The sequence below is a fragment of the Chelmon rostratus genome, chromosome 9 (assembly GCF_017976325.1).
Source record: "Chelmon rostratus isolate fCheRos1 chromosome 9, fCheRos1.pri, whole genome shotgun sequence".
Classification (NCBI taxonomy): Eukaryota; Metazoa; Chordata; class Actinopteri; order Chaetodontiformes; family Chaetodontidae; genus Chelmon; species Chelmon rostratus.
Genome location: NC_055666.1, coordinates 26,854,011 through 26,984,819, shown reverse-complemented (window position 1 = coordinate 26,984,819; position 130,809 = coordinate 26,854,011). Strand labels below are relative to the sequence as shown.

At 42.4% G+C, this 130,809-nt stretch overlaps 2 protein-coding genes across 2 annotated transcripts; one reads left to right on the top strand and one right to left on the bottom strand.

Annotated features, from left to right (window-relative positions):
• The first annotated feature begins 9,196 nt into the window (after window positions 1–9,196).
• On the top strand, window positions 9,197–51,793 carry LOC121611874 (complexin-2). Its single transcript, XM_041944590.1, has 4 exons — window positions 9,197–9,228; window positions 38,582–38,746; window positions 51,071–51,246; window positions 51,596–51,793. Exons 2-4 carry the CDS (start codon window positions 38,716–38,718, stop codon window positions 51,791–51,793), a joined length of 405 nt encoding a protein of 134 aa, XP_041800524.1. The 5' UTR covers window positions 9,197–9,228; window positions 38,582–38,715.
• A 12,333-nt stretch (window positions 51,794–64,126) lies between these two features.
• Window positions 64,127–78,665, bottom strand: slc25a48 (solute carrier family 25 member 48). Its single transcript, XM_041944367.1, has 7 exons — window positions 78,553–78,665; window positions 74,178–74,221; window positions 73,647–73,718; window positions 71,899–72,151; window positions 70,820–71,107; window positions 68,371–68,504; window positions 64,127–66,274 (listed from the first exon to the last, which is right to left on the bottom strand). Exons 1-7 carry the CDS (start codon window positions 78,605–78,607, stop codon window positions 66,170–66,172), a joined length of 951 nt encoding a protein of 316 aa, XP_041800301.1. The 5' UTR covers window positions 78,608–78,665; the 3' UTR covers window positions 64,127–66,169.
• Between the last annotated feature and the right edge of the window lie 52,144 nt (window positions 78,666–130,809).

Genomic DNA, 130,809 nt, shown 5'->3' with positions numbered 1-130,809 from the left:
GACTTTAACCTCTTCTCTTGCCGGGTTAGGCATGCATGTCCTCTGCCTGCCCCCCCACTGTCCCTATTTCACCCCCCAACTACTATTATTTCTCCTGATCCATATCCACTGACTAGACCTAGCAGCCTCATCTGACATCTCCCTCACTGTCTTTCTTAAATTTTGCCCATGCACTCCCAGCTCCCTCAACAGTGAAACAGCTGACCCTGCAACAAAACCTCTACACTCCACTTCAACCGGACAGACCCTGGTCTTCCATCCCCTCTGCTCAGATTCTGTCTTTAAATCTGCATACTTAGTCTTCTTCCTTTCATAAGCTGCCTCCACTGAATTTTCCCAAGGGACTGTTAACTCAATAAAATACACAGTCTTTTTACTCATGGACCATAAGACAATGTCTGGCCTCAGATTAAATGTCATGTTTATCAGCAATTATCACAGAGTTTTTACCTTTTTCCTAAAGAGTTAAAACACTTACTGCGAGATAGAAACACATTTGACTCATAACTGATCAGCTGTTTCAGAAGAAGAAGAAGAAGAAGAAGAAGAAGAAGAAATCTTTTGAAAAATTTCCGAGGAGCTCAAATTTTCTCTTCAGCGTCTTCATCTTTAAGGTTTATGGTTGGCAAACAGCTGTTTTTAACCTATACAACGTCTGATGATGATGATGCTACAGTTTGCGCAGCCGAGTTTATTCACTGCGACCTAGTGGGTGGAAACACACCTAGTTCACTTTTTTTTTTTTTTTTTGGGAACATTTCAAAAGTTTGGATCAAATCTGCCGGACAGTCAGATGAAACCTGACTACTGTTGGTGTGGCTCCGTGGATGTGGATCAATCAGGCCACCACCGGAATGAAACGTGGACGGATTGGATGGATTGTCATTGAACTATAGCATCACAGTCCCCAGAGGATGAATCCTGAAACCTTTGATCGGCTCCTGACCTCTAGAGCCTACAGAAGGTGACTTTGGTTTGTGACCAAATATCTGCAGAAGTCAGGACATTCCCATCAGCCTCAGCTGTGCTTTGTGTGGACGTGGTGGAAAACTAGCATGCGAGCAGCGCTGTCTTGTTTAATATGAAGATGTTAGCGTTTAGCTCAAAGCTTCACTGTGCCTTAGAGATGCTTCGTGGAGCTGCTGGCTGGTCTTGACAGTTTTGTCTGATGCTTCTCTTCATCACAGGTGGTGAAATGAAGTCAGCTGTTTGTGAACGGACACTTCTTTAGCCTGGGGAGACACAGTTTTCTCTTTTTTTGATTGTTCGATTATAACGAACGATTGTTGTTTGATTGTGAGTCCCCTCACAGATTTATGGACGACCTTCACCTGATCACGTTTTCCTTCATACTCACCAAATTTTACAAGTCGTTTACTGCGACCGCTGTCTTCCGTCTTCCTCCTCTGTTACTGCTGCAATGATGAAGAACTGCTGCAGCGATTCATCTTATCTTCTTTTCTCTGAACTATTTCCAAAAAAAACCGAAGCCACTAACAGCGGTGATGGATCGCTGAGCGAAGCAGGAGCGATGGCTTGTTCACCGATGATGAACTGGACTCCTCTCAGTGACTAATGGACTAGCCAGAGCTGATACACAGCGCAGCAAAGGAGGAAGAGGAGGGAGACGACCAAAAATTGTGGATGCAAATATAGACGCAGGTGTAGTGAACCTGTCCGGGAGCAGGTAGTCCAGCTGATGACGGGGTTTTAATGCATTCTGGGTGTTTAACATCCTCGTCTTTGTCTTGATTATTTTGTGATGAAGGGTTGTAATTACCGTCTCGTGAGCTCATTTTCCCTCCTTCCCAGTGATTTCCAGCGTTTTTCACAGTGCCAGTCAGTGAAGTCTGTAAACAGCAGAGAGGAGAGTGACACCTCTGAATGTGAACGACTGGATCTGCTGTGAAGCTGAATCAATCAGACAGCGGCACTGTGCTTTAGCTTTCATTTTTAATGCTTTCACTGTAGCGAGAAGAGGAATTCTACTGACGGAGGAAGGACATGGAGGAGGGAGCAGGGCAGAGAGGAGAGGAAAGGAAGGTACTGAAGGAAGGAAGCAAAGAAAGGTGTGAGAGGAAGAAAGAAGGAGACAGAGAGATTATAGACGGAAGCAAAGGTAAGTATGTAAAGAAGATGGAGAAGGAAGGAAAGAAAAAATGAAGGGGGACAGAAAAGAAGATGAAGAACAAAGAAGGATGATGAAGGGGGGCTAAAGAAGGATTAAAGAAGGTCTCTTTTCATTTGATAGCAAATTGAATTAAAAATGACCGCAGATATTTTATAAAAGCTTCTTTTCAAATCTCATTATTGATCCTGAAAATGTCGTTTGACAAAACAAGCAAACTCCAGATCCGCCTCTCACGTGAGTTTACTCTTTCAAAGAGTTCACTTTGTCATACGAAGACACACAAACATGAGGAAAATCATCTTCACGTATCTTTAGCATCAGTGCTAACTAAGTACTTTTGTGTATTTCCATTTAATACTACTTTATAGTTTTACTCCATTACATTTATCTGATATTTTAAATTATTACTGCAGATTCAGATTAATAAAACAAAATATAATCCACAAATAAGCTCTGATGTATTATTATAAATTGAGATAAAACTTTATTGATCCCTGGGGGTCATGTTACCCTGCAGTACTTATGGTAAATCAAATTAGCTCCACCTTTAGCAGCTGCAGCTTTAAAGCTTTACTATGTACAATTTTCCTAAAACAACATAAAGTCAATCCGTCAATCATCACCATGACCCAGTGGAGGAGTGTCGCAGTGTATTTATTGATTCATGTTATTTCTGCTCTCTGTCTGTTTTCTTAGTCTCTTCTTACGTTGCTGTGCTCAGGGTGTTTGTGGGCTGCGACCTTTGAGCAGTGGGTGTGCAGATTCAGCCAATAACAGCGCAGCACAGCACAGGTGAGGTCAGGACTTAAAAAGGTAGCGAGCAGGCTGATGCTTTAATCTGTGTCGTCTGTGTCTGAATCCTCCCGTCTGGACGCAGAAACAATTACTGCAGTTGGCTTGTTGACTGCTGTCTGAAGCAGATTGTGAGGCTCTGTTAATATCATGTTATTATTGGCTACTACGATGCCTGTTCGCAAGCTAAACTCACCAGCTATTAGCGTAGCTGTTCAGTCATAAACACAAACGATGGCATTAACACACAAAAAACACATAATTTGATAAATATTTGCAGGATACAGCATCACTCATGTTGCTGCAGGCAGACACACTTCAGTTTCTACCTTATGTAGTGGTGTAGTGGTAGTACTTTTACTGCCTTAAGTAGATTTGATACTACATTGATATATTACTACACTGTCGTGTTTCTGCTTTTACTTTAAAGATATTGTACTCGGGCTTGAACTGTGGGCTGAAACGCTGCTGATTTAAACAGTGAATTAGCAGCATGAAAACTTGATGAAGTGCCTTCGGGCTGCATGCGAACAGACGGAGCACGGACACATGAAGGAACACACACAGTATTATCTGCAGCGACATCTGGTCCACGCTGCTGCTGATCCTGTTTCTGATTGTGTGGAAAAACTTTCCTCGCCATCAGAGACATGATCACATTTTCTTCAACTGGAATTTTATTTAGAGCAAATAGTGGCTGCAGTTACATGAGCCAATATTTGTTTTCAATCCAGTCGACGACTCTCAGAAATGTGCACGAGCATTAAATCAGAGGGTTGTGTGAGGTGTCCTGACACTTCTGTGTGCACGCTTTGGCAATATTCTTGCCATAGTTTTTTCCTGAAAGCACTATTCAGATATACTTCATGTCTGCTGCAGGTACTTAAAAGGTCGGATTTCTTTTTATCTTCCTGAAAATGAAAGAATCATCTGTTCAAAGATGTTCTCTGGGATGAGAAGAGAGAGAAGTGTGTATTACTACTTTTACTGAAGTAAAGGATCTGAATATTTCTTCACTGTAAAAACACTCCACTACAAGTAAAAATCATGCATTCAAAACCTCACTTGAGTAAGAGTACGTGTTATCAGCAAAATATAGTTAAAGTTGCAGTAAACTGTTCCTGTCAGTGTTTTTCTATCATATCTGATGTTTGTGGATTAATATTCCTGCTGCATTAATGTGGATTCTGCATTTTACTGCTGTAGATGTTTCAGGTTGAGCTCATTTGAACTACTTTATATCCTGTTGGCTGGTTTAATGCATCATATTCCAGAAGATCATCATATGTTTGTAGTCTGGCCGTCCTGTGAAAACCTCGTATCTCAGAAAAACAGCCTGTTTTCAGCTTTGTGACGATGCATTTTCAGCTGATCCAAGAGGCTTTTTAAACAGTTTATTTAGCTGAAGAAGGACGAGAATCTTCTCAAGACATGAAAGAAAACTTCATCCTTCAGTTTTTTAATGAACATCCGGAGATACGTGGTTTTCACTGGACAGGAAGGAAAAAATGAAATCTGAAAAGTGACTAGTAACTAAAGCTATCAGACAATTGTAGTGGAGTAAAAGTACAATATTTACATCGGAGGTGTAGAAAGTTGCATAAAATAGAAATGAAGTACATGTACCTTGAATTTATACGAAGTATAGAACTTGATTACTTAGTTACTTTCCATCACTGGTTAAAACAAACTAAAGGGCTGCAGTGGTTTTAATTAGCTTTTAATATCGATTTGGTCATTATATTGAGGTTTTGAGGTCAGACGTGTTCAGGTCGACACGCAGCAGCAACAAACATCAGAATCTGCGTCTGCTTTTCTTTTTATCAGTGAAAACAACATATAGAGCATCTTTGTGGTAACTCACTGAGGTTCAGGCTCAGCCTGAGGACTGTTTGGACCTGAAGACCAAACTCACTCTGGACACTGACAGACCCAAATCACATTCATTAGCATTTTGTCTGGCAGGATATTGCTATTCAAAGGCATCATGGCTTAATGCAATTACATCCTCATGCCTGTTTCTGTCATGGAACAGCCTCCAGCCGCCTCATGCGTGTCACAGTCCAAACATATAGCACAATATTCACTTCAGTGTTCTTCTGCTGCTTTTCTCAGCCCACTCAGTGTCTGTGTGTGTCTGTGTGTGTGTGTGTGTGTGTGTGTGTGTGTGTGTGTGGATGTTCCGTGTCAGATTATTTGCGAGTGGAGATGAAATGAAGCAGCTTCTTCTCTTCCAGGAATAATTATTGTTTCAGAAAAAAGAGATATGGAGATAATCTTCATCCAAGTATAACATTCGTCAAATTATAACATACAACAAGTGCATAAAACCCATATTATGATGTCTATGATGTGTAAAGTATGAAAGTGAGAAAGTGAGGAAACGTGATAGAAATAATTTGATCTTGTCTTGTTAAATGTAATTTAACGTCTCATCTCTTTTCTGATGGAGCAGATGAGGCCGACTTTGATCCTCAGTCCAAACTCGTCACGTCAGTCGCGCGGCTGAAACTCTCCACAGCAGCAGCTGTGCTGTGTATAACAGCGTTATACGTGCACACTGATTCGCTGAATAATATGGAGCTAATCTTGTGCTGCATTCTGTTATGAGGCAGGGCTCCGAGGGCTCGTTTCTTCAGACTCGTCAGTGTTTTACAGGCTGAAGTTCATTAAAGAACTCGCCGCTGCTGATGGTAATTCTTTCATACCTTCCTCTATAAACACTCGACGGTGGGAAAAAAGAAAAAGAAGCTGGAACAGGAACAGCATCGGTCGCATTCGTCTCGTGGTTGTTAAACTTGCAGCAGCCTGTTCAGGTTCAAACTGCTCCTGTTTTCTTGTAGAAGTGGGCTGACAATCAGCAAACAGCTCCCCGTGTAGGAGAGTCTGCTGCCTGCAGTGCCTGCCTGCTATGATCAGCTAAATCAATGCAGGAGGCTGTGTTGGAGATTTTATTCTGTGTCAGCCACCGGTGAGACATGAAGGAGAATCCAGGAAGTCCAGTTTAAGTAGCGGCCCCGTTCAAATAATCACTAAAAACGATCCATCGCTCTGCACTGGGCTCCCATAAGTGATAAGACAAGGCCAACTTTGCCGATGTCACTCATCAGCAGCCTCTTCATACAGACCCTGAGATAAAATCGATCTCCGGTGAGGTAACCTTTGTCATGTATAAATCCAGCTTTACAAATCAGTCCTGTGAGGCTGCGTGCAACATGCCTGTTAGGCCTGAAGGATGCAGACGGTGTGTTTTGGTGAGATGAAATGAACGTGAACACTGAATGAAATGACCATCAACAGCGAAGCTTCATCTGTTTCAGATACTGTAAAACTTTCTTCTGGCGAGACGATCGGGGACTTAAATCACAAAAATGTAGACTTAAAGCATATATTAAATTTTCAATATGCAGAAAATTTGAAATAGTGAGAAATTCCTCTGTGACTGAGTGAAGAATCAGGCAGCAGCAGCTAAAAGCACAGCAAGCTGATGGTGGTGGTGAAGGCCATTAGCAGCTTCATCATCACATTTACACTGATCTCACACAACGGCAACATTAAGCCTTTTAATCCAGCCAATAATCAGACCTGCCTGCATATTTCATAAGATGAGAGGCTCCTCCGCAGTGGAAGTGGGCGTGTAAATCTGTGTAAATAACCTGTCCACGACCCCACAGGATGGATTTTGTGGCGAGGCGAGAGCGGTGACGTGAGCGCCATAGCAAAGATTTGTGTCCTCAGAGGGCAGAAATGGCTGCTGATCCCAGGAGAGCCTTACTTCATGGTGGAGCTACAAGGAGTTTCTCTTTCTTTGTATTGATTCTTGACTGCAAGCCGGAGCAATGTGACTGAACTGAGCTGCTTTATGGTGTGAATGAGGGCTCCTGTGCCTTTAAAGCTCCTGCACACTGAGATCTGGGTGCTGTGTTTTATCACAAACAAGCTGTCAGTCTGTCAGACAAACAGCGCCCTTAAGTGTCGCTATAGATATTCCATTAATTAGTCCAAATGCAAAACAGACAGACACTCAGCTGTACTGAAGTCTTGACATGTACCTGCACTAAGACGATGTGTCTGTAGGTTTTTCACCACTTCCAATTATTAATATTAGTTTATGCAGACCACATTCTCAATATATTTTATTTGTATAGCACCTTCCACACAGGGATTGCAGCTCAAAGTGATTCACAACAGAGAAATCACATGCACCCAGTGAGTTCTTCACATAGAAAAGACTGAAAGGACGTGAAAACAGGTGAGGATGTTAAAACACATGTTAATGACAGTAAAAATAAGAAAGAAAAAAGATGAAAATAAAAATATGCAATACATGCAATGAAATACAGGTAAAAATAGATTACATAGAATGCTTAAAATCAGGTAAAACTCTGCATGTATTGAACTGAGATACAGCAGCTGAGGCAGGAAGCACGCGATAAACACGAGGCAGCTGCCATCGTACCTCATCGCATCATAGACACAAGACACACAAATCTAAGTCTCCATCTGTGAAACTTGCTCATGTTCTGGAGCTCTCATCAGGAAACTCCATCGTGCTGCTGTTGCTTTGTTTCACTCTGTTTGCTTCGGTTCAGCCGATGCGTCCGTGTTGTTAGCGTGACATGATGGCGAGCGGCGGGCAGCACCTGTCCTGTCTGTTTGTTTTGTGTGTGTGTGTGTTTGCTCTGTGATAAATGAGGCTGGTAATGACACTTTAACAATGAGCGCATTAGTGTTACACCAGGCTTCACCTCAGCGGCCTCCAGCACCGCCAGCCGCTCCGACCACCGATGGACGCCTGAAGGCAGCAGCAGCATGATCTTTATTCTCTGAGCTCACATCTGCTCTCAAACTGTTTGCTCCATCAGTCTTTGAGATTCTGAGTCTTGTTCACTTTTTTTATTCGTATTCTAAGATGACTGAGTATCTGCTGCTGCACTGGACGGTAAACATTCAATACTACAGCTCCCGTGAGGCGTTTAGAGTCTTAACAATGGCTCAGGTGATTGTGTCATGTGTGTCACCTGATCCACTTTTCTTTAAGACTGGAGGTGGCCCTAATCAGTGAGGATAACACAAGGTACCTTGTGTCCTTCAGATGGGGCTGCTGATGTTTTATGTTTACAGATGTGACAAATTGAAGGTAAAATTAGGGAAATACGCTTACTTAATATACTTATATACCTTTTTATCAAGAGACCTTTGATATCACGTTCATTCAGTACAGAGCTGAAGTCAGGATGTGGTTAGCATAGCTTAGCATAAAGACTAGAAGCAGCTAAAAAAACGCACCAGCGCCTTGAACGCTCATTAATTATCAGAGTTTGTCTAATTTGCACACAAACAGAAACCTAAACATGAACAGTTTGGTTTTGAGACGGAGTTACTTGATGGAAATCGATGATGGCATGGACCACCTCATTTAACGTTTTAGAATTTATGTTAAGATGATGCTCTGTGACCTGCAGCAGACAAACGGCGAGTCACGTCAGATTATTTTTGACATAAGGAAACCCCCAGAAGATCTTCAATAATGCTTTTAATTGGCTTTTCGAGGTGAAAATGCAAACGCAGACACGCTGAGGGAGAAACTGCAGCTGAAACATCTCTGCGTTATCTGCATCTGCACTCTTCTGCATTTAATCATGATAAAACTGAAGTGGCCTAGAAGTCACATATTTTGAGAGTAAAATCCTGATTTATGTGCCATAACTTTAAAAATGTGTTTACTTGTTCCTCAAACCCACAATTTTTGTGGCATTTCTCTGGCCCCTAAAAGGCTGAGACCAGCTCTAGTCCTGGCTTTAATATTTAGGTGTGAGAGGAGCTCTCTTCATTATTCTGGTCTTTTAGAAAATAAATCCAAACTGTCAGGAGCTCTTCATGAAGACAGCAGCTTCTCTGCTTTTATTCCAGTTAAATATCCAGTTCTTCTTTTAATGTGAACGAGTTGTCCTAGTTGCCGGTACCTGTAGACCCGATGCTGGTGTGAAGGGGTTTTACAGCATCACTGGTTCAGTCCGGGTTCAGGATTCGCACAGACCAGCTGTGTCTCTGGTTTTCGTGTTGAGAATCTGTCGCCATATGCTTTCCTGCTTCCTCTCCTGTCTTGAAGGAGCAGAGTGGAGGCTGTGAGGTAATAGTGCGCAGGAGGGGGTGGAGGTGGAGGTGGGGGGAGAGAGAGAGAGAGAGAGAGAGAGAGAGAGAGAGAGAGAGAGAGACGGGATATAGGACGGGCATCACACGGAGGTTTGGCTGCAGACTGGTCGGGATCCCTTTCGCCGCCTTGGTCGCTTCAGACGCGTCAGGTCAGTGAAACCAAACGCACCGTGCGCCAACACATCCCAGAAAACGTGCCGGGAAGCGGCGGCGGGCGGTGCTCGCTTGTTATTTGTGTTGTTTGTTTGTTTCCACGGGGGGGGCTGAAATGCATTTGTGCTGCAGCTCGGATGGTTTCAGCGGTGTGAAGATGGAGATGCGGAGTGGGGGGTGTGCACAGGTTTTAGGCGTGAGCTGCTGGCGTGTGTCTCTGTGAGTGTTGGTGCGGATAAACGCATGCGGGTGACAGACGGTCTGCAGGTGTCAGTCAGCTTCACCTGGACGGACGCTTTCGTGCAACAAGCGGCCGGAAAGACACGCTGTCTGTGTAACAATCACCGTGTAATGTGTGAGTTTTGGCACCAGGGTGCTAACACGAAGGCTGCCTCCCTCCGTCCTCCCTCACATCCTCCCCTCCTGCTCGGTGTTAGAGGCTCTGTCTTTTCATCCAGGTGAAGGCGGGTCGTCTTGCCTCTTTCACCGCCATATCTCGCCTGTAGGTGCGAATGATGAGCCGGGAGGGAGGAAGAGGAGGAGGAGCAGCTGGAAATCAATGAGGAGGATGAGGCAGATCGCGCGCTGTTGAATGAGGAGGGCCTGCCCGGCTCCGGTCCTCCGCAGTGCCGTCACCACCACCACCACCACCACCAGCAGCAGCAGCAGCAGCTCGGCTGGTGATGGATGGTGGAGAGACTGAATTATTTATAGCTGCCAGTGCATTGATTAGCTTTATGTAATGCACAGCAGCAGAGGTGTGCGCGTGTTTACGGAGAGGGGCTGCCACAGAGGAGGGCGGTGTTGGTGTGTTTGTGCATCAAGGAAATAGTGTTTGAAATGAAAGGTGTGTGCCCCTGTGCACGTGCATGTACGTGTACACGCTAGTCAGATAGTGTTTGAGAGATGGTGTGTGTGTGAATGTGTGTGAGATACAAGCGTCTTCCAGTAGCCAATCACATGCGGAGACAGACTGAACCATAGTAACCTATACAGCAGCTTTCCTGCACATTTAAAGGAAAATCCCTGAAATGAGGGTCTTTGTAGTTTGGATTTAATCGTTGCTCACTTCCTCTTCCTCCTGTGGAGAACTGGACGGATGTGGACATCATGGCATCATGGCCACATTTTTCCAGCAGCCTCAGTGGAGCTTCTGTTTCAGCAATTTATACCAGTGATCAGAGAGAAATCAGAGAGATAGAAACTCCTGATGAACATGCAGATATTTATTGTAGCTCCAGGCGGTTAGAGACAGGAATCAGTGACGTTAAAAAACTGAAGCACAGAGTTTATAATGTGAAGCAGTCTTTTCTCACAGATATCTCACAAATATGTTTTTGATTTGGGTTCAATCTCGTGGATTCTCAGGCCATGAGTCAAGTAACCAGTGATCCGCCTTCAGACATTTTAAAACCATATTCAGCAGTGAGAACAGAGCATTCTGGGATGCTTGTGTTTCCATTCTTTCACTCGCTCTGATTCAGACCAGTGATCGTAGTGTTTCAGTGAAAAGCAGCAGATTTTCTGTCTTACATCAAATTCATATTTGTAGGTTAAGAGGCTGTGACATAAAAAGTGTGAGAAAATAAAGCTCACGTCCTGTCCTTCCTCCAAAGCTGCAGGTGGCGAGTAAAGGTGGAATTTCTGTTGACCTTAAGTCTTTTTGTTACGGCCTTTTGCTTTTGCTTCTGCTGTTTGGCCGAGCAAAAACCACTTTCTAACTAATCCCGCCGCAATATCTGCTGTTGTTGCTGCACTGACTTCAGAGCAAAAGAACGAGTTTCCATCATCAGTGCTGCATCATTTCTCTCGTCTCAACAGACAGTTTGGCAGCACTCAACAGATGAATGAAGCTGGAGTATCGCTGCTTGAATCTGTGGCTTTGTGCTCCTGAGCAGTGAGACGTTTGAGTGACAGATTCGCCCGGCATGTTGGCATTCTGGGCCTTTCTGTCACCCTGCTGTTACCATAAACAGACTTCTATACATGTGAGCTATCGCTGCACTGATGCGCCATTAGCTCCATCACGCTCACTGCACAGTATGAGCTTGGGAGGCAAACCTCCCGCACTCTTGTTCAGTGTTCAACGCAGACTTTGAAATTTCTTGAAATGCTAAAATCTCAAAAGTCTTAACTGTCATTTCGCATCTTTGTCAGTTACTGGAGCCAGAACTTCCCAATTTGGTGAGAAGGGGATGGAGGTAAGGTGGGATAAGAAAGTGGCAACCACCAGGGCTGAGTATAACAGGCTTAGACACCTGTCAATCAAGCAAAGTCAACCCCAAAATAGCCTTAAAGGCCCAGTCAGTGTTTGTTTTGATCATATAAGCTCAAGACATATTGACAGTCGTAGACTTATTGATACATAGATATCAGTTCTGGCTTCAAACAATCACCTTTAAACACCATGCCAGAGAAGAAGAGACAGATGAGACCTTCAGTTCTCAACTTCACGTCATTCTTAGTGTCGTCCTTACGGTGTTGATTTGAGAAGAAACAGCAGTTAGACCAAAATAAGAAGAAAAAACACTGTGAAATGCATCAAAAAGCTTTAAAAACAGCTTGAAATGCGCTTTTTCTTGCCATGGTATTTCCTTCTTTGATGGATGGAAACAGTGTCCTCAAACGCATCGTTCCTCAGGAAGTGACCCTCAAACCCCTTTTCCACCACAGTAGCTCTGGTTTGTGATCTGCTTCGGTTCAGAGTTCTTGGATCCTTGGTGTCGTCCAGTGAACAGCCCACGTTTCCACCAGTTTTGAGTGAAACCGTTGAAATCAAGAATGCATCATCGCCAGAGGGCGTTGCACAAACCCCAGCGGAAGTAAACTGCAGTAGCAAGATGGCGGATCACACTGATTAGCTGCGAGCTTTTGTTCTGCTGCTGCAGATATCTGTTTGGACCAACTATTGATGATAAGAAGATGCAGAAAACTAATACGGGTCACACTGCAGGTCAAAAATAACCCTGTATTGTTTGGCTGCAGCTGGTTCCTGTGAACTGGAGCAGAACCAGTTCCACGTGGGTAAAAAGCATTTCAGAGAATATTGGCAGTGTGATGTACCTCATGGTGCATATTAGCCAGCAGACAAGTGCGATAAGTTGAAATGGAAACACTGTAATGATGTTGTGCAGACTTTTCTGCAACAACGTGCCTTCACTGAAGCTTAAAATATGAATATAATAATCTCACTGACTGCCTCCAGGGTATCTGGATGTAAAAATACTCTATGTGGAATTATACAAAATATTTAGTAAGCTAACACAATGCGTCATGCTTCATGCGTACTTTCAACTGTTTTTTCTCTGTAGTTTCTGAGCCTGTGGTTTTTCACTGGCTGCAAAGTGTTTCCACACTGAGCTCTGAAGTTGAAAATCTGCATGCTGATAATATGCGCGCGTGTGTGAAGAGTATTTCGTCATGCTTTCACTCTGCAGGAGCTTCACTACAGGAGCAACTGTACGTCAGAATTCATAAAAGATGAATTATTTATAACCGACTGTGCACTGAAACACCTTCAATTAGGTTGCCTGGAGTTATTTATCTGGAATGAATCTCACAGTCTTCATGCTGCGAGACCCCTCACTGCACTGTCAGTCGCACACATTTAGCTGATGCACTATAAAGGTTTAGTCTGGAAATATAAAAAGATCACGTCTGTTTGCTGTTTTATTTTCAGTCTTGCCATCTGAGCGTGATGACATAAAATATTCAAAGTCTCATCCATAATCCAGAAATTACGACTCGAGGACAACCAGGATGAGGGAGTCGCTCAGGAAATGCAAAGCTTAATGGGAGAATGAGAGAATTGGAGACATGCTTCTGAGTGTTTCTCTGCCGGTTTTCACTGATGAAGATCACTGAGGGTAACGAAGCTTCACAACTTCACAACTCTCAGACAGATGTGACAGGAAGAACTATTAAACAGCAGGAGGACAGTGGGAAAACTAGCCCGGCTGATTATAAAATGACTGATTCTGAATTCTGAATGGAGACTAAACTCCAATATTAGACAGCTTAACTTCAGTTTACAGGAAGCACAAGATCCTTTAAGAGCTGTTCAGTGCAAAGTCCACAGTTATGACAGAAGATACAGAACAAAGTAAAGATTTCTTTACAGTCTGGTTCTTGAGTTTTCGAGTTCTGTTTTACTTGTTTCATTGCTGATACATGGAGGCAAATACACAACTGCACAGCAAAACTGAACCACAGTTTAGGACAGGCATCTCAAACCGATTCCATAAAGGGCCGCGTGGCTGCAAGTTTTCATTCCAACCAAGGAGGAGCACACCAGACTGGAATCAATTAATCAGCTGATCTCAGTCTTCAGCTGATAACTAAGTCATCCCTTGATGTTGATTGGTTGGCCTGATGTGCACCTCCTTGGTTGGAATGAAAACCTGCAGCCTGCGGCCCTTTATGGAATTGGTTTGAGATGCCTGGTTTAGGACATTTCTAAAAATAGAGTAAGAATTAGTAGTAGTAGTAAAAATGGAATAACATGAGTTTGGTGCCTTGTCATTTAATAAGGGGGTCACCAAAGTCCAGCTTTCTGCAGACACTGATCACATGTGTGCTGGTACATTGTTATCAGTGGTCAAACATTTCGTCGCTCATTCACTTTTAATTTAAGAAAATATGCAGCTAAGAAATATTCACATATATATTTCAATTTTGTGAAACCGATCAATTATCAAACCGATGTTCAAAACAATAAACTTTATATCACTGTTGTGCATCAGATTTTTTTTTTTGCTTGGAATCAATAATTTGGACAACAGAGATTCAAGCACGGTAACGTCATGATGTAATTCTTCTGAAAGTCAATAAATTCTAATGTTTATTATTGTTCAGTCATATTAAGGCTTCTACATTTTGATCAATTGCTGATTTCCTCTTTCATATCAACAAATGGAAACCTTCTGGCTTATTTTGAGGAAAAATGAGCAACCTGAAGCAGCAACCTGTGATTGTTTTCACATGTTGTCCAGTGAGCGATCAGCTGACGTAGCTGTGATGAAGCTGATGGTTCCCAGCAGCAGAGACCCTGCTCAGTATGTGGACCAGGTCTGTGAAAAGGGACATTTACAAATCCTGAACTCCCTCTCAGGCTGAAAGGTTTAACGTTGGGATTCATTCACAATGCGTGAAGTGACTTTTAAAGTGACGTCACCACCGTGCTCTCCTGAAGCCTCCTCAGCTGGTCTCCAGTTTGACCACAGAGTCGCCCTGACGGATCCAAAAACCGTCACTGAGCCGTCCAATCGGTCCCGACTGCTCAGGCTCTTATTTAATCCGCCGGCGGTGTTGTCAGAGGGGCTGATATCGGCTGGATGCTGCAGCTCAGCTCGGCCGGAGTGAGCCTGAACCACCAGGAGAGGAGCAGATACACAACCTCGGTCACATGATCTGAACTGAGTATAAATCTAAATCACGAAGGGTCAGAAGTTCAGTTCAGAGTGGACCTTGTGGGGGAGTCTCGTCCTTTTCAGCAGCCTCATAATCAGACTGAACTGCCTCTTTGTTTCACTTCAGTCACTGAATCAGTGCTCTCGCATTGATGGCAGATAATCACTTTATCTGTAACTGTCATTCAATTTGAACGTCTTTCTTCCTGCTGGAAACTGAGTGGTTGTCTCTTTTTTCCTCCTTTTTGTTGTTGTTGCGTTGGTTTTTGTTGTGCAACTAACATCTGCCTCGTTATCTTCTCAGTTAATCGGTTGGTCTGTAAAATATTGGAAAATAGTGAGTGATGTCTTGAGATAACTTGTTTTTGTTAGACCAGAAGACGTTTTATGATGAGATGTTCCAGAGAAAAGCAGAACATCTGTGCTTGATCAATTCCTGTTTGTCTGATCATTTTCTTTTGATCCACTGATCAACTGATCGTTTCAGTCTTTTGTTTCCTGCTTCCAAACTGCACTGCAACGATCTCCTTAGTCTCGTTTTCACATATTGTAGATCAGCAGTTGAAATAAAATGAATAACAACGAGGGTTCACAAGAACATTTTTATTAGTTCACAAGTAAAAAAATAAAAAATAAATAAAAATCAAAGTTCAACCTAAATAATGTGATTCACAAAAAAGGCTGATTAACCCAGACTTAAACCTCGTTTCCTCCTTAACTCGCAAGTCGTGACCCTCAAACAGTTTGTTGAAGAAAAGAGGATCGAACAAAATGTCCTCACAAAGATAGTAGGACACACACACACACACACACACACACACAAACAATACACACGATCAGACTCGGTGTGCAGAGGTTTACCTCACAATCACTGTTTGCAGAGTGAGTCAACATCTCACATTCAGGCTACAGGCCACTCACACACACACACACACACACACAGTTACACTGGTGGGTGTTGAGTTATGACAGAGGCTAATGAGGAGCCTAAAGGTAGAAGAGGAGGAGGAGGATGAAGATGAATTGTGGAGGACAGGGTTTACTGGCCTGCTGCTGGGTGACAGTTAAAAGTCCACAGCAGGACAGGGACTCTGTCAGACCAGACCCAGTTAGTCTAACTGGTACAGATGAGTTGCTGATTCAGATCAGGCTGAATGGAGCTCTACACAGTTAAAAGTCTCGATGCAGTGAAGCCAATGAAAAGCAGCGCGACTCGCGGCTCTCATGACCAACACCTGACAGAGCTAACGTTAGCATGTTAGCATGTGACTGCTGAGTAAAACTGTTCACAAATGTGACCTGACACTTCATCAAAATGCTCTCTAATGATGATGAAGAATTTAAAACTATACCTCAAAAACGAAACACTATGCTGATAATGAAGACTAATTACCAAATACTGTCGGTTAACTTAGCTTAATTGGATAAAACCTGCAGAATTCTCCATGAATGTATCAATAACACAAAGTCACATTCACAGTGGATTGACTGCTAAGTTTAATAATCATTCAGCCTCCTAAAAATGTGATTTTTGACAGCTTGTGATGCTGCAGTAACTAACCTGTTTACTTCATAGATAGTTTTTTGATTGGACAACATGTTTCCTAGCAACAGATTGACACATTACTACATCTTTAATATCTGGCATGTTGTTGAAGTTTGCTGGTGCTTTAATTTTAATAGTCCAACTTAGAGAAGGATTCACAAATATAAACCAGTCGTGGTTCTTTGTCTTTATCAGCTGTTTCTGTGTCAGTGCGACTGTCTGTCTGCTGTTCACCTGTTTGTTGAATCACACATCTACCTGTCCGTCTGCCTCTACCTGCCCTGCTTCACTGTGCAGCTGATGAAGCGTTTCGCCCTTCAGCTCTGAACCGATGACTCATTCTAAAAACTGTCTGAGTCACCGACGCCTCTCCGGCTCTGTCTCACACCTGTGATGGATTTCTCTTTTGCTTCCTGTTAGATGACTCATGGTAAAATATTTTGACAGTTATTGCTTTTTAATGACCGCTCAGGTAATTAATGGACTTTTGTGAGCTAGAGATCAGAATAACTCTTGACTTCCTGCTAAAGTAAATGTAAACAGCGGCCATTTTTAATGCAGATCAATTTTAATATTGAATCCTGTGCAGCCCAACTGATAAACAGCTCTCACATTTCTGTATTGGTATTTTCCTGGTTTTAGGTGCAGCAGCTTTTAATGGATACTGGAGGACAGTGTCCGGTATGTGCTGGTGGTGTCAGCTGACCCTGCAAACTTGTTGAGTGGATGTAGTTCCAGTTTTTAAAGAGCTGTCAGTCAGTCTGCAGAAATAGGTGAATACAATCATTAGCCGCTCTATTAGCCTGCATCAGGTTTACATCCCTGCTCTCAGTGTGAATTCAGTGTTTCTGCTTCTTGAATTCATCTAAACTCAGGAGCCTGCATGTTGTTGGCCTCTTCCTCGCTTTAAGCTGTCCTATAGCTGATGCAAAAGTGCCACCGTTGCCCCGGCAACGACCCTTTGGCACCTGTTGCCGTGGATCACCGCGTTAGCGTTTGCCAACCGGTGACGTTCTGGCTGACTTGGGAGGGAAAGCAGCTTGTGCAGCAGCAGGGAGGGAGGCTGCATCTCAGTTTGTTGGATGTTTCACCGCTCCGTGCTTCTTTTTGTCGTGGGGTTGCAGGGTTACAGCTTAATGTCAACAGATGATCGAAAAGACCAAAACCAACAATGAATCGGTCCTGCTAATTATATTGTATTGTGTGTGTGCATCGCAGCCTGATCCTCTTCCTCGTGCCATAGAGCTCCACTGTTGTTCTGAGATGATTAAAAACACAGTAGTGAGCCACACTGCTGCATTAGCTTTCATCACCATGAGCACACACACTGTGTTTGCCCTGAAAGAGAAGCAATGAGCACATGTTTTCATAGTTTTTTAATGAAGGTGTAACCTGCGATGTGAATTAAATGTTTAGTTGTGGTGGGCTGATCAGCTGGGGGTTGTGGTCCTTCCGTCTGTCCTCAGAGAATGAAACTGTGATCCTGTGCGCAAAAGTTCTCAGTGTTTGTGCCTTTAATGCAGGAACAGGTTTGTGGTTTCCAGGTCTCCTCGGATACAGCTCCGTCTCCACGCTTTGACCTTGGCTTCACTGAGCCCCTGATGTCACCCCTCAGAAAACACGCAGATTTATTGTTCAATCAGCCATGTAATGAATCCCCCCATCCAGAATCCCCAGCTAATTAACTGCACAGCAGGTTCCACTGCTAAGTTAAATAACTTGGCTGGCCCACACAGTCGCTGCCTTGAAGCACAGCCAATTCACTTAATTCAAACTAAATACCTTCAATATATTGAGAGGAAAGCGAAGAGACTCCCTGCTGAAACGGTATGCTGAGTTTTCCATTTAGAGTTTTTGATTGGCTCACTTTGACGCTGTGTTTTTGTGTTGTTGTTGTTGGATGTTGTGCAGGAACATAAGTCGTCGTGTATGTGGGCTTTACTCTGGTTTGGCGAGCTGCCACCGTCGCGAGCCCTCTGATGTCCTGCTCAACACCCGGCTGTCACTGCATTCATCATGGAGCTCCTCACACTGTCAGACGCTGACAGGAAGTGGGGCAAAGCTTTGCCCTGCCGCACTGTTCAACACAATGTTGGCAGCGTGACAGCAGCGTCTCATTTCACTGTACGAGGCCTAAAACAGAAGCAGGTCATGAATCAGACGCTGTGTGTGGACTAGACAATGAAACCAGGGTCTCAGCTCAGACTAAAAAGAAGACTCACATGCTCCTCATCCCTCTCTCTGTGTGAAGACCCATTGCCAAGTTCAGCTGATAATATGATGCTGCATTACCAACTGGGCAGAGCAGGCAACAGCCACGGGGCCCCCAAAAATCACCTCACGCTAATTGAACACAGAGAAAACCGAGGGCCAGGTGATATCATTCCAGCACAGGAACCATGTTTGGTTTCGGGATATTTTCACATAATATATCCTCCAGCCCGCTGTGTGCTTGTACTTATTGTGCACATACACCATGCATGGGCAGTCAGTGTAGGGGCCCAAAAACGAAAATGATCCAGGGCCCCCGGACAGGTAAATCTGGTCATGTGTATTGCACATTATCAGGCTGTATCTGTGCTTTCATTCAATCCACAGTCGCTGCGTTTATGTTCATTCATTCACTGTGACGGAGCTCGAGGAAGGCAGAAGGTTTGCAGCGGAGACGTCTTTGCCAAATGCTCCGAGCCCCCTCCACGTCGTCATCGTCGGCTTCTCTACCAGCGTCAGAAACTTAAAGAAAAAACAAACAGTCCAGTCTGACCAATCACAGTTCTTTTGGTCCCCATGTGGACTTGATTGACAAGTGGTTTGATTTTTAGAGAAGGTGTCGTCATTGTAGCCCGCAGCGGTGCTATGGTGGCTACGTGCAAAAGCTTCATAGCCATAAACAGCCCTGCATCAAAAGACTGAGGCAGCGTAGGTGTGGGGTTGCAGGGGGGTGCTGCTTCAATTTTTTTGCTGGACAATGCTGCGGCGTTTTGCCTGAGTCTTCTATGTTCGCATGACTGCTGCACAGTCTCATTCAAATGAATGAGAGAGGCATTTTTAGGCATTACGTGGTAGTCCCATGTATTTATCACCATTAGCAAGTGTGAAAACTCACTTCTGCTTGATGCAAATACAGAAATATGCAAGAATTGTGGAAACCACAAAAATACGTCAGAATCAGATCCACCACCAACCCCCCACCCCCCTAAGACCTCCTGCAGTGTGCACTAAGCTAACACACCCTGTAGATAAAGTTGTATGTGGGCTCACTCCAAGATCTGTCCTGGTGTAGGTCACTGTGAGCTCCACAGCTCTGTGTTTCATGCTAATCATCCATCGTTCCTGCTGTCACATCCACTTTGTCCAGGGGGAAGAGCTGTAGAGCGAAACTTCATTTTACACTCGGCCCACCCACAGAAACCCCTGCCCCTCCAATGCAATGTTGATGACTTTACAGTTAAATTTTCAGTGTTCAGAAAATGCTCTCATCTGAAGGGTTTTACAAGAGCTGAATGAGCATCAGCCCCCATCAAACACTACAAGCAGCTGTTAAAGGGGAGAGCCTTTATTTTTTAAACATGCGAAGAAGAAATGTGATTCTCTGCTCAAGTAATTAATCAATCAGCTGAACGACAAAAATAACTCAATAATCGTTTGGATTGTTGCTTTATTAAGTCATGTATCAGGTCAAAATTCCAGAAAGCCAAATACCAAATGTTCCAGCTTAAGTCTAAAGAGTCTAAAGCCATGCTGGCTCTGTGAGGATGTAATTAGCATGCTTTGAGCTAAATGATCAGCATGCTAACATGCTAATGTCTGGCAGGTATTATGTTCACCATGTTCACCATCTTAATTTAGCATGTTGGCAAGCGAACACTTGCTAATTAGCACTAAACACAGAGTGCAGCAGAGGCTGATGGGAATGTCTCCCGCAGGTATTTTATCATAAACCAAAGTGTTGATCAAAGTGAAATTTCGACCTGAGCTGAATGAAAAGTCGGACGATCACCAGAGAATTCAATCACAGTATATAAGCGTATTTCACTCGAAACCACAACCATCAACCTCATGATGGCGCTGGAGAAAAAGTCAGGGGTCGTTAAAGTCAGTAGGATTCATCATCTGAGGACCAGCTCAATCCAGGAGCCATCGAGGTGATTCAGTCTGAACCAAAGTGGTGAGCTGACCATCAGACCTACATTATCATCCCTGTAGAATCGTGCTGCTAAAGAAATCTCTGATGGATAAGATGATAGTGAAATCAGTCAGTAGTTGCAACAATGAGACATAAAAATGCGACCAGGCTCCTCTTTTGTGTTTCTGGTTTGAGCTGTTTTCTTTATGTTTTCCTGTTTTTTTTTGCAGTGCTGCTCTCCATCTCCCGGCAGCATTCATCACTGTACTCGAACAGTTGGCAGGCGTAGCAAACCTCCCGCCCACACAGCATCGCCGCCCACCCTCCCAGCATGCTGCTGGCCACTTACCACAGCCCTCTTAACCCTGATGAAGTGAAGGGGAGGCTCAGCGAGCGCTTATCGACAGGAAAAAATAGCTGAGGGAAGAAATAAACAGCATTTATATTCACCAATTTACATAACAGTGAATGTTACTGCTGTCCGTCTCTGATTATCTTTGTAGTACTGACACTACGTTCTGGTCCAGGGCTCCTTCAAAAATGAGGTTTCTGATCCCCAAACAAGGTCATTTCTGCATGGGTGAAAGTTCTCCATCATATTTTTTCACCCGTCGCATTGATTGCCATGTTCAAGCTCTTGCTTTGCCGCCTTTATCTGTCCTGATTGGGAGGCGGGCTACACAGATCCTTTACACATGCAGAGTTGTGTTTATTCCAGTTGGAATAGACAGAAAAACCAAAGCTGAGCGGACAAAGAAAGGAGCACCACCCACATAAATTCACACTGTAAAGACAGAAAATCCCTGTAAGAAATGTTCCAGTTCTGCCAAGACAAGTGAAACTTTTCTAATTCAGTTAAGTTTTGAAGAAAACTGATTATAGAAGCCACATTAATTTCTGATGATTTAGCATCTATTATTTGGTTGTTCGGCTGTCATATTTTACTTCAGGATAAGTTTTTTCAACCCTCTCAGCTTGGCCCCAGAGTCAGTCCACCACTTTGGTCCAGACTGAAATATCTCAACAACTATTAGACATTCAGGGTCCCCACAGGACGAACCCCCTTAGTGACATTTGTGATTCAGAGTCTGGAATGTCTGGTCAACTTTTTTATGATTTAAAACATAGTTTAGTTCAAACATGCGCAGTCTATGTGAACATCAATTTACAGACTTTTCATGGCACCATCATCGGGTCAGCGTTGTTCTTCATAATGAGCAGTTTTACTGACTGCAGCAGCCGTGATGTTAATGCATGGAGTCACTGTATCCCTCCACCATGAGAAGCACCCACAGTGACAGGATACCTGAGCAGCGTTAAGTAGATCCAGTAGATAAGAAGGACTTTTGAAATGATGAAAACCATCATTCAGTTTCATCATGATACTGATCCCTAAAAAACTATTAAAGTACATCCATACAATGAAGTTAGAAAAACATTCTGATATTTATCACCTGATGGAAATTTTCTGTCCGACTTGTGTGGACTGAAGGTGTCGTGACCTCGGCGGAGACCCGACATGTCTGCCGTGACTCCGTGAAGTCCTTCTAACCCAGATCTGTCCAACACAGAGTGGCAGCCGCTCCGACTGAAGACAAACCACTCAGCTCTCCATGCATTATGCAGTGTCTGTCTCTCTGAGGACTTCTGTCCTCTACAGATAGACAAAGGAGAACGAACACGGAGCTGCAATCACTAATTCAATGCATCGTCTTCCTTCTGCAGTTGGTGGACACGTTAACCTTTTTGTAAAAAAAAAAAAACTAAACAGAAACCTGCTTCTCGCTGGTGGAACAGGTTGTCCTCTGTCCTTTATTTTACTGTTTGCTGTCTTCTGCAACCATGAGGACATTTCTTAGCATTGCTGTGACTTTGTTTTACACCACTCAGTCAAACAAATGCATTTATTTATTGGTGCGTTTGTATTGCAAAAACATAAATGTGATATTTTGTGGATAGGAGCAGGTCATGATGTCTGAATTTGTTGGTCTCCACTTTTTGTAGATAGATACCCACAGTGTCTATATCAAGGTATCATCATTACTTTTATAGTACTATAATGCTGTAGAGTCTTCACATTTCTGACATATTATCACCTCTAATGGTTTTAATGGTTTTCATGTTAGCAGCTGCCTTGTTATACATCCAGCTCACACAGCGCTTCCACTGAGACCGAACTGAGTGTTAAGTGTTGCATAAAACCAAAACTATGAGCTAAAAGAGTTGTTGCAAGTTGTCACGCTGCAACACAGCCCTTTGGTATTACACCTTGTCCCTTGAGTCAGTGTTAAAGTGTGATATTAACAAGGGTAGCTTTCAGCACAGCACCTTTAGCACCTTTACGAGTATTTCAGCCGTGACACATCAATCAGCTTTCCACTCGTTGAACATTTACTGCCTGAACTCCTCCAGCATCAATCTGTGCAGCTGAGACTGAGCTGCCCACGATGCTGGAGGCTCGAGAACAGATGTTCTGCCTCGGGGGGTTTCGCTCGCTGACCAGGAGAGTGAAGGTGCTTTTTGCAGCTGTTAGCAGGTGACTTGTGGCTACAGCTAGAATTAGCACGTGCGGGGCCACCAAACTGATGAAAGGCCCTCGAGTGAATGGTTTTTATATAAACGTGCGCTGAATGGCAGCAGAATGAACTTCTGTCAAATAAATAAAGGGTCGGTTCACCCGAAGCTAAAGGAAGACATGTTCCTTCCCTCTACTTTCCTTTAGCCATGCGTCTGTCACTGAGATTTCAGCATCCACTCAGATCTAGTGGAGATGAATGGGATTTCAAAGCACTGAAAAATTGCATCTTAAAAATTTAATGGCAACACATCTTTCCAGAAACAAGTGTCCCAGTTACTCTGCTTTAATTGGAGCTTTTTTGAATGCGGCGTCTCTTAAATTGATGCTGAATGCTTCAGTTTTGGGGGGTTTTGGTCGCACTCTGAACGTTCTGCCTGAGGGCTGCTGGACAATAAAGTTGCGTCCTGACGTGGATCCGCCCCTCCAGCTCATCTGTTGCTGGGCCCGTCTAACGGCTGCAAAGTGGGACAAGCTGCTGAATGTTTTATCAGGTGTCTACAAGGTGTGAAGCTCTGTGATTGGATGCTTGCCACAGAAATGTGCTGTTGGAGTTGACGTCTCTCCAGTTTTAATATCCAGGTTTTGTTTTTGCATTTTCGTGGAAGGATCAGATATTTCCTGTTAATTTGCAGCTGTTAATTTGCTGTGCCGACGATCCACCCAGGAGACTTTACGCTCAGAGGACATGAGCTGGATTGCCTGAAATTTGGAGGGAATGTTTCGGTGTTGAATAACGTCCCTGTTGGTCCATGTTGGAGTCAGATTTGTGTCTTATCATTCGAGCCTGAAGCAGATTTTATTGAGTCATAGCATCGACAGAAGCAGCTCATGGCTTCAGAGAGGTTTGCAGAGAGTTGAGCGATTCTTCTCTTCTTCCTCTTCTCTTTCATTCTTCTCTTCTTACCTCTTCTTTCTTACTTCTTTCTGCTTTCCGCTTCACTTCCTTCATTTTGTGCCTTTTCTTTGTCATCCCTCTGTTTCCTCCACCTTCTTTTTGCCTCTTTGTCTCTTCTCCACCTTCACTATCTCCTCTGTGTCCTCCTCTTCCTCTTCCACCCTCTGTCACTTTCTCTCCATCAATCATTTCCTCTCTCGCTCTGTCATTGTCTCCTTCCATTTCCCTCTCCTCCCACTCTTTTCTGTTGCGACACATTCCTCCCATTTGCTCACAACTTCTCTTTTCTTGTGCCACCTTCACTTTTACATAACTCGTTCCCGTCCTCCACCTTCTTCTCCTGTCTGATCCCTCCACATCTACCGCAGCCCTCGATATTTTCGTCCTTCATTTTTTTCTAACCAATCAACCTCCCCCTCGCTCCCTCTATCCTGTCTTCCTACCTTCCCCCTTTTTTCCGCTGCCTTCCTCTGTCCTCATTTCTCTTCGTTATCCTCCCTCACTCTTTACATCCACCCATGCACCCCCTCCCATCCTTTAGTTCTTTTCCTCTTTCTCTTCCTTCAGCCACCCAACCGCAAGACAAATGGACGAATGCCTCGTTGGTGATATATAGCCTGCTTCCTCCCCCTCCATCCTCCACCGCCTGAGGGGAGGAGGGGGCCGGTATGCAGCTCCATATATGTGGCTTGAAAAGTGGGCAGAGTCAGTGGAGTGTGGTCGGGTGGCATCATTGGCCCCTTTTCCATGCATTACTGTTGTGTTTTTTAGTGACAACAGATTCTACTGTTGTTGCTGTTGCCTCTGGATTCACTGCAGTCACTCATTGCATCACCATGGACACTTAATCCCTAGTTATTTATTTATTTATTATTATATTAAATAAGTAATAATATGTTATTCTTAGTTTAACATTGGGTTTGTGATTTTGCACAGATGAAAACAAGCTTTCAGTGTTTAGCTGACCGCAGATTTTGTTGAAATCTGACTGTCGCCAGTCGAGTGTCAGTTTTAGACAAGCTGGCCAGTTAGCGCTGATTCTGTGAGCTGGTTAGAAACTCCAGCTGTTTTTAAATAAGTTTATTTTAAAATAATAATCATGAAAATGGATCAGAAATACGCAATTGATGGTTACAAACACGCTGAAGGAGTGAGGCTAAAGCATGTGTTGGTCCTGATGTTACCCTGAGAGTGTTTTGCCTGTTCGATTTTTTAAATTGAGAATGACAGCCATCAGCTCCGTCATACACGTTCGCAGACGTTACGTTTGCAGCTTATGTTACAGCAGACAGTCACACTGTTAAAACTAATTCTGAACCCTTTCCTGAGGCTACATGTTGGTTTTAGAAAGCCAATAAAAACACCACATTCTGAAGTGTTTGTATACAAAGAATCACTCTTCTTATCACTCGTCACTCTTAATCTAGTACAGCTGCATGCACACACAATGTTTAAGCATGTGGAGAAAAGCTAGAAATGCCTAAAGACGGCTGCAATTTTACAGCTGACTAATTGTCAAAGGGTTATAGAAACACTTAATTGAAAATCCGTTGAGCTGTTTCTGCAGAGTGAGTGCAACCTTGCTGAAAGAGTCACATCTAAATCTCTTTAAAAAAAGAGGTTATTAACTGACTGCGATGACAACAATATGACTCGCTCTTCCCAGCAACGACTGATAGCTTAAAACTCCATTAAAACACTGACTGGCTAAAAACAGGCAACTGGTGGATAAAGTTAATGAGCTGATAAATTGGCAGAGGTTTGATAGATGAAGGAGTAGGTGGATGAGAATATCACATGCCAGCATCGATGGATGGAGAGAAGTGGAGAAATGATGAATGCTTGAATGAATTAAGAATTAATGAATGGAGTGGATTGATGCTGAAAGATACTGTGGGTTGATGATAGATAGACATGTAGGTGGAGGTGAATTGATGGATGAGGGATAAATAAAATTAGTGGTGGTTGAGAAAGATGGCGAACTGATGGATGGACGGGTCGATGGATGAAATGGGCAGAAGAATGGATGATAGATGGAGCGATTGGATGATTAAGTAACTAACAAAGCAGCTGCAAATGAATAAGTAGGAAGAAAAATGGATGATAGATGAAATGATTGAATGGATCACCGACCGACATAACTGGTGCTAAACACATACACATGGATGACTGATAGATCCATACGAGGATGGAAAGATAAGAAACATGCTTCATACTTAACATCCCTGTTAGGATTGGCAGCCTCTCCTCCTCTGCTGCTCTGTGACTTGTGGAGTACCTCAGGGTTCCATTTTAGGGCCCATTTATTTGCTCTGTGACGGCTCTCTTTAGGCTCTATCTTCCACAAGCACTGCGTCTCTTTTTGCCAACATGCAAACATATCTTCCATTGACTCTGGGGAATTCCAGCTCTGTCACATCCATCCTTTAATTGCCTCCAGGATGTGAAATCCTGGGTGACAAAAAACTGTCTCCAGTTAAGTGATAACAAGACGTAAGTGATTGTTTTTGGTCCCAGGGAGTCCAGCGAGCCACTTGGGGCCATTGATGCTGAACTGTCATGCCCATGCTGGGATTTATTATTTTGAAATCCTTTTTTTAAATTAATTGTTTATGTCTTACATTTGTCCACATATTTTGTTATTGCCTTATAATTGATCATTTTGTGCCCTTTTTGCTCCACTTGTGCAGCACTTTTGTAAAATCCAGTTATTTTTAAAAGTTATATATAGATAAACTTGACTAGAAAAATATCTGGAAATATGAATGAATAAGGGATAAATGAATGGAGTGATGAATATTTATTTTTATCATGCCACTTTCTAAAGTGCAGAGGGAAATATTGCTGTTTTTCCTTCACTGCATTTATGTGGCAGCTTTAGTTACAAGTTACTTTACACATTTTAGATTTGTAAAAAACACAGCTGACACTATTCGTCGATCAATTGACAGAAACTATTAAAGTCATTTTTCCCCAAAAAACATTTGATGCTTCAGCTCTCAGATGTTTGATTTGCTGCTTTTCCTTCGGATGAGTTCAATGTATTTGAATGTATTTGCAATAATGCCGAGGTTGGACCAAGCAAACATTGCGAAGGTGTCACTTTGGCCTTGTTGTCACCACATTCTCACTATTTTCACAATGTTTCCAAACCAAATGATCGATCGATTAATGGAGAAAATAATCAGCAGATTGATCCAGAATGAAAAGAATCATTAGTTGCAGTCTGATACAAAATAGAGTCAAATGAAGCTCAACCAGCTCCAACAGTAAAATCCTGCTTTGACATGAACGATGAGATCAGATAGAACAGTAGAACAGCCACAGGGACATTTTACTGCACTCGATACTTTTACTTTGAATACCTGAAGTACATTTTCCTGGGTATACTTACATACTTTTACTGTAGTTACATTTTCAATGTAAGGCTTTACTTTTAACAGAGTGTTTGACTGTGTGGTATTAGTACTGTTACTGCAGTGAAGGAGCTGAATACTTCCTCCTCACTGTGAGAATGGATGGATCCATAAATTGATGGCGTGGCAGATGAACAATGGCAGCAGAAAATGGGAAAAGAAATCAGCAGTGATTGGTGAGTGAATGGATGAAAACTGCATGGATGAGCGGGTTGGTGGGTGAGCAGATGGATGGATGGATGGATGGATGGATGACATTCTGGATCAATGCAAGTAATAAAATATCAGCAGATAATTAAATGTCAACAAACGAGCAGCATCTCTGTCTGTCAGAGGTGAACGTGTCGGCAGCGTCGGAGGATCTTTTGTCTTTTTGATTCTTTTGTCTTTGGGCTGAATGAGTTCACTCTGAAAATGTCACCAGCTGTTTGATTCCACTTCATCACCACTCGCCTTTTCTCTGCTTGTTTTTGTTCCCTCAACGTCTGTTTGTTTGCTTATTTGTTCGTCTCTTTTGCTTTTACATGTTTAATGCAAATCACACCCCTGCTAAGGACCGACGACGTTCACTCGGTTGTTCAAAAACACTCCATCAGTCATTTTGGGTTGAACTGTTGCTGTTAGTTTTACTTCGTGTGAATGTGCCTCATTGACTTCACGTCCGCAGCGCTTCAAGATGTTTCCGTCAGCTGTGGTTTATAGATGCGGTCAGTTTGTTGCACCTCGCTGTGTGGAGCCGTTGAGCATCGGCAGGATGGGAGCTCGGTCTTTGATTTTGAAGGACGGACTCTAAAAGCTGTCGTTCAGCTTGATGTTTTAGTTTGCTGAAACATCGTTTATACCTCAGCTGTTGCTGCTGGAATTATCTGCACGTGAAAAATGGACATAATGCATCATCAAGAGGGATTGTGTTCAAATCAACTGAGTGATGAAGATGAAATTATGCGTCTTGTTTATAGAAATTTTTGATTCACTTTCCTGCTGAAGGCTACAGAAATTATTGTCTGATTTATGACTGAAGGCTCTGCCTCCACATTACACTGCAAAAATGTCAACCACATACATCTTTCTGCCATGTTGGCACCATGGTTGTCACTGTGGCTCCCTCCATTTGCAGATTTTTCAAAATAGCTCATTTGTCAGCATCTCCCAAAGTGATCTACAGTCCAAAAGTAATTATTAAAGGTTGAGGACAGATACACTTCATAGTTAAAATCTACCAGGGAGGATGCAAACTGCCGTCTGCAGAGCTGAAGCTGCTGTGTTTGCCCGACCATCTTCCTAAGAGGGCGTTCACACAGAAACATCCCTGCATTAAAACAGCACAGGGGGGCTGTGGTGGTGGAGATGGACATGAAAAATGATCCAGGAAGTCCAGTTTAAAAACTTATCAGATGCCAAACAGCTGACATGTGATCAGTCTGTTGTGCTAAGAGACAGGATGTCACAGCGATAGCGAGGTTTACAGTAAACAAACGACGTCCACATGGTTAAGTCATTTCCCCCGAGTGGGAGATCCACGATCTGATTGGGCAATGCTGCGCCGTCCTGCCTTATTTTTTGTGTCATGTGTTTCAAACCTGTTTATGACTTTATGTCAGTCTGTAAAACTTTCCACAGTCAGTAAAATGCAAATAACCAGCGCTGTTAATGTGGTTACATTTGCTCCAACCTGAGCTTTAATTTCACCGTGAGAACCTGGTTAAACTGTTTAAAAAGGAGATTGTGAGAAAACACCTGATAAATACAGGTAAAGGTGAAAAAAAGAGGTTCAGCTTGTTGTTTTTCTGGACCTCCTCAGATTGACTCTCAGTGGTTTGTTTAATGGTTGAGAGGCTGAACAGCGGCTGAGCGTCGGGACTCGGCGCCGTATCGATTTCGCTGTTTGTCATCTGAACAGATGGCTGAGTGAGCGCGCCGTACTGTAGCAGCTAATTGCTCCATTAATTACATAATATCCAACACACTGCTTCCAGTGAGCTTCAGCTGCAACCAGAAATCCTGCCTCTGCATGTCTGCCTCACTCTCTATGTCTCCCTATGTGATAAACGCTCTCTGCTCCAGAATCACCATCACCTACCATCAAACCAACTTCATTCTGCTTATTAGTGACTCCTAAAAGTATTATTTTCTAAAAACGAATGAAAAATAAGACGTTTTAACCTCATTCTAGCACAACTGAGGGCAATGATTTGTCTAAAGGAAGTGAACGTGAAGGAAGGAGGTAGATACTCTACAAAGAAACGGAGCGTGTATGAGAGGCTCAACAATAGAAGAGGAAAAAGATGTTGGCAGCGTGAAGCAAAGCGGAGGCAGACAGAAACAGATGGAGAGAGGAACACAACAGAGAGCGTGAGTAAACATGAACGCTGTTCCCATTCAGTCTTTTTCTCTTGTTTCATGCCAGCGGTGAGTGTAAACCTGCAAAACGCTGACAGTCCGCAAGGCCAACGCGACGGGGATCAATAATCGAACCTGCAGCTGAAGAGTCTGACGAGATGGATTTAGATCCAGATTATCATTCATGGAGGGCAGACAGTAAAAACTCAGTGTTCACTGATGCTGTGGCCTCTTTGGCGCTCGCTAACAACCACTGGACAGAGATGTATGTGGTTATTTAAGATTTGATGTCCTGTGACATGTTGATGACCTCGTCTCCGAGAGAGTTTCCAGTCTGTTTGTCACCATTGAAGGCGTTTCCGTCTCATAAGTCTTACAACAATCTTCCCTGTCGATGTAAAGAAATGCCAAAGATTTTATGATTGTAAAATATTCTGCCCGGTTAATTTCTTACCTGCATTTTCTGTGTAAAGAAAATGAATATGGCCGACGTCATTACTGCATCATTAAGGTTTTTGTGCCTCCGCGCCAGAGACAGTCGTGGTTGGACGCATCATGTTTTCAGGTGGTCCGTCCGTTCGTCCCATTCTCATGAATGCAATATCTCAAGACTCAAACAGATCAGAATCTGATGGTCAAAGGTGAAAGGTCAACTGTGACGTCACAAAAAACATTTTCGTGACATCACAGTGTTGTGCAGAAACAATTTTCTGGCCATAACTCAACACCATAACTCAGGAACAAAGGGAAGATTTCACATTTGGTCAGATACTGAATTGGTGATTGTGAAGGCGTTCTGTGCTGCAGGGTTGAAGGTGTGTGTGAAGCGTCCACGGTTTGCAGCCTCTTTGCAGCAACATCCGTATTTGAAGCATTGTCGACCGTCAAGGCCACAGCTTTGTGCTCCGTCAGATGCAGCTTTTTCTGCCGCAGCTCGTAGCAGAGAGGGTGCGCGTGTGTCTCACTGGACGTTATTCACTGGAATCAGACGTCATTATAGCAATAACTTCCATTTCACCAAAATATACATTTGTATTAAGTGTCTTTCTTTGTCTGTCTTTTATTAAATTCCTTCACAGTCTTCACTACATGCATTATATTATGTTATATGAGTCTGGACAGACATGGATGTAAACTGCAACTTGACTGGTTGATGAATCAACCAGTTTAAACTCTCAGATATTAATGTTTGTATCAACCTCAAAAGTCGACATATATTATTTTAGGAGGCTTGAATGTCCGGTCTTTACTGTGACACCTAAATGCAGCTTTAAACAAAAGTAATGAAATTCTACCTTTTGTTTTCGCCTCCAACAGTCCACACATTGAAAACTAGCTGTCGTGGGTGGGTGGAGTAGCGGCGCAGTCTGTCTCAGCGGCAGTCGGCTTGTTAAAGCAGCGCTCACACCAAAACCAGTCTGTGTGAGCATTTGCTTAAATTAAAATTAGTTTGCATAATTATTTTCTCAACTCGGCCTTTTCTGTCTCAAGCACACGGCTGAACAGAACCACAGAAATGTTAGAAAATTACGAACACAAAAGTAAACGCAAGCATCCACCCCCCCGCGAACCCCCAAGAGTCCTCCACAGATCCTGAGCGCTGAGATAGATCACCAAACCAACCAAACGCCCAAAGGCACAACAAAAAGTCAGAGACAAGAACAATATACAAAATAAGCAGGCAAAGAAAGAAAAGAGCAAAAAAGAAAAAGGCTCCTCGTGTGGCCAAACAATCAGTCACAAATGAGTTTGTTATATAATCAACTATTTAATTTAAAAACAGCTGCTCATAGCAGCTCCTCGCATCCAAGACGGCTTTCTCGACCAAATACTGAATCATATAGACCCAAAGCAGAAACAGAACAGCCTGTGAAGAAATATTGTAATATATCAATGTCTGACCTGCAGGAAGTCTCTGCTATAATTAACCACATTAAGTATTATTAAAACATAAAATATGCAAGTTAAAATTTGAGTCGTGTCGGCCACTTTTAAAGACGAAAAATTAAATGGAGTCATGTATCCCTCCTCTGCCTTCCAGTCAGTGCTGAGGGAATAATTTATCACCACAAAGTCACATGAATAAATGATGTCGCTGGCGGTGAAGTCGCCGCCTGGCAGGTCTGAGAGCGGGTCCCCGGCGTTAGCAGCTCATCATTAATTCATTTACCAACGTCTCCGAAATGGTGACTTTTTGCTACACGAAGGTTGTTTTTTGCAGCGAACTGCAGTCTTTTATTCAGGATAAACTAAATACAACATTTGTTTGTCCGCCTTGTTTGCTGTGTGCTGCATTCACTGACCTGAGTAAAGCAGCTTTGAAGTGTAAGATACGTAGTTCAGTGACAGTCAGGTGATCAAACTAAAGTTTGTGAACCAAAGAGAAAAGCTGACTTTGTTGGATTTCTGTCTTTGACTCAGTTTTCATTTACAAGACTACAAAAAGCAAAATACATGACTCAGACGTAGCTTGTTTATTGGTCGGTTTTTGAGTTGAGGGGAAACAACTGACTCGCCATCACATGTCAGTCAAAGGATTTCTGTGATTGGCTGGTTTTGTACAAGAATTTTCTCTTCATAAATTACAGATGAAGCAAATGTGAAGTGAAATGATGTCACCAACATCTTTAGTTTGAGGCTGTTTTAAGTCCCGTGTGAATAAGCCTCCAGATAGACGGACAGCTTAAGGCTTCTTTTGCTTTTCACTGACTTTATCTGAGTGTTATATATGAATCTAAAAAAAGACTCTCATGCCACTCAGTGAATTACTTGTTTTATATTACATATTTAAAGCCACTTTACACTGACTCTGTGGCAGAGCTGTGCTCACCAAACCCGGTGGATCCGACACGGGGACACTGAAAGCAACACACACTGCAGTTCTTCTTTTTTTTCTCAGAGCAAAAACTTTCAGAATCAGAATAAGTTGAAAGATTCACATATAAGTCTACACACAGTATCTGTAAAGTAGAAGTACAGAGTACTGTGAATAAATACTGTGAATCACAGTGAGGAGCTCCACTGCTAAAAGTTCCAAATATATCCGTTCATGTTTGAGCTCATCAGTACATTAAAAATACATAAATGAATAAATAAAAGCATTATGGTGATAAAAAGCATGATTTAAAGTATAAATATTTGGTCACTATCTGGTGTGAGACCCCCCTAAAAACAGATGATTCTTGAACAGCTGTAATGAACTGAAGAAATAAGATTAAATTTCACTGATCAAGCAAGAATAAACATGAGACATAGCAAAAGAACAAATAGACAATGAAAATAAATGTACATTACGTACAGAAGAGTATAAAACTGTGTAGGATCTCATTGTGTTGTGTTGTGTGTAGCTGTCAGATAGAAACAGTTTAAGCATTAAACATTTAACTAGTTTAAAGAAAAAGTAAGAAATTAAGATCATATAAGTATATGTGTGGCAAAGATATTGTTGTGGTCTTATAGAGTCTGGTGAACCACAGTGGTGTGTTCACAGTCTGCTGACAGATGAGGACCGGGAGTCCTGGTGGCGTCCTGCTAACCTGGTGTGAGAGCAGCTGCTGTCAGGGATCCATCACGGCCCATTCGTCCAGATCTCTGTATTGATTTTCCCATTCAGGTCCAGTCAAGTGTCCCAAGGCTCAGCTCATGAAACACAGGGTGAAAGGCTAGCTGCTGGTAGTGTGTGTGTGTGTTTGTGTGTGTGCGTGTGTGTGTGCGACTCTACAAATGACTTTTGGGTTTTAACATCTGTCCTTGAAACTGGTTAAAGGGGACAGGACATTTCACCTGTGATGTATTTTGTGTGACTGATTCATGAAGGAAATACTTTCTCTTTGCTCCTGAGCGCTCGTTAGATGTTTAGTTTCTGTTTTGCAATGCGTCATGTGATCTCTGTGGGAGGCAGGAGCCGGGACCTGGACCAGGTTTCTGGGGTTGACACAGTTTTTTGGACACTTTTTTGTTAACATGTGATTTCTGTCAGGTCGGTGCTGATCTCACTATAGAGACAGATACATTTCAGTGGTTAAACAATGATGTATCGCACCGTGAACTCGGCGAGGATGCAGGATGTGGGACTTTGTGGGGTTAAAATCTCATTTCTCCACAGTGGTTTTGGACGTGATGAATGAAATATTGGTGGTTAATATCAACACCAATATACCAACCAACCGTTTGTTAAAAACTACAGCAGCTGCTTTAACTACTGAGCCTTTAAACAAGTGAAACTGAATATTTGTGTTGTGTTTTTAAAGATCTACGTCGTCAGTAGGAACCAATCGGCTTGAGGCTGAGAGCCACAGACAGAGCGGGAAAGTTAGAAAGTCGAGAGTCGGACAAACACATCGTTGGTTTTAGGATTTTTTTAACAATAATAAATACACAGAATAGTCCAACATTACCCTGCCCCAAATACTCACTACGGCGCTAAATTTAGATTAATCCGCCTCTGAAAATAGTCCCCAATAAAAGCACATTCCTTCATGTTTGTTGGATAAAAACTACAGTGACCATCTGTTTTAGATGAATTCCTGAGCCCATTTTAAAAATAAAAGTAGATGTTATATGGATAATATAGTTGTGAGGTATTTTTAAAGATTTATGTCTTCAGTAGATCTGGAGCTGATGCTTCATGCTTCGAATGAAGTAGTGAAGTCAGAAAGTGTTGAGAAACGTGTTTTTTCTTAACAGTAAGAAACGTAGAAAATGGTCAGCCTGGTCCTTTAAAGGCAGAAGTGAGAATCAGCAGAACTGGAGTAATGAGTTTTTGCATGACAACAGCAATATGTTGTTTTTTCCATCATTAAAAAGAGGAGCAGGGATCCAGCGTGTGTGTCTCCACGCTGCCTGTAGCTCCTGTAATGGACCTGTCATCTTTGAACTGAAATCACACACATTTAAAGCTTTTCTCTCATTTTTTTTCCTGCCTTTAACACATTTTCTTCGCCCGTCATAAACACGTTGCGCTCACAGACTCGTGTTCGCCTTCCCGAGCCGCTCCCAACCCCGTCTCCGGCCGTGAAACTCGGAAACAACTTCCAATTAACTGGATAGGATCAGCGCGCCATTCTGCCCGGCCCCGATAACATTATCCCACGTCACGCACCGCTGCCAGCGCCTGGATTATGAAATTAAAAGGAGAAGAAGAAGAAAGGGTGGTGGAGGATGGAGGGGAAATGGTTGGGTGCTGGGGGATGGGACATGAGGGGAGGGGGGGATGCCCCTGGGTGCAGTCGTCAGTGATTGTATGGTATATTTGGCCCTGTGTGAAAGGCAGGGTTATGTAAGGTTTTAAAGCCCCTCCACTATCACCAGAGCGGAGAAGTTCAGCATGCTGGAGAGCCGCTTCAGCTTCCAGTCCGACGCCCACTGATAAGCTCTTACATAACGAGCTGCCGTCCAGGCCTCCGATTTCCGATGAGGATGTAAACGGAGGCAGGTGGTGCGACGCTGCTCCGTCACACAATCGCACCGCGATGAAGCGTACCAGGATCGAGTCGAGTCGGAGAGGCCTCAGTCTGCAGGTGATGGGAAAGACGTTAGAGGAGCAGAGAGTTTGTCCTTCCAACAGTTTAAATAAATCACGCTCGTTTCTGCTGAACCTTCAAACACAAAATGAAATTAAAACATGCAGAAACATCCCTGGCAGCTCACCGCGAACCATGAAATCAACAAACCCGATTCGAAATCAGCGCCGACTGTTCATTCACGAACAGAAAATATTGCTAAAAAGTCTATGGGAAAACACGTAGCTGTGATATTATTCTGCATAACTTCATGATAAAGTTATTAACAATACTAACACCTTATTCAAAATCAGAATCAGAATACTGATGATTGATCTCTGAGGGCCTGTCGCAGTTACTCCCACAGTCATAAAAACAGAAAGGAAATATGAAATATGAAAAATTATGTGCACTATACCAAAATATAAATCAACCATCAACAGTAAACAGTATGAAATATGCAAATGTAAATATCTAAACTATGTGCAATATGCAACAATAAAAAGCAGCCGTCCATGTAGAGATCTAACAACAACAGTCTGCATCAAGTAAAAGGAATAAAAATAATAACAATAGAACAGAATACTAGAATACTATCACTGCTAATACTAATACTATAATAATACCCATGTAACACTACCCACAATCATAATGTATAGAATTATACATTGTAATTTATATATATAGAGTATATAGTTATAATAATAATAATACCAATAGTTTAGTGTGTGTGTTGTTGATAATGGAGAGAGAAGATGAGACTAAGAGGGAGAGGAAGCAGCAATAAAAAGAAAGAGAGAAAGAAAACAAACAAGTGAAAGAGATAATTAGTGAGAGAGAAAAACAGAAACCAGTGATAACGAGAAGAGAGAGAGAGTTCAGTGAGGCTGAAAGACAGAAACTGAGGCTCGAGGAAAGTGACGAGATGCTGAGAAAAATGACAAAGATGGATGAAATCTTTTTTTAAAAAACAGCTCGTTTTTAAGAGGAACGCAGCTGAAGAGCAAAGTCCTCCTTCAGTTCATCTCCAACAACAGAGAGCTTTCACACACATCGTTCATTTTCATGGATTATGACTTTAATGTCAAGGTTAGGAACAGAATACCCTCAATACACGAGTGTGTGTGTGTGTGTGTGTGTGTGTGTGTGTGTCCTTTTCTTCCAGATGTCCTTGTCTGACAGCAGCATCTTTCCTTTATTCCATTAGTGCGTCCTTGAGTCTGTTTCTGTAACGATAAGAGAGATGTTCTGCTGCCAGACCACAAACACCAGAGGCCACACACACACACGCACACACGCACACACACGCACACGTGGTATGATATATGCTCCCTCTGCAGTACCGTGATGTATTAATGTAAGACCAAATTAAAGTGTTGACTCCAAACGAATCCACAGCTACATGATGGGTTGCACCAAGAAACAGAGTAAAACAAAGTAAAACAAGATAAAATAAAATAATTTCTCTTAATGAGACAAAGCTCAAATGAACAGAAACCAGACGCTCTTGGTTTGGTTTGACCCAGCAGACTCCTCCTCTCTTTGTGCTTCCAGTTGTCACTGATGTGATTCTTCTCTTGTTCAGGTAGAAAATTAGTCTTACATGTTTGTCTTCATTCAGCTGCATGAAGTGTTTGAAAAAAGAAGTAATACATTTTTATTGGACGTTTTTGTTTAAAAACAAAAAAAACCCAGTAATCTGATTGGCTTTCAACAGCAGAAGACAATATGTTGGACATCTTACACGTCCACATTTTTTTTTCTGCTTTTCAGTGATCCTCTGGTGAGTTATCTGTTGAACTCCTTATTTTCTGTGTTCACGACACAATTTTTAATTAAAGAAAAGACTTCACACGTTTCTCATGTAACAAACTGTTTTTTCTCTTCATGTTAATGTTTCATAATTATTGATTCAGTTTTTTAAAACGAGTCCTTACATCCCTTAGTTTGAGTGATGATGTTCCAGTAGACACACACACACACACACACACACACACACACACACACACAGAACACACACACACATACTACGTCTGTGTACATGTTATAAGTGCAGTAATGATTTCATCTCTAAAATGATTCCACTCTTTCAAACTCCAATCAAGGACACTTGCAGTGTACTCACACTGACACACACATTTAAATGTGCGCTATTTTCTGGATGCATACACGTAAACACACATTTATGGATGCTAACACAACCTGCTCTCATCACTCAAGGTTAAGTGTGTTGCATTTGTGTTCCTCGTGTCGTGTACCAGCAGACATCTGCCTTCCTGTTAATGAACTCTTGCGTGTGTGTGTGTGTGTGTGTGTGTGTGTGTGTGTGTGTGTGTGTGTGTGTGTATGGAAATGAGGCGCTTCATCCCCTGAAGCACTCGGTCACAGTTACAAATGGATTGTCGTCCCGCTCGGCCTCGTCTCCCCCGTTGCCTCCCAGAATAAGCTGTGCAGCTCAATCTGCCGTCCCATCCCATCTCATCCCGGCTCCATTCAGCTCCGGCAAATATTGGCGTAGCGAATAGAGGAGCGAGGAGAGCGGGAGGGATCTGCTTGGAAATGGAAATGGCGTTCTGGTTCGCCAGGTGCAATAAATGTGGAGGATTTCATCTTAGTTGACAGTGGTGCAGAAGAGCAGTTCATCAAGTAGATACAGGGGCGACGGTTAGAGTACGCAGGGACACAATAGAAGGCAACATGAGCCAATGAGCAGCCGGCTCAAACATGGCTGAGTGATGAAGGCGGCTACAGGTCCTCTAATGGCCTCAAAAACAACGACTGTCTTTCTCCTCATTTAGAATGACTGACTGACTCGAATGCCACTGGTTTTTAAATGAATGTTGCTGGAACACTGTGCGTATCGCTCTGAAAATACTCTAATTACACTTGAATAGTGTTTCATGTTGAGTCCAGCAGGGAAACAGAATGACACGCACAGCGATTGTATTACCAGGACGTCGCCTGGAATGTCACAGTTTTATGAATATTAATGAGAAAATATGGACGTGAGTATAGTTTGTTATTTCCCTTACGTACGGTGCAGGTGTGTGTTTTTATGTACAACAGTGTGTGTGGACAGAAGCGGATTTTCTGAACCTGCACGCGTGCTGCTTGTGCGTCGTACGTGAGCCTGATGGATTTAAAATAACCACATCGTTTCACTTACTGTTAAATATTCATGAGCAGTCAGCAATAGAAGATGACTGTTCCATTAGCATTGAGTTACAAACAGATAAGTGTCTTGGAGCAGATGGGCTCTGTATCGATTTATGTGATTCCCAGAATGGGATTCCTGTCACACGCTTGGAGAGTGTTAAAAAGATCCAATTGTCCGTTGTTTTAACATTAGTGTGATCCGCTGTCTCGCGCTGTCCAGCACCAGGTGTATTGGAAATCCATCGTCGTATTTAGTGTCTCTATTGATGAATTGGAGATGAAAATGTAACCTTTTTAATTACCATGCATTGACGTGTCTTAATATGTGTTCAGAACTAAGGATCCAGGGGTTGTTTGTTAATCATTTCTTCTTCTTCTCTCAGTTCCTGAAGAGAGTCACTGAAGACTGAACGGGAAAGTGAGAAGGATCAAGACCCCCAGAGATCCCAGGCTCGGTGGCTACATGCTCAGTTCTCTTTGCCTTTGAGAGGAACAACTATACGAATCAGCAGGAACCATGGATTTTGTAATGAAACAAGCTTTAGGTGGTAAGTACTCAACTGTCGCCCGCTGTCACCATCATGTGGGAATAAGATGGTCTGATAGTTTATCTCAGACTACAGAACCCTGAGTTCTCCTCCTGGAGAACATCAATAACCAAATCTAATCATCATCAAGTTTCTCTCTGCTGAGTTACATGTTGGCAGCTGAGCCAGCGAGATCAACGGCCATTAAACTGCCAGATTCATTGCTATCAGATTTTGTAAAGACATTGATGGTCCTCACAGAATGAATCTAATCTAGCGCCACCATCAGGTCAAAATGAGGATGTGTTCAGTGCTTTGTTTTATGTCCAAATACCTGCAAAACTGATTCAGCTTTGTTAGCCTCAGCTACAATTTGTGTTGAGTGCTAATTAGCAATGGTTGGCATGCTAACATGCTCAGTTATTTAGTTAACATTTAGCTCAAATCACTGCTGTAGCTAAGTACAGCCTCTCAGAGGTGCTATAGCATTGCTTTAGATGCTGTCATTTGTCATGTATAATAATGTATTTGTACCTACATTGAGGTGTAAATGGTCACATGACCAGATCGCCTACTACACTAGCAGTACGTACTGATTTGATCAAAATGTAGCATGTTGTATGCAAACATAAGCAAAATCTGCAGTATGCCAAAAATACCTGGAAATCCTACTGAAAATCTCCAGTCTACATCACCTACTGCGTCCCACAATGCAAAGCGCTGGAGTGGTCGCAACCAGGCGGGCCAACAACAGGAAGATTCTTACAATTTTCATGTGCTATTTCATCACTAAAGTCACTTCTGACAATTTCTGAGGCAAGAAATCATGTGCAATGCAGTATGAAAATTGATGGTGAATCAAGAAAGACCTTCTAATACTGAATGTTGTAAATAGCATGAAGTAAAGTAGGAAGTGGAGCTAAAACCACTAAGACCTATAAGACAAACACTCATGTTCTGATCATTTAGTATATTGAACTGCATTAGTAATTTACTTGTGTTTAAAGTCTGTTCGAGAGTAGAATATTCATCAGGATAACATGATACACAGCCTTGCCCCTAGCAATTTCCACAGCAGGTGACTTGTACATTGAGGTTGGACTCATTCAGTAAGATAACATGACATAAAAACGGCTGTGTGAATTTTCCTGTAAATGAAGGGCCCCCCCAGGGGCCAGAGGTCAGCGTCTCCTTAAATCAACCCTCTCATCTAGTTTCATCAGCTCACTGACCACCAGCCAGAATGAAATGAGATTTATCCCTTTATAGCTTCCTCCCTCCTCTCTCCTCCCCATCACTCTTTTGTTTCCACTCCCTCGTCCATCTCACATCCCCCCGTTCTCACTTCTCGCACTCGGTTTTCATTCTATCAATTCTTCCTTGCTTTATTTCCGTGCTCCCTGTACTCACCTAAATCTCTCTCCCTTAAATTTCCTTCTCTTTGCCTCATTTCTTCTTCCTTTCTTTCAACGCTAACATTGCTGCTTGATAGCTTTCTTCTGGGGCTGTGGCACTGTGATGTCAAAAAACCAGACCATTGTTGGACTCTGGCCAAATTACTTCAAGACTAATTGGGTTTGGAGGTTGCTGCTCCCTCTCTATTTGGATCTGTTCACGTTGACCACACTGGGGTCTGACTATCCTCAGGGATGTCTCGGATTGGGCCTGACTGTTCCTTGGTCCCCTTTGGATCTTGTTTAGTTCTAAAAAATGTATGCATATAGAGTTTTCCACGGGTCCGTTTGGATGCATTAAGACCTCTGCTATGTAACTACATCCTCTACTTTAGGGATTTGTGGTTACGATAGCTATTGGGCCACAGGTCAGTTAGTCATGTATCAAAATAAAGTGGCTCAGACATGAAAAGATGCAGATTTGCAGATGTAGCGGACGGGCGGAAATTGTCTGAACATGAGCAACAGCTTTGTGCTTCTTCTGAGCTACACAAACGGACTTTGTGAAGGTACAGAGAGAAACAAGAGAAGAAAATAACTGACGTAACTGTTCTTGAAATCAGTCCATTTCTGAGCTGTCGCACAACAACAATCAGAGCGTATTATTGGCTAACGTAGCGTGTGTAGTGTTATGCACTGGCTAAAAACTAAAACCTGAAACCATCCGGCGTCTTTAAGACCGGGTACCAATAAAACTAGCTGGCACTGCCAACAATGAGACTCAAGCCTGAACTGAGAAGCCACATTTTTGCTTTTTTCATCTGTTACTGACCGCTAGCTTGCCGAGCTAATCATCAACATATTAGCTATGCTGCATCTCTCTGCCTTGTCCCTCAGGGCATCTATTTGCAACACTTGACCCACATGGATGCCAAAGATTCTCTACAATTCTAATAAATTACATTATGAAATAATCAAATCCAAACCTGGCCCGAGGCTTTATGGCCAGTCAAGTCCTGATGATTTGTCTGGACCTGCCAGGTCCGGGTTTGGTAACAAAAACTGTACTCCAGCCCTCAAATTTGCACAAATACAAGGACCTGAAATTTGTGTCACATTCAGCCTAAACAGCATTAAGCTCCATCGCTTCGTTCATCTCTTCTTCATCCATCCATTCCTCTTTCTCTTCCTCTGAGCTTTCTGGACCGCATCACTTGATCCCTCTTTCTTTTCCAAGTGAAAAGCTCACGCTCAGCCGTTATTTCTATATTTCTCCCCAGTTTGTAACACTGCCTAGCCACATTGCTTTACAGAAAAGTTAATTAATCCTTTTAAAATGGATTTTAATCCAGTTGGCTGGGCACCGTGCTTCTTGAATGACTGTGTGAGAGTAAACGGCTCTTTTTAAATCAGCTGCTCTCTTCCAGTGTTTCCCCTCAAGGCTGCCGTCTGTCCACGACTCTACTACCTGTTCACTGTGGCAGCAACCGTACAAACAGACACATCATCACATTCACAGATGATCCTTCCGTTACAAGTCTTCTTGAAGAGGAGGAGCATTAGCATGTGCCTGGGAATGATGTGAGCTGGTGTGATGGGTCCAGCCTCCAGTCAAATGTGTCAAAAGCTAAAGACATTATAATCAGCTTTAGAAAGACTTCTAGTCCTGTTCTAGCCACCATCAAAGGTGTTAGCATCGAGTTTGAGGATGAATACTTGGATCATCATTGTTTTTGATAACAAACTGTTATCAATCTGCTTCCGAGATTAAAAAGGCTCTACATCCTTTTTTTGACAGGAATCTTGTTGTCTATTGTTTGTTAATTGAATCAGTGTTAATGTTCCTTGTTGTTGTTGGTATGGGAACTTGATTGAAAACAGGCTCGGTTGCCTCATCAGAGTGGCTGGTAAGATTTCAGGGAGGAGTCAAGCCCAGCTCACAGACCTTTATAAGAAGCTGGTGTTTAGGAGGGCTTCAGACGGGGTTTGTTACCCTCAGGTCGCTGTTTGAAGGCGTTTTAAGATTTAAGATGCTTCGTTCGCTTGTAGTTTGACCTGGACGCTGAGCGACCTTTGACTGAACCGCTCTGTCCCGTTGTTTATCGGTTGTCCACCAGTGTTGAGGTGTTTTGTGTGCTTTTGTATGAGCTTGGCTGCAACCCAATTTCCCTGCAAGGGACGACAAAGATACTTTGAACTTTGAATTCACTCATTCATTCTCTCCCACAGGCTCCTTGCAATTGTCTCTCCTCCACCTTTCTCCATTCAATTCTCTCTCCCTCCATCCATCCTTTTGTCATTCCTGCCGTGAGCGGTGCAGATTAGGTTGTTAGCATTTTTCTTGACACAAGTATCCCTCTATTCTTCCATCCCTTCATCCCATTAGCTTCCATTCAATTTCAGCAGAGCAACCAACCTATTCTTTTCTCTTTCTCTCCCTCCACCCATCCTTCTTTGCATGTTATAGGCTACCGTGTTGCTTAACCCTCCATCCATCCCTCAATCCGCCCCCTCTGCCCATCCTTCCCAGACTGAAGTGTTGTAATTTACCTCCTGTAGAGGTGCTGTCTTGTGCCGTGACCTTTTCTCCTGGAGCAGTCTGGCATTTATTTCATTGGGGCGCAGCTGGACGTCCATGAATACACAACCACGCACAAACACACTCACACAGATGAGGTTTCAGTCTTGGTTTCGGTCCCAGGGGGAACGAGACCATTTCGAGATGAAGTGTACTCCAGCCAGTGGGAGTGCTGTGCTTGGGTGGGTGTGTCAGGACATCATTCAAACAACAACCCTGCAGCGTTCCTCATGCATAGAAATGACTTCAGGGGCCGACCACATTGATCTTGCTTTCTTCACTTGAAGAGGAAATAGGAGATTCATTGAATAAAATTATGTATTATGAGTAAGTAATACATTGTTCTTTAATTTATAGGATTTTTTCCAGAAATCATGGACCCATAACATAAACATCTTTTTTTTTTTCTTTTTTTTTTTTTTTAATCATCAAAAGGTCTTTTTGTTGAGTTGCTCTGATCTTGCATCATGCACAGGCAACGCCGTAGGTCAAAAAACATGTGGATGAGGGCACAATACAGTTTTTCATGCAATGTATAAAAGTGGACCAAAGCTTCCTTTGAAACTCTGATGATGAAGGGTTAAGACAGGCTGTACGTGGCCTGAGAGGCAAAACTGAGGTCCTCTAAGGGCTCACTGCCGCTCATGAAGCTTTTTTAAAACACAGTTTTATTTATCTGCAGGGTTAATGATGTTATGAAGAATTATATCCATGGCAGAAAATCAAATTTAGCTGTTACATGTTGAACATTCACTAAATAGACCAGAACTAAGGAATTATATTGACTTGTTCTCATACCGGAATATCTTGATGTATTTTGTTTTATATATCGTGAGGTATTTGGTCTGTGAAGGAAAACGACAGCAGTGGATTTAAAAAATAAAGTTGTGTTCTTTATCAAGCACACGCACAGTCTAATTTCATTTAGACAGCAGCTGTCAAACACAAACAGGAACACAGCACATACTGGTGTACCAGGATGTAGGTACACAAACACACACACAAAGCCATCCACTCTGTCCAATTTAACTGCACTCAAACTTTTATCTAATTTAGCCTGACACACATTCTCAGGCCAGGCCTCACTAATGTCATTAGATGTTAGACACCTCCTGAACATTTCATTGGTCCAGACTGAGGTATAGATTTCAGCTGCGGGCCACAGATTGTATTTACAGCTTGTTTAATTAGAAATCGGATTCATTAGAGTTTCCACGTTGTGTTAGATGAATCAGTCCGGGACAGCGAGGTGGGTCCATGGACCAGAGCTCTCTGTGGAGACGCCGATTTAAGTCGTTTTACAGAAATTTAAGTTTCTTGCTAAACAAGCGACTTAAGGAACGTTTCTCTATTTATCTGTCAGTCACACACTTTGATCTCGATTAAGTCAAAAACTATGATACAGCAAAGCAAATCATTCTGCCCATGAGCTTTGAATGGTTGACTCTTTCTACAACCGGATAAAACTGCTGTGATTGAGCACATGTGGACGGTCGTCCGGAGGTCTACTCGAAATCTTTTGTAGTGTCTTTAAGGTAATGATAACAGATTACATTTCTCAACCTGCTTGCAGATAAAAATATCATGAAGGACAGGACAGAAGTTCTGGTAGACAAGAAGCAAACTGAGGAGAGAAATGAGAAAGCTCTTTTTCATGTTAAAAGCTCCTGAGCATATATTTGTCTCCCATGTGTACTCATGCACAAAGCCTCCTTTATAATGAGATCTCTCTCGTGCCTTGTTTCCAAAAAGGTGCCATCAAAACATTGATTTTGTTCTCAATATGTCCTTTCCTTCGCCAGGATATCAAACACGTGAACCTTTTCTCATAAAGAAGCTCATATAAAAGATGATGTTCCGATAATCTGTGAAAGATAATCGTGAACTGGTCCTGAGCAGGCAGGTCGAGCTCGCTGTTTCATTTCCTGTGCAGCCGGGATGAGCAGGCGTGGACGGTGCAATAACAGGAAGCTACGGGCAGGCTGATTAGTTGACCAGACTCCACACAGAAACACAGTTTGTGGTGCTCACGAGCACTTCAGCAGAACATGAGCTTCTGGGATTTGGGCGCAAACTGACAACCATCCAGTGATCTGCCCTGCTCGCCTCCCAAACATCTGATCGATGTGGCGGATATTTCCACCAGTCCGGGCAATCATGTGACTTATGAGGGCGGAATTTGGCGATGGAGGTCATCCATTATTTAAATGAGCTCCATTTTTCAAACCCCTCCACCCTTAACAAATTACCCAGCAGCACTGCCATCCATCTGACCGGCTGGAGGGGGAGTCAATGATCCATGCTTTGTCTCTCTGATTTCCTCTGTCTGGTGTTCGCCTCCATTTTTCAACTATTTGTCTCTCCCTTCTTACTTTTTCTTTACAATCGTCCTCGACACTTTTCCATGTTTCCAGCTCTCACTGCAGAAGAGTAAAATATGAGTAACATGTGTCCACGTTTGCTGGGTTTAAGCAGGTAAATGGGAATCTTTATATCAGAGGTGATCTTTGGCAAAATGAGAGCATGTCAACAGTAAGTCTGAAATTTTTCTCTATGGTATCTTTGGTCATCTGCACAGTAAGCCTGGAATTATGGTTCATCACAGATACACACAAACAGCACATCCTCATACTAAACGATTAAGTTGTTTGCCAGCGACTCCCAAAATGACTTATATGACTGTTGGAGAGTACAAGTGACAGATGCACTCATAGAAGTGGAGTTACATACAGTAACTAGTTAGGTTTGTGCACCTACATGCTTATGTTCAGGGAAAGATGATGGCTTGTGTTAAAATACGTACATTTGTTACGTTACTTAAGTTACGTGTGTAAGTTAACTTACTGTTATGCATGTGGTGTCAGTTACATTATTTACGTAAGTTAAAATGACTAATTTGCTTTTGGTTTCACACGGTTTCCGAGGTGATAGTCCTGTGTTTTTTTAGTTCTGTGTTTTTCATCCCATCCATCCACCCGACCTTCTCCATACGCAGACTTTTATGCTTTTTATACCTGACTTCCTCCTTTGCTCCTGTCGTAATTATTACGACCACTAGAGCTTGTTGCCAAACAATAAACGTAAATATTAATCATAATAATAGACGACCTATACGGCCATTTTTTCTGGGAGGCTGGTCTGTCTCTGCACGTCTATGCAGAGGAAGTTAAGGTAACCTTAGCATGCAGAGGCTCACAGAAGAGCCGACACACAAACCTCCAAATCCCAACAACACATGTGGACATGTCATGTGGACATTAAACGTAAAGCAAGCTTATTGGTTGACACAGCTCCTGTCAGCAGGTGTGTTCAAATTAGAAAATAATAAGCACAGAATTGGTGTGCTCAAATCTGCACAAAATGTACAATGTGCAATGTACAAAATGTATGGACATTTTACTGTGTCTCTGAGCATTTCTTCTAAGTGTGGACAAAAGACCAAAACAGCTCTGACATAATTCACAAGAGGAAGGAAATGAACTTGGCATTTTTATGAGGCATGAGCTAATGCTCATACATTACCACCATCTTAAACATGGAAGCATTTCTTGGAGGCTTTGGACAACAGATCAACTTCAGCTGCAAATGTCACTGCGGCATAATTTAATGTATTTGACAAATGAATTTCTGTCACCATTTCTCTCGGGTTTCCTTCTGTCTAAAACTTTACCTCAAGCAAACAAAAATAGTTTTGCAGTTGCAAATTTGCAATTTCCATTCTGTTCTTTTTGTAATCCATCATAATTTTGATCCAAGTCTTTACTGGAAACCCTTTTCCTGTATTTCTGTCTGTTTTTATCTTGCTCTCGCTTACTCTTTATCTCTTTTTAAATCTTTCTCCATCACTTCCCTTCCGGCTCACCAGAAGCAGAAATCAGCCTTCCAGCAGGGAGGACAAGCTGCACAACAGCAGATATGTCAGATATGTTAAAGCCCAGTTTGCTCTCTTAGATAAACACTATGTGACATCTTCTGGTTGAAGATGCTCTTTAGGCTCAGCTCGACATGATACAATTTATTTAACCTTTTGGTACTCGAGGAGGTTTGATTGAGTTTTCACGCTTTGTTTCAGCAAAGACTGATGACAGATATTCAACCTCGCCTCCTTCTGATGTTAAACCTACATTATAAGTTGAGAGAAAGCAGAAGAGTTACAGAAGAAAACATCTTAATGTCATTCTTTAGACATTCAGCCTTTTCTTCAGCTTTTTTTCTTTTTGTCTGCAAGCAATAAAGCTACATTTCATCCAATAAAAAAAACAAAATATTTTTTCAGTTAGCATAGTGCTAGCTAGCCATGGACAGATATCATCATATGGAACGACTTGAGTGGTCATCTGGTGCCTTCAGCTACATCTCACAGCCGTCTTCAGCGAATAGAAAACACTTACAGAACTTCAGTCATTTAATAACAGGAGGACATCTGGTTTTTACTCTTGATATACAGAAACATTTAGTGCTGGATTTTCTACTTAAATGTACATTATATATACTTACACAGTGGGATTACTACTTTTATTCTAGACACATCTTCCATTAGTCCTAATTTCTACCAAGAATGTGTTGATCATCCAGAATTCAGATTATCCATTATCTAATTTCTGGAATGACATGTCAGTAGAAGGAAGAGAGAAACCAAGCCCTTCTTACATTAATACATTCATAACCAGCTTTAAATACTAAAAACATGCAGCCAAAAAGTCTGTGCAGCTGGTAATGATCACATACTGCAGAAAATGTAACAACATGAACATTAATCAACCTCTATGGAGGTTGATTTCATTCTGAGCAGATATTCTGTAAATATTCGTTTTAAAAGCTATTCAGCTGAAAATTTCTCCGTCAGATGTAATAATAAGTTTCACTCACTGCTATTATTCCTCCACATACAGCACGGACAGTTATACACTTCATTCCTTAATCAGCTTCAACCAAATCCACTAAAGTAATCAAGTCTTACCCACACGGGCTCTGTGCTGCCCACTGTGTGAGTTTGTTTGGGCATCTGTTGAAGTGCTGAAGGAGCCGTGTTGTATATCCACCTCTTTAAATTTGAAGTTGTTGTGCATTAAACCCCCGTATCCAACGGAAAGACTGAGCGAAGTAATGAGCAACTGAATGCACAATAAAAGGACTGAAGCCGTTTGAGCACTTTGCCTTGAATTGCCCACCTTTGTCTGAAGTGGAAATCTGTGAGCTGGCCTCTAATGGACTGACGGAGGAGGTGGAGGAGGGAGACGGACAGGGAGCAAAGGAAAGGAGAGAGGAAGGATAGATGAGGCCTCGCTGCAGTGATGTTAGGAAAGTGATGATTGTGTGATGACAGAATGGAATGGTGGAAAGAAATTCTGTTTGATAAAAGGAGAAGCGATGGAACAGAAAGCAGTACTCTGCACCACCTCGGGCGAGTACTAAAAGGTGGAGTTAACACACTGCAGACCCCTGATTGGTCAGAAAGAATCTTCACGTATGGGACACGAGTTTGTCCTGCTGCATTCAGCGTTTCCTGAACGTTTGTCCCCCTGCAATGACAAACAGCCATCCCATCAATATCCTCCGTTGTCCCTGCGTTTGTGTGGCGGTGAAGATGATGTCACCGCACTTTCAGGCTGCTTCACAATGATAATCAGCTAAGAATCCCGCCTAAATCAAGGGGGTGCTGTCTGCAGTGGAAAACAAGATGCTGGACCACTGGATTCAGACCCCCTCGTTCATTCATTTTATCTTTTTAACATTTTTATCATTTTCTTAGGCTATTAAAAAGACATGAACAGTAAAGGGAAAAGGATTTTGATCTGAGGTTTACGGACCTCCTGATAAACAACCTGATGATGGATTATCATTATTGATTCTAACAAACTTTTTATGATCACATATACTGTATGTGGATACACTTGGTCGTTCTTGCACTTGCAAACACACACATACAGCAGCTCCAGTACATATGGTGTGTGGAGTGTTTTGCCACAATGAAGTACACACAGCGGACAGTCTGACCTTAACCCGACTCCCCAGCGAGTCCTGGCGAACGTTTCACGCCCGCCCCCCTCCCACCAGCTGAGTGCTAATTTGTCATCCTCAGGTTTGCTGCCACCACACAGCGCTGCAGGGCAATTAGGACCACTGTATGAGTCTGCCGCAGAGCGGCGGGACCCGCCACCCCTGGGTTCACAAACACAAGAGGGAACCACACAGTCCTTAAAGCCACATTTCTTCTGAGTAATTTACTCGGGTCCCTCAGAAATGATCTCTTATGGCTCCTTAAAGAGGCAGTAATTCAGGTTTTTATTGCCACATAATACTGAATGACCACAATATATCTATGAGGGTTGAAAGGGCTGGTAATCAGCGGCAATGATTGAACCATTAATGTTTAATGACCTCCCTGGCTTCCAAAAGTAACTTTCAGGCTCAAACCAAAACCTCCACACTGAAGTCAGCAGAGCAACTCTCAGCATGACCTCACCATCCTAGACAAAGAAAATCAGATGAATTGACAGTTTACCTAGTCATGAATTTGGTTTAAAGGTTGATGTAGATGGTAGGTGAATTAAAACACTGTAGAAAACAAGTACAACTTTTAACTTGGTGGCACTCAAAAGTCAGTGGATCACCAAAGTAATTGAGAATTAACCACTGGGGACCATTAATGTCGGCACCACATGTTACTAAAATTTCACCAAAAGCTACTGAGGTATTTCACCCTGAGACCGAAGAGAAGTCCACCTTTGGCATGAGCCTGATTGTTATAGATAATTATAGATTCCAGCTTGTTGGCAGTCGATCACATTCAGTGATCCATTGAAGCACTGATGACTCAATCTAAATGCTGTCAAGAAGCGACGTAGCCAATGGCATGATTCGTTTTTCCAAGATTTATTTTTTTATTTGGGATGCAGTGGTGAAAACACGCAGCTTTCCGCTCATATCCTTCCGTTCCTCAAATAATCTCCTCACTGCTGACACTCAGCCCTCATTCTGGCTCTGGCTAAAGAAAGGTGCTAGATGGCAAACCAGGCCGCCAGCCAGGCTGTCCTCTCACCAGCGCCTCAGAGGCAGATCAATACCCAGATGAAGTTTTCTCTCTGCTGGGGAATCCATAATTCATACACGCTAAGGTGGTCCTGTATTTACTATCGATCAGACGGAGGTAACAGCAGCAATATCGATAGGCCAGATGGAGTCGCTTTCACGTCTGGAAAGCAGCTTCTGTCACAGATAAAGAGGTGGGTCTGTTTCAGGAGCAGAGGCAGAGGAAGTCCAGATGGATCTGAGGGAGCCAGAGGCGCCTTTGTGCAAGGCATTTAACCCCGAAACGTCCAGCGTCAGCCTGCTCTATGGACAGCTTTGTTTTTACTGTCATTACGACACACATGACAAAAATACACATGGATTTTAGCAGAGAGTCAAAGCACTGAGCTCAATTATTTTTTCATCAATTAACTAATCGACAAAAGGTCAGAAAATAGTGAAAAAGGTGAAATCTTCAACCCATTTTCAACAAAAGGAGAATATTTAGACTTTCTAAAAGCTGCATCAAGAGACTCTGTGGAGCTTTCGCCTTTATGGATTTGAATTGATCACAAAAATTGCAAGTGGTTAATTTTCTGTGGACTGACTGAACAATTACGTGACAAATTATGTCATCACTAGTCCCACCTCCCTCAGACTGAAAATGACTTTTCCATTAGCGTTTCCATGTATTCGTTGTGTGCCAACTGCTGTCCACTGTGGAAGAACAGCGCCCCCCTCCTGTCACATGACAGAAAGCGATTCAACAGATTTTCTAAACTCAGTGTATACTATATATACGCCACATACCACGTCCGTTAATCTACGATTAATAAATCAGGATCATTTCAAAGTGAGGGTGGATACCTGGGTGAGGAGGTGCAGGTGGTGCTGACAGATGGAAGACACCAGATGGAAGAACATGTCTTCCTCTGTCTCAGTGGTTCTTTGAACCTCCTCCAGCTGGCTCTTCGTCTTCCGTCTTGTTGTCCAAGACGCCTCAAGGATCCTCAGGGAACCCTGTCGCTACATAATCCTCAGACCTGCAAACGCTCACTGTTTCCAGAGTAAAGTATGACAGACTGACGTGGGCGTCACTGTACACGTGGTATATCGTCATGCAGCTCTTATGAATTTAGGTTTAAACAGCAGCAACAAAGTCTAGGAGGAATCAGTGTACTTTTCTTTATCAGTGCTTTCTGGTTTCCAAATCGAGGCAGATGTTTCTCCTCAAGCAACAAAAAAATGCAGCTGGGGCTGTTTTCATGACAAAGATGTACAGATACTCAGTTTCTCCCTCAGCAGTTAAACAGCACACTCAGCCCATGTTTACCTCCGATATCTGCATCTTTCTCTGTCCAGGGGCCACCAAAGACATGGGTAAGATGCTGGGTGGGGAGGAGGAGAAGGACCCGGATGCAGCCAAGAAGGAGGAGGAGCGGCAGGAGGCACTGAGGCAACAAGAGGAGGAGAGGAAGGCCAAACACGCCCGCATGGAGGCAGAGAGGGAAAAAGTACGGCAGACCATCAGGGACAAGGTAGAAAACTGTCCTCCGGTCTGAGCAGTGCTTTCACATTCTGACTTACTGTATTTTGAGCACTTTCTGAGCAATCCTGAAATATTGTTTTGTTGTATTTGGGTGGAGAACAGAGCTTGACCTGTGGCGATGGCCACATTTATGATGTGTTCCTACAGTGGAAAGAGGCTTTATGTGTCCAGTCCCTGCAAACTTGTGGCCAATAAACTAAATATGCTTCAAATATTCTCCCAGCCTGACGTGAAGTGACCCTGCAGCTGAAAAACATCACTTCATCGTCTTCTTCTAACTTCTCATTCACCCTAATTTTCTTTCCTGACATATCATCTCTGGTCCTCTCCCTGTCCAGTACGGGCTGAAGAAGAAGGAGGAGAAAGAGGCTGAGGAGAAGGCGGCCATGGAGCAGGCCTGTGAGGGGTCACTGACACGCCCGAAGAAGGCGATCCCGCGGGGGTGTGGAGACGACGACGAAGAGGACGAGGAGAGCATCCTCGACACTGTCCTCAAGTTTCTGCCAGGACCTCTACAGGACATGTTCAAGAAGTAAAAAAATGAAAAGAAAGCAAATCAAACGAACCCTAAATTCAGGGTCCAGTCTGGCCTGGGCCAGGCTGCGGGGCGAAAGGGAGGCGGGGGTCTTTGGGCGGAAAGGGTTGAGTGAAGTGTTGCAGGTTTGGGGAGGAGAGAAACAGGTGGGGGTTTGGTCCGGGTATTTGTTGTAGGCAGGGTTTGAGTGTAGATTCAGGGCATGTAGAAGTTGTTGGGGGGTGGGGGTGGGGGTTCTTGCCAAACTGTTAGAGGCTACACACTGCCTTTCTAGAAATCTTTTACTTTGTTCTTTTCTACTCCTCGACGATTGCGTCATTCTTCCCCTTTTTATTTGCCACAATTGCTGTACAACCTTTCAACTGCCACTTAGCACATTTCTTACAATTAGTGCATTTTTTGTCCTTTAGCTGTTGTTATTTTTACACAGATTAAGAACAGACACTTTGATTGGTTGACCATCGTCTGTTGCCAGACAACGGTAACCAATGGAGAACAGTATTCCTTTAAAGACGAGCAGCGGACGTTTCTGTCCTCTTGCTCCTGTAGTTTTTCAACTGGCACTGCCACCATGTTTTCCAATAGATGGAGCATGTTGTGTTTACTTCAATGGGTGTTTTCTACTTTTATGAACCTGGTGTAGGTCTTTATATTGAAGAAAAAAAAAAAACAGCATTTGAGTTTTTAGGACATGTGCCTTCATATCATCTCCTCCAGCAGAGGAATTGTAAATGAGGGTTTCATTTTCAGTCAAACAGGTGCAGAGTTGTTGGTAGCATGTAGGAGCACGTTCAAGGATACACTTCTGGAGTAATAGTATTTCATATAAAGTTGGCTAGTTGGCATATTTTGGGGTTTCCAGGTGTTCGAACACTTCTGGAAATCCAAGACCAAGTTATGACGGTTCACAAAAATATTTAAAAACATAATCCAACCGTTACAAAAAAGACTTTCTAAGCCTGTCAGCTAGCTGGACTGCCATCATGCTACAAAAGTAAAATTTAAGATCATGAAAGTGTCAAAAATTCATCTCAATATATGATGTTTCAATCACAATCTCGGTGTGGATTTAATTTAGCCTTATGTTTCCTTGTTTGAATCCCAGTTTCCAAATTAAATCACAGCTGTTTTGTCCAGAAATGACAGATTTACAAAACCATCATGATTTTTGGTCGTGTGGTCCCATAGACAATCAAAGCATTGACCACTTGGAAACAGTGGGGGTAGCCGGTACTGTACATGTTGTCATTTCCTGTCATACCATCTATGATTGGTTAAAAGTTGGTTCTACATGAAGCATTTGATTAACTGATTCTATTAAGTGGCTCTTAATTCAAACTATTTATTCAGATTTCATTTTTTTTCTTCTTCAAACATGAATGCGGATGCTAGGCGATGAGTTTTTTTTACTCACTTACTTTAATTACTATTTTTTGTGAATGTGCCGCCAGTTTATTTTAATGCAACCGAAAGCTAAGCTAACTGAGCTAACCTTTAACCCCCTCATCTTTTAATTCATAAATTCACCTTGATGGACGTTCATCAACATCTAGACCAAAGAAATGCTGATGAGACCTTATGATTTCTATTGTCACCGCCGAAACCAAGACGTGCATGGCGAACCTGGTTTTTATTGTTCGTGCGAGGCCTGCAGGAGAAACACCGCCGCCTGTTCAGCGTGTGCATGCATCCCAAAGACCACCACTAAACTGAAATGATACTCTCCTATTTCTTCCTATTTTCCAAAAGTATTCCATGGCTAAATAACACTAGATAATTTAACTGTAGACTGAGCCTGAGAAAACCGGTTGGTGAGTTGTCGCATCTCACAGCCTGAAGAGCTCACGTAGAGCTGAGTATATTCTGCATCCTGCATCTCGTAATCCAACGAAATGTCATAGTGATTTGTCAAATAGCATTTAAGTAGATGTACTGTAAATGAAAATCTCTATTTAGTGAACTACCTTACTATATGGACATTTATCAGTAAAACAAAGCATGTTGGTTATTCCTAAATGATCCGGTGGCTTTTCAGTGGTTAGTTATGCGACGATGTATGATTAATACATTGTTCCATGAGTTTGTAACTTAACATAACATTAAGGTTTAATAAGATTAATGATGAATTTGTCATAAGCACTATAAAAGCATTTTACTTTTTTCATTTTCTAGCTCAGATAGGACTTTTCACTAGACGAAGCCATATTGTTTAGATTGCAATAAATATGATAAAAAGAGAATATTTCAACATTGAAAGTTAAGCGTCTCATGTTTGTTTTCTGTAATATTAGAAAAAGATATTTGCATATCTGTTTGTAAATCCTCACCATTCTTGTATCTTTAAAGGTGTATACTAACGTATACGCAAAGAAAATGTACGTAGAAAAAAAGAAGCCATTGTTGGAACTGTCTCAGTGTACTACATGTGTACTGTAAGTGTGTGTGTTTATACGTGTGTGTCTTTCTACATGTCTGTGATGTGAGACCATGTTGTTGATTCATATAGTCCTGGTTTATACTACGTAAATGTGTCTTTGAACTATTTGTGCACAGGCAGAAGCTGGGGCGGCTCCCTAGTTGTGCCATGTCAAAAAAAAAAAAAATACTTAACACATTCCTTTCAAATGTTGAGCATGCAAATGTTTGGTAGACAAGAGAAGACACCAAATGTCAAAAGACAAAAAATAGACAGTTTCCTGTTTCTGTAGGAGTCTCCAGGCAACAGAATCTGTGCATTGGATCCAGAAAGATCGGCTGTGCGGTGGGCTTGTTGAGTGTTCGATGTTCTTTGCTGTCTAAGGTTTGGTGAAGCTTAAGGTCGTGATCACACAGGAGGGACACAAACCTCAGCTGTGAGCGTCAGTTTCAGCAGTATTCACAAAGGAACTGCGACAACATGAAGAGCACTCAGCTAACTCACTCGAGGAGTGCAGATGAATATTGTGTCCTTTGTAGCATTAGCATATAGTGTGAAACTGGGACGCAGCCTTTGGTTGCTGGTTACAGTTTAAAATACAAACGCAGTCAGTAACAGTCATTGTAGTAAAGGCTGAGGTTAGCATATCTCCATGAGCAGTAACTCCGGCTCGTACAAATCTTGCAAAAGCACAAAGTTTTCATACCAATGCTAAACATTTACAAAGTGGTTTGGACCAGTCCTCCGTCAGGATCTACACTGGATCCGCTGAGTCACAGTACTGATGATGCCGCTGTCAAGATGCATCAGGCGTACCCAAGCAGGCACACTGTTCAACTCTTAGAAAATGTGCAGTTTTACAGTTAAGATAGTGAAGATATGGCCGCCATGACTGCTTCTTATTTCTTTGGTGCACTATGGGCCTTGATTAATGCAACGTGATGGATGTTGGCCGGTTTGTCCTGCACTCAATGACTGAAAAACGTAGCTGAGACATTTCCAGCCACGTGCTGGTTCAGACTAATTTGCCAGACAAAAGTGATCTGATGTGAAGTGATTGCGACCTTAAGACATCAACTCTGAGATTAAAGGAAGGCTTTTCAAAAGAAAATAGGGGGACGTGCAATTAAAAAAGAATAGATACTGTAATTAAAAGATCTTTTTTGATAAACTAGGTGTAGTGCTAAAAGCTCAATCTTGATTTCAATGTGAACATCATGCAAATTGTCATGTCTCTATATAAGAGACCAACCTGCAGAGAGATTTATTTTAATGCAGTCATCACAAGCTAACCACCCATGTTGGAACAAGGCATGAGCATCAGCCACATGGACGGAAATGGTTGCAGTGCAGAAGCTGAGATGGTTTTTAGTGCAGTGTGCTTTGTTCAGGTTGTCTGAGGAGAATCATCTTGATTTATCTGATTGTTACATTAACACAGGGATTCCTCCTGCCGGGTGCCAGGCCAGTTTCACCGACAGCACGTGGATTAAGTTTATTCAAGCCTTGTATCTCCCGGGAGGATTGGAAAAACGGGACATAAATCCTGGACTAGGCTTAATTCATGGGCCATTCATGGAAACTACAGCCATACATCCTCCTGTATGTAAAATAGTCTCTCAGCGGGACTCGTCTCGGGGCGTCACAGCATGTGAACTGCCTTTAAAAAGGGCTATTACCATGTCATCTGTATGTGAGGTTAGTGCTAACTCATCTGTCGCATCTGTGCTTGTCCTGGTGTGAAGTGTTGTTGTTTTAATTCATTCTGGTTGCATGAGATACTTCAGTGTGGAAAATTGTGTTTGTGGAGCCACTGTGGCTTTTCAGTTTAGATAAATGCTTGGGTTCATAGACAATAGTGTAAAAGAAACGAGTCGGCCCTCTAAATAAAGGGGGGTTATAAACAATAAGTATTATTTTACGTGGAATATATAAACTGTATATTTTCCTAACACAGAAGAAGATGTGGGTGAATGAAAGAGATGAAAACTACAAGTATAGATTTTAACATGAAAAGCCTCAAAGACATTAAACAACTGCATCAAACCCTGGCTGGTTTTGCTCTAAAACATCTTCGCTCACAGGAATGATGGGATGAGACTCAGTCTAAAGAGACCGCAAGTGAAAAACTGGATTATCAAAGCATCTTCTGTTGTCAGGAGCCCAGAAACATCGTTCAGAGAAAGAGAAACAGGCTTGGCCACAGTTCATCCAGCCCAAAAGGCAAAGATTCTCCGTGATATTTGTCATGATGCTACAACATATAAACACAAAATCATTGATCCCGGCAGCGTGCAGACGACATGCCGTACATGTTTACTTCTGAAATAGAACTTTTTGAAACAGAGACATTGTAGAATACAAACTTTCCTTTAAACTTTAGCGTTCATCCAACGCCAGACAAGGCTGGACTTTTCTGAACACTGCACCGATGTTATAACATTTGTCTTTTTCCTAACATTTTTACATACACTTATGAATATTATTGTAACTGCCCTGCTGATTCCTGCCAGTAAATCCCACAATGAAAGCTAACGCATCTTGCTCGGTGAATGTCGCGTTCGGAAGCTCGTCTTATCGCCACGTTTACTTTCCCTCCAGTGGAAGTCGAGATTTTGGTGAGCTCTCGTTAGCTGTTAGCACAACTGTTGCTGTGAAAGGAAACTCTCTGAATACATTCCAGTCCTTTTTTGGCATTTGCACTATAATACGTTTAAATGTTACACTAATGACGGTTATGGCATCTAAGGAGTCAACTACCTGTATTTTTGCCTTCTAAACAGTCAAGCAGAAACATATGAAGGGTTAAAAAATGACCACCATCATAGTGACCAGGGTTTAATACCTGGCAGCAGTCCCTTTAGTTTGTCTGTTTGCCGATGATGTGACCTCGTTCTGGTCGCTGCATTAGCTGTCCAGTGTCTGCTGAAACAGCTGGAGACCCCGTGTGGACTGTGGTTGTGGAAACTGGTGACAACAAAATGTTAAAACAATTAAATAAAAGACCGATTAAAAAGGGACAAACAACTGAAAGAGAGAATGGATTTTTTTTAAATCGACAATTGAATCAAGAGGGTCTTTCTTTTTAATTCAGGGTGAAAATAATTTCAGGGTGCAGAGGTTAAGAATGTAAAATATGAGTTCTTATGCTATTTTTTCCTTAACTGCATGTCATATACTCTATGTGGAGCCCAATCACTGTAAAACTGTCTCATCGATGGAAATGAATCATTCTTTTTGGAAACTAAATGCATAACACTAATAAAAAAGTTTATAAAAATGTAGCTGTGCTTTTCTTTCTGTTTGGCTGTTTTCTGTCTCTGAAAGCTCATCCTGTGTTTTTATTACATGATATAAAATGTCTGAACTCACAACACAGCACATTTTCTCTGCCAAAATGCATAGTTCATGTCTATCTTGAAGTTTTAATAAACAGCTTGTGGATTTTTTTTATACATACATAATGAAAGAACACATTTGACAGAATACTGCCTGATTTTTCCAAATGTGTGCATTTGTTGTTTTTTTTTGCTCCAAAGATGATTCTAGACATACTTTACAAGGCCCATACAGTCAAACTACATACTCAATGTGGCAAATAAACAAAAAAATATTTAATGTTTTACAGACCTCTGATTATTAATTGTGCTACAGTAGGCGATACACTAACCCTTAGCTTTAAAACAACAAAGGGATTCATTAAATGGCTCAAAAACTTTCATAAAAACTCTCAACAACACAAACTTGATCATCAGACAATAAAGGATTATAAATATGAATGAAGCAAACTGTGCCCTGATAAAATCAGCACCAGGGCTGCAGTCCCATCTGTCTGGCGCCCTGCTGTGGCTAATGGCTAATCTGCCTGGTCACCATGTCAAAAGCTGGAGATGAGGTTACAGATCATTAGCTAACGAACTCAGATGTCATTAATTTAGGGTCCTATCATAGCTTTGCTAACTTCCTAACATTGATAAATAATATATGTATTATATAAATTAAACAAATAGATCAATAACCTGTAAAACTGAGCGGGGGTCTTTCCACTGTGGCACCAACGCGCCTCACGCACTACGTAATGACGCAATGAGCCTTCCTTGTTCCTGCTTCCGTAATAGCTCCTCCCACTCTGATTCAAAGCAAGATGGCGCGCATTCAGCCGTGAGGAGATAACACATCCATGACAGGACTACTTTAAGGACTCCTGGTAACATGGCAGAAGTTTGCTTTGAATTCCAACGGAGCCGAATCACCGCCACGGTATGGACAGAAAGCCTCCGTCAAGCAGGAGCCGGCTGAACTACGGCTAACGTTAGTTACAGAGGTAAGAATCAAACAAAGCTGCTTTACAAATGTCCTCATAGCCTCATACAGACACACCGGTAACTTTAGCCTGTAACACCTGTGTGCGACGGTCAAAGCCTTCCCCCCACAGTTATTCTGGCATCTTCATTTTGTACTTTTAAGTAACTTTTGTCTTTTAGCTTTGTTCATCAGAGTTTCAATATAAAGTTGATTTTTCCTACATTTATATCTATTTTTCCTACATTTATAAAAAAAATACATATATATATATATATTAGAATATTTGTAACTGTTTTCTTCTCCAGCAGTGGGCGTGATGGCAGGCTTATTGTAGAAACCTGTAGTTCATTTGAATCTGCAACTACCCAAAAGCTGACAAAGTGTGATATTAATGAGCTTCTGTGGTTGATGTGGATGCATGAGGAATGGTGTGAACCTCGGACCTGACAGGGTTTCTGACTTTTTCTTGAGCTCACTTCTCTGACGGATCAGGTGCAAGTTGACAAGCTGAACAGAATTCAGAAGCAGAGAATGGAGAAGTTCGACTACGGCAAATGATGCTTTTTATAATACTGGACCACGCAGAAAGACAAACAAATCAGCTGCCGTGATTCAGCGAAAACATAATGGATAACAGCTTCAGCTGCCATATCCTGTCTCATTATACAAGGCAGTTTAGACATTTTTGCATTGTTTATTCACTTTCTTTCCCTGACAATTAATCGTGTGATTTTAACTGCCTAACCTGAACCAAACATAGATAATGAAGAAATTGAACAATTTGACAGGAACCATTTTGCTAGATATGGACAATTATGAGCATTGTTCTGATATGTTAAAGACAAATATACAGCTGACATTATGTTTCCCCCAAAACGTATTTTGTCGAGGCAAAAATGGTTTCAAATGACATTCAAAGATAACTACACCAGAATCTGCCCACTTGAACCCTTTTAGCACCGAGTGTAAAAGTAGCCGTCACAAAGATGCATTATCCTTCCAAGCAGAGCTGCAGCTAGCAGTTATTTCCATCTGCTCATTTTGATTTGTTGATTAATTGATTTGACTTGATTTAATAAACAGAAGTTGTAAATTTTGATCAGTTTTGCTTAAAAATGACAAATGAATAATTGATTATTAAAATAGCTGCCGATTAATTTTCTGTAGATGCACTAATTGATTAATCATTGCAGCTCTAATGTCAACTGTTGCTGTATTGTATTGTTACTGATGAATTAGCGGCGGTGATTTGCTCTTTTACAGTCTTGTTAATCCTGAATGAAAGACTCAGTGACAGATTAGTGTGTGTGGGCTGTTTGTAATTTCCGGAGACCAATAGACTTTTCTCGTGCCGGGGCTTTGAATGACAGACGGTAGAGAAGTGGTTTAGTGTATTTCTGTCTCCTGAGGAAAACTCAACACAGGGCATTTACATTTAGAGAGAGAGATTAGCTGTTTACTTCAGCTAGTGCTCACATTTAACAAGGACACAGTAAATGCCAAGAACAGGTGTTGTATAACAGTGTGTGTGTGTGTGTGTGCATGTGTGTGTGTGTGTGTGTGTTCTTTTGTCTTTTATCCTGGAGGTAGGCATGTACACTGTGTATCTTGGAATAGGTGTAATTATATTTTCACTATTTCTATTCAAAATAACAAAACAAACAGTCCTGTGGTGGGAAAATCATATTTTTTGTATTTTTTTGTGTGAAATGCGAAATATAAGGCAAGATGACTGAAAAGCTGTTTGCATGAACAATTCAAGGCTTAGCACAGAATGAAATTGGCAAATTAATTACAAAATCAGTCATAATGATAACAATGCAAAGTTTTTTTTCACATTGGCCTTGCGGCCTGAACACATGAACACAGAGGTTTTCATGAAATCTCACATGTTATAATGGACACACATGAAACTGAAAGCATCAGTAGCTCTCAGTCTCATCTAGTTTTTCTCCTATCAGCTGACCTCAGCCCAGTCTCACCTTACTGTAAGATGTGAGTCCATAGCTGTGTCTGACTCTCTATCTTATTCGCTCATATATACAGTATGTAATGGGCACACATGTAGTTTACTCTGAGCAGAGCTTTGAGATTTTGAACACTTCACATCATATTCATGCATAATTTCTAACCTGTGCAGAGTTGCACAACAGTCATTTTCTGTATCTATAAGATGCAAATGCTATAAACTGCATTGCATTGTGGGATCAATAGAAAGTATTTTACTGAAATTTGCACTACTAAGTGATTTTGGACGTTAGCAATTTGTCACAAATCTAATGTGATTCTGCAGTGACACACAGGGAAAGAAATGATTTATTCAAAAGAGGATGTTTTTGATTCATATGTGTAGAAATTTTCTTTAAACATCTACGGTACATCGTTGTTGTTTGTGCGTCTTATTGTTGGAATATTTTTTTTAATTACCGTTACAATAATTATTTAGTTTTAAAATGGCAAAAAATAGCATTTTCTTTCAGACCAGCAATCCAAAACACAAAACTGCTCAATTTTAAAATAATATAAAATAAGGAAAAACACCAAATCCTCACATTTCAGAAGCTGGAAGCAGCAAAAGTTTGGCATTTGTGCTTCATAAATAAATTGAACGAATAACTGATTATCAAAATAGTTGATTTATTTTCTTTTGATTGGCTAATTGACGTATCAACTCATTTTTCCAGCCCAATAAAGCTTGGTGGTTGTTATACTTTTACTGTGCAGTGGATAGGAGGTCCTGGGTCTGAAGTCTAAAGCTCCTCTAGCAGCACTGATGGCTACGATGTTCCCACAACTGAGGATTTTGCAGTTTTTGAAAGCTTAAAATTTGATTGTGGCCCTTGACTAAAGGTGCGGCTAAAGTCTTGCTGTGTCTCATTTTCAGGGTTGGCTGTTTTTACTGAGGGTGGTGCTGGAGGAAGCCACGGACTGATCAGAATGGAAAAGGTTCATCCACTGAGGAGCTTCAGTGTGTTCAGGTAATTTCATATTTGTCTGTCCATAGCAGTTTTTTTACAAGTGTAGTTGGAAGTTTTGACTTTGACTGTGGTGCTAAACTAAGCATCAGGGCTCATTGGACTAATAAGGATTCATCCTCTGGCTACTATAAATATACACAGCAAATTTATAGAAATTCATACATTAGTTTAAGATATTTTGAGTCCGAGCGGTGGTGCTGGAGGAACAATAACTATATTCAGTACACAAGGCTGATTCTGCTGCATCCACACTCATGTTTGAAGTGAAGCCATCAGTCAGCACGTGGAGCCATGGAGTGTAGGATGAAGGCAGATGATGGGTTTTGCGAGTGTGTGTGTGTGTGTGTTGCTGTGATGGTCCCTGTATTTCCTGTGCAGGGGTGGGACCCTCAGCTGCACTGGGGCACAGCCAGGAGGGAAAATCACAGACATTTGAACTGAAAATGAAGGCAGAAAGAAGGAAGGGGAGGAAAAAGTGGATGGAGGGGGTCTGGAGGAGGGTGACAAAGCCAGAACAGAGGATTGATGATGGAGGGGGGAAGGCAGGGCCGTGGACACAGAAATTACAGCTGAGATATGTGGGCAGGATAACATGAGGAAAGTGGACATTTTCTCATCGGGGTGAAATATTAGCCACGTAGCGGCTAGCAGAAAGGACCAGTCTTCACTTCTCCTATGATTTAATGCCCACTACACTCCTACAGATGAAAAACACATCCTCGACATACTGTGTCATCTTGTCAATAGCTACAAGCTAGATTCAAGAAAATGACAGTTGAGTCTTTGACGTTGATTTGTTCTGAAAACGAGGTGAAATAATGTCACCAAAGAAGACTTTTAGGAGGATTCGACTGTATGTAACCTGTAATAATATTCTACTGTGATCAAAATCAGTGTGGTTTAGGAAAGTTAATACATCAACACACAGTGCAGCTGTGCCACCTACTGCATGAGAGGAGCTGTTGCAGCTTTGCCACCCTTTCAGTCTTTGGCTCAGGCCTGGGGCAGCTTTGGATGCACTATACCTCCCAGTGTAGCACTGAAATGATGCTCACATTTTGTGACTATTGGTCCTGGCTGCCATGTAGCATCCTAGAAAATTAGAAGTGAGAACATTTAACATATCAAAGGTCAGACACGGGGGCAGCCAGCCTCCCAGGTGCTCTGAGAATTAAAGCAGGTCCGGGCTTTGGTTGATCTTTAGCCTGAACCAACCTCAAAGTAAATCCCAGCTGTTGATGTGTTGACTTCCACATCAGGACGCCTGTCTACATGAGAGTCTCATTTACATTTAAAGTGCTCCCTCTTCTGTCATCAAGCTCTACAGCAGAACATTGGCTCATGTGTCACATGTTTTGTGTTGTATATATAAAAAAAGCCACATTACGTGCCGCACAATAGCTGATAGATGATAAACGTTTGGTAAAGCTCATAGATTTGGATATTTGTTGTTAATTCTGCTGCAGTTTATACTGTTATTATAATCATAATATTTCATATTCTATTTCATATTTCAAGTGTCTATTAGTTGATGTAATTGAAGGTTGGGACAGGGCAATATAGTAGGTTCTTTGTCATGTTAAGTGTAATTGGAGACACATTTTCTGAAAAATGAATTGAGCAATGTTCATTCATAAAATACGTAAACAGACAGGTTTATATCTTTTTGGTTAATTCAGCTAATTAGCTGCCTGACAAACCAAAGTACTCAGTGGAAAAATATCAAAATCCTTTAAAAAAAAAACCTTTATATACATGGAATCTGTGACAGCTGACAAGTTATTATCAGCCTAAATACCCATCCAGTCGCTCTATCCTAATGAAGGACGTGTGTGTCTGTGTATAGCCACTGTGGATTGTTATAGCATCATAGACCAATCAAACTGTAATGATTCTTCATAATAGCTTCATCCCCAGCAGATGTTTCTTCTTCGTTTTTGAGGATCTTACTTTGGTGAGGCTGCACTGCCTCAGCAATGTTCGCTGTGTTGGATTGACTGGTAACATTTTTACCAACACTCTGTAGAAATTCTACTAAATGAAGTGCCGATTCCCATGAATACCAGTACCATTATTACTATCATTAAACTGTTATATGAACAGATGTTCTCAGCAAATGAAGGTAGATTTTAATTATACACTTGTCATCCACTTGCAGATTGCCTTGGAGACTGAACTCTTTTGGACCACCATGCAGAGAAAGTGTGAGCAGGTAAGGAACAGCTGCTTCTTGTTTTTGTTGTGAAACGCTGCCATCTAGTGGACGATGTGTACAGTACACAAGCTTACAGTTACATACTTCCATACTGTGGTTCTGACAGTGGCCTCTGAGCTCCAGACTCTTTTCAGTCTGCAGGGGGAGGGCAGTCGTCTGGCTGCATTTGCACCGAGGCCTCAGTCTACCCACCAGGTGCAGTTTCAACATGAAAACTCTGCGTCCTGTAGCATGTAATCATCAAGCGTTTATCTGGCAACGACTCGTTATCTACATGCAGCAATCAATAACAACAAGCTGTCACATGAGTCGCACATTATTCTGAGGAGAGCAAATTCAGAGAAGCAGCAGGACCACTGATGTGTTTAAAAGCTTTATTTTTTTTTATAATAAGACACTTCTGGCTCTCCACCACCTGGAATGGTAGTAAACATATTTACAAGTATATACATGACAAGAAAGCTATTTAAAATATAACTATTAGGCAGGCAAAGATATTTCTTTTGAAGGTATTCACTCCAAAATGATAAATAGCCGTTTTGTGCTAGGAGTATATTGGTTTACTTAATGTGCTTCTGACTTTCTGGTGCAGGAAAGTCTTAACATGACTCCCCGTTTAAACACAAAATGTGTTTTTTTATGCATGAAAGTAATGATTTCTGTAGAGAAGACATCTCAAGTGGATATCTCATTTTAGAATGAAACATCTTTTGTGCGTCATTAACTCTAAATGCTATGTAACTGTTAGTGATTCTACATTTATGCTCTTCACGTTATGTATAAAGCAACCATGTAACTGTGAAACTCACTTTTCTTAATATAAGAAACGCACAAACATATGTACAAGTGGATGGTAACATGGGATGCACATACAGTCCATGTGCACCGGAAGGCAACAATTCATGTTATGAATGGGTGGATGCGTCATTTTCAACACTTCCTAATGCTCATCAGTACAACACGGGAGCAGTTACTTCATTGCAGTCACACCTAGATTTGAATTTGATGTGTCACTGCACTACTTACTTATGAAATCATTTATTATTTTTGATCATGTGCAAACACGAAGAATTACAACTGAAAGTAGATAAAAACTAAAAATACGAAATCACACTGAAGACTGATCTGCAGAAAAACATCAAATTTAGACTTTGCAGTTGTGTTGAAAATGTCACATCCATCAATGAAACTGATCCCAAACTACTTCATTTCCCTAAAACCGCCTTCAGAGGAACACACAGAGTTCTTTGGTAAATTAGCATTAAAAATAATCAATGAGGTGAGGTGAGAATGCAGGTCCAGCTGTTTCCTGTTAGCCTTGTTAAGCTAATATTTTAGCTTTTCCTGTACCAATTTTATTTAGCAACTAATGCTTGCTGATGCCAACAATCACCTCAACCTTTCGGAAGAATAATCAATTTTTTTTAGAAGCCTAGTCAAACAAAAATAAAGCCTCAATCTCCACAGAAACTACAGCGAGCGCCTGGAATCTGCCCTTGCAGGCGGCGCTTATCGCGCCCAGCAGGCTCCTCTGATTGACCATTTGTAATTACCAAGGAAACGTTACCATATGGACTCGAGGACGGGTCATCAACTACATTTGACTAAGGGCCAGAATGTTTCTAAGCTGACACTGTGCTGGTTGAACTCCAAATAAAAAAGATTTATTTAGACCTAATTAGCCTATTACTGTTTAATATTTTCACTCCCTTGCAAAATGAATGGTATTTTTATTGGCCTAAATCACTCCTGAAAGCTAACTAGCTACTTGACAAACAACAAATGCCGTTTGCCGAGGCAGCAGAGGCCGCATCCCATTCATGAAAGATGGGAATTCAGCTTCACCTATCCTAGGTCAGACTCCTGCAGTGGGTCGGGTACCTGTCAGGTAACCCACGAAAGAGTCGTCATGGGTAGAAATGAACCAAATGCAGGTGGGCAGCGGGTGAGAATTCCTTTTTTCTGGATAAATCAGAGCTTAAGATGACTGCAGCATTTCAAACATCCAAATCCGTTAATTTTGTCAAGGCTATTTTCATTGTGAAAGCCTGACATAAACTATGCTAGTTAGCAGCCATCTCTCAGTGAAGGCTAACATCTTAGCATAAAACATGCCCTGAAGGGACATCCAGCAGTCCAGACCATCTCCTGTGAGCATCAAAGCTGCTGTAGTCACACTCTATAAGCACCGAAGCCGAGGCTCTGCCCAGGAACACATGGGCGCCCGTGGTATCCTTATTATAAAAAGCACTAATTTAAAACATAGTTAATCAATCTTTGTGTGGCTAGAAGGTCTCAGGGCTAAAATACATCACATCAAAGAGTTGAAGAGCTCTGGTGTAGCTCAGTTAGCATCGTGTACAGAAGCAGCTGACTCGCAGCTACTCTGAACCGCCTGCCGTGTGCTCATCTGCCAAAAAACTGCATGTGATTCCTTTTACCACCGAAATGTTCCCCTTCATCCTAGAGGCCCCTGAAGAACTGCAGGGAGAGCTCGTAGGTCAGGAACATGGTGGCACTCATTGGGAAGCCTCGGATGGCGTTGACCGACGCTCCGCGGAAGAAAACCTGCACGCGAGAACGAGAACACTTTAACCTCTGTTTTCCAAAATAGATATCAGATATTCAGTTTACTGTCAGAAGAAACCAGAAAATATTCACATTCAGGAAGCTGGAATCAGAGGATTTTGACTTTTTATCTTAATTGATCCATCGTTTCAGTAATTCTTTATCAAAATAGTTGCCGATTGATTAAATCTTTGATGAGTGTCAAACTTGAGTTGCTTGTGAATCAGCTGAGTCATGTTTGCTTGCTTTGGCTCTGCAGCGGCGCCTCGTCGTTTACTTTAGTTTGACCTGTTGGTTATCGTGATCGCTTTGTTTGGCACTTTCACCTTCAGCAGTTTTTATCTCAGCATTCATGACGTTGCTCCCGATCTGAGCGTTAACGCGGGGAGGTCTCACTGTTTCACAGAAATCTGAATCTGAGGAACAGAGGGGACCTGTCCTCTAATAACCTGACTCATTGATCTGTGACCGTCACATCACATGAAGTCAGACCGCCTTCTTACAAAACCAGTGACCTTCTGCTGCTGATCATATGACTGCTGCCAAAACACAGTTACTTAAGTGTTTGCATGTTGAAAGTCTGGATAGTTTGTCTGTATTTCATAACCTTTGACTTTGGGACACCTGGAAGCTACAGTTTGTTGATTTTAGGAGAAGGCGGCCATGTTTCAACCGTTGACCTGACGTGACCCCACCGAAGCTTTTCAGCGCAACAAATCCACTGCTGGTAGTTTCACATTATTATCATATTATTTTGTTTTGTTTGTATTTGATGTAACTTATATTTTTCTGAATGAATCCATTAAAAATGAAATCCGTCTGATTCTAACTTCATCCGTTTGTTCTTTATACTCCGTGTGTTGATGCGATGCCCTGACCGCTGAGGTTGTAACGCGATTGCTCCCAAAAGAGGTCCGTCCGGATGCCGAGCTTTCACTCACTGACAGACTCACGTGCTCCAAACGCGTCAGAGGATTCAGTTTCTGAGAACGCAGCTCGACTGTCATCCGGGTTACGCTGTTTTCTAGAGTTTCACCTCTGAGCGATTAACCATCTGCAGCCGGTACAGTAAGCCTGGTGGGGGGGTGCTATGGTGTTTATGTCTCAAAGACAGAGATGAAATCAAGGTTATCTGCTGATTAAGACTTCATACAAGCCCTGACTTGTTGATCCTTTCTGACATAAACTCAACTGAAAACAGCACAAAGTCAATATATTTACTGTTTGAGCTCATCAGCTTCTTTGATTTTTGTAAATTTCTGCTTATTTATTCTGAGACGTTTCCAACACGTTGGGACAGGAGCAACAAAACACTGGAAAAGATGTGGAACGCTCCAAAAACACCTGTTCGGATCATTCCACAGGTGAACAGGCTGACTGGTGACAGGTGAGAGTATCATGATTGGGTCTGAATGCAGAATCTTTCCAGGTGAACAAGCTAACAAAGAGTCTACAAAACAAAGTACTGCCGGGTTTTCCAGCAGGAGGACGGTGTATTGTGTCAGAACTGTTCACTGCAGCACGTTCTGATGGATATTTGCTTACCTTTTGATATTTTATTATTATGTATATAATTTTAACTGCTTGCTATTTCGATATTTTATATATATATATATATATATATATATTTGTTCTTACAGTCAACGTACACTTTATTTTCACTGATATTCTTATTTTGATACTCATTTTGCATTTGATATTCTTTTTTGTGCAATACTTTTACTACTGTTTACTATTTGGCTATTTTATTATTATTATGTATATAATCCTTTTACTGCTCGCTATTTTTATATTTTATTATGTATAGTTTGTTCTTTATAGTCTTATTTTCACTTATTTCACTGTGTGTAATGCTGCTGCTGCACTGCAATTTCCCAGCTTGGGATAAATAAAGTCTATCTATCTATATACTGTGAAATGTTCTGCTTTCTATACGCATACATGCTGCTGTAACTTTTCTCAGCTTGACAGTAAAACTCTGATCTTCAAACATAACTTTGAAAATGAATCGCTGTTTGTAAGAAACATTTCTGGCTCGCACTGTGTTCCTGCTGTGAACCAAACTTCTCTTTCAGAACGATGAATTCACCGCTCACCTGCGCCCCCTCGGTCTTGTAGCTGTGGATGATGCAGTGTAAGACGCCCTTGTACTTCCTCTGCAGTTGAGCATCGGCCTGCATTCGACTCTTCACCACATCGGCTGGCGTGGCTGTGACCCAGGAAATGGACCCTGAAACACAGGACAAACTTTAGTTCCCGTGTGCAACATGTGAAGGAAGGAGTGGCAGCAAGGTCATTCAGAGAGTCAGATTAATACAAATACATACTTCAAATGAGGAAAACTACAAATGCTACTCTGTGTTAGACACAGACGTTACTCAACAAACAAATATAAACTGTTAAAATTCAAATTTCAAGTGGGAACTTATGTCTGAATGAAACACGTTGTGATCACAGTTCAGGGTGTGTCCACATATTAGTCAGTCTCACCTCACAGAGACAGAGTAACAGGCCAGAACTAATGATGCATTCAAGTGCTTCTCAGAGAACCTGTTAAGATGTGCATTCATTCATTCATTCAGACAGATAACCAAGTGGAAAAGCACCAGCATTAAAGAGGAAATCAGCAAAAGCCACACCAGCAGTATCACTGGTGCACCTGAGCTGATACATTCTGTGCTAGGAAGAGTCTTCACTGGCCAATTAGAATGAAGTATTCAATTAAATAAGATGTACTGGAGTAGTAGTAGTTGGAGACTAAATGGAAAACAGCCATGACACAAAATATTTGAATGTTTGTCCAACTGCATTAAAGGTTTGATGTGAAGAGTGCTCTATTAATCAGTAATCCTGCTGTGAAATAGCACCGTTTACACATTTCAGCTACACTGTACAACTGTTGTCTTTAATGCAGGATGTTATCTGAGTTTCCACATCCAGGCCTGCCGGCTGAACACGCAGACTGCACTGATTTACGGCTCACAGCTGATTTCAGCTTTCTCTGCACCATGTTTTGACTCTGTCACGTGTTCACAGGTGGTCGGCCTGCATCTGGAAGCACGTCTGCCCGAACTGAGACCAACGAATCCCAGAGTCCACAGGCAGTTCTCTGTTTATTCACTGCACACACGGCTCACATTCACCCAGGCTGAAGCATGTGGGGGGGGGGGGGGGGTATAAGTTTACACACATCGTCCTGCTCGACACGTCAGTGCAGCTAAGAAAAAACAACATCACCATTTTCGAGCAGGAGCTGCGATGTGTTCGTGTTTTCTGCCTGAAATCAGGTCACAGTACAAACAGAAGTAAAATGAGGTCACGTGTATTCATGTCTGAACTTTATGGACTCACAGCGTCACAGCGTTTTGCAGGTCAGTAAAAAAAACAACGGACATGCTTCATGCCATAAATCACACAATAAAACATCTGGTTGCACAATCCAGATAAGCTCGGCCCGGGTTGTAATTTAAACGGCAAAAAGCAAAGAAAACGTCTTAAACGTATGTGAACTCGTGTCAGGAGTGTGAAGAAAAACAATCGCTTTTACGTCCAAAACTGAAATATCCTGTATATTTCTAACTCCAGCAAGATTAACCAAGACTAATCATAATGACAATGATCGAATCATCTAATCCCGTCAACCAAAGCAGGTGTTCATTTTGTGAGTGGCTGCAGATTCATCATTCGATTTTCACTTCTAATTCTCAAAAACTTGCTAACCGTGTGCACCCACATAGAGGTTGAATTGATGCCGAATTCGATGAATCTGGGAAGTCGCTGCCGGCTTCGGCTGCTAAATGATCAGGTGGAATCTGCAGCTGTGCTCCTTTCGCTGGGTGACATGCTGACTAACGTGCTGATAGATACAGTCTGCCAGCTCCCAGTACAGACATCGTCTTTTAAACTCATCCCTTCATCTGAAGGAGGAAACTTTCACTTTGAATCCGATGGCTTCTCCATCTGCGGATAATAAAACAGAACGAGTGGGCCGACGCTCGCTCCAAACCGACTCGGTATTTATGCCAAACTGACTTTTGGATGATTTATTTACTTTGACTTGAAGCCTAAACCAGAATCACAGACCCACCCTGTCACTGCATTAAAAACAGAAACTCCACCAACATATTAAAAGGTAAAATCAGCCCTGACTCACATACAACAAGCTGCAGTCAAACCTGTTGAGACATTTATTTACTGATCGGGACTAACAGCAAACAGCAGCTTCAGTTCCAGCTCAAAGAGAGCAGAGCGTCGGCACTTTTAAGCTTCATATCGATCAGTGTGTCGGACTGTGTGCAGCTTTCTGCCCACTGCCTTTGACTTCATTTGGTCAGCTTCCTGTGCCCACGACACGCCCGCCAACACGAAGAGCGTCTAAGCTTACGTAACGAACAACCGCTAAACTTCCACACATGATTTTGGTCCTGAACATTTAGCTTCACCTATCTTTTCCGCATGTGTTTGACTCACCAGTCTGCGGCTATGAGCCTAAATTAAACATCTGTCCAACATCAGTCATCCATCGCTGTGGTTTGTGACATTTACCTGCTAGTCCTCCAGCCAGCCAGATGGAACACGGATGAGGGCTTGACTTGGCGTCTGGCTTCAGCAGGTTGCAGAAGATGGTGTAAGGGATGAAGTAGAGCACGTATCCGGGAACGTCCCTCAGGATCATGGCCCCGGCCCCCCTGTACAGGCCCTGCAGGCCCTCGGTCTGCAGGATGCTGCTGATGCAGTGGATGGGGCCTCGGTAAAGTCTCTGGTTGGGGATGTCGACGGATCGCAGAGGGATGTTGGTGCCGTTCGATACGTTTCCGGCGAGGTGCAAGTTCTCTGTAGGAAAGGAATGAAAAGTGACTGGCAGGTCAGGCAGTGTTTCAGAAAGTGGTCTGTTTGCTCTACTCTCATGAATGTCTGCCTGATTGTGGATTGTGGATCAGCTCTTTAAAGAACTGCTTTGGTTTTTGTTATTATGGACTCATTTTTGCTGATGATTTAAATTGCTGAAACATTTCTGTCACCAGCCTCTTGACTGTTTTTGAACAGAGAGAGTTTTGTGCTTTGGTGATTCTTGAACACTGCGAAACCAGTGAGCAAGTCTGCAAAGAGAGCGTCTGAAACATGACGTCTACATCTGACCATGGAGCCGCCAACTAGTGTTCATGCAAAGCTTTACTTATTCATGTAGGCGGAACATCGTTGATATTCACAGGCTTTCTCAGGACAGTTACAGTAAAATGACTCGTTTTTATTGTACACAGTCACGTACGGAAAAATTCAGTTAGATGAATCACAGGAATACGTTGAAAGGACGTTCAGACTTTCAAACGTTCTGGCACTTTGTACCATCATAAAATAGTCCGGATGTACTAAAAGACCAAAGTGTCATTGAGAAATCGACAAAGTTATCAGACGATGATGGGTATGAAGGGTGTGAGCTCCACAGACACTGTAAACAAAAGGCTATAAATGTTTCACGTGCCATCTTATCGCTGAACTGCTCTGACCTCAGTTTATTGGGTTGCTATTTAAGGTAAAGGTTGAGCCCAGACAACACACCTTCTTCATGTCAGTGCTGAGCAGCGCTCGACTCTGGAGAACAATCCCAAAAAAGTCTGATTTACCTGCCAGGACCGTCTGCGTCTGCATTTGCAGTCTGATCTTGACCAGATCCACCGGGGCCCCCAGGCCCACCGACACCAGTCCAGTCAGCATGCTGGCCACAGTCAGGTCCAGCATGCCGCAGGGATGCCGCCCATCGCCATAGCGATACTTGCTTATAAGTCTCTGCGTGTTACTGAAGAAGCCAAACACCACTGAGTTGTAGGCGGTGATGCTGGCCAGCGGGAAAGACATGCCCTTAAAGAAACCTGCGACCTGAGGGACAGACAGACGGTTACTGTCAGCGGCGAATGAGCCAAAACAAAGACAGAAGACGTTTCTTAGCAGTGAAAGAAAGTAAAACCCACAGAGCGGATTTTAAACTCTGTGCTCTGATAATATTGGCCAGCGCTAACAATGCAGGGAATGAAAAATGGGGTAAAGTCGCTGCCAAATAGTTGGAGTCTTTTTTTTCTGTGGAAAGTATTCCTGCTTAGTAGGGGGGGCTGGAGTTTGGGAGACACATGTTGAAAGTTGAACACAGCTGTTCAACGCCTGAACAAATCATCTGACCACTGAGAGAAGCAGGTTTGTGCGTTCTGAAGGGAAGTGGACGTGGGGGGGTTAACATGGACAAGAATTAGAGCATTTTCTGAGGAAAACACCCTGTTAAGCTTTAGTCATGTATTACCAACTAAAGGCAGGCTGAATCAGACCCACGATGCACAATTCAGCCTCAGGAAATATGTTGCTGCAGTACTTCATACTGCACAATGATCAGGCTTCGGTGATTTATTATCCTCGATCATCATTTTATGCTTCAACAAATGACTTCAGCTCACTTAATGATTAAACTGAAGCTTTAAGAAAGCCTGCTGAGAAACTGGGTCACCAAAGCAAAAGAAAAACCAGCAGCGTTTCAAGCTGAACCGAACTGTGGTCGTGGGAACAAGAACCGACAATTACAACTTAAGATCGAGTGAAAACAGTTTGTGTAGAAGACTAAATGTTAGTGCTGTTTTTGTTTTGTTGTAAATGAAGGTTTTAAGTTGGCTTCACTCCCATAATGTGTCGCTGATGAGACGTTAATGTAAGTGTGATGTACTGGAGGGACTTTTCACTGCCGTCTGTCCACCGGTTTGTCCTCCTGGTTGTTTCCTGCGACTGACTCTCACATCTACCACCTGTATTAATGGAAGTCAAAGGTGTTCAGATCTTCACACTGCTCTCAGTACTCTGGGAAAGTCTCGTCAGCAGTTCGTTTCCCTGCTCAAACACTACAGGCTAATTCACGAGACAGTCACTGGATAATCAGTCACAGTCACTCCTCACAAACTGAAGCCAAAATTAAAGTGAAAAGAAAGTGAAATGCTGATCTGAGTAAAACAAAGACCTTTATTGATTAGGAATCTGCATGAAGAAACAAAATGCATGTTGAATTTTATCTGGGTTCTGGTTTGGGTTCAGTTTTGAGCATAATTCTAGTCATTAATATATCTAGAAGATATAAATGCAGTAAAGAATAGAAGAGGTAGACACAATAGAAGAGGTTAACCCCCTCCTGTCTCTCCCTGTTGTTTCCTGTCATCCTGTTCACTGTCAGATGAAGGTGGAAAAGCCCAATAATAAAAATAATCTCTAAATAAAATAAAGTAGTAAGATGTCCAGATGTCATTTGTTCATTTAAAACGTCCCATCTTTAACTATAGAACAGAAATGTCCTGACGGTATTCAGAGCAGGACAGAAAGAGCACGGTGGCTGAAAGTTTACCGTTTCCTTCCTGTAGATGCTGACCACGCAGTGTAGAGTGTTCTTGTAGCCTTTGCCCGCCTGCAGCCGCGTCTGGACCACAGGAAACGGTTTCAAAAATAAAATACAACAACACAGAACAGACTCAAAAGTCCAAGTCACTCAGAATGCCAGTAAATTGTATGAAGGTCTGACAGTTAGCTGAGCAGAAGCTAACGTGGAACTGAGACAGGCTTTCAGGACTTAAAGACACATACATATATGTGTCTTTTCTTATCTGTAAATGCAGCTTCCCATTGAGAACTTTGTAGCTGCACATCTCAGCATGGCGCCAGTTTGTCTGAGTAAACAGTTCTACACATCCTGAACAGCTTGCTAAGAAAATGTTCCACAGAGCTAATTTGGTATAATTGTTCTTGCATAACAACAAATAAACATCAGGACTCTTGATCAACTGCAGATTATTGTTCTTTTATATAACAACATCTGTAATCAGGACAAGACAATTGTAAAGTTTCAGTGTGGCGAAATCACGCCGCAGGTCTGAAATACCTTGACTGTGTCCAGCGGGTGGCCCACGACGACACTGGAAGCTCCTGCAGCCAAAAGAGAAATAAAAACAGACACAAGAAAAAAAAATGAATGCACAAAATACCAGAGGAAGAAAAAAAGAGATAAATGTCACCATAAAATTGTGGGCGGACAGATGGAAAGTTTGTTTTCTCTGGAAAATTAATCTCAAATGTTGAACCGGGACGCAAATTCTCATTCATTTGTTGTGTTTCTGACACTTTTTATTCCTTTTCTAAGCAAGAGAAACGAGCTGAAACTGAAAGTCCTCCACTCACAGACTGAAGCTTCTGCTGACTGCCTTTAGTCTTACATTTCTTATTATGAAGTAAAAGCTATGAGCTTCTGATTTGTGTTGCAGTTCACTGAATAAACTTCAATTAAATAAAAATCTAAAGAGAGAGAAAGATGATCCTTCATTGATCCCCACACAGGAGAAACTCTGCAAATGTTAATGGCTGATTTTAAAGGCCTTTGAACTGCAGACAGAAGAACACCGTACATGAGTTCTTACATCCCTGTTGAGACAAAGCTTTAGGTCCTTTAGGGGACGACATAGAAAGAGACAAACTGGGTGTCCATCATGGGGCCCCGGGGCAAAAATGAGCCACTGTGCCCTCATTAACCCCCTGTTCCCTCTGCAGTCTGTGCATTGTGTGTGTGAATCACTCCAAACACTCATCGGGCACACAGAACAACCTACACATGGCAACATATGGCCTGCAGCATGGTGTTCAGAAGCCCAGTTAGGACCAGTACGACCTGGAACTGGGTTTACTGTGTTCTTTGTTCTTCATTGGGTTCTCCATCAGCTTCCACATGGTGTTTGGTAGCCTTCAGACTGTGTCGACTAGACTTCAGTCATCTATGCTTAAGTTTGGACTCATTCGACAAATTGTTGGATGAATAGTTAAGGTTCTTGTGATTCCACTGATGAGCCATTTCAAGATACGATCACAACAGCAGGTACGATCAACAGCAACAACAAACAAACAGACACCTGAGGCAACTCACGTATGAAGTCTCAAAGTAATCTGCCGATTGATAGCACTCCATTTCACTCCACTACAACTATCCAATTTAAATATTTAGACCAAAACACTTTAATAATCCACAGAAAGCTGTTTTAACATTTCAAACTGGCCTTCAGATGTGCTAATCTTGCATGGTTTCTCCATTGTAGCTCCAGTTAGCATGTTGGTGTGGGCAATGTGTTGGTTTCAAAATGGCCGCTGCCCTCTGACCTTTACATTGACACCTCACTTGACCAATTAGGATCTTCCATGTGCTCTCCCACAGCCAACAATAGCCAATGAGAGTCCACGTTAAAAGCAAGTGCCCCGTTCTCTTCTTTCTTTTAAAGATCAAACCAATTGCGATCAATTGCGCAGATGACTGGCACTTGGTGTAGCCAATGGACCTGTGGAGATTCTCGTTCATCCAGGTCGTGGTACTTCTAAGGTTTTTCCAGTTGCCCTTTGGAAAAAACCCAAGATATAGCCAGTGGAAAATGAGGATGTGCTGCTTCAGTAGGTAATTTACAGCCAAATCAAATAAATGAGTGAAAAAGGGGACAAATACACAAGGTTTGAAAAGATCAATATAGTGAACGGCCTCAATATCAATACAGATATTTATCCAGACAAATATATTAAATGGCCTTTTTAGCCATGCCATTAGAAAAACACCTGTGTGGTATTGCTATCAGTTTTTGATCTTGGACTAGAGTAAGACTTCGTGCTGTGGGCCCAGATAGAGTCATCTGCAGGCATCTGTCTGCAAATAAAATTAAAAACCTTCCACTTCACCGAGTTCAGACTTTTATTACTCATTACCAGCAGCACTGACAGCGATTCTGACTGCTGGGGGAAAAGTGTGTTAAAAGAGTGCTACATTTCAAAAGGGACCAAAACCAGACACATAATCCAACTGATTCAAGAACAGCTTTCAACTTACAGCTTAATTTTAGGCTAATTTTAAGGGAATTTCAGGAAGGTAAAGGGTCGAATGATGATGATGCATAATTAATTTCTGTTGATAATATGTGTACATGTCAAAACTTTCTGGGCTGCTGGGGCAGCAATAATAATAATAAACTTTATTTGTACAGCGCCTTTCATGCAGCTCAAAGTGCTTTACAATGAAGAACTCACATGCACCAAAGTGCTTCACATAAAAAAGACATAAAATGAACATAAAATCAGAAACTCACTTTACCAACCTGCTGTGCCTGGTTGGAAAGTTATGAAAGATGGAGCTGAAGCACAAATTGAAGAGCTGAGGAAGAGCTTCATCTTCTACCTGCTGCTTTAACGCTTCTTCCTGCAGAGCATTCGACTGCAGTTCACCCGCCCACATGATGAAATTGAAGAAAATGATTTCAATCTAACTTCACTTTGTTTGAGGCTGCAAAGTTTGTTGACTTTTAACTACTAAAACATTTATTACGACACTTCAAACTGTGTCTGTAAATTAGATTTCTTTGCGTTTCTAAAAGCTTCTTAATCGTCTGCAATGTCACAAGAAATCAGCAAAACATTCCTGTAATATTCCAGCAGGGATAAATAATGTTTCTGTGAAGCTAAAATCATTTTTTTAAAACATATTTTTTCTGACCTTCCCATTTTGTGATATTTTGTAAAACTTCAGTAGGAAAACTGGGTAACTGATGCACAACAACTCACTACACACTCACACCACACACCATGGACACTCGCACTTTATCACACACACATGCTGGACTTTATCACACACACATCTATATGCTGGACTTCATCACACACACATCTAAATGCTGGACTTTATCACACACACACATCTATATGCTGGACTTAATTGTGGACAAACCGACTGTTGCACACTGTCATTTTGCACAACTGCACTACTGTGCTCACATTTAACCGCCAGATGTTTATTTTATACAGCTTAGTTCTATATTTTCATCTCACTATTTTTTCTTATATTGTTATTTTGTATTTTTGCCTCCTGGTTTATAAATGGTCTTTGCATTTTGTACCTGAAAGTTGTTCTTATTTTGCATGCCCTTGTGTTTCCACTGTTTGAGCTGCTGGAACTGTAAATTTCTCTTTGGAGATTAATACAGTATCTATCTATCTCTCTATCTATCTTTGCCTCAGTCAAGTTTAGATGCTGGTGACCTGCAGTTGTCCCTCAGGGTCCAGGTGGTACACCCGGTCCTTTACGGGGTCCTTAGGAGTCAACAGCAGAATAAAAGATACTTTGACTGAACTCTGACTGTGATTTTACTCGCTGAAAAACAACGAGAGAGTGCTTTTAAACAGTCCTTTTGCTTCAGCTTCCGTTGCCATGTGAACCACTCATGAAAGAGTCTTTCTCTGCAAACGACATCAGCAACAAAACAGTTTACGTTCAAACGTCGCTGCAGCAATAAGTTGAATTATACATTTGTGTTTATTTTCTTTCAGCTTAGCTTTGTGGAGTTTGTGTGTTTGCTTTAACGTTGTCTTTCCATGTCTTTGACGTGCAGAGCATCATTCATCACACAGAAAGTTCTCACAGATCAGCAGCAGCTTCTTTCTTTCAACAACTTTCACGTTTCTTTCAAGTTTTTTTTATAGTTTTGATTGACATAGACCTGAAATTGGACATTCTGATTTATTTTCACAGTCTGATCTTTAAACTGATTATTTCTTTTATTTCATCTGCACATGCAACACTTGAAAACCACCTTTTTTGAGTCTCCTCTCCTTTCTACTTATGTTTCATTAAGTCCTTGTGAGTCAACTTTTTAATTGAAGAAATTAAACTTCAAAGAGCTGCAGCTGTCTTAGGACCACCTTGCAGGAATAAACAGAACAACAACATGAATCAGAGGCCTACTTTGTTGTTTATGCAACTATAAATGGTGCAGCAACAGCGCCCCTAGCGGCCACGGTCATCACTTAAAGGCGTTTTCTCAGAATTAAAACTTCCACAGAATCAGTCCTTCAGGGTCAGTCTGAGGCAGATTACCTGCAGGTGGTAACTGGTTTAAAACCGGCTGTATCATAGTTCAGAGGTAAAACACTGCAGGGTGCAGGGAAACTGTTTATCTGTCAGTGTGAAAAGAAGGGGGGTTTCTCTGCAGACCCTCCATTGTTTACACTGGATGTGGATGCATGAGGGGGCTGCAGCAGCAAAACGGTTTCTAATTGTGCGAAAATAGCAGCTTGTGCGTGTTTCTGAATGTGTGCTTTCCTCCATGCAAAGCTGATTTAACCCAAGCAAACATGCAACTATGAGAAGCCACTGAGTGCATGAACCCACAACCCTCCACCCAAACCCCACACTGACCAAGTGGACTGGGTAAGAGCGTGGAAATAACTGTGTCACTCACCGCCGATCCATCCTGCCAGAAAATCATCCAGCTGAAAGCTCTTTGACTTCTGCATCTTCAACTCAGAGACCAAACTTCAGTTTGCTGCCTCTCATCAGTCAGCGAGTAAAAACCCTGCGAGGATCCTGAGTCCCAGCGACGAGGAAAACAGCTGAGCTTCGGTTTTTATTGATAGTGAAGCGGTCAGATCCCTTCCTGAGGACAGAAAAACTGATCTAACAGAGTGCGAGCTTTGATAAGGACCCACACAGCAGGTTGGCTCAAGAAACCAATCAGAGCAAAGTTTGAATCTGCGGGACAGCTCTCTTGGCCAATCAGATGTGAGCTCTCCAAAGCGCTCAGCCTATAGAAACGCCGTCATGGAAATGAGCCATGAGGAGCAAAGCTGAGCACACACACAGAGTCTGTGCTGTAAACTTTGAGGCCTCAGTGACCTGCTCTGATGCAGATTTATTAATCCTACCACAGATATCCTGCAGCTGCATTAACTTGATCATATTTACTATTTACTCATTTTCACATTATAATAAGTATAATTTCAGTTTTATACTGAAAACATTTAGATTTAAAGGAATATTTTTATAACATTTCTTTCTGAAATGAAATCATTTAATAGTTCTATCCATTTACGAAGATGCCAAAAGTGTCATAAAGGTAAAATGTGAACTGTGAGACTATTTTAGATAAGATAATTCATGCCAGGCAAAATTGTTGTGCTGCAATTTCAGTGCAATTTGGGAAAGATTTCAAATTTAAACTAAGTAAGCAAAATAAGATTTTTATAAAAGCAGATTATCAGTTAAGTGCAGAGATGTCCCACTTTGACGGTAAGTATCAGAAATATAAACGAGTTAACTGAGAGGATCAAATGCAAAATATACACAGTGCAAAAAATAACTTATCTCATATAACACACGCAGTGTCTGAAGGCCAGATTTAAACAAACAGAGCTGAGTCACATGACCCTGCTGTCCATCTCTCTGCTGAGGAAGACGAGCTGTGAAGTCTTGTTTCCTGTGGCCGCCTGGTGGAAACCATGAGTCCAGTCGCTTTGAGACATTTAATGCAGAAATGTTTTCTACCTTTAACAATCTGACCTCATGGTCATAACACATGTTCTTCATCATCAGTTCTTCTGCTACAAAATTAAAAACAATAAAAATAAAGGGAATGTGAACATCCACAGGTCCGCGCTCACAGGGAAACCCTGCTGATGAAGATATGACAGCTGCAATCAACAGAGCACTTTGAGGCTCAGATTCTGCACATTTTTGTTTCTTCAGGCCTCTCAAACCTTTTCAGGTCAAACAATCAGGCAGGAAATCACTCGCAGGTTGAGCTAATGAGGACAAGCAGACACCTCAGAGAACCTCTGTTCTCCAACATGAGACGTCACATCAGGTGTCACTCATGAAAGATACTGGATTACAACAGCGACAAGAAGAACTAAATATAATCCAGTCTCATCTGAAACGAGCCAACGCTTTATTATTTATCTCTATTTTCCTCAACATTTCACTATCAGCAAACTAACAACAGAAGTGGAGCTGATTGCTGTTTCTGCTCGAACCAGCTCCACCTCTGAGGTCGGTGCTTTGGTCAAGGGCAGCGGCAGGAGGATTCCTGATAGCTCACATAATATTTAACATATAATACTTAAACCAGAGTTCCTGGAGGAAACACACGAGAAAAAGAAAACACGAGAGCAAACAATCAGAAAGAACCCAGAGAGCCGCGATGGGATTCAGACCCTGACGACGGTCTGCTGAGCCTCTGCAACAAGATTCACAATCAAAGTAAAGTTCAGGAATAATGAACATCCTAATCTTTAAAGTAACTAAAGCTGTCGAATACGTGTTGGTGGAGTTAAAGGTTGTCCAGGCTGCTCTGCCTTTGTTTACACTGTTCAGGTACAGCTTCACTGTTTGCAGGCAGAGCCCAGAACTGTCTCGTTGTCTATATTTCCTACACATTTCTCAAACAGTTTCCATCAAATCTTTCTGTCACTGGCTCATTTACTTCAGCCACAGTGCAGCAAACTTTTCTCAAACTGGATCCATCTGTCAGATATGTGTTTTTTTATCTCTGTGTGGTTTCTGCTTCCACTGTTTGAAGTGAACAGTTTGGGGGAATAACATGAAAACACTTTAAAGCACCTCTCTCTGGAATGTCATCAAATATCAGTCTGGAGTATCACATGTCACATGTAGAGTTAAATCAGCAACCTGAAATAAATGATGTTACCTTAGTGACTGCAAATCGTTGCCTAACCTCTAAAACAGCACTGAGGGGGGTTACAGACTGATGCTGCACAGCCAAACATGTTCAACTTGAACTTCGCTTTCAGTTTCCAGATAAATCAAGATGACTTTTGGGAAAATGTGCATGAAAACATGGACTTTGAGTGTTTCGCTCAATGTAAACATCACATGCTGTAGCTCCCATAAAGAAACACAGCTAATGCAGAATGTATGAAGCCACATGTTCAGGGGTTAAGTTGTCTATAAACACATATAGTCTCTATAAAATCATAGTGGTTAATGTTTCACAGTTGGTGCAGAGGACGCCTCCTCCTCCTCCTCCACCTCCAGAGAGACCCAGCTCCACCCTGTGATAAGACACATTTTCACACTTTGTGGAAAACTACCAGAGAAATGCAAGTGTGCTGAGGAGGAGCAAACTTTCCTCCATCCCCACCAGTTCTCTGACAGTTTGTTCTCTCTGTTTGTTCATTTTTCCATCTGCTAACAGACTAATCTTGAGAAATAAAGTGCACACTTCTTGATTAACGGCTGCATTTCCCTGAGTGTGTGTCTGCCTCTCTTTAGTGAAACTATTTTTATGGCTCTTTGGGAGAACATTCATTAAAGTCTCAGGTTTAAGGTCATCTGAGGAAACCCAACAGGACCTGAACAGGAAGCCCATCTAAGATTATACCTGTAAACAAGTATGTGTAACATTAAATGAATGAACAAATGAATGTTTAAATCACGTAAAACCTGCCCTTTGCCCTCAGCGGCTGTAAAACTGGTCCCGTTCAAAGATGAAACATTTTCCAGTTCTCCCACAGGCTTCAGGTCTCTTCATGGCTCAGTTTCCAGCGTTCATTGTTGCATTTTCAGCTTTTGTCTCAATTCCAGATACAAATCATGAAAAGAAACACTTTCAGTAACATTTTCTCATCTGAAATGGGCACCGACAGGTTTTACGGTAAAATACAACTGTTGCATTTCTTCATCCTTCAACTCTCCTCCTTTCCTTTCCTCACCTCCTCCGAGTGATGTCCTCGTAGGAAACGAGTGATGGAAAGTGAGGAGGGAACATGAGCGGCAGCTGAAACAAGTGGGTCGCTAGGGTTACAAGAAAACTGTTTTCACTCGGTCTGTGAGCACAGGAAGTACAAATACATCTTTTCCCGTAGTATGTATACGTATAATGTGCGACATGTCCTAAATGTATGGAAGCCAATGCGGCACCTTTTATATATTTTTTTAATGTCAACTCACAACTTTGATGATCGTATTTGCATATTTCAGGACTTTTGTGTAACGTTGTTTGCATTTTGTTTACTCTTGTCACAGCTTTCACTCACTGCTGGTACGAGAAAGCTTACATGAATATATGGACATGCAATATATGCAGAAACAGAGTAGACTGTTTTATCTTGTATGTTTGCTTCAAAAAGACAATAATCTGCAATGTACGACAAACCTTGAACATATGACGTCTCTAGGTCAGCGGGTGTTGAGGGGTTAATTCAAGGGTTGGGGGATGGTTGAAGCGCTGTAACGTGACCACAGTATAAATAAAAATATACTTACTGAAATGTAAAACCACACGTTTAGTGGGGTTTCCTTATCGTGGAGACGTAATCTACACCACAGCTGGTCTGTCTTGCTATACATAGATGTGTAAGACCTCCAGGATCCAGCAGCTGCTTTGTGATTTACAGCCAAACACATCAGAATTCCTCTCCTACAAGTCATAAAAGACGGGAAGAAAAAGAGAAAAAAGCCTTAAATTTAGAGATAAATAGGTGAAAAAGATAACAAACAAGTAAAGAGGGTCAGACGAACACAAACATTCACACAGAGTGTTTTTATTGTGAAACTCCACACAGTTTCATGGATTCATTAAGGCTACGTCAGGTTGCTATGGTGACTCATTGGAAATGCATCTGCCACAACGGTTAAAGGAGCAGTCTGGTATTCTGTTTGTGGTCTCTGTGTTCCCAGTGCAGAGAAAAGTCCACCAGGTGTTTAGACCAACTACAATGTTACAATCGAGGCTAGCAGTTTCCCCCTGTTTCCAGTCTTTATGCTAAGCTAGGCTCAGCATGTCCTGAACGTACCTCTGCACTGGACAGATAAAACTGTTTTCTGTCCTCTCAAACGAGAAGATCTCACTGTGTTCCTTTACATTAGATTGTGTGTACTGACAGACAACCTGCGTGTCTGCACGTGCACACACACACACACACACACACACACGCTGCGTGTCTCACCGGGTGTGTTTACTGATGACGCCTCTCAGAAGTTTCTGTTTCACATTTCAGTGACTGAAGCACTTCTCACTGCTGATAACTGAGGTCAGGCCTGTTGACATCAGGCTCAACCTGCCATCACTTTGACTCTGCTGATCTCAGATCTGAGGCCACTGGTTTTAGTCAGATATGAAGAAAAGAAATAATAATTTAACGAGGAAGTGTTCAGTCGAGTGTGAAACGGCTGTTTTTATCTCTCTGGGCAGCTGAAGAGAAAGTGGAAGACTCATTCAATGTGTTTAATTCATTCAGAGTCTGAATTGCTTTTCATTTGCGTTCTGTTGTTCTGTTTAAAACCTTTCTTGATATATTTGACAACAGATTTTCAATGAATCTCAAACAAGTTTAACTTTGCTGTCTCACTATGTGAGTCGGGAATTCTTCTGATTAAATAATTACTTTTTTTTAATTAAACTGTGTCCCTCAGAAATAACAAACAGAAATCTACTGGATGTGTAAGTCTGCAAAGATGATAGAAAATAATTTTTATGTTTTATAGATTTTTGTATTAACTTATGATATATGAAATCCTGATTTTATCAACTGTGCACAAAGTCCTTGTGTTAACATTAACACAGCACACAAATGTACATGTTAATAGTTCACATGAGGTCACATGTGACATCTGTACAACACGGCTGCACTTGTTCTGGTGTCTCCTTGAACTCTGATTGTGGATTCTGGCTTCCGATTGGTCCGTGGGGACAGGTGTGGTTGACATGGATGGTGCACGTGAGGTTAACTTTACGCTCTCAGTGATGAAGCTGAGTGACAAACAGTGGACTGTGTGTGAACAGGCTGAACGTCAGTCTTAATGAGAGACGAGATGAGTCAATGAAAACCAAACCAAACCAATGAAAACGTCTCATCTTTGGCCTTTTTAGGCTTTTCTTACAATATCTGCACCGGACTGCACTGCAGAGGTGGGAGACAAACAAATTAATGAGGGAATGCACACCTTAGTCAAGGCTCTACAGTCCTCTAAATGTTAAACTCTGCAGATTATTGGAGAATAACAAATATTAAAAGCATAAAAACTAAAATATTAAGTGAGTTCTGCTCATTTAAATGTTTCATCTTACAGGTTAAATGATGCCAAATAAATAAATGCAGATTACCTAATTTGACTAATTAAATGTAGAGCACCTATGGGATGATATACATGCATCGTCGATGTGGTTGCAATTCCACAAAGAGCTAGAAGAGAGAAGGAAGAAAGGAGCTGAATCGCACTTTATTGTCCCTTCTGGCTCCCTGACAGTCACGACGGCTGCGTAGATAACAAAAACATGGATTTCTTCATCTCGTATTGTGCCAAACTTTATAACATCATAACATATCTGCTGTGGAATTAATCTGCAGATGCTTTTCTCTCAGGATGAGACCAAACTTTTCTGTGGATATCAGTTTTTGAGCGATGACAAAGGCCAAAATGTGGCCTGCAACAGACGAGGTTAGCCTTGTTCTCAGTCCAGCTGATTGCTGGAAATGCCTTTTGTTATGTCGGAAGGCTTATCGTAAAACGGTGAATACTGCTGGCAAGATGATATAAAACTGAGCAGTTGATAAAATAAGTTTTTCAACAAATGTGAGTCACTGCAACCTTGAGCATAGAGTCACAATGTGCACAGAAAATATCAGGCTGATGGGTCCAGTTTAATGCCGTAGCAGTAAAGCCCCAGTGCACACATGTGGGGTCTCGTCACACGATCAAATAGAGACTTAACATTGGAAAACGTTACCTTGCATGTTACCCAGCAGCCATCAGTGCATGTGTGAGGTTTGATTTTGACTTTCAGAGGTTGTGGTTAGTCCAAAAACATGCTGAGGTTAATTGATAACTCTAAATTGTCCGTAGGTATGAATGAGTGGTGTGCATGGTTGTGCCCTGTGGTAGGCTGGCGACCTGCCCAGGGTGTCCCCTGCCTTCGCCCGAGAGACGGCTGGGATAGGCTCCAGCCCCCCCGTGACCCTGCAAAGGATTCAGCGGTGTATAGATAATGGATGGATGGATGGAGGTTGTGGTTAGATATATTGTCTGAAACAAAGTTCTGCAGGTGTGTCAAGGTTTTCTTTCAGCTCAAAGAGGCTCGCTGCACTTTGAATAACTTCTTCCTCTTCTAGTTTCTGTCTCAGCTGGACTCGAATAAACCCACGTTGTTGTATTCAGATGCAGGATGCAGCTGCTCGGTGCAGCCACAGTCTGTGGAAAGCAGGGTGTTAGTGCTTTGCTCAAGGGCACATTGATTGTAGATATCTGAACTCACTTGTTACCTTTCGGCTGTCGCTGTCCTTTCAGATGTGATGTTCTCAGATTTATGTCTTTCTATTACTTGGCCTCTACAGTTTACACAAACTAAGACAAGTCTGGCATTTGTAATTGAGCTGAGTGACCGATAAAGCTTAAAGGATGAATTAATTTCTCAGAAATTGTCTTTTTGTTCTGGTTGGTTGTCATGACGAACAACGCAGCTGTCCTGTTTTTCTGTTCTGTGTAAAGAGCACTGACCTGCAGAAAGTACGCAGAGGCATGTTTGTGAAGGAACATCGACCCACCAAAGCACATAGTGTCTGTATGTGCACAGGACCACTGAGTTGGGTTTGACTCATAACATCATGTGAGTCAATAAGATTATTGTCATAAACATGAAGCTTTGTTTTTCCAGTGAAGTCAGTGGCAGTCCTGTGGGTGAGCAGGTTTGAGGGATTTTTATGGGTTAAAGTGAGAAAGACAGAAAACTTTAAAACATGCATAGTAGCTGAAACGCTCAGTTTCCTGCACTTCAATCACTGAACTAGTTCTCATGTTCATCATTAGCAGACAGGACATTATTCCACCAGCTTTCAAGGACATTTAAAATCTGATGTTCACAAAAAAGCCAGAAATAAAAGAAACGGTGAAACCGTGCTCTTATGTTTTGTAGAAAAGTTGAGATATTGAAAAGAGGGAGATGCGATAATGATGGATGGAAATAGGTTTTAAAATTCTTGATTTCATTTAACCTGCTTCTTCCTTAACTAATGTAGACATTCGTGTCTCCATGTCTAAAGACAGGGGGTGTTTGGGGTTTAACCACAGCGCTGCAGTGCTGAGAGTCCTTTAGGCAGATCACCCACTTCTCTTTAGAAGTAATGACTCTCTCTCTCTCTCTCTCTCTCACACACACACACATCACAGGGTCCATGTGGATCAGAGGAGACAAACACCATCTTTATTGGGAAGCAGTGACAAAATGTCATAATGTCCAAATGTCCCGCTGCTCCAGTAAAGATGTCTTCTTGAGACGTCCTCTTTGCAGCATGAAAATAAACCAACTCCCATTTTATTTTGACAACAAGTCAGATGAACACATAAAAGTCTGTTTACAGGTGATGTTTAAAGCCTTCAGTGTCTCACAGCGACCTGTGTGAAGTCCGATAAGTGATGCCACCTCAAGTGATGCCACTTGTGTCAGCGTCGGCTGAAGACTACGAAACAAACCCGTTGTCGTTAGAGCGAATGATCTGAGCAGTCGTCTGCAGCTGCTGCTCATCTCTGCTGCAGGCTACAGGCTACATTAGCTGCTAGCACAACACACCCAAATCTCTGACCAAACTCTCTGTGGTCGAGCTGCAATAAATAAAAAAGATGGCATAAAACTGTCCGCCATGGCTCTGATGGAGTTCAATAAGTCAAAATACTACATCGTACTTTTTTTAAACTTTCTGACGGTGAAGATTTCACAGTTATTTGTGCTGAGATGCTTAAAAATGGTTTTCAAGCTCTAAACCTGTTCCTCTGTTACTGGGACGCTGGGAGGTGGTGAAGTGTCCCACCAAGAAAGTGACTAACGTCCACTGACAGCCTGCAAAGACACGGAGGCGGTGATCTGATCCCAAACCCTTTCAGGTCATGAAACCAGTTACTGAGGTCATTTCTCCTCCACTGCTGTCTGAAATCTACAGTTCATATTTCAAAGAACAATATAAATATCTTCTCCAGGGCAGCTTAATGAACTCATATTAAATACAATAATACCACATCCTTTTATTGCTAAATCCTACTTATTACAAGAAAATAACTGCAAGTGGGGTTCAAAGGTCAAAGGTCATTCCTGTGCATGTTAGAGGAGTCCCAGGAGAGTTTAAGAGCTGAGGAGAAAAGGTAGAGAAAATATTTTAAAATATTTGTCATGTAGAAAGAATAAAGGAATCAATGTACCTGAATGATAGCAAAGGAAATAAAAAAAAAAAAACACCAAAAAACAAAGCTGAACTTGACCATCTGCTGCCACTAGGGGGCAGAATAAGTTAATCTTTGAATATCAGAACGGGACCATTAATTCTGCCTCTGTGCTGCCTTTTCAATGTCACACTTTCAATTATGGACGACCTTTTCGCCTCACGTTGCAGCATTCATGTCACGGAACATGTGATTCCGGTGGAATTCCTAAAGCAGCCCAGTAAATATATCTGACCTCAGTCCAGATACACGCGAAGAAAGAATACACTGAGGCTGGAGTCCTGGAAAAGCAGCATGGATTCAGTGTTTGTGGCTTCATGCATGCTGCCTGTGAACCGCTCCTGTATGAAATATGTAATGCACTGCATGTGTTGAAATTGCTCTGTTGACAGAAATGTGTGGATAATGTTTAAAAGATGTTTTCTGCATCTGCATTTATCCATGCACATACGCATACTGAGTTAAATAAAAGAAAAGCAGTGCATATCAGCCGTCAAGGCTTTAATGCGATTAATAGAAATGTTTGCTTGTATGTTGAGAAGCAGTTTCATCTTTGTTAATGAAGGTTTTACTGAACAGAAGCTGGATAGGAAGCAAACAGCAGTGCCTGGGGATGCTGAGCAGCATTACGTACAGCACAGTATTGAATGTTTAAGGTTCGCTGGGCTTCATTATCTTGTCCTCAGAAGCCTAAAACAAACAGGAAGTCAAGTTTATTTTGCGCGTGTTCCACTTTGATTTGAAACTACACTCCAGGTGCGTTCACAACAGGCGTGTTGAACCTCGCGAGCATGAAAAGTGTGATTTGGATAATTAGAAGTGAGAGAGTAATCCCCCCCACCTACAGGAAACTACTCCAAATCACAAGGGATTATGGGTAGAAGGAGATGAATGAAAAACGAGTTGTAGTCTGGACTGAAGTTTATATTGATTGACAACTTTATGTGTTCTTAAATGTTAAGAACCAGCAGCAATGGTACATATTCACAGTATTGACATATACTGTGTATTTGTGCTATGAAAAAGTACACTTTATAAGAAGAAGAACTCTTGCTGACATTGTTATTTCAATGTAGAACTTTGGCTGATATTTGATTCTACATGAATGAAAACAAGCGAAGTGAGCGAACGCTACCTACAAATATGTATAATCTCCTCCTGTCTGACCATTCAGATTTGTTTTAAATGAATTTAAGTCAGTTTAAATGAATCTCTTTCAATCCTCCAACACAAAGAAAGGCGGCTTAGTGCAACATTTTCCCAGCTGAAGAAAATCTGAAAAATCAGTTATTATGCATCATTCATGTCCTAGAGGAAAACATGCTGGAGTGAGTCTTCATGCCCTTTGTGCTTGGGAAGCTGTATCAACATGATGTCACGATTTCATTCTTCTCTGATGCTGTGCCAGCATGTTATTTTGCCTTTTAAATATATTTAGAATATATTGTTCTTGTGGTCGGTCAAACGCCTCCACATCCAGACATACACATGTTTACACACCTGCACACATTCACACCTGCTGCAGGCGTCCATTCACACTGATGGAGAGAACATCTGTAACAGAATACAGCTGCAACAAAAATAATAAAGAGATAATGAAAAAAGCAAAGCAAAGTGATTAATGCAAGTTTAACGTAAAAAAAAGTTACCACCTTCCAGCACAGAGCCTACTCGAAGACGTCTAAAAGCCAAATGTGAGGATCCCAAACCATGGATAATTATCATTTCTTTATCATTTCTTTATTGTTATTTATCAATATTAGCATCAGAGTCACAGTGATGAGTCAGACTCTTGCAGGAACTGGATTCAGTTTGCAGACCAAACGCGGCTGCTTGAGGCTCAATTATTCTTTGTCCTTCACTCTGTTGTTAAATCCTTTCAGTGCTCTATGTCAGTTCATTGTAACGTCAGTGCTTTTTCATGGAAAGGGAAATATGTTAATTAAATAAATGATGTGACTGTGAAGCAGACTGATACCATACTTACTTTCTTTGTACAAAATTAAAAAAATGTATGGCAACAGTCCAGAACCAAATTCAATTTTATTCAGAGATTGATGCTAAATAAATTCAGCAGGACTCCGACCGGTCCGACTAATCGTCCAGCAAAAGCAGGAAAAGGCTCTTTTCATGAATTATATTAACATCTAGTTTCTTAGACTCTGCAGACCACGACCCAGAATGAGGTGCAGGCTCATTGCTGCGAGGCCCCGACATGACAAGGATAGAAATAAGTTTTAATGAGCCTGTGTCCCGAGGCGACAGTGTAAATTTTTTATTTGGGGCCAAGGCTGTGAGACTTTAAGAATGAATAGAAATGAGGTAATATGTTAAAACACAGCAGCCGAAACAGAAAGAGGCAGAAAAGACATGCAAACTGAGCAGGGGAGAAGAAAAAAAACTCTCAGCTGTTGTGACATCCATCAGAAAACAAAACCAATCAGGTGGAAAAGTTCATTAGTGCTGCCCCCTAAAGGCACGGCTGTTCATTACATGGAGTCTAACTTTGGGCATTTTTTTAAGTTTAACTTCACGGTGACACACAAAAAAGCCCAAAATTACAACTTAAGATATCTTGTGTGCACATTTTGACTGAAGGTGGCGCCACAGCAGAGCTCACAGAGCGTCCAAAAGACTATGGGTTCATCTTCTGGGGGGCGTAAATGTGATCAGTAAGCTTCAAGGTTGCTTGTCCATTAAATTTGTGTATTATCAGTACACAAGTAAGACAAAAACAAGAAACCAAAGTCAAAATCAAGTCAAGTCTCTGAATATCTGTAAATGTACAATTCCTCATTCCCAGTCCAATGGAAATGATAGAATTGATTCAAACGTACACTTTAGGTCATCATTTCGTATTTCAATATTCAGTTATTCCAGTATACACTCAGGTTTGTGCTCCATGTTTTTTAACCAAATCAAAGTTATTTGGTTTTCACAGTGTTAGGGCATTTATTAAGTTCATTAAGTTGCTGCATAATCAATAATTTCTCATTTTTTCAAGGTGATTTCTAGGTGTACGCCAAAAGGCACGATTGGCTCCACTCTCTAAAGAATCTCAACCTGAAATCTGAAACTGAGATTTATCCAAAAAAAATCAGTTTTAGCAGGAAGAGAAAGCCTTTAGAATTTATCTATTTATTTATTACAACCTATGTGTTGTCAGTAAAAATATAATAAACTATTACAACTTGTTGGAAAGAGTCTGTTTTCTGTCAAAAAATGGTGAGATGCTTTTATATTATATAATATTAAAGTTGATAGTTGTGACTTGTGGCCATAACTAAACCTCTACAATGCAGCAAATGCTACCACTTTTTCCTCCTCACTGGAGGTCAGTTGATGCAACTCCAGGATCTGAACTGTCTGAGTCACCAAACATCAGATCAGTTGCATAACCAACCCTGAAAAGGAAGCAACTGACCAGTCAAACTAATGGAGCGTTGTAAAGAGAGCGCCGACCCCCGTGACCTGTAACCGAGGCTGTACAGAGGGGAGGATGAGGAATGCTGCAGGGCTGAACTGGGTCACCCAAAGGCTCAGAGAGGGGTCAAAGGTCAAACAGCGAGGGAAGGAAAGATTTAAGAGTTTAAACCGGTGAGAGCTGCAGATTCCCTTTCTCTCTCAACTCGTCACGGAAATTTACAGATAAATCTAATGAATCCGTGCAACGTGAAGTGATCACTTCCACAGAGAGTTATACTACCTGTGTGGCTCCGCAGAGACTTTCAGCCTTGTTCTGTGCGTTAAATAATAATAATAATTTGTGACTTGGCAGAATATATTAACCAGGTGGCTTCCTTTAAAAGTTTAAATCAGTGTCCTGTTCTCAAGGTGTTCATGGTGTTCTTGTAACACTCTGAAGGTAACAGGTAACAACCTGGATTACTCTTTAAGATGACAGACAGGAGGTGACTCGTTAATCTGGTCAGTTGTTACAGATGACAGACAGGGGGTGACTAGTTAACCTGGTCAGCTGTTTCAGATGACAGACAGGGGGTGACTCGTTAACCTGGTCAGTTGTTTCAGATGACAGACAGCGGGTGACTCGTTAAGCTCGTCAGCTGTTTCAGAAGACAGACAGCAGGTGACTCGTTACCCTGGTCAGTTGTTTCAGATGACAGACAACAGGGGACTCGTTACCCTGGTCAGTTGTTTCAGATGACAGACAGCAGGTGACTCGTTAACCTGGTCAGTTGTTTCAGATGACAGACAGGAGGTGACTCGTTAACCTGGTCAGTTGTTTCAGATGACAGACAGGGGGTGACTCGTTAACCTGGTGAGTTGTTTCAGATGACAGACAGGAGGTGACTCGTTAACCTGGTTTGCTCGTGTAACTGACAGGCAGGAGGTGACTCGTTAACCTGGTCAGCTGTTTCAGATGACAGACAGGAGGTGACTCGTTAACCTGGTTTGCTCGTGTAACTGACAGGCAGCAGGTGACTCGTTAACCTGGTCAGCTGTTTCAGATGACAGACAGCAGGTGACTCGTTAACCTGGTCAGCTCTTTCAGATGACAGACAGGAGGTGACTCGTTAACCTGTTCAGTTGTTACAGATGACAGACAGCGGGTGACTCGTTAACCTGTTCAGCTGTTTCATATGACAGACAGGGGGTGACTCGTTAACCTGGTCAGTTGTTTCAGATGACAGACAGCAGGTGACTCGTTAACCTGGTCAGTTGTTACAGATGACAGACAGGAGGTGACTCGTTAACCTGGTCAGTTGTTTCAGATGACAGACAGGAGGTGACTAGTTAACCTGGTCAGCTGTTTCAGATGACAGACAGCGGGTGACTCGTTAACCTGGTCAGCTGTTTCAGATGACAGACAACAGGTGACTCGTTACCCTGGTCAGTTGTTTCAGATGACAGACAACAGGGGACTCGTTACCCTGGTCAGTTGTTTCAGATTTAAGACAGCGGGTGACTCGTTAACCTGGTCAGCTGTTTAAGATGACAGACAGCGGGTGACTCGTTAACCTGGTCAGTTGTTTCAGATGACAGGCAGCAGGTGACTCGTTAACCTGGCCAGCTGTTTCAGATGACAGACAGGAGGTGACTCGTTAACCTGGTCAGTTGTTTCAGATGACAGACAGCAGGTGACTCGTTAACCTGGTCAGTTGTTTCAGATGACAGACAGGAGGTGACTCGTTACCCTGGTCAACTGTTTCCGGTAACAGACGGGGTGACTCGTTAACCTGGTCAGCTGTTTCAGATGACAGACAGCGGGTGACTCGTTAAGCTGGTCAGCTCTTTCAGATGACAGACAGGAGGTGACTCGTTAACCTGGTCAGCTGTTTCAGATGACAGACAACAGGTGACTAGTTAACCTGGTCAGTTGTTTCAGATGACAGACAGCGGGTGACTCGTTAACCTGGTCAGTTGTTACAGATGACAGACAGGAGGTGACTAGTTAACCTGGTCAGTTGTTTCAGATGACAGACAGCAGGGTGACTCGTTAACCTGGTCAGCTGTTTCAAATGACAGACAGGAGGTGACTCGTTACCCTGGTCAGTTGTTTCAGATGACAGACAGGAGGTGACTCGTTAAGATGGTCAGCTGTTTCAGACGACAGACAGCGGGTGAGTCATTAACCTGGTCAGCTGTTTCAGATAACAGACAGGAGGTGATTTGTTAAGCTGGTCAGTTGTTACAGATGACAGACAGCGGGTGACTCGTTAACCTGTTCAGCTGTTTCATATGACAGACAGGGGGTGACTCGTTAACCTGGTCAGTTGTTTCAGATGACAGACAGCAGGTGACTCGTTAACCTGGTCAGTTGTTTCAGATGACAGACAGGAGGTGACTCGTTACCCTGGTCAACTGTTTCCGGTAACAGACGGGGTGACTCGTTAACCTGGTCAGCTGTTTCAGATGACAGACAGCGGGTGACTCGTTAAGCTGGTCAGCTCTTTCAGATGACAGACAGGAGGTGACTCGTTAACCTGGTCAGCTGTTTCAGATGACAGACAACAGGTGACTAGTTAACCTGGTCAGTTGTTTCAGATGACAGACAGCGGGTGACTCGTTAACCTGGTCAGTTGTTACAGATGACAGACAGGAGGTGACTAGTTAACCTGGTCAGTTGTTTCAGATGACAGACAGCAGGGTGACTCGTTAACCTGGTCAGCTGTTTCAAATGACAGACAGGAGGTGACTCGTTACCCTGGTCAGTTGTTTCAGATGACAGACAGGAGGTGACTCGTTAAGATGGTCAGCTGTTTCAGATGACAGACAGGAGGTGATTTGTTAAGCTGGTCAGTTGTTTCAGATGTAAGACAGCGGGTGACTCGTTAACCTGGTTTGCTCGTGTAACTGACAGACAGCGGGTGACTCGTTAAGCTGGTCAGCTGTTTCAGATGGCAAACAGGGGGTGACTCGTTAACCTGGTCAGTTGTTTCAGATGACAGACAGCAGGTGACTCGTCACCCTGGTTTGCTCGTGTAACTGACAGGCAGCAGGTGACTCGTTAATCAGCCAGCAGATTGTCATGTGGGGGGGGTTGGAGCGTGTTGCCGTCTTTTCCCAGACATTCCAAATTTAGCTCACAATCTTCTCTGAAGTCTTTCATTATCATCCATTCAAGAGAAATTAGCAGAAATTGAGGCAATTATGCTGCGAGTCACCTCTTTCAGCTCCTCACATAAAGGACAATAGAACATGAAATGAGACTCATTTTCAGTTTCCATTAAACCACAGAGCAGACAAAGCCTGTCCTCATCATTTATCCATTTATGCAACTGATTCCATTAATTTGTCTGTGTGATCATTTTGAGCCTGTTTTGAGACCATATTCTACACCGATGGACGTTTTTTTTTTTTTTGCAATGTCTTGACCTTTTGATTCTCTCTCTGGCTTAATGAGATCACACTTCTCTAATATTTGCTTGTATCTTATGATATTAAAATATGCTGTGTTAGAAACAGGCTCACAAAGTCTTATATATTCTGCTTTGTCTCAAACACAAAGACTTAATGTCCTGAGACGTTTGTTCTCCTTGAAGTAATGCGCGAAGAACGTCCTCCTTCATGACCGGCATCCACTTACGATTACACTTGAGTTACAGTTAAAGAGAGAAACACAAGGATGGTTTCAAGCAGTTAGTTGCACACAAACAGCAGCAATTTTAGCAGTATAATACAATAGTTATATAATGATTCATTAAAAATGGAATGCAATGCTAAAAATCTACCTTACATGTAACTGTGAAGGCGTCTGATCTTACTGTTACGTGGAGCCAGAAGTCTGAGAAAACATACTAAAGCAGGATGTAAATATTGATATGTTATTATTATGTAAATAATTTTTACTGCTTGCTATTTCGATATTTTATTATATATAGTTTGTTCTTTTCCATTTGCTTTTGATATTCTTATTTTGATATTCATTTTGCATTTGATATTCTTTTTTGTGCAATACTTTTACTACTGTTCACTATTTGGCTATTTTATTATTATGTATATAATCTATTACTGCTCGCTATTTTTATATTTTGTTATGTATAGTTTGTTCTTTATAGTCTTATTTTCACTTATTTCACTGTGTGTAATGCTGCTGCTGCACTGCAATTTCCCAGCTTGGGATAAATGAAGTCTATCTATCTATCTATCTATTCTTGTATCTACTGCATATGGTTTTATTAGATGGCTATTTGATTTCACACGGTTAGCCGTCCTGCTCTGACCTCCCTGTAACACCGACCAGCAGCCTGAGGAGTGTGCTGCAGATGTGACTGACCTGCTTTCAGTTTTCATTGTAACCGATAATAACTTACACTTTGTTCACACGCCATGTCTCAATGTTCAGGAATCGGAGATGCCTGCACAAAGCGACTCATGTAGAGGAAAACAAAGTGAAGCAATGACTTCATACTGAAGTACAGCAGATGGCGGCTGCAAAATATGAAAACAGGACAATGAGAGCATGGACATGAAACATTTTGTGATTCCCTGAAGCTGTCAGTCACTGTTGGGCACACGAGACTCATTGGCATCATGACCGATGTGTCCGAGTCATGTGAATCCCATAAAATCTATCATTGTTTCACCAGGAATTGTGTGCGTAAATGAACATGGAGAAAAAAGGTACGTACACTTTATGGTCTCACACTACTGTCCTGGGGCTGTTTTTCATAGTTTGGACAACAATCGGCAATTCCAGTGAAGAGAAAACTTAATGCTGCAGCACACAATGATGCTTTACACAAGAGCGTCAGCAGTTGTGTTCGTCTCTCTCCTGTTTCAACGTGACGATGACGCCCCCGTGCACAAAGCAGCTCCAGAAACAAATGATTTTCCCCAGTTTGGTGTAGATGAATGTGAATGACCTGCACAGAGCTCTGACCTTAACCCCAACCCTACACCTTCAGAGGACCTGGATCACCGACTGTGAGCCAGACCCGATCACCGACGTCAGTGTCGGACCTCATTAATCCCCCTGTAGATGTGAGCAGGGAAGACTGAAACCAGGAGAGCGGCAGATTAATGAACGAACACAGTGTCGCAATAACATCCTGTATCTAACGATCAAACACAGGTGGAATATCCAGGTGTCCAAACACTGTCGGCCATGAGGCTCAGATTCAGGATCAGATTTGAAAGTGGTTGGAATCAGATTTTGAAAATATCAGACTTGGTGAGAGTTTTCTTTTGTTGTGTCACCAAAAACAAAGAAAACAAATGTGTGAAACATCTCAGGGACAATTACACTGACTCAGATTCAGTAAACATTTATATATACAGAGATATTTAAAATTAGAATTGTTCATCAGGGTAAAGATGGAGGCGATATTAATGACTTTATATGCTGCTGAGTAGCTTGTGGATTTACCTGCAGGCATCAACAAAGTCTCATCTCAACCTGTAATAATACATAATTTTGTTGATTATATTGTTTTAATTATTAGTCTGAATCTGCAAAGCGCCCAGTAACTATTGGTTGTGTAAAGATGCCAATACATGTAGTGGAATAGAAAAAATATATAGTACAAGAACCTCAGATGTTAGGTTGATTTTTAGCTGCAGTCTGGAGGCTGTGTGGAGTTTAAAGAGCACTCAGATCCAGAACACTGTGAATGCTGTACTGTCATATTGTTTGGTGTATAGTAACCCTTAACTGTTTACTGTTTATATGTTGATCCGGGTCTCCGGTTGTACATTACGTTTTATGACTTTGCTTGTCTCCGCTCCAAAGGCCAGAGTTGATTATCTGCCAGCCCACCACACGCTGATAAACACCGACACTCGCCTCGCTCTGTGATATACACAAATTCATTTAAATATGTATAGTGATCCTCAGCCATGTGTGTCATAGCTTAATAATGATATATGTGTGTGAGTATTCTGCTGCAGGAGGCGACTGCAATCCCACAGCTGTCTGCTTCCAAATATTTATTATCAGCCATCACTTCCTTACATCCACAGAACGTCTGCACACGTCTGCACATTTCAGGCCAGCTCAGAGCCGCCGATGCCGCTCTGCTCGGCTGCTGCTCTCACACTGCTGCCAACAAACATGTCTCAACACGCAAGTGCACTGTGTTTCATCCTCAGATGACTTTGTTTTAACCAGATACAGTTTTAGTGTTTTCTGGGAAGAAACGGGGGGATGCTAATACCAAATGAATGTAAATACTGCCCCCTGCAGGTCAGGTGTGGTAATATGTGGAAATCCAGTTCTGCTCAGAGTGTGCAGCTGTAATGATTGTGGTGTGTGGGTTGAAAAACAGGTGGTAAAACCTCCTGTTTGGATGAATGCTGGCATGTTAACGGTGTGTTTTCCTTGGCCATTTGTGATTTCTCTCAATCACAAGCCAAGGTCAGTGGCATCAGAGCCACTGACATTGTCGACCTTATTTCTCTAATCACAGTTAAAAAAAAAAAAAAAAGTCTGACAAAATGACTTTGAAGCACGAGCTCACCTCCTGCAGGTAAATGATCAATCTCAGCCGGTGAATTCAACGGTTCTCCAACCGATCATTAACTTAACAGACAGGAAATTTTAGAGGTTTTTCACTGCATGTAAACAAAGACGTAAAATAAGACTAAGAAGGTAAAAAACAAACAAACTCCAGTCTGTTTCTGTTTGTCTCTTGTTTTTATTATCAGCAGCAACAGAGGAGAAGTGAGGACGAGTGCTAAAAGCAGCTGTTAATCTTTCAGTTGCCATGGGCAGAACACAGAGCGACAGAGCTGCCTCAGAGCGAGGTCACGTTAGACGACTGAAGGTGTGATCACACCTCCGGATGCTGTTCTTTTAGTCTAAACCAGAGGAGAAAAGCTGACTCTGAAGTGTTTCTAGTAACGGTGAATTCAGGGAGGTGCAGTCCGGGTTTGTACAACATTCAATTATTCTTGTAATTTCAAGCATCTGAAAACAGAGCAACAACTTTGCAGGAGCTCAGCAAACATGCAGGAAATGTGTGATTGTTACCAAAGCTGCAGCGGTAATCCCTCATTAATTTCATGTAGGATTAGTACTGAAGCAACAAGCAGCACTGAACACAAAACGTCGAAATCTGTCAAAACAGCGAGAGGAGGACGCAGTTTAGTCAGAAAATCTGAAAAGCAGCTGAGAGGTGTCGGTGAAAAGTGAGAACAGATAAGATGGCAGAATCCCTCCTGCACTAAGAATACACGCTCCAGGTAACGTTTAGAGGTACAGTTATTCAGGACAGACCAAAAACTAAACCTGCTCAGTGACACAAGCAGAGAAACAACAGACTGATCTCACCTCCATCTTTCCTCTGCTCCACAGAGAATGCTTGATGCTTTAAATTGTGGAAACCTTCTTTAAATGTAATGTCACACCTGCCTTTGCAGCGCAGGTGTTAACGGTGTGCTGCCGGACAGGAAGGTTGTCAGGTAAGAACAGAGATAAATGAAGGAGGAGAGTTCAGATAAAAACAAGTGAGTCTGAAAGGTTACAACTGCCTCTGACTGCAGGCCGAGTGCCTTAAAGAGAAATGAGTCACAGGAGAGCTGTGTGTGTGTGTGTGTGTGTGTGTGTGTGTACACAGTTTGCAGTATTAGTGTTATTAAGCTTTTCTCTGTGTGTATGTTTCATATTCCAGCTGTGACTTCACACCTCGTTTGTTTGTACAGTGATTGTGGATTAGTGTGTTTGTGCACACACAAACTCTACATGTATGTGCATATACAAGTGTGTGTGTAGCTGTGCATGTTTGCATACTGTATAAATGTGTGTATTTGTGTGGTTTTTTGTTTGCAGTGTGCACACTGGTGCGTATGTCCAGTGCATTAGTACATCCATTTCCTGTGTAGCAGGTATTCCTCACGTTGTGGGGACATAAATCTGTTTACACAGTCTCATTGTGGGGACCTTCAATATGGGGACAAAATGCAGGTCCCTATAATGTAAATCATTAAGTTTTAGGATGAAGACTTGGGTTAAGGTTCGGGTAAGTTTAGGGTTAGGTGTGTGTGTGTTAGTATGTGTGTGTGTGGGTGAGAGTGTGTGTGTGTGCGTGTGGACCTCTGAAATCACGTCTTTTTGGAAAGTGAGGATGCTTTTGGAAAACTGCAGCACAGAAAAGTAAAGTGCAGAAGTACAGAAGAACTACTTCCTGTGTGTACATGTCTGAGTGTGTGTGTGTGTGTGTGTGTGTGTGTGTGTGTGAGGTGCTTATGTAAAACAAGGTTGCTGCTGCAGCCTCCAGCAGGTCGTTTGAGGGTGAGCATCCTTAATGTGGAGTGACAGTTGTAGTAAAAGAGAATAGGCTGCCTGTCCTGTGGCGTGTGTGTGTGTTTGTGCATGTTGGCGGTGTGTGTGTGTGTCGGGGGGGGGGTAATATGTTGACTCTGCAATGCTGGCCGCGAGGTTGGAAAGGAGCCTTTTTGATGAGGAGTAAAGAAAAAGGAAGTGGAACAAAGTTTACTTTTGGCCACTCCGGCGTTCGGTGTGAGCGGTTCGTGCTGAAAGGTTAAGTGCAGGAAAACGTCGGCTCCTCTAACAGCCTTCACAGGCAGAGCGGAGCCCGAACAAGACGGGAAATTGGACGGTTGAAAGTGTGCACCTCTTAAAGGAAGGTCTAAGTTTGCTGTTTGAGCCTCCAGGTGTGACGTTCCTGGAGGTTGATTTTGTTGCTTCATCTAACGACTGATGAATATTCACGCACTATTTGATCACTTGGCGATTTGCTCATCTCAGCACGTTCTGGGTCAGCATGTCCGTCCTTCCACAAGGCTGCTTTGCTTATTTGCTTGTTATTCTGCTACAGTGAACACGGTCTGACCGGAATGATATCAGTATGACTAATTCTTCAGAAGCCACATGTTTAGGTAACTACACTTTGAAAGCCATCGAGGGAAGCATGCTGGTCCTGCAGGATCAGTGGCCCCAAACGTCCGAGGTTATTTATTCAGTGTCTGCTCTGTTTACGTCACAGGTTTCACTGAAGAAACAGGATTAAATCGAATATGCACACATACACGGAGGTGAAAACATGATGCACAAGATGTTTTTTTTTTGTATTTCCTATTATTGCACAAACGGTGACTGACTAACACATTTATTTCGTTCTGGCTCACTTTTAGAGTCACAGAAGATCAGGTTCATGACTCGGTCAACATCACACATCATGAAATTCTGTGAGCATGTTTGAAAAGTCCAGAAAGTTTTTTTTACCCACCAACCACACGTTAGACAGCAATGCAAAGTTTTTCTCTTTGTTTGTCTCAACTGTAATCAATAAGCTTGAACATGGCTCCTTTCTCGCTTTTAGAAAGATTTACTGTATCTGACAGCAGCTCGGCTCGGTTTCTCTCCGGTGACTCCACCTCACCTCTTTGCATCAGTTCCCTCTGTCCTGTTTCCTTCCCTCCTCTCCTCCCCCATGCTCTCTTCCTTTCATCCTCTCCTCTCTCTTTCTCCATCCATCGCTTTCTCTCTCGTCTTCTCACCTTGCCTCTAGTATCAGGATGAAAAATAAATAAAATAAGTTCGCCCGGCTCCTGTGGGTTGTGTTGTGTGTGTGTGTGTGTGTGTGTGTTTAGCTGTCTTCGCAGCTCTCCTTCCTCACTGACTCCGGGCCCGTGGGCACAGAGACTCTAACCTTGGACCTGACATCCGAATAGCGATCAAGTGACGGACCTGAGCGCTCCGAGACAAACTGTGGTCATGTCTGGCTTGTCTAAACTTGTGATAGCATGACTCAGCGGGAGAAAGGCAGGAATATTAAAGTCAGAGTATACTGCCTATAAAGTGCTGCTCTTATAGGCTTCAGTATATAGAACCCCACCTAATGACAGAGAAGAGGGGATTATATTCTTTACATGATGAATAAACGTTTACAGCATCACCTTTAGAGGAAACAATATTCACATGCTGCACAATGTGAGCGCGTTGAACTGCAGTATTTTTACAGCATTAGGACCGTAAATCTGTGATGACTCTCATTCTTCCAGGTCATGGTACTTCTAAGTGCTTTCCAAAGGCAACTGGACCGGACTGGACTTGCTTGAGGCTCTGGAGGTGAAACGTCTTCTAGAACCTCAAGCTGCCTTTGGAAAGCACTTAGAGGCATTAAGGCTACACGTATGAGGTTTGTCCGACAGGTGGCGCTGGAAGAAAGGTCAAGAGAGGGTTCCACCGCTTTTATTATAAATACATAAAATACAATGTGCTCAGCAAATATTACCGTAACCTGCTCAGTTGATTTGAAGATGAGTGTTATATTTTGAAGAAATTACATAAAGGTTGCATTTATGCCTGAGGGTGATGCTAAAATAGAACAACTTTATCCTTTCAGTAACTTTCAGCTCAGTAAATTTCACTTCATCTTGGCTAATAGTTGCTGAATGTTCATGTCGGGTGTTCATGTCATTTATGTCTGACTCACCTGTTCAGCAGTAGCCGAGCACCAGGCTGATGGGCAGTGTTTCATTGCCTTCTCCGATCAGAGAGAGGTTTTAAGTCAGGGTGGTGGGCTGTGGTCACAGGTGCGCTCTGCTGTAGCAGAGGTATCACGATGGTGGAGCACACCTTACATCACTGCAGCGAGATGAGAAGCTAAACCTCTCTTCAGGTGCCGGACCTCTGAATCAGCCAACGTCTTTACCATCTGGTGATACGAACACTGACAGCTGTGTCCTGTGTTGGAAAAGTGGATCAAGAATCCATTCCTTCCTGTAGATTTTCCACTGTAGCTGTACATCTTTACAGATAAGTGCCAACAAATTACAGAAAGAAGGTTTGAGCTCACTCATAAACTGCGTCACCATTACACAGCTTGTCCACCAGAGAGCGCTGAGCAGTTGATATAACGTATGAAAAATCTTCAGGATCCATAAAACATAAATACAAACAACATATTTCTTTGATCATCAAGACAAACTTTGAGTTAACTGCTCCCAGCAACCAGCTACTGGCTGCAAAACAGACAGCGATTAACATACTTAACATACCACTTTTACTACTATTACTGATAATAATAATAATAATAATAATAAAGTGAAAGTGAAAGGAAAATTCAGATTATCAAGCTGGGCTCCACCATTAGCAGGATCCACGTCTTCATGGTATAATCATGGACACTGAGGTGTCCATGTATGCTACATGTCACAAATCAATCAATCAATCAATCAAACTTTATTTATATAGCACTTTTCATCCATTTAAAATGCAACACAAAGTGCTTCACAAAATAAAAGAATACAACAACAGAAAGAATAAAAGCATAGTATGATATATGACATATGTTTTATCCAATCAGGAAGCTTCATAAACTTTGAAGCTGTGACGTAACTGCAGCTGAAATGAGGCGATCCGCCTCTTGGTGGATCCAAACAGCTCCAGCCCTCCAGCTCCAACCTGCCTGTCTGCTGCGGTTTGTCTGGAAATAAGTGACGTTCCTTTACTCCGCTGCCAGGAAGCTGCTACTCAGACCGAAAGATGGCGTCTGGAAGAGAGACGAAGAAAGAAAGCAGAGTGAGATGAAAAAGACAAGCTTCACAGCGAGGTGATCACACAATTAACCTCTTCCAAGATGCTGGCTCCAGCAGTCTGCTGTCTTTTTACTCATGCAAATCATACAAGTGACGACTTCTCTGCTCCTGACAGCCCTTCCTCCTCCATCCATGTCTGATGTTCACTTGGTTGTGCTGAGAGATCTTGACGTTGCCCACCGCATGACAAAACTCCATATGCACGAGTCGCTGACGATCACGTCCTGCGACATTTTTACAGCTGAAAATCTGCAGTTTTTTGTCGAGAGATGAGACGAAAAGAGTGTTGACCCCTGAGGCGTAAATTAAGTTTGAGGCTGTTTTCACACTGCAGTTCAAAGTTTCCCCACTTGTGACCTTAATGGCCCTGACACACCATCACAGTAAGCCATCAGGCACCAACCTTCCCCTGCAGCCTCTGTGGTCCGCCTGCCACCGCTGGCTCCGGCTGACTCTTACAGCAGTTTGGTCCATTAAACGTGTTGAATCAGCTACAAATTCATCCATTTCACTGCAGTGTGAAAGGCGTCATTTTTAGGATTACAGGAACAGACTATTGACGAGTTATTCCCAGTGATGGACATGCTACCTGAAAAAGTTACTGACTACATAAGTAGTCACTTTACTTTGTAGAGAATTGGGGTTTAACAATCAGCTAGCCTGCTAGCTGTTAGCAGCTGATGGTCAGTACAGGCCCGACACCACAAGGGGTCTCACAGCGGCGGAGCCCCCTCTGTTAAAGCTTCACGTATAGAATTAAGACAAATACAAAAATGATTGGCCAAGATACATCTGACCATCACTGAGCTGTCGTTCTGTGTGTTGTGCTGCTCTGCTGTGTTCTTCTGTGAGCGCTCTCATTAACAAATCTATTCTTTAATATTGAAATAGTCACCTCATGTTGTTGTTCTTTAGCCTCTCTGGGGCTTTATTCAGTCTTTAACAGCCCCTCAGTCACTTCCTCTTGGTGCCGGGCCTGGCTCAGAACCTCCTAACGTTAACATAGCCGTGGTGACTGACTGACACTCAACAGTCCCGTCCTGATGGTTTACCAACAGGAAGTCAGGTTTGCTGGCAGCATGTAAGACATGACATGAAGGAGTAACCAGAGATTCCACTGGGCGCGTCTCCGTGAACGCGTTTTTGTTTGCGCGTTTCAGAAACACAGCACTTTTCCCGCCTCATTTTTGTTGATTTGCTCAGATTTGGTCATTTTTCCTTAATATTTGTGCTGCTAGCTTCGTAGGCTTCGTAGTTAAATGGTTTATTTTCTAGTCTGTTTTAATAGTGTTTATTGTTGTTCAGAAGTCTGCACAGATGCTTTATTTTGAAAATTTACTGGACTGTCTGCATCACCCTGTGTCTGACTTCCTGTCTGGCTGGATCCGATCTCTGCAGACTGACGTTTCTGGGAAACGCAGACGGAACGCAGACGTTCGCTGGCATTTCGGGGTTTTGGAGATCATTTCTCTTCTGTTGGTAGAGGCAAAACACCTCACGCTTCCTGTAGCTACAGCAGGAAATTTCCATCAGTCTTTCAACAAAGTCCTGGTAATTATTTTAAATTGTAATTCCTCACACTAGCTGTTACCACGTTACTGTGCAGCATTGGTTATTTCTCTCAGACCTTTAAACGTACGTGCATGTCAGAGAGCCGTTAGCTGAAGCCTTAACAGAAGACATGATGTGATGCAAACTCATTGATCTATCAACGCTGTCAGCTCCAGTTCATTTAGGTCAGTGGTCACATGACCAGATAAATGGAAAAGACGGCACATCTGTTTTGGCTTTGAGACAGCGTTCATCAATATCACGCATCAGTCGCGCTGCTGAGCACATCCTTTTTGACAGATGCACATTGTGTTATCTTTGCTTGATATGACTGAACTGTGTGTGTCAGTCGGGGTGAAATAAAACACACACGCACACACACACACACACACACACTCGGAGGTCTGCTCTGCCAGGACTCTGAACTCAGATGATGGAGATGCTTGACTGACAGTTTGTGTGTTTGGGGTTCGGCAGCGTCTGTATTCTGAGCTTCTGTTTCTCTGATATTGTTTCTTTTACACGTTAGATTTTCATGCTCATGTTGATTTTCTCACGGATGCTTTTTTAAAAAATCTGTTCCTTTATTGTAGCTCATATCTCAGCGATGCACAGAAATGCTGGAAGAGTAAAAGCTTCAGTGTGCTTCAACAACAGCTGCAAACTTTTTTCCTTCAGACGCATTCAGACACTTTATTTTCTCATTTTCAACACTAAAAAAACTTGAAAACATCATTTGTATTTACGTTGCATGACTCAGGATTAGATTTTATCAGTCCAGCATGATTGCTCAGTGTTAGCTTGTGCGATTCACTTCTGGTTAAACTCTCTCCCTCTTCCTCTGGTGTAAAACTGTCACTGAACATCTACGTAATGAAAGAATGTGGAGCAGAGTTGCCTTCCAGTTCAGTAGGAAACAGGAAACTTCGTACACCTGTCAGGGAATACAGGACACTCCTGAGACGTGGGGTGGAGGTCTGAGGGTTCAGGAGATGTGAATCGGGTCGATTTGAAGCCTCCCAGAGCATCTGCCGAATCGCAGCTCATATGTTCCCGTGCAGCTGAAGACCGAGAGGAGAGCGAAGCACGAACGCTGCTGGGTGAGAAGTTCACCGTCCGCTGAGGTCAGGCTCGCTCAAAGCGTTTGAGCATCGCGGTCCTCAGAGGCACCTGGGAGAATGTTTCTGCCAAATGGCTTCTGTTACTGCAAACCACTTATTTTCATCCGGACAAAACTGCAGCAGACTGGAGCGTTTTCACAGAAGATATTTCTCAGAGGACTGAGAGAGCGAGAAATAAAGGAGGTGCAGCACGAGAACGGGAATTTCATCAGAAAATGTTCATTTTGATAACCTGAATCTTTAATTATCCTAATGTGGAAACACAAGAGGCCCCCGGATCATTTAACTTTACGTATCAGTAAATATTATGGCTGTGAGTTTTGATCATTTCATCTTTGAGAAATTATTTTTATGTCTTTTAAACTGCCGAATGTTTCTACAAATGTTTCTGTTAGTGGCAACAGAACGGAATTAATTTTCAGCCCTGTGACTCGATGCTGCTCACACAACAACAGCATTCAGGGCTTGAAGTGCTTCAGCTGTCTGTAACATTATCTTTGCAGAGAAGAGACTTTAACTCTGGGTTGCCAGGATTTCAGGGTCACATAATGCACAAAAAGACTTGTTCCATACACAATCGATGCAATACACAATAAACAGCTGTAAAACATCCCAAAATGACAGAATTTGATCCATTAGATCCGCTAAAAGCGCCGTATCGATAACCGATTTTCATGCCAGCTGGGAGTGGGGGGGCTCATCCAGAGGAAATCTCTAACAGGCTCTCGACATGAGCTGGCGTGAGAAGACTCGAGTGCTACGATACATACATACGATGCTCTGCATCCTCAATACGTGTCCTATCATTCAATATACTTCTGTGTAAATAAATATCAGTGTGCATCTTTCCAAACTGGAAGTGACGTCGCTCTCTGAGAGCCTCCTTGGAGACGCATCACCATGGTAACTCGTGCCAACCAACCTCACCTCTTTTGCAATAATCCCTTAACTAGCAGTAATCATCATAATGATAACAATAATCCTACAGTACATCCTGGATATGTCTTGAGAAGATATATAAGAAGAAATGTGAGCCACTGATGAACTCATTGTGGATCTCGAGGGCATCTTCATCACCAAATAATCCTTAAATAACCCGAAAAGGTAAACAACTAATGTTACTCCAATGTACTGGGATCATGTGCTCGACCATCGCTGCTGTCATCAATGCCACGTTGCATTGTGGGATATTTGCAGGAGCCTTTGAGCGGGGAGCAGCAGTCATTGGATGAAATGGGGCGCCATGTCCAGGCCTGGATGTCTGAACCGAGTCCTCCCACGTGCAACTCTTTCCTCCAATCACAGGTCTTACTTTACCTTTAGCTCCTGCAGTTGCTTTAGCTTATTTGCTGAGATAACTGTCCAAATTCAAACTGGCCATACGAACCTGTACATATAGGTAATATATAAGAAAATATGCAGACTCTGACTGAGGAGATACGAGTGTGAGAAACGATTGTGGACCAATGAAAGCGTTGCCATCCAGATCAAATGTGTGACTCTTCCACTCTTCGATTTGGGCCTCCTCCTCCTCCAGCAGCGAGGTGTTACTCGACCAGTGGAATCATTTCTGCCTTTAAGAAAAAAATTATTAACTGAAGGAAATGGCTAACCGTGTGTGCGTGCGGCACTTATTCCCCTGTTAAGCTGCAGAAATGATTTCCAGACTGAAGCAGTGAAAAAAACCACATCTCACACGGACAGTTTATTCATTTCAAGGTTGATGCAATCTTTGGATCAACGCGCTCTTAAACCGCAAGAAAGCAACTGTGTCACAATGGACTGAGATAAGGATCAGAGCGCTCCGTCCCAGCAGAGGCGGCACGCTTGTTTTCCTAATGCGCAGCAGCGTTTACACAGTTTCCATGTGATGAAGCTCGTGCAGCACAGAGTGTGTGATGATGCAGGCAGGTGTTTGTGTTTGTGATGTGTGTGTTTGTGTGACTCTGGCTGCATTGTGCATTTGTGTGTGTGTGTAGATAAAAAAAAAATGGATTTGTTGCAGAGACGCCATCTTCAACCCCTTTTTCTATTACCTCGCCACCAATGTTTTCTTTTAATGATCTTATAATTTTGCTTGTCGTGCAAATAAAGTATTTACTTACAGACGTAACAACCAAGATGTCTGAAGCAGAGTTAAAGCTCTTTGTTGTTGGAAGAGCATTCATAATCTAAAATGTACCAGATCTAAAGGAGAGAGAGAGAGAGAGAGAGTGTGTGTGTGTGTGTGTGTGTGTGTGTGTGAGTGTGTGTGTGTGTCCTGCCTCTGTTTTGCCGTATAATGTCTCCCCCTGCAGCTACGCCGTCCTAACACAGGACATTAGATAGTCCGTTTTTCCATTTCAGAGTTGTGCTCTGTGTGTGTGTGTGTGTGTGTGTGTGTGTGTGTGTGTGTTATTTAGTCTTTCTGGCTCTTTCTGTTCCAAAAAGGAGGATCTGATTATGGAAACAAAATGAGACGCTCCGTCCCTCCTTTAATGGTCGCCATCAAAGCGTCCTTGAACGAGCCGTTTAAACCGTGATGGCGGCGCAGCAGTGAAGCCTCTGCTCGTTCAGGTCGTTCAGCTCGTATAGCAAGTGTGAGGTGTGAATGTATGCGTGTTGCCCTCCCGCCTCACATCCTTTTACTGTGACGCTGCTGCGCCGCTACAGCTTCATCAGCGTCCATCAGGCCTCATTCAGTGAAACAGAAGGCGTTCAGAGGGAGAAAAGCGGCCAAACGTCATAAAGAAGTGTGCAGAGACAGAGAGACCTCCAGATTCTCTACAATGGGTTTTCTTCTCCATCTTATTTTATATCCTTTTTTTAGCTGTTTTATGTCCATTCTGTCTATGTTTTGTGTTAACCTGAGGTTCTTTAGCGAACACCATTTCCCATAATCCCTAGACCATCAACACTTAAACTTAACCGTCTTAAAAAGAGGCCGCAGGCGAGTAGAAGGCTGTCGCTGGTTCAGGAAGTGGAACGATGTAGATGTTTTTTAGAGTTTTAGAGTTTGAAAATGACATCAGAACACAGCGCTGTTAGAAGTCGTGAAGAAGATGATGATGATGACACACGAGATCAAATCTGAAGGAGCTGCAGGAGCCATTTCTTAATATCACGATGCCAAGCACTCATTTATCTTAGAATACAGACTGGAACGCATTTTACATTTTCAGAGAGACAGATGGAGGAATTGTGATTGAGAGATTTCGTTGACTTACAGAAGCTGGTGGAGCAGCTCGGGGCTGACGTAGGTCAGTAGATTAGCTTCCTGGGCCTGAGGGGCGGCTCTAACTCCATGTTACGGCGTTCCTGCCCGCTACAACACTATAAATCACTTTCCAGCACTGAAATATGTCGAGTTCAGAAGTGTTGGAAGTTCAGGGAGCTAAAGCTTCAAACTTTCCGGAGGACAGAGCTCCTCAGCATTGTGACACTGGAACATTTTGTTTTCTGAACTAATCTGGGCCCATTTTTTGATCCACTTTTTGTGCCTCTGGCAACAAGTTATAATTTATGTTGTCCCAACTTTATTAGCGTCCTTCAGCCCTCTCCAGATGCCATTAGTATTGACAGAAGAGCTCAGGCAATTAGCATTATAATTCTAACTCCAGGACTGCAGGAGTTTTATGAAACAAACAGCCCTCTTCACGGGAGGCTGGTAATTTGATTTTGCCTGCGGACAAACTCAAATGCATGCACATCACTAATTCCATTCTGTCATCTGGACAGTAAAACGATCCACTGGGGGACATTTGGACAAACAGTCGCTCTGTGTGTTTGTGATACAGATGCAGCAGCGTCTCATTTTCTGTCATTTTTGGAAGCTGAATGCTAAAAACTCCTCATGTCACTATTTAACACGTATGATCACATTTCTAGATCTACTTCATCCTGACATTCATTTCATTTATTAATTAATTTGTCTTTCACTTAATGGAAAAGTGATGCTTCTCCTCAGTACTGGGTTTGGAAGTTATTGTGATTGCATGTGTTGAAAGTTTGATCATAATAAAAAATAAATAAATTCAGCGTCAGTTTTTAACAAGACAAAATCAATGAACGAATAAACAAAGACAGATTGCACAGACTTTTTATCTCTCCACTGTGACTCGTATCACCTCGTTAGTCTGCGGCTACGCTAGCAGCTCTGTGTGGAACAGCAGTGCTTTAAGCTAAATGCTAACATTAGCATGTTAGCATAACATTATGATGTTTAACAGGTATAATGTTAACATGCTAGCTTTTGCTAATTCGCATTAAACACAAAATACAGCTGAGACTGATTTGGTATTATATACAAATTTAAGTTTTGACCTGGAGATGGCGCTAAAGGTAAAGTCAGAGGAGTTATTGGGATTCTTCCTCTGAGGATCACGAACGTCCAAAATAATAAAATAATTTCATGGCGATCGATCCAAAAAAGAAGCAGGTGGATAAATCGTAGAGCAATAAAAACTGTATATGAATTCTGAATGGCAGAGAAACATTCGTATGCAAACATTAAATTTCCTGTTGTTGAATTTGGTCACCTCTGCTAATTTGACCTGACCAGAATAATCACGACTGACTTCATGTCATGTGATCACAGAGTAACACTTGATGAAAAGGATGATTTAAAGGACCAAAAGAGAAGCAACGAGATGGGAAATCTTAAAATAGTCCACCTCGCCCCCTCTCTCACTAACAAAATGTCCTCCTCTCCCATCTGCCAGAGGTGTGGAGATGTTAATGTCCCGTCAGTCCTCAGAGGGGACTGATGGTCACTCTGGCTTTAGGCCAGGGGCGTGAGTGTGTGTGTGTGAGTGTGTGTCTGCATGCATTTGTGTCCTCGTTAGTGTCCATTAATCATTGTGTCCGTATCATGTGTGGGAGATTCTGCCCGTGTGAATCGATTTTTATGAGATTTGAGTGAACTTGCCTCTGTACTGCGTGTGTGTGTGTGTGTGTGTGTGTGTGTGTTCATGCTTACGGACACACTCGTTTTCTATGCATCTGAGGACCAACGTGGTGCTGATTTGTTTGATGGTTAAATTAGAGTTTAAAGTAGATTTAGGATTATAGTCAGGACTCTATTTTAGGGTTGAAGTTGAAATTAGAATTTAGTTTAAGTTTAAGGTTGAAGTGGGAGGGTTATACAATGATAGCAGTGGTCCTCACGAATACAGACAAACACATGCATGCCGTTTGCATGTGTTTGTCCGTCGCCTCACCTCCTCCCTCTCTCCTCCACCTTGTCGTTTCGTGTCCACTTTCCCGTCCTAACAGGAGCTGGCAGCAGCAGCACAACAGAACAAAAACACAGGAACACCAAATCCCATCGCAGCACACCGTCACATGGGAGCGCCTGATGAAGAAATGCGACTGCAGGCGAAGCGCTGAGACCAAGAGAGAAGAGGAAATACTCGGAAAAGATGTCCACAGATAGGATCTGCTGGGACTTAAAGCTTGAGGGTTTAAATTCATTTGTAGGTCTGGAGCAACAAGAGAGACGCTGTTTAAACACGGCACAACAAAGACACCTTCTCATTCTGTAGTCGAGTTAGCAGTAATACGTAAACGTCTGGTTACACTTTCAAACAAAAGCTTGCAGAGAATCATTTCAGGCTGGGCTCGGCTAATCAAGAAAAAAAATCAAGAAAAATCAAGCCAAAGCAAAAACTGCAGTTCCTCCAATCTGTCACAGAGAGTGGCTTTAAAAGTCAGTCAGTCCCCATAGACCTCCATATTAAAATGCACAACCTGTCAGCAGAAATAAACATGTTTACAGCCTTGGTGTCTACAGCTTATTTCCCCATTCATGAGGATGGTACGTGGGTGAATTTTTATAGAGGCTTAAAGTTATGGATAATTATGGGCATGGCTGCTTTGAGTAGCAGTTAGCTGCTAGGTGTCAGCAGCTCATGAATAGAAGGACTGTTGCACTAACTGAAAGCGATTTTTGATAACACACACTCGTCACCTAACTCTGGTTATCTGGTCTTTGAGGTATATGATCAGATGAACCAAATATTACACATATGTTAGATTAAGCATGATAAGAGGTAAACTGATGTTTAAACTGCAAGACACTCTCAGTGATATGTGAGACTACACAGGACAGGCCATAAAGAGGGAGTGTGGGAGCGTATACAAAGGGGACTGTTTAGATGTGAATCCCCAACAGAGGTTGACATTTATGGGTGAGAGTGGAGGAATGCACCCCTCAGTAAGACAATGTGTGTATATATTGTATTGTCTTTAGGATAACGGCAGAGTCTTCTGATCTGACCCTGAAACTCTCTTGGATGGCCGGCATCTGATCTGATACTGCTTGTTAATAAAGGTCTCTTCAACTCAATCTTGTATCAGCGGAGTTCTTTCTACATCATCATCACACCACTGCTCAGCAGGACCTGGCTGATAAACATCATCTTGATGCAGGTTCCCCTCTGAGCAGCATTTCATGAAAAGCAAAGCGGAGACGGAGTTCAACTTTTTTAATAGCAAAAAAGATCCATTTTAATGTGTTCATATGAAGTGGTGCGTTTAGCGGTTTGATGAGTTACTGCAGGACCTGATACAGCAGCTAACCATCTGTCACAGGCTTGTAAATGACATTCCAGATCAATATTTAACGTCAGGTGGGGAACGTGTTTGGTGAGAAACTGTGTGAATAATGTGCAGGAGCTTTTGCTTCATCATCAGAAAATGAGCCCTTTTGTACTGTTGTCTAACTCACAAGTGACAAGCCAGCGAACAATTCCCAAAGAGTCAAAGTAAGAAGTGTTGTTTGTAATGTAACACCGCCATGTTGGAGCACTAAACCTTCATTACTTCACCCGTCATTGTTTTCTGTGTCGCAGTTCTTGGGAAATTCAATTGATGTAAACCGGTTTTTAACACTTTTGAGAATCTGCTGCATCCTGGAGGTGACGTGTCAATTAGTGTAACCGCATCAAGTCTAAAGATTGAACTGCTGCATGTTTTCAGAGGTCATTTCGATGGTGTTCCTGCTCGAATGGCATAAAAAAGAAAATGCTAACAGCCAACATTTCTCAGCTTTTTGTTCTTTTTGTTTCCTCAGGTGTCTCAGACCTGCAGCCTCCATCACAACTCTGCTTTAGTAAGCTGAGTGAAACATCGAGGTCACGAACCATTTAAAGAAAAAGAGCAGAGAGACTCATAACTGGAGTGATTCTGAGCAGCATTAGCTACCTTTAATCCTTGCTGCACACCGGGCTACTGAGCAAACCTCCTGTTATCTCCTGAGTGTCGTTCTCTCTCCGGCACCGTCCGGCTACTTGCTCTGACTTCATCCTTAAAACATTTCACAATAAACTTTCACAAAGCTGGTGTTACATCAAACAGAAAAAAAGGTATTTGCTCTCTGTTCCTGTTCATTTGGGGTCACGTGTGACCTTGACGAAGCCAGGTTTGCGGCCACTCTCGTCGCACACCTAAACGCCGCTGCCGCCGCCGCGCCAGCTGGTGCCGACAGATTTGAGGAATGAAAGGCTGAGGCGTCGCGGGCAGACCCCCGCCTCGCTTATCGAGAGCAGATGGCAAAGACACGACAAGGATTTGTCGCTGCCTCTGCTGTGAGCGCTGTTACTGCTTTAACAAACATTAAAATCCTTGTCGTCGGTTTGCTTTGTTTGCTCTCGCAAGATGCTGAAATCTTGCGTTGACGGCAGGAAGTTAGAAGACGCCCTTGGATGCAGGTGGCCTGTGAGTGTTAGCAGAGACGGAGAAATTAAGAAAGGCCTTTGTAATTTTAACTCAATCAGTCACTCGGGAACAACAGTGGAAAATAAGCAGGGAGTAATTAGCTGTATGAAAGTCGGTCTATCATTTACTTACAACAGTTCTTTACAGGGGGAACGCTCTCTGAGGAGGAGAAGCTGTGTGCATGTGTGTGTATGTGTGTTAAAGCTGCTCTCGTATTATTATTATCATCATCCTGGGTTTTAACTCTCAGCTTATAATAAAACTGCTGAACCGTTTTGCAGTTTTATTTTTTTAACTTGCAGTTTTGTTCGTTTCCATTTTAACGCGTACTGACTAAACACACGGAAAGTCGTGGAAAGTTTTGCACTTGAGTACAACTTTGAGGTTATTTCCATTTTCTGCTACTTTAGACTACCTGCTTATCCTCGAGGGCTGCGGGAGGCTGCAGCCAATCCCAGCTGACATTGGGTGGAGGCGGGTCACGCCACGGGCAGATCGCACTCAATCACAGGGCTGACACACATCCATTCACACTCACATTCACACCTGTTAACCTTACAGGTGAAGATAAGATGAGACTTTATTGCTCCCCGACAGGAAATTCACATGATATAAAGGAGCTTAAATTAGCTCTGCCTTTACCAGCTGCAGCATTAAAGTGATGAACACAATGCATCAATGTTATAATCACAAAAAACAAAAGTTCAGCTGCGGGGGTCTTGAACCTCTCAGCAAAATCAATTTTCCAGGATTTCAACTTTGTTTGTCTTAAATTTTAAGCCCCATGTTTTATTTTTATAGCTTTGTTATTCATGTAACGTCAGCAGCGGTCCACTGCAGGCTGGGTCAGTGTTAAACAGCGTTAGAGATCCTACTACATTAGAGGACGGAGACAGAGGAGAGGGAGATGACGACCACCCAGAACCAAACTCTGCCGGTCAGCTCGCTCGCCTCAGACACAGCGAGCTCTCTGAACTCTGGATAAACTCAAGATTCGTCTAAGTCAACGTCCGTGGCAACAAACACAACCTGTAACACTGACAATCTGACAGGAGTGTGATGTAGTGAGACAGATGATTAATGGGAAGCAGGTGTGGGTGACTGGACCAGGTGGGAGGAACACTGAGGACATCTGTTGGACAGGTGGATTATAGCAAGACAACCCCAGAATGACAGGATTAACCAGAGGGAGGAGAATGGGATGAAACAGTGATCTAAAACAGCCGTCTATATCGTGTTTACAACAGCAGGAGCGAGAAACGGCCCAGAATGCAATGCAGCTACAAGACAGGTCGGGCTTGTGATAAACACTTCTATCAGAGTTGGAAATCTCTGATTCCAGCAGCACTATCGATCTCACTGGTGTGAAATCAAGCTGAATACAAAGTTAGTCTCTTCTCAGGTTGAAAAGCATTCTGGGAAATCCAGGATTTATCCGAGGCCGGTTCACCACAAGAATAAATCCCAAAATTTCATCACAAAATGAAAAAATAAAGAATCCGTGTGCGGATCATCACAGAGCGATTATGCAGCCTCCCCGCAGGCCTTCGTGTTTGCCTCCAATTCAAAGCTGCTCGTAGACGGAAACAGTGCGAGCCGCATGTTCCATTTACGTTCACAAACACCCCGAAAAGCACTCAGACGATCCTGATGTAAGATGATGCAAGATGCCAGACGTGAAAATATTGTTGAGAGGAACTTGTAAGCTCTGAAACTTTGACTCATTCTGTTCCACAGTGTTAAAAGACTGATTTTACGGAGTTTTCATCGTCGGTCATCGCGTTTCTCATCTGAGAGGAAATCAAACCGCTTTCCTCGTTTCCTCAAACGGACGTTTCACATTCAAAACTCAATCTTTAAACTCTGAAATATGAAGAAATCCTAAAACGCTTCTGAACTCTGAAGATTTTAATTCGACTCGACATGAAACTGACAAGCATATTTAATCACGCTGAGTTCCTGATAAAACATCAGCTGATGTCACTGAACAGGTTATCAGTGTCGAAATCAAACGTAAATCAGCAAACGGATGGAAAAGGCTTCGCGCGAAGGCACCTGCGGCGGAGCGACTCATCTGTGAGCGGATCAGACAGCCGTCCGTCACACGGGAAGGAGGCAAACAGCCTCAGCTTCACTCTTTACGGCTCCCTCTCAAAGGTCAGAGAGTCTGATGATGTGATCGCCTTGACAGGCCCTCCTCGCCACAAATGATGTCACACTCCTCCTCCTCCTCCTCTTCGCCTGCTTCTTCTTCTTCTGCTGCCCATCCACTCGCCGCATCAGAGGCTTTGTGTGAAAGGCCGGCTTCAGCTGCCCGCTGGTGTGTGAAGACTCAATCAGCTTTATTAATCGCTCTTTTCTTTCAGAAGGTCTTCTCTGGTCATGAAGTTCTCTCTTACTCACTTTAAATCACTTTCTCCTCCTTTCAGTTAATCTTTTCTGGCAGTTTTCCGGCAGACCCTCAACGGGTCATTTTAAAAAGGAAATAAGCAGATCACTAAACGGTGGACACACAGGAGGACAGCAGGACATCATGCTGAGTGCAGCAGAGCAGAGAGGGACGCACTGAATACTGTCAGTCATGATTTTTAACATGATTTCATGTTGGACTTTATTTCATGACCATTTTGAACCAAATAATGTGTTTTTTCTAAATGTTCGGGTCGTTTTAGCTTTTAGCTTCACTCAAAAACTGACACAAGAGGCAAAATCCATCATGTTTAGCCATCAAATCAAGAGTTTGAAGGAGGTGGAATTTATGATTTCATTTATTTATGAATGAGTTGTTGGAGGGACGTGATTATTTTTTTTTACAGACAATATTTGCATGTGTGTGTGTGTGTGTGTGTGTGTGTGTGTGTGTGCTCAATTCAGATTTCTTGCTCAGATCAAACTTTTTATTTTTTTTAATGTGGTCAGTTTCAGAGTCCGGTGTGAGCTGGTCGCGGTTTGCCAGAACCAGCGAGCGTGCCCACAAAACTTAGCAAACCCTCCAATAACTTGGTCCACAGCTTTCTTTACAGAACAGTCGGACGCTGCTGCCTCATTCCTGGAAGGCGGAGAGGTTTTAAAACGGCTGCTGTCATTCACTGGTCCAATCCAGAGGCAGATTTCTGATGTATTTATTGTGTTTTATATATATATATATATATATATATATATATATTTTTTTTTTTTACTGTGTTTTCTGTTTTTATTGGTGAACAGAAAAGAAAAATAAATCCCTGCCCTGTTGGACAGTAAAGTTCTGGTGACTTGCTGATAATAAACAGATGAAATAACCAGTCTCGTCATTTAATAACTGATCATTAGAGTGATTGAAAAGTAATATTTACTTTACGAAGGAGATGACGAATCACAGCCCAGCGTCTCTACACTGGAAACAAAGAGCATGCGAGTCCTGTTGGTGCAGTCATGCAGCGGTTAGAGTCCTGCAGTAGGTTGGAAGCAGTAAATTAACTTCACCCCTCTCTTTCTCCATAGCAGCTCTGCATCCTGTTTACCAAGTGTTCCTCTCTGCTATGAGCTATGGCCTTTGGCTCCCTGTGTAATGTACAGTATCAAATTGCTTCTCTTAAAGGAGCAATCATGCAGCACTCCAGGGGACGCTGAGCGCAGTAATTGAACATTCGCCGGGAAGCCGCTGACGTACAGTATGACACCTCTGGGCTCTGACTGGGTGCTGAATGCTACAGCTCTCACTGTGTCCCAGTCTGCTTTGGCCCAGGTTATAAATATGTGAATGGCCTCAAACCCCAACTGGGAATCACTGGAGATGAATGACAGACACTTCCTCCCCTCCCCCGGCGCTCAGGAACACAAAGATGTGGAGGGTTAGGTGCAGGCGTGAAGGAGCTGAATGTTACAGCGAGGCCTGGAGGAGGCATTTTTAATAAACACTTCATTTACACCTTTGAAATGCTAAACTGTGCACTCACATGACTTAATTTGTTTTGTCCTCTCGTGGATGGCAGCAAAACGTCTTCACAGAAGAGTGTAAAAAAAAAAGTCACAATAAAACTAGTGAAGTCAAGAGTGCAATGAGAGTGTGGAGGTGATGAGGATAGATGGGATGAAGGGGATAACCTAATGCTATTGATCTGAGGGAATCAATAAAGTAATTTCAATATGAGACAGAACATATTATCTCGAGAGAATGAATTTGGTCATTTGAAGGTAATAATTTAATGGAATAAAGGTAGTTTACAAATAAATGACACTTCAGAAACGTTGACACCTCTATGACTTTGAATCATGGCGACACTGATGAATGAAAATTACACATTTTCCCACATGGAGCAGGTCACTCAACGCCTGAGACACTTTTTAATGTAGTGTTATCGTGTTTGGATGTTTTTCAGTTTAAGCTGAAATTTCACCATCGACTCCACGGATGTAGAAATATTTCTCTGCTCTTCAAAGAGGCTTCATCACCACAAACCTGACCGATACTGTGTATGTGCTGATTTTAGCTTTTAGCTATCCAAGATTTATTGCTATCGGCATGTATGTTGCGCAGTAAGTAACAATAAGTGTCAGAACAGAAATGCCAGAGACATTTATCAGCAGCTGAAGAACCACGGATTTGCTCCCGACCAAAAGCTCTGACCACGGAAAAGTCGACAGACGCCTGGCAGACAACTCTGAGGGACTGCAGCACCCCAACACAACACTGCAAAGCAATGGGCACAAAGGGTCAGTCGCCATGACGCAGTTTATCCACCAGGACTGACAAGTTTATCATTTAAACTGTGTATGAGCATAATTATTGAATAAGTAGTGAGTTATAAGTAGTACTGACACTTTTTGTTCACTGTCAATTAATGTGTTTTCCAAGCAGATGCATCTCAGACAACACAGGAAAGAAAAGAAATTATAGTTTTTCTTGTCTTTCCTTTGTAGATGGCTGCATGTACAGTAGAGGAAAAGGACTAAATAACAGGAACATGTGACAGTGCAATACAATCCCATACGAAATACATCATAAACTACAGCCTCAAACGTCGCAGATGCATTGAACTAGATCACATTAGATCTGCAGGTGTTCCTGTTATTTTGTCCACTCTTCCAACTACCCACAGCATGCCAGTGTTCAGTGATGGGGGGAAGCACACCTCCACTACACACTGCAGCGAGAACATTAACACAACATTTGACTGCAGGACACCGTCCTCGCTGTCTCCGCATCACGGCTGCACCTTCAAATGCAAACCAACAACCGTGATGAAATGTAATTGCCATTCAGCAAATACGTGAGCGTGCCGAGCTGCAGCGTGCGCGCTCATAAACTCCCCCGCTGGAATAGCTGCTCGGAGACGGACGAGGGTATTACTCACCGTGCCGTTATTGTTCACAAATAAAACCAAAGCGTAATAAAAGCGATCCTTTAAAAATTCATGTGAGCCGAGGAAGCGTGGAGGCTAAGCGCTGTGGTTGGTGGAGTGTGAGAAGAGGGTGTGTGTGTGTGTGTGTGTGTGTGTAAGTATGAAGCCTTATTTGAAATTATTCTGGTCATTAAGCTGCATCAGCGCCTGTGTGTCACAGCTTTCTGCTCCTGAATGAGTGTGTGTTTCCTGACAGTGTATGTATTTATGGCCATGTGTGTGTTCATATGACTTGAGTATTTGTGTGTTTCCATATGTGTGTGAGCAGTTAGGCGCTTGTGTGTACATGCATGGTTAGACATGGATTTATATGTGTGGTGAGCTTATGTTTTGATGTGTGTGTGTGTGGAAGCTCAGTTAATGGATTTATTTGTGTGCATGCATATATATTTCTGTGTGTTCTGTGTGTGTTTGCACATTGTTATCTACCTGTGTACCTACACATGCGCGTGTGTACAACGCTTGATGCCTGTTTTCATGAATATGTGTGTGTGCATACATAATCAGTCGTGTGTGTGTGTGTGTGTGTGTGTGTGTTCTCAGTCAAATCTGTCTATACCTGCCTGTTTTCTGTGCAATGAGTGATTATTTGCAGTGTGCTTAGTCTCAGTTTTAACCTGCATGATTGTGTGACTGCTTGTGCTTGTTGCTCTGTTGGACTATGTGTACCACATTTTGAGATCTCAGCAGTTACTTGGTTGAGCACAGGATTATCTAGAAAAATTAAAGCCCATGCAGCTCAACTTTCCTTAGGCCAAAGTTGATCCTTTCCGTCAGATCCAGCTCCTCTGAGCCTTACTGTTACTGCCAAACATGAACCAAATCTCCTAAATGACCATTATCTTGCCAGAATAATGCAACAATTTGACTAACTCTGTTTCCTTTCCCACTGGGAGCCGTTTATCTACTTGCAACACAACGCATGGACGCATGAACTGCATTAAGATTAGCGTGGGGGTTTGAGGTTAGGCATGTGGTTGTGATAGTTAAGGTCAGGGTAGAGGACTCGGGAATCCATAATATCAATGAGGTTCCTCACAAGTAAAGAATAATAGTAACGTGTGTGCAATCAGAGACTGCACAGGCATGTGTGAATGTGAACTGCGGTCGACCAGCAGTTGTTCAGCGAAGGAGAGAGACTGTTATTCTGCTCCTGTTTGTGATCTTGCAGAAGGAAGCGGTGACGGAGGAGCATTTTATTAAAAACATAACATGCATTCACAGAGCTGCAGCAGGGAGGTGCAGTGAGGCCAAGCCACATAGACAGGATTCAGGGTGAACGTTAATATTTCTCGGGTTAATGGTTTTTTTTTTTTTAGATTTGTGGAGTCGCTGGTTCAGGAGGAAGCTGCTTTTGTAAAGCCTCCATCCTGCCGAAGGTGTTTGACCAATCAGCTGCAGGGTCACTGCAGAGGAGCTACTCCTCACCTGACACCCAGGTGAGGAGCATCAATGCTCACATCCTGTCACTATTCACCATCTCTCTCTTTCCTCGTCAAAAATGTTGTTCAATAAAAGTCCAAAACAGAAATGAATAATTTCATAAATAAATCAATCAGTCAAATTTTTAAAAAATATTATATGACAGCAGGAAGCTGTTTTACCTGATTGTCAAATGGGAAATTTGATGATGGGAAATGATTAAAAAAAATTAAAGGTGATTAAATGAGGTCAATTAAAGGGTTTTGGTTGTGCATAAAACTCATGTTGACCTGCTAATGTTTGTTATGTAAAGTATGTAAAGTAGCTACTGTCAGAAACATTACCATTACATTTGGACTAGCTGACTAGCATGTTAGCTTAGCCTGTAACATGCTAACACTGGAATGTTAACATGTGTTGTTAGGTTGTGCATACTTTGCAGGTAATATTTAGGATGTTAGCATGTTAACATTTAATATTTAGTGATTGTGATATTCTGGGGAGCATTTATGAAACTGAAACCCTGTGAATGTTGTGTTTCCTCCCAGCTGTGCAGGTTTCTGCATGCCTATTTTTTTGGTATTTCCCTGAAAGAAAGTATTTTGGCATTTTATGTATTTATTAGTCTGGTCTTTTCCGTCCCACACAACACAAAGCAGAGTCAGGCCCAGTGCATTAGCATGCTAGGTTAGCCTTCATCTCAAAGGTCTGTTGACTCCCTGGAGTTTAGAGGAATCTCATCAATGACCCGTTTTGGAAAGGTGGAAATTTTGACCTGTTGGTGGTGCTAATTGAAAGTCAGGGGATCGACAAAGTCATTCAGATGCATCCTCCGGGGACCAAAAATGTCTGTATGAAATCACGTCCATCTAGTTGTAGCAGTGTAATATTTTCTCTATGATCAATGGTCATTGATCCTGCTTCTGGTCTCCACACATTGAGGCTCTATTAGCCTGTTTAAAAATCTAACTCTGTAATCCTTTCCTGCAGGGGAAACACATTTCTCTCTTCTCATACACGCAGCTCTTTTCATTTTAACACATTCAGCTCATTTGCTAACATTTCATGGAGCCAGGCTGCCCGGTCCTGCTCTTTGCTTCGCCTTTATCTCCTTCTGTCCATCACTCATCGCTTTCTCGCCTCCCAAAGTCTTCCATTATTCAACGATTCAGCTTTAGCACCTCACCTCTCCTGCTGTCTCTCGTACTAAATCTAGTTTCAGACTTTATTGTCCTTGAAATTAGGTTTGCAGCAAAGCGCGCCACACAGTTCATACGATAAACAAAGCCCACCTGAACATACGAGACACACCTGAAAATGAACCGTGGAACGAGATTGACTGACTGCAGAGTCTGAGACTGTCTCTGACCTTTAGACCACGTCTGGACTGGTTTGCTGTAAGTATTTCCAAAAGCATACATGCAGCTACCAATATGTTTGTAAGTCACACTTTACAAAGATGATTTTTACCTTGTGCATGTTCCGTATGCACCTGAACAAGGAGAATATGGAAATACATCACATTAAAGGATCAAGAATGTAGTTAACCATTGTCTAAAGAAGAAGAAATACGTTGTCACTGGGGAACTCCAGGAAGTGCAGCCATGGTTGAAGCCACTTTGGGGCACTAAAATCTGTGTTTTTGTTGAAATAAGGTCATTAAACTGTTGCATCAAATAGCACAAATAACATAACAGCTCAGACAATTACACAGCGCAAAGATTCGAACAAGCAAGTCCGTGGTTTCAGCGTAACAGAGTCCATAACAAACACCGCTGCAACAATAGAAAACTTTTCAATTTCAACAGATTTCGAACAGGAAGTGAAAGAATCTACGTGATAACTCACAAACGTATGATCTTAACTTTGATAGTCGTGACAAAGATCCTTTCACTGAATGAAGATAAAGAAGGTAAAATGCATATATTATGTCATCACAATGCATTTTAATGCAGAAACCTTGAAATATTGCATTTTCCACTGAGAATAAGAGAATTGTTTTCTTTTGTTTCACAGAAAGAAACCTGATGTCATGTGATGCGGACGCAGGTAGAAAAGAAAAGGCATCTCACAGTTTCAGAGCCGTTATTGTGAAACTGAAACGTTTTGCTCTGTGGGCCAACGTGGCTGCAACACATTCTGATGTTAGGCTGGGTTAAAACTCATCACAAGTCAAAACCACAGGCAGACAGGCCAAACCAAATGTCCTGTCATCCTTAAAAACAGCTAAAACAGCTGCTGTGTCCTTTGAAAAGTCTCATTAATGTATTTAGTCTATATTTTCTCACTGTAAGTATTGTATTTTCAGTCTCCGATCAGATCTCACAATAAGGGAGTCAGACATTAACTTCAATGTTTGCTCCTGTGAATTATTTGGACATGTACTTGCCTGAATGCACCATTACTTTTGGTCTGTGAGGTGACATCATCTTATCCAAGGACGATCGGCAGATTCACGGTCATAAGATTTACTGAATACATTTCCTACCATCTAATTTAATTGATTTCATGAGTAAATCTAAGACTTAAATGTACAGATTCAGGTAGATAGCTGGGCAGGACTTGTGGACAGTTGAAGATTATCCTTTTGTGTTGTCATAGTCTGTTTTTTGTCGCATCCTGTTTTATTTTGAAGGTTCATGTTTCTACTTTTGCTTTACTTCCTGTGCTTTCCCGCCTTGATAATTGTCTGATTTGTTTCACCTGTGTGTCATTAGTTGTCCTCCCTTGGGTACTGAAGTGCATGTCTTCCCCTCAGTCTTTGTCAGGTTGTTGTCTCTGAATCTTTGCCATGCTCTGCTCCTTGTGAGTGTTTTTCCATGTGTTGTCTTTGTTCCTGCCCACTTAAAGGATAACTTTCGTTTTTTACAACCTGGACCTTATTTGTAGCATTAAATACGCCCATTTACTCCCCCAGACAACTTTGGTGGCATTTGGAGTCGATTTGAAGAAATTAGCCCCAGAGGAGCGACGCGTATATCCGTATAATGCGAGTACTCGGGGCATCCATGCGCAGCCTCTATATAACACATAATCTGCGGCGAAACTCGTTCATATTCCATATTTAGTTATGATATGCTGGTGCTATTCCCCTCTGAGCCGGCGGTCGGCTAGTTTAGCTGTAGTTTGGCACAGTTATGGTTCGTTATTGCATATAGCCGACCACCGCAGAGTCAGCCGTGTTGTTGCTGGCTGCTCGCAGCGCCCCATCATCTAGGTAGATGCCTAGAGACGCCAGATGTTGATAACATGCCACCACAGGCTCAGAGGGGAATAGCACCAGCATATCATAACAAAATATTGGAATATGAACGGGTTTCGCCGCAGATTATGCGTTTATAGAGGCTGCGCATGGATGCCCCGAGTACTCGCATTATACGGATATACGCGCCGCTCCTCTGGGGCTAATTTCTTCAAAACGACTCCAAATGCCACCAAAGTTGTCTGGGTGAGTAAATGGTCGTATTTAATGCTACAAATAAGGCCCAGGTTGTAAAAAACGAAAGTTATCCTTTACGTGTTACCTAGTCGTGTCTTTGTCTCCTTGCCATGCCACGAATCATGTAAGTGTTTGTCTAGCGTCTTTAGTGTTGTCTGTGTTTGTTAACATGCCATGCCCCTTGTAAGTGTTTTTTAGTATTGTCTTTGTTCCCATGCCATGCCAACTTTCATGTGAGTGTTTCTAAGTCTCTAGCCAAGCTGCGTTCTTTGCATGTGTTTTTCTAGTGTTGTCGTTGTCCACGAGCCATGCCACGTTCTTTGTAAGGGTTTGTTCAGTGTTGCGTTCTTCCTTGCCTGACTACCCACGTGTTTTCCAGTCATTTTTGGTTTTGGTCTTTTGCTTCATTTTCTCGTTTTTGGACCCCGTTGTGGATTTCCTTTTGGGACAGATTTTTGTTGGACTATTACCTGCCTACCTGTGTTGACCATCACCTGAATAAACTCCTTTTGAATTGCTCCATCCCTCCCTCGTGTCTGCATGTGGGTTCAATCCTCGTTCCCCTGAATGCCCACTCCCCTGACAGATACTTCAGGGCTATTATGCTCATATGAGCTCAGCTTGTCCAGAGTTGTTGATGTTGGAAACTGTTTGTCTTTTTGTCCATTTTACGCTTTTTTTTCCCTTTTCACTTTCCAGTTTTACTCTTTCGGCTTCACCTTTAGCATTTTACCCCCCTTTGTTTCTCTCGCTCTGTCTCTCTCTTTCTTCTCCAATCTAAATTAAGAAAACTCCATTATATCCTCAAACGCTCACCCACACACGTGCACTCAGAAATTCATATACACACCTGATGCGGACCATAAATCGTTGTCTCCATTATAGTTCTGCCAATAGCGCCTCCATGCTGGCTGCACAGCGTCTTTATAGCGCGCCTTTGATGTATATGTGAGGTCGGGCCGGGCGGGCGGGGCGAGTGACAGAATGAGGTTGGGAAATGAGTGAGGGGGGATTCACGACGGAGGAGGAAGAGGAGGGAGGAACAGTGGGCCGACACCGATCACTGGAGAGAGGAAAAGAAAGAAGAGGTGCAGATACATCAGAGTACTGTAAGCCCACACATGGCATCACGGCAGCATGATGGGTTTTACTATTTTCTATAATAACAACCACATTAGGAGGCAGGACTGACTGAGACAGGAAGCCCCTGAAGCTGTGTCCATCACAGGAACTGACCGGGCGGCGCTTAAAAAATGTTTATTGTCTTTACTTAGTCAAGTGACAAGTAAGAGGTCAACAGCAAAAGATCAATCCGAATGAGCATCAGCATCAAAAGGTCAAAGGCAGGAAACAAGTGGTCGCACAGGCCGAGACAGACGATCGAAGCAGAGAAACGGCTCATAGGCGGCAGCTGGCAGGCAGAGAAAGACTGAGCGAGGGCTCGATATACTGAGAGCGAGTGTGGGAAGGTGCCCCGGCGATGGCTGCCGGACAGGTGGCGTCTGAAGAAGACAGGACGGTTAGTAAGCATGAAATTGGCACTAAGTATTGGAGCTGGAGGCTGAGGAAGGAGCAGAGGAGGATCAGCAGCCGCCATGACAAGTCTGACCTTAAAGAGATCAAACTAATGATGCATTCTGACTTTTTAGATCAACTAAAAAAAAACTCCAATGGAGACGAAAGAATTTCAGGGCTCATCCGGAGAATCCAGATTGACTGGGTTACTTCCTTTAGTTGTAGCGGCAGGTTTAGTTTAGACGCAGACAAACACATCAGTGTCAGTAGCTTATTAAACTGGCTACAGCAGGTGTGATGCAGCACTGGACGATGCTTCCACACACACAGTATATCACTATGTTAACTAACGCAGGCTAAAACGAACAGTGAAAGATGCCAGACTGTTGGCTCACATGATGACAGGTGGTCTGACATGGGGGGGACATAGCAACCTCTGGTGTTGGATGTGGACGACCTTATTGATCCCGCTACGGCTGTCCACTCCGGGTCGATGACTTTAGACCCCTTCCCAGTCAATGCTTGCGGTGGTCCCCTTAAATTTACCTGTGTCCTTCCTGGTCTGAAGTCGAGGGGGGACGCTGGGAGGGGGTCTAATCTGGTCTCAATGTTCACGCGTTAGAAACAAGTTTGTGCTTTTGTCGTCACCGCTTGTAGAGACATGAGCTCGCTGCTGTCCTGGTTATTATACAGACTAATGACACACTAAAAATATAAAAAGTCCGACTGCTCATAAACTTCTCAGCCCATCGTTTTTATCCTCTGAACTTTTTTTTTTCCCTGATGTTGTAAATGAGTTGTCATGTAAATTTCGGCATCACAAACGACACAATGACCTTTTATAATCAGAAGTGTGGGAGCTCCCCTCAGCTCCACCGCTGGTAGGGAGCGCTATGTTCCCCCTCCGGCCTGCCTGGGAGCTCTAAGTCTGTCGTAATTGCCGCTGTGCTGTGTGTGTGTGTGTGTGTGGCTGCTGCAGTACTGTCAATAAGTGCTTGATGGCCGAGCCGGTGACTGCCTCTCTCTCTCTGCAGCAGCTCAGAGGAGATGGATGGTGAAAGAGCCGGCCCCTCAGCGACTTTTATCTCCCTCTCTCCTCTCCTCCATCACTCCGTCCTGAATCTTCTGCCATTTTTCCCCCCTCTGGTCTTCCTCCCATTCTCTCCCTCCGTCTCTCTCCGTCTGTTGCCAGCCCTCACCCTCTTTCTTTGCCTTTTTGTGTGAATGAATGTTCCTCATTTCCTCTCCCCGCAGACAGTCTTTCAGTGCCATCCATTATGTCTTTGTCTGTCTCCTCTCTGCTCCTCGTGAGCTTTTAAAAAATACTATTTTGGCTATAAGACTACAAATCTCTCTCTTTATCGTTCTCTGTTGTTTCATATGAGGCTCGTTGCTGTTCAGTGTGGATTTAGGCCAGTCAACTCACTGACAGACTTCACTGTGTGCTGTACGTTCACCCTGCTGTTATTATTGTACAATATTTGAAATTGTCAGTATTTCTTCTTTCCAGCCATCCCACATCTTCTTCTCTCCTCTCGTCATTTATTTATGATGTATATTTAATTCAACGTATTATTATCATTCCTCAGTGTTTCTTTCCCATCTAGAATGTTTCTCTTCTTTTAGCTCAGTTTGATTCAGGTGATAAAACTGGAAACGCACATCAGACCACAATTCTCCAGGGTGCCAGCCGGATCAGGAATTAATTCAAATTTTAGGGCGTTAAAGTGCAACCTGAACTAGTTAAGTCATTGATATTGTTGTACAAAGCTCCAGGTTTGCTCATTCAATGGGATAATTAACTACGACTCTTACTTATTAAGAATTATTTCACATAAAGTATTATGTAAGTAACTCATGTGCACAATTAACTGTAAATAAAACCAAAAACCTTTCCAAGAGGAATCCTCACCAAACCCTGATATCCAGACTGTGACCTGCAGAGTCAACCTGCCGCCGCTGTAGCCGCTGTTACAGTGATCTCAGGACACACGACTGCAGCATCTCTGAGGGCTGGATGTAGTTTTCTCACACTGGGCTGCATCTCTGAAGCATGAAATTCACACATGAGTGACAATAAATTGACACTGACCAAAAAAAAAGATTAATTTTATTTGTTAATGCAATCGGCGTGTGACCGGTGAGCCAGCCAAGATGAAATGAACTTGGGGGAGGTTCAACATGTTGCAGAGGATAGGGAACCATGGTGGGAGCTCATTGCAGCCTTGTCTCACAGGTGATAAAGAGGATTAAGTAGATTTAACATCTGAATGATCTGAAACTGTGTGTTGAATCTGCTTGTAAAATAGAAAAAACTGGTGGGTGTAGTTGGGTGTGGCTGTTTACATAGCGGCAGGGGCAAGAAAAACGTGTACAGGCTGCATGTATGCTAATAATTCTGTCTTAGATGGTATCAAACACCAGCAGGAGGTGGAGCTGCTGTGGGAAACTATAATTTCATTATTCATACATTCAAATTTGAGTAGACCCAAAAGGCTTTAATGTGGAATAATGTCCACAAGCAGTCTTTGGTGATTAGACCCTATTATGACATCATCATTTAAGAGGGGTATCCCCCCCGATGGGGTCGTGACGCTGATGGTGGTGGTGGAATGAACAACAGGGAGGTGCGTCGCATTGATCTGACACTGAAATGACAGCTGACAGCAGCAGAGAGGGGAACAGTTTTAAAGTCTGACATCAACAAGGCGATTGGCTCACAGACGTTGAGGCTAAATGTGATTGGCTGAACTGAAAGATGTGAACGCCTTCAGTCGGAGCTGGAAAAGAGAGAAAAAAATCTGAATATCAGCATGATGATAGCTTTCCACTGCGTTCGCTAACAACGACCCATGTGAACTATGTGTATATCAGACTGTATTGTTCACAATGCTGCTTGTACACATGGTTGACTCCGTTTATCTTAACGTACGGGACGGCAATGATTTCAACCTGAACTGTTGATCTTCACCTGAACGTAACAAAGTAGTTGTGGGGCCTAAAGCAAAGGAAACTGCGACGTGAACCAGGTCCGGTCCGCCTGTCGCTGGTACTCTCCAACGGTCATACATGTCATTCTGGACTCACTGGACTCGACCATACAAGATTTTCAGCTGCTGCTAAGCTGCTACTTCAAGAGCTTTTTTAGCCACACGTGTGTAAAAAAGCCGATAATAAAGCCTGATTTTCTCTTTTATTGCGGTCTATTCCAGATGAATATTACAGTCAGACAGAGACCGCGAACAGTTTTGTAATTAGCGAGCAAGCGGCCTTAAAGAGAGTAATGAAAAACAGTATGCAGCCATCTGAATGGAATTACAATGAAACCGGGGGCCGTTTCATGGTTCTTCTGATTGCCTGGCTTTCACTGGTGATATACAATGCAATTATACAGTCTCGCACCAAGTCAGAAAGAAAGGGCGGGTGGGTTGCGGGTCGGGTGGGAGTTTGAATACTAAAAGCACTGATAGTCTAATTGCTGCTGGCTACTTTTGGCTTCAGTTCAGAAAATGTGAAGTTTGAGCTAATCAAAGCTGACGGACGGTCTCCTGTGGTTTCTAAAGACAGTTGGTAATCTGCTGTTGGAGCAGAGACTCTCAGAAACTAAATATTATATTATTATGTTCTCTGTATGCAGCAGAGCTACAGGCTATAGCTCCCACAGATCTCTCTGGATGCTTCATTTCTCTCTTAACTCCTATAAACTGTGTCTGTCAGTAGTTTTGCTTTCAACACACACTCATGAAATTTCATGGAAAAGAGGGGATAAAAGGCCCCAAAAGGCATTTTATGTGTTGTGGGTTTGAATATAGATTTAATCCCCCACCATGAAATGAGAATGACAACATGAAATTGTGATACATAATCTTCTTGTATTTGTCACATGGAGGTTAGTAAAAAGTGAAGTTCAGGAAACTACATTTCACTTCAAGCACGTAATTATGTTAAAAACATTATTTGGCTGCTGCCCAGAGTCTGACTCAGGACTGCAGGTTCACAGCATCTTTCTCCTTGATAGATGATAAAATCTCAGCATGACTGAATAACACATGAAAAGAACAGCTTGAATTATTAACAACACAAAAAATAACCCCACAAAGACCAGAGGGATGAGGGTGCCGGACAATGTTCATATGTAGATAGTTTGAAGGTTGTAAGTCGGTAAAAGTTTGTCTGAAAATGAAATTTTTTTCCTCTCAGATCTAAACTTGAGAAGACAAAGAAGGCTGTGAGAATTTAAGGAGCCCTAACCCTGACCACAGACAAACCAGACTAGGAGCTAGGCTAGCTGTGTCCCCCTGTTTCCAGTCTGTATGCTAAGCTAAGCTAACCTGTTGCTTGAAGTAGCTTTATATTTTCCATGGAGGCAGGAAAGTGGTATCAATCTTTTCAAAATACTCTAATTAAGAAAAAAAGATTGTCTTTCTTCATTTTTGCAAGAAGATTTTATTGTTTTTTGGGGACTTGGTCAGAATTGAGCATCTTGTCCAGTGGACTGAGGGTCTTCCACCACCAGGCTTTAGTCATCTCAGCTTGTTCAACTGTGATTTAACTTATTTATTTGAGAAAATGGTTTTAGGAAACTAAGAAAATCAGTCTTGTAGCAGCCCTTGGCATCAATAATCACACACACAAAAAAAAATCAATTCCATAATACATCAACATTCAATTCATGTATAAATTACAACAACAAAAAATAATATTTCCTTAAAAACCACACACACTGCAGTTGGTACAAAAAACATCAATCTCTAATAATAATGCAAAACCCCCCAGCAGCCCATTAATACAAAGATAACACATACCTCTCTTCACCTACCAAGGGTGCAAACTAGATACAATAGCCTTGTTGAAATGGTCAAATACCGGCGTCGGACCAACTGCACTCAGTGATAAACAAAAGAAACACATTCAAATGTTGTGCTTATTGTCAAACATCACGAAATCCTAATTTAACTTCTATTCGTTTTAATTTTCAACTTACTTTGTACTGTTCACTCTCCCGACCAGCTGCTCAGAAACATGCAAACCTGGCGTGTGACGTCACTATTTGATTTTCCCTTTAAACTTTCTGGGGAGCGCCAACCCAGGAACATGAATAATACACAAAACTGCGGCTCCGCTGGCCACTTACAAGTCTTGTTGGTTTTCTTTCTCGTCATCTTTTGAGCCGTCTCTCTTCCTGTTGATTTTCTCTCTCTGCTCCTCTTTTCCCACGTTTGTCTCTCTCTCCTTTCTCCATCGCTTCCTCGGTGGCCGAGGCCACTGACTCTACCTCCGCTGTTATTATCAGGGGATTTGGCTTTGGCGACCACTTATGAGTCAGCAGTCAGAGGAAGAGAGAAACCAAAGGAGGTCATCAAACGACCCGAGTCCCCAGATGGAAGTTTTCTCGCCGCTTCGATCAGCCATTTGTCTTTGGGGCGATTCATCTACAGTGTGGGTGTGAAAGCGATGTCAGCACTGAGTGATTAATGCTACAAAATGTTTTCCTAATGTGGCGAGGAACGGGGCTGGTGGGTAATTTAAAATATGTTTTCAGAATGGAAACGAGGTTGGTTGGATCCCAGAGCACAAAACAATAGTCATTTATAATACAGAAGGAATAAGAGTTGGAGAGAAAGTTAAAAGCAGCAGCACAGTTAGAATTAAGAGGCGATTAAGAGAAGAACAAACATTAAGACGCAGCTTTGTGTCCGATGAATTATGGGCACAGAAGAATTATCTGAATTGGCAAAAAGCTTTTGGTGGAAAATGTTTACTGGCATCTTTTTGTTTTAGTTCAGGAGGAATTACAGTATGTTCTGCTACTGCAACCAGAAGCTGGAGGGCAGAGGTCAGACGATGGCCGGGCATACAAAACAGATTAAACAGCGAAGGCGGGAGGTTCACACCCCATCTCATGAATCAGGTGGACGTCTTAACTTCGCCACAACTTTCCCCAACTTTTACCAAGTGTTTGGCTAAAAAACTTCATCATGCAGTGGTTTCCTGAGGTGGAAACAAATGAAAAATGTTGACAGAAAAGGCTTTTCAGGTACATTTAATGTAAAATAATTAGTTCTGTTAATGATAATATAAATCAGGCAGCATTTCATTCCTTACAAAACATATCTGTCAATGCAAAATTAGTTATAGATGAAGATAAGTGATGAGCTGCATAACCTCCGCTGTCCATCATGATGCGTCTGTGGAGCTGATCGCTGCCACTCTAATCTGTGTAACTGACCGGACACGCTCTGCTCCTTTTCAAAATAAAACACCCTGTGGAGACTTCCGATTGTACATCAGCAATAAACTCAATTAAAAGGACAAAAAAGGAAACCTTTTAACGGCGAAACCTACTAACCCAAATTAACAGAATAAGGCAGCAAAGCAGTCTGAGATGCTCCTGGTGGGAT

What these genes read in the sequence shown, in the direction of transcription:
- slc25a48 (XM_041944367.1), bottom strand. Translation starts at nt 78,607, where the DNA reads ATGCAGAAGTCAAAGAGCTTTCAGCTGGATGATTTTCTGGCAGGATGG. An exon ending in ACCCGCTGGACACAGTCAAG is followed by an intron (nt 73,719 to 74,177) that starts GTATTTCAGACC and finishes CCTGTGGTCCAG; the next exon opens with ACGCGGCTGCAGGCGGGCAA. An exon ending in GACGCAGACGGTCCTGGCAG is followed by an intron (nt 71,108 to 71,898) that starts GTAAATCAGACT and finishes CCTTTCCTACAG; the next exon opens with AGAACTTGCACCTCGCCGGA.
- LOC121611874 (XM_041944590.1), top strand. Translation starts at nt 38,716, where the DNA reads ATGGATTTTGTAATGAAACAAGCTTTAGGTG. An exon ending in AATGAAACAAGCTTTAGGTG is followed by an intron (nt 38,747 to 51,070) that starts GTAAGTACTCAA and finishes TTCTCTGTCCAG; the next exon opens with GGGCCACCAAAGACATGGGT. An exon ending in GGCAGACCATCAGGGACAAG is followed by an intron (nt 51,247 to 51,595) that starts GTAGAAAACTGT and finishes CTCCCTGTCCAG; the next exon opens with TACGGGCTGAAGAAGAAGGA.